Genomic DNA, 144,179 nt, shown 5'->3' with positions numbered 1-144,179 from the left:
GCGCCACGACATACTCAGCATTCGCGCGCGGCGCCTTAATTTGGGTCAGGCCGGGAACCCCTTTTCGAACACTTCGGCGGGTGGTGGACAAGGAGGGCAGATATGTACTACTGGAGGGAATCCTGGACGGGCAGGGGATCCTTCTGGGGAGTATTTACGCCCCTAACACTGAACAAGATGCATTTTGGGATCACCTCACAGGAGTATTGGCCCAGTTCGCTACAGTTCCGTGGGTCTTGGGAGGCGACTATAACTGCACACTGGACCCTTCTTTGGACCGTTCTCACCCCCCTCCTGCGCGCTCCCCAATCCCTAGGCAGGCGGAGCTGTTCAGGGCATGGACCACCCATTGGGCGCTTACCGACGCTTGGCGACACTTATATCCCCATGCCCGCATTTACTCATTCCACTCGATACCCCATAACCTCCGGGTCCGCCTGGACAGATTCCTATGCTCTGCGCCGGTCCTCCCCAACCTACTCTCCTCAGACTACCTGGGTCGGATCATCTCGGACCATGATGCCCACATACTGCGCCTGACATGGCGGCCCCCACATCCACCAGTCCCCACATGGCGACTCCCCGCCGACTGTTTGACGGATCCGGTGTTCAGGGACTCCAACAAAAATAGCATACAAGAATACTTCTCACACAACACGAACACGGCGACATCGGCTTTAGTAGAATGGGACGCGTTCAAGGTGGTGGCCCGAGGGGAATGCATTAAACAGATCACAGGGGTTCGTCGCACATTAGAACGGACACTTTCAACCACTGAACAGCGTCTAGCTGCCCTCACTAAACAGACCGATGATTCGGCGGAGCACGCCGAGGTCACGGCCGAGGTGAAATCGGCTTATCAGGCAGCCTGTGCTGATCTCCGGAAATATAACTTCAGGGCCTACGCCGCCAGAGTCCACAAGGACAGGGACAAAACCGGGTCATTGTTGGCCTGGATGGCGAAGCAAGACACCGAGTTCAAATCAATCACGGACATCATCAATCTGGAGGGTGTGCTGGTACGTTCTCAAACGGAGATCCTATCGGCGTTTCACCGCTATTATGCACAACTGTACGGGGCTCCGACACGGCTCTCCCCGTCGTCTGTGGACCTTTTCCTTGATCCCCTGTCGCTACCCGCGATATCGGACGCAGACAAGCATACCCTCAACACTAAAATAGCACCCTCTGATATCACCCACGCCCTGCGGGCCCTGTCCCGCAATAAAGCCCCAGGCCTAGACGGCTTTCCACTCGAATACTACTTGACATTCTCCCCTTTGGTGGTCCCTCGCCTGGCGCAGGTGTATGCAACGGCCCTGGACCTAGGGATGCTCCCCTGTTCCATGCGAGAGTCCGTGATCGTTACTTTCTCCAAGCCCCATAGGGACCCCCGCTTCCTGGGTTCGTATCGCCACATTACACTCCTGACAGCGGACTGTAAGATCCTCGGGAAGATATTGGCCGACAGATACGCACAGGTTGTGTGTCCACTGATCCACCCCGACCAATGCGGATTCGTTCCAGGGAGGAGCACCTCGCAGAACATCCGCCGGGTCTTCCATATCCAGGACCAGGTGTGGGATAAATTCCCTCGCGCCGCCTGCCTCATTATGGACTTGGAGAAGGCATTCGACACCCTCACCTGGCCATACCTTTTTTCGGTCCTACGCCGTCTCAACGTTGGCCCGACACTCACTGCATACACACGCCTCCTATACACCGATCTGCGGACGCGCGTTAGGATTGGGAAACACATTTCCCCCGCATTTGAGGTCCGACGGGGCACTAGGCAGGGGTGCCTCCTATCGCCTCTCCTTTTCGCCCTAGCGGTCGAACCGCTAGCGATTCGGCTGCGTCGGGAGGGAATACACTGGGGCATTCCGTTGGCAGACGTCACACACTGCGTCTCGATGTACGCGGATGACCTCCTCATTTATGTCCAGGACATCGACATGGATCTTGCCTCCATAGGAGTGGCGCTCGCGGAATTTGCCGAAGCATCGGGCCTTCGGGTGAATTGGGACAAATCTACGATCTACCCCTTCCACCCGAATCTACCGCCCCGGGACGTTGCACTGGGGACCCATAACCTGGCATGGTCTGCAGAGGCCCCCCGGTACCTCGGTGTCCGCCTGTATCACTCTCCGGCCGATATCTTCGACGGGAATCATCGTAGAACGCTGGCTAGCCTTCGACCGACTGTCACCTTCTGGACTAAACTCCCGCTCGCCCCGATAGGGCGGATAGCCCTGGCCAAAATGATAATGCTACCCCGGCTCCTCTACCATTTTACCAATCTACCAGTGGTGCCACCTGGGTCCTTCTTCCGGGACCTCAATTCACTTTTGGGCACCCTTATTTGGGGCTCGGGTCGACATAGAGTGGCCTTGAAAACCCTCCAACTCCCCACTACACAAGGTGGGTTGGGAGCTCCCTCCTTTGAGTCCTATTTCCTGGCAGCTCAGCTTCAATGGCTGTCGTACTGGACGGCGAACCGTTATACCCAGGAGACTGTCACCCAGACCGGTAGAATTACGACCCCGGAGCTGCTCCGTCTTCTCCTCCCAGGCACCCGGCCTCGCCGAACATATCCCCTCCAAGTCGCGGTGGCGCGCCGGTGTATGATGCGGATCCACCGGATCTCCCCCGGGAGGACTCCATACTCTCCGGCACTACCGCTGGTCGGCTGCCCTAGGCGGGAACTTTATTTCTCGGCTCCTATGCTAGCGGACTGGACGCACTGCGACGTCAAGGACATGGAGTCACTTTTTGAGGAGGTTCAACTGAAATCGTTCGACCGCCTGGTCGCGGAGTTCGAACTCCCCCCAGGTCAATTCCTCAGATACCGACAACTGCTCGAGGGTTTCCGCCCCTACCATAATCTTTCGGTTAGCGAACCGGACACACACCCGGTTATTCACGCTATCCTACGTATGGGCGCGGGACGCCACTTGGTCACCTGGCTCTACAAATCGATCAGAGAACTCTCGTACACCCCCCTGTCGGCTCTGTGCGCCACATGGGAGGAGGACATCGGACGCGCGTTACACGACTCGGAATGGACCAAGGCGCTCGAGGCCCCGAAACGAGTTTCCAGGAACGCACGCTTCAAAAACATCCAATATCACATACTACACAGGGCTTACCTCACACCGGCGCGACTGCAACGGTTCTACCCCGCCTCACAATTCCTGTGCCCCAGATGTCATTCCCCAGATGCAGACTTCCGCCACATGTTCTGGGACTGCCGTGGCCTTCAACCCTTATGGCGGACGGTACACGACATGCTAACAGCCCTCACAGGCCTCACGACTCTAACCTCTTGGGAATCTAGTGCACTAGGCATTTTTCACATTTCTAAGCGGGCCCCTACACACAGACGCTTTGTGTCCTTGGCGCACCCCCCACTGACTCGATCCCCCCCCCTTGCTGACCGCCCCGCAACCCCCATGCTCGAATAGGTTCCGCCCCTGACCGCCCTACCCCACTGCGAATGGATAATACGGACCCCCAGCTGCCCACTGCCCGGCATTTTCTACCCTGTAACGCTCTTGCTACCGCTTACATGCTCCCCCCCACAGTTCCGTCCCCCCAGTTCCCAGGCACCGCCACTTTGCGAACTGCTAGGACCCGGACCCGATATCCCCCACAGCTGGGACCCACATATCTCTGGTTCATCTCCGTTCCCTAAACAGAGTTTGGTGTCTGTGTCCTACCTTGATTATTTGTTTGAACGGTCTATGATGCTCAGTGGATGAAATGCCATATTAATCAGTTTTTGTTACACACAAAAAGAAAAGTTGCGTGAACTGCTGGACACAGCTGAATGTTGACGCCGCGCCCACAGATGATTCTCTCTTTGTTTCATACCTGCTGATGCAACAATAAAAATACGTTTTAAAAAAAAAATGTCAATACTGTTGTCTTGCGTGCAGCTGCATTAAACCGATTTGCATATTCTGTGGCCAGCATGCCTGTGTTCATTCACCTTTGTTTTAGGATTCAAGTTATACTTTCTTATTTCGCTGTGATCTTGTGTTTTTTTGGTAACTAAATAATGGTATTAATTACTACCAAACGCTCTCATTTTAGCAAATACCTCGCACATATTCAAACGTAAATCTCGCCATTTGCATGGAAATGTTTGCTCCAAAGACATAGCCCACTGCGTTATTTTGCAAGGACTGGAACTTGTTACCTGATTCACAACCTTCGGTATCAATCAGGCAAGTTAACTGTAAGCTGTGTCTGAGGTCTGTGGCACAAAGGCCCCTGCTGCTTCACACTACGGCCCGTGTCTCTCCCCCATCGCCGCTCTCCCCGCTCCGCCCCCTGCTGCGGCCGTTTTGCATTTCTCCTCCCCCCTCCCCACAGCAATGCCCTCCGTCTTGTTCGGCTTACTGTTTTTGTTTTTTTGGTAACTAAATAATGGTATTAATTATTACCAAACGCTCTCATTTCAGAAAATACCTCGCACATATTCAAACGTAAATCTCGCCATTTGCATGGAGATGTTTGCTCCAAAGACATAGCCCACTGCGTTATTTTGCAAGGACTGGAACTTGTTACCTGCAATTACAACAAGAACTCCTGCTATAAACAAATTAACCCTCTGTGGTATCTTCTCTAAATTCAGTGATCGCTTCAGGTTATTCACAACCCTCAATCAGGCAAGTTAACTGTAAGCTGTGTCTGAGGTCTGTGGCCAGAGGTCAGGCGCGCGCACACATTTTCTCTCCTATATTGCGCGCATTAACCTCCTGAGTTATCCTGTCTGGTGATTTATGAATTCCTACATACGATTAATTCATTCTGAGGCTGTTTCACATATTTTTTTATTCACGTTATAACCGTGCTGAGACTTTTAAGAAATTAGAAATTTTCAGGCAAACCATATCCCATTTTAGATGCATCGCCAACCTTGCATTTCTAAAATTATTTGCCCTACAGCGGGCTGAGTCTTCTGTTCAGTTGTTGTTTCCTGTCATGTCCTCTTCAAATCGCTTTTGTTCTTGCCCAAGATTGATTGATTAAGCCAGGCACAGATTTTACCGATTTTGTAATTTTAACGCGTTCTTGCCCTCCATTTGGCAGCAGTTATCCAAGAATCACATTTTTACGAGCTGCTGATTATCTTCACTTTTATTGTAAATATTTTAATGCTACTGGATTTGTGTTGGTATTGCGTCTCTCCCCTCTCTCTACACCCCTATTGCCATTATAAATTACAATAACTTTTTATTTAAGTATTAATTATAAAAAAATAAAGGCCATTGTTATTTGTAATATGAATACATATAAGTCACGTAAATAAAACATATTGCATTACAAATGCTATAGGTGTCACATTTGCAAAAGTTATAACTATTGGCATTGTAAATGACAAAGCTATCAATTTAGCTATTTTAAAAACCAACACATAAATAAAATATGTGTCATTTATAAGACCAATAGCTCCAACTTTTCTAATGCGAGACCTATTGCATTTCCAATGCTTGTTACACCTGTTGGTTACCTATGCGGTCGGTTCATCTCTAACAACAGTGTATAACTTGCACAGGGGGGCTCGCAGTGTGTGGAGGGCTCTGTGTGGGTGTGTGGAGGGCTCTGTGTGGGTGTGTGGGGGGCTCTGTGTGGGTGTGTGGGGGGCTCTGTGTGGGTGTGTGGAGGGCTCTGTGTGGGTGTGTGGGGGGCTCTGTGTGGGTGTGTGGAAGGGCTCTGTGTGGGTGTGTGGAGGGCTCTGTGTGGGTGTGTGGGGGGGCTCTGTGTGGGTGTGTGGGGGGGCTCTGTGTGGGTGTGTGGAGGGCTCTGTCTGGGTGTGTGGGGGGCTCGCAGTGTGTGTGAGGGCTCTGTGTGGGTGTGTGTGGGGGGGCTCTGTGTGGGTGTGTGTGTGGGGGCTCTGTGTGTGGGGGGGGCTGTGTGTGTGGGGGGTGCTCTGTGTGGAGGGGCTCTGTGTGGGGGGCTCTCTGTGGGTGTGGGTGTGTGTGGCATTTGCGAGAGATTAAGCTATTGGCATTGTAAATGACAATGCCATTTATTTATCGGTTTTCAAAAAGAAAACATAAATAAAAAAATTGTCATTTACAATGCCAATAGCTCTAACTTTTCCAAAGGCAAAACCGTTGCATTGTAAATGCTTGTTTCAAATGAACTCCTCTTTATTTTGCATCCTCTGCATGCACACTCTTTCTGAGTACGAGCTACTCTAAGACACATGCTTGTTCACCTTCATCCATATTATTGCATTTCTCCAAATTGCCCACAAATCATCTCAAAGATCACAACCTCTTGCTTAAAAGTCATACACCTGCTACATAATACCCAATGTCCTTCCATTAAAACCACCATTTGCATGAATTCACTTACTCAAACCACTAAAGACAACACCTAACTCATGTTAATTACAACTACTAGGTAGAAATGTGAGTAAATGCGTAGAATAGTTTTCTTATGAGCACAAGACTAATCTATTATCATCATAACAAACTGAAAAAACACTAACTTTGGGATCAGATGTAGTGTGCAGCCCAGCATAAAGCACTTCAACTCTTCGTCAGGGTTAGTAAGGTCTGTATAAATGCAATTACAATACAATATATAACCCCTGGCCACACTAATGCCATAACACTCAGCAATTGGGCAGTCAATTGCAGTTCATACAGACTGCATAATAATTCCCTACGGCTTGACATTTTCACACTCACACAAGACAAAAACTGGTATGGGTCCCATTACCCAGTACTGTTTTAGTCCACAGAAATAAACCAAGCACCACCAATTGAGCAGGCATGAAATAAGTGAAGGGATTTGCCATATGCTGCTGGCCAAAGCAGAACTTCATTTAGCCCACCACTGCAGGTCCCAACAAGTTATATACTACAACCGCTTCTTGACATCTAACAATGACAATCAGATATCAGATAATATTAGCAAAGTCCATCCAGCATATCTCCCCTCCATGTCTTCCTCCAAACTTCTCTTGGTCAGGATCATAAACTTTAAACAAAATATCTCAGAATGCACATCCTAGTGCAGTAACCAGCTAAATGGACTATGGTCATAAGAAATAGCACAAAGGACCCGCAGAGCTGTGAAAAGCTGCCTACATACTGAAAACCATAAACAGCATACCTATCTCACAGTCCTTCATCCATCACACTGCTAAGCACAGTGTCCCAAAACACAATAACTGGACCTTGGTGGCCATCAAGCTCAACATGGAAACACTTCTCGCATAGGATCAAAACAATAGCAACACACTTCCAGCCACACACCCTACACGGTGTAGCATGCTACCCATGTAGGCAAGCACTTCAGCGGCCCACATGGGAGTAATAAGAACCATGTAAATTTTGCAATACAATATGGAGGAAAATAAAATATACAAACAGTGGAGAAAAACAGACGGATGGACCATGAGGGCAGTAAGAGACGACAATGGAGGAAGAGAGCAGAATGGAAAAGAACGAGCATGAAGAGAACAGGCGATATTTGTAACAAAAGATGGGGAAGAACAAGAGATCGGACTAAAGGATAGGCAACAGGAGAAAGTGAGAAGAATTCTGGGACAAAATGTATAATGAAAAAATATTAATAATATATATATATATATATATATATATATAATATATATATATATATATATATATATATATATATATATATATATATATATATATATATATATATATATATATATATATATTACTCAGGAAGTCAGCCTTGTAGCATGAAGAAGGACGACAGCGGACCCAGGAAATTTCTGGTGCAAATTTTATTTAGTGCAAAAGCGCCCCCGCACCATAGCCATGACGCGTTTCGGGTCTTCCACGACCCTTGATCACATGACAGCGCTTTGGAGTGATGATTCAAAATTTAAAGTGGCAGTGCACAGTGGACAATACACGTCATCATCGAGGTAGACAAAATACTATACATGCGTCAAAGTTCATATACTTATTTTTCAAACAAGCAGCAATAAATATACTGTTTAAAAAAAGTAAAGTTAAGAACAATTCCCCAAATAAATACATACGATAAATATATTAAAATATCATACATAAAAACATCATGAAAAAATGTGTGCAAAATATTGCTGCTATAATAGCATATGGCAACTTTCGACAATTTATCTCCAACTGATGCCATTCTAGGGAAAACCTTTTTGGGAATACTAACTGTAAAATACATGTATTCCAACCAAAGACCCAATTGTCTTTTAGTATAGAATATAGTCCCAACATAAGGCATGGATTAACGAATATTACTTTGTGTATAATTGTCGGAATATATTCCATTGTGCAAAGCTGTGCAAAATAAACCATATAAAATACAACCCGTGTATTTGTGCAAAAGTGCTAAACTTGAATCAATAACATTTCAAACATTAAATGCTAAAATCAGATTCAAAAACAATAATATATATATAAAAGACTAAAATGTTGTATCAAATAGCTACTGCAAGTTCATTACCATTGAGAATTCATGCAAAGAGATTTAATCATTAACCTGTAATCAATATCATATGAAGAACCTAAGATTTCAATGAGTTGAATGTACATGTATGCTTCCCATTACAAACATGTATAAAGGTCTTCCCCTGCATTCAATCCATTAGGATGCTTACTGTCTAAGTTCAAAATGTAATACGTTTCAAGTTTGCGGAGAGCCCTATCCCTGTCGCCACCTCTCCTTAGGGGCATAACAGTATCTATTGCATAATATTTCAAAAGACTGGAGTTTTGTCCATGGTACTCCTTAAAATGCCTGGCAACAGGGTAACTCTCATCACAATGTATAATAGCTCTTAGATGTTGAAGTACTCTCTTGTGGACTGGGAGTCTCGTGCTACCAATATATCTAAGTCCACAGGGACATTCAAGAACATATATCGCGAACTCAGTTTTACAGGTTAGATATTTTGAAATGCAAATCTCATTCTTGGAAAAAGGAGAAGTATAAGTTTTCTTATTGACCCCATTCTGACAGGCTTTACAGTTGGAGCATTTGACAAACCCTTTCCTACTATTTAGCCAGTCAGTCTTGACTAGGATTTCAGGGCTACTATTAGTCAAGCTAGTCTGCATAGAGCCTGCTTTCTTAAATGTTATGGTAGGAGCCATAGTCGCACCCATTTTTAACAGAGGGTCATTCTTGATGAGATCCCAGTGTTTAGTCATACTTTTTCTGATATCATGATGTTGTTTATTATATGTTATGATAAGTCTTATAGTATCATCAACAGGAACCTCCACATTGTTCTGTTTCATCGTTTTAGTAACTAGGGCCTCTTCTCTAGACAGTTGTTGTGTGCGTCTTATAGCTGCCATAATATTTTTGTCCGAGTATCCTCTAGCTAAAAAGCGTTCCCTACAGGCAGATTGGGCTTTCATCACATCTTCTTGTCTGCTACAAATCCGTTTAATTCGAAGCATCTCCCCGTAGGGGATGCTCCTAATTAAATGTCGTGGGTGATTGCTGGTGGCATGCAGCAAGGTATTGCCAGCTGTAGCCTTTCTATGCAGTCTAGTGTGGAGTGTCTGTTCATGAATGAATACTTCTACATCCAGGAAGTTGACTGAGGTCTTACTGATTTGAGAGGTAAATTTTAAGTTTAAACTGTTCACATTGATTTCATCAACAAATGTAGCTGCCAATGTTGCCTCTCCCCTCCAAATCAAAAATAAATCGTCAATGTACCGATATATACAGATGATATTGTTGTTACAATTTTCAGCAAACTGTTGTCCGAGTACCTGCTTCTCCCACAGCCCCATGTGCAAACATGCGTAGCTGGGGGAGAAGCAGGAACCCATCGCCACCCCCCTAGTCTGCTGAAAGCACAATTTATCAAACATAAAATAGTTGTTATAAAGGCACATTTCAATCATTGCCACAAGCATGTTATTATGAGCATAGTAGTGTAGGGGTCTATTGTTCAAGAAATGTTTCACCGCTTTCAAGCCATCATGGTGATTGATGCTGGTATACAGGGAGGTGACGTCTAACGTCATAAGCAAATAGTCCTCCCTCCATTGTATCAGTTCCAACTTCCTTAGAAAGTGGCCAGTATCTTGGACAAACGTAGGTAAACTTTTCATGTGGTCCTGCAGAAAAAAATCGATATATTTTGAAGTATTTTCCAGGATACCACCACACGCAGAAATAATAGGTCTCGCTGGTGGATTTCGGGCATCTTTATGAATCTTAGGAATAAAATATATACAAGGTATTGTCGGGTGATTGTTTTTTAAAAATTTAAGCTCATCCGAGCTTAACAATCCCAGTCCTTTCCAAGCTACTAGTTTTACGTAGAAATTGTTCCAAAATGTTTTAATAGTTCCAATATCTACTCGTTTGTAGCATTCCTTCTCATTAAGATGCCTCCAAGCTTCCTCCATATATTTCTCTCTGGGCCAGATGACAACGTTACCTCCCTTGTCCGGCGAATAATCACAGACTTATCATTTTGTAATTTTTTCACAAGATCATAATATTCACGATCCTTATTGGTATAGAAGTTTTTCTTTCGTGCCACTTTGTGTTGTAGTTTCTTAATATCAGTGGTTATCAAATCATGGTAATAATCAATATTGTCTTTAATCATAATCGGGCAGAATGTTGATTTGGCTTTAAAATTTGTTAAGCCAGCTCCCAATGTTGGTTGCATCACATCACTGGCAGCCAATTGAGTACTTTCACCCTGTAAGTCAACAAGGTCCATTCTAAGGGCCATATCTCCAGCAACTAAGGTACCTGGTCCGACATCTATGGCCATAGTGTCACTTGTGACTGGTTTATCCTTAGTCTGTTTAGTAGCAAAGAACTTCTTCAATTTTAATTTCCGCACAAATTGAAACACCTCCACTCTTGTTTGTGCGTACTTGAAGTTACTAGCAGGACTGAATGAAAGGCCCAGGGACAAAATGCGTGTCTCAACATCACTCAGTCCAATATTGGATAAATTAACCACTGATAAAGTCTCTGTTGTAGCTATTGTCCCTGAGTTTGTTTGCGTTTCCAATAATTGTTGTTTCTTTTCTTTCTTCCCCCCACATTTGTGTTTTCTGCGTTGGTGGCGCTTGAAGTTACGGTATTTACGGGCTTCTTTGTCCTTGGTCTTAGCGTGTCGAGACGATCTTGTCTCATGCAGTCGACTTCTTGGCCCAAGGTGATTTTGCGAAACCCCAAATCAGTGCTAGTGCCTGCTTGCTCGTTTTCTGACCCACTCTCTGCCACCGAGCTGTAGTCAGATAGGGACGTAGATGATTCAGCTCTATTAGCGAGGACCTGTGGTGGTTGTGAAATACCACTTTGGGGGGGTGGCTTATTATTGCTCTTTTTTTGCCACTTGAAATCGTCTGGCAAAGGTAAAAACTTGCCCCCTCTCATAGTCCTGTTTGTCCCTTTGAAACTTGAAGGCTTTTCTCTTCCGAATAGCCTCCTCTTCTTTACATATCCGTGCAAGCATATCTTCTTTTAGTTTAGTATTTATAGCATTTTGAGGTTCATTACTTAATTCCCCTTCAAGCGCCACTATTTGTTCTTCCAGCTTTAAACGGTCTATCTCTGCATATTTTACCAGTAGAGCCATTGAGTTCTTGGAAGAACATAAATTGCAGTGTGCCCACTCAGTCAATAAGTCAGGGTTAGGATTCTCATATGTGGGGACTAACATGATACGCAAACCTCGTGGCACTCTATCAACTTCCAAATAGCGGGACAACGATCGATGCTCCCACCACTTGGCTTGTTCCCCTCTTTTTAGTTTTTCCAGTTTTTTAATCTTGTCACGATATGTAGCATCAGCCACATGTGCTGTGGCTGTGGGTTGGTTTACGGGTGCTGCCGCCGACGGTTCATCACTGAACATGTCCATTGCGGCGTCTTCCCGACTCCTTAGCGTGCCGGCCATGGCGCACTCGGGGGGCAGATAAAACTAGACGCACCGGTGCAACTACTTAATGGACAGCTGTCCTTCATTGTCTTACCCGCACTTTCCTTCTTCCGAATACTTCAGTGCTGATGGGTTTAGCAAGGCTGGTCTGTTTTCGCCACGGTCCTCCGACTGTTCAGGGCATGGACCACCCATTGGGCGCTTACCGACGCTTGGCGACACTTATATCCCCATGCCCGCATTTACTCATTCCACTCGATACCCCATAACCTCCGGGTCCGCCTGGACAGATTCCTATGCTCTGCGCCGGTCCTCCCCAACCTACTCTCCTCAGACTACCTGGGTCGGATCATCTCGGACCATGATGCCCACATACTGCGCCTGACATGGCGGCCCCCACATCCACCAGTCCCCACATGGCGACTCCCCGCCGACTGTTTGACGGATCCGGTGTTCAGGGACTCCAACAAAAATAGCATACAAGAATACTTCTCACACAACACGAACACGGCGACATCGGCTTTAGTAGAATGGGACGCGTTCAAGGTGGTGGCCCGAGGGGAATGCATTAAACAGATCACAGGGGTTCGTCGCACATTAGAACGGACACTTTCAACCACTGAACAGCGTCTAGCTGCCCTCACTAAACAGACCGATGATTCGGCGGAGCACGCCGAGGTCACGGCCGAGGTGAAATCGGCTTATCAGGCAGCCTGTGCTGATCTCCGGAAATATAACTTCAGGGCCTACGCCGCCAGAGTCCACAAGGACAGGGACAAAACCGGGTCATTGTTGGCCTGGATGGCGAAGCAAGACACCGAGTTCAAACCAATCACGGACATCATCAATCTGGAGGGTGTGCTGGTACGTTCTCAAACGGAGATCCTATCGGCGTTTCACCGCTATTATGCACAACTGTACGGGGCTCCGACACGGCTCTCCCCGTCGTCTGTGGACCTTTTCCTTGATCCCCTGTCGCTACCCGCGATATCGGACGCAGACAAGCATACCCTCAACACTAAAATAGCACCCTCTGATATCACCCACGCCCTGCGGGCCCTGTCCCGCAATAAAGCCCCAGGCCTAGACGGCTTTCCACTCGAATACTACTTGACATTCTCCCCTTTGGTGGTCCCTCGCCTGGCGCAGGTGTATGCAACGGCCCTGGACCTAGGGATGCTCCCCTGTTCCATGCGAGAGTCCGTGATCGTTACTTTCTCCAAGCCCCATAGGGACCCCCGCTTCCTGGGTTCGTATCGCCACATTACACTCCTGACAGCGGACTGTAAGATCCTCGGGAAGATATTGGCCGACAGATACGCACAGGTTGTGTGTCCACTGATCCACCCCGACCAATGCGGATTCGTTCCAGGGAGGAGCACCTCGCAGAACATCCGCCGGGTCTTCCATATCCAGGACCAGGTGTGGGATAAATTCCCTCGCGCCGCCTGCCTCATTATGGACTTGGAGAAGGCATTCGACACCCTCACCTGGCCATACCTTTTTTCGGTCCTACGCCGTCTCAACGTTGGCCCGACACTCACTGCATACACACGCCTCCTATACACCGATCTGCGGACGCGCGTTAGGATTGGGAAACACATTTCCCCCGCATTTGAGGTCCGACGGGGCACTAGGCAGGGGTGCCTCCTATCGCCTCTCCTTTTCGCCCTAGCGGTCGAACCGCTAGCGATTCGGCTGCGTCGGGAGGGAATACACTGGGGCATTCCGTTGGCAGACGTCACACACTGCGTCTCGATGTACGCGGATGACCTCCTCATTTATGTCCAGGACATCGACATGGATCTTGCCTCCATAGGAGTGGCGCTCGCGGAATTTGCCGAAGCATCGGGCCTTCGGGTGAATTGGGACAAATCTACGATCTACCCCTTCCACCCGAATCTACCGCCCCGGGACGTTGCACTGGGGACCCATAACCTGGCATGGTCTGCAGAGGCCCCCCGGTACCTCGGTGTCCGCCTGTATCACTCTCCGGCCGATATCTTCGACGGGAATCATCGTAGAACGCTGGCTAGCCTTCGACCGACTGTCACCTTCTGGACTAAACTCCCGCTCGCCCCGATAGGGCGGATAGCCCTGGCCAAAATGATAATGCTACCCCGGCTCCTCTACCATTTTACCAATCTACCAGTGGTGCCACCTGGGTCCTTCTTCCGGGACCTCAATTCACTTTTGGGCACCCTTATTTGGGGCTCGGGTCGACATAGAGTGGCCTTGAAAACCCTCCAACTCCCCACTACACAAGGTGGGTTGGGAGCTCCCTCCTTTGAGTCCTATTTCCTGGCAGCTCAGCTTCAATGGCTGTCGTACTGGACGGCGAACCGTTATACCCAGGAGACTGTCACCCAGACCGGTAGAATTACGACCCCGGAGCTGCTCCGTCTTCTCCTCCCAGGCACCCGGCCTCGCCGAACATATCCCCTCCAAGTCGCGGTGGCGCGCCGGTGTATGATGCGGATCCACCGGATCTCCCCCGGGAGGACTCCATACTCTCCGGCACTACCGCTGGTCGGCTGCCCTAGGCGGGAACTTTATTTCTCGGCTCCTATGCTAGCGGACTGGACGCACTGCGACGTCAAGGACATGGAGTCACTTTTTGAGGAGGTTCAACTGAAATCGTTCGACCGCCTGGTCGCGGAGTTCGAACTCCCCCCAGGTCAATTCCTCAGATACCGACAACTGCTCGAGGGTTTCCGCCCCTACCATAATCTTTCGGTTAGCGAACCGGACACACACCCGGTTATTCACGCTATCCTACGTATGGGCGCGGGACGCCACTTGGTCACCTGGCTCTACAAATCGATCAGAGAACTCTCGTACACCCCCCTGTCGGCTCTGTGCGCCACATGGGAGGAGGACATCGGACGCGCGTTACACGACTCGGAATGGACCAAGGCGCTCGAGGCCCCGAAACGAGTTTCCAGGAACGCACGCTTCAAAAACATCCAATATCACATACTACACAGGGCTTACCTCACACCGGCGCGACTGCAACGGTTCTACCCCGCCTCACAATTCCTGTGCCCCAGATGTCATTCCCCAGATGCAGACTTCCGCCACATGTTCTGGGACTGCCGTGGCCTTCAACCCTTATGGCGGACGGTACACGACATGCTAACAGCCCTCACAGGCCTCACGACTCTAACCTCTTGGGAATCTAGTGCACTAGGCATTTTTCACATTTCTAAGCGGGCCCCTACACACAGACGCTTTGTGTCCTTGGCGCACCCCCCACTGACTCGATCCCCCCCCCTTGCTGACCGCCCCGCAACCCCCATGCTCGAATAGGTTCCGCCCCTGACCGCCCTACCCCACTGCGAATGGATAATACGGACCCCCAGCTGCCCACTGCCCGGCATTTTCTACCCTGTAACGCTCTTGCTACCGCTTACATGCTCCCCCCCACAGTTCCGTCCCCCCAGTTCCCAGGCACCGCCACTTTGCGAACTGCTAGGACCCGGACCCGATATCCCCCACAGCTGGGACCCACATATCTCTGGTTCATCTCCGTTCCCTAAACAGAGTTTGGTGTCTGTGTCCTACCTTGATTATTTGTTTGAACGGTCTATGATGCTCAGTGGATGAAATGCCATATTAATCAGTTTTTGTTACACACAAAAAGAAAAGTTGCGTGAACTGCTGGACACAGCTGAATGTTGACGCCGCGCCCACAGATGATTCTCTCTTTGTTTCATACCTGCTGATGCAACAATAAAAATACGTTTTAAAAAAAAAATGTCAATACTGTTGTCTTGCGTGCAGCTGCATTAAACCGATTTGCATATTCTGTGGCCAGCATGCCTGTGTTCATTCACCTTTGTTTTAGGATTCAAGTTATACTTTCTTATTTCGCTGTGATCTTGTGTTTTTTTGGTAACTAAATAATGGTATTAATTACTACCAAACGCTCTCATTTTAGCAAATACCTCGCACATATTCAAACGTAAATCTCGCCATTTGCATGGAAATGTTTGCTCCAAAGACATAGCCCACTGCGTTATTTTGCAAGGACTGGAACTTGTTACCTGATTCACAACCTTCGGTATCAATCAGGCAAGTTAACTGTAAGCTGTGTCTGAGGTCTGTGGCACAAAGGCCCCTGCTGCTTCACACTACGGCCCGTGTCTCTCCCCCATCGCCGCTCTCCCCGCTCCGCCCCCTGCTGCGGCCGTTTTGCATTTCTCCTCCCCCCTCCCCACAGCAATGCCCTCCGTCTTGTTCGGCTTACTGTTTTTGTTTTTTTGGTAACTAAATAATGGTATTAATTATTACCAAACGCTCTCATTTCAGAAAATACCTCGCACATATTCAAACGTAAATCTCGCCATTTGCATGGAGATGTTTGCTCCAAAGACATAGCCCACTGCGTTATTTTGCAAGGACTGGAACTTGTTACCTGCAATTACAACAAGAACTCCTGCTATAAACAAATTAACCCTCTGTGGTATCTTCTCTAAATTCAGTGATCGCTTCAGGTTATTCACAACCCTCAATCAGGCAAGTTAACTGTAAGCTGTGTCTGAGGTCTGTGGCCAGAGGTCAGGCGCGCGCACACATTTTCTCTCCTATATTGCGCGCATTAACCTCCTGAGTTATCCTGTCTGGTGATTTATGAATTCCTACATACGATTAATTCATTCTGAGGCTGTTTCACATATTTTTTTATTCACGTTATAACCGTGCTGAGACTTTTAAGAAATTAGAAATTTTCAGGCAAACCATATCCCATTTTAGATGCATCGCCAACCTTGCATTTCTAAAATTATTTGCCCTACAGCGGGCTGAGTCTTCTGTTCAGTTGTTGTTTCCTGTCATGTCCTCTTCAAATCGCTTTTGTTCTTGCCCAAGATTGATTGATTAAGCCAGGCACAGATTTTACCGATTTTGTAATTTTAACGCGTTCTTGCCCTCCATTTGGCAGCAGTTATCCAAGAATCACATTTTTACGAGCTGCTGATTATCTTCACTTTTATTGTAAATATTTTAATGCTACTGGATTTGTGTTGGTATTGCGTCTCTCCCCTCTCTCTACACCCCTATTGCCATTATAAATTACAATAACTTTTTATTTAAGTATTAATTATAAAAAAATAAAGGCCATTGTTATTTGTAATATGAATACATATAAGTCACGTAAATAAAACATATTGCATTACAAATGCTATAGGTGTCACATTTGCAAAAGTTATAACTATTGGCATTGTAAATGACAAAGCTATCAATTTAGCTATTTTAAAAACCAACACATAAATAAAATATGTGTCATTTATAAGACCAATAGCTCCAACTTTTCTAATGCGAGACCTATTGCATTTCCAATGCTTGTTACACCTGTTGGTTACCTATGCGGTCGGTTCATCTCTAACAACAGTGTATAACTTGCACAGGGGGGCTCGCAGTGTGTGGAGGGCTCTGTGTGGGTGTGTGGAGGGCTCTGTGTGGGTGTGTGGGGGGCTCTGTGTGGGTGTGTGGGGGGCTCTGTGTGGGTGTGTGGAGGGCTCTGTGTGGGTGTGTGGGGGGCTCTGTGTGGGTGTGTGGAAGGGCTCTGTGTGGGTGTGTGGAGGGCTCTGTGTGGGTGTGTGGGGGGGCTCTGTGTGGGTGTGTGGGGGGGCTCTGTGTGGGTGTGTGGAGGGCTCTGTCTGGGTGTGTGGGGGGCTCGCAGTGTGTGTGAGGGCTCTGTGTGGGTGTGTGTGGGGGGGCTCTGTGTGGGTGTGTGTGTGGGGGCTCTGTGTGTGGGGGGGGCTGTGTGTGTGGGGGGTGCTCTGTGTGGAGGGGCTCTGTGTGGGGGGCTCTCTGTGGGTGTGGGTGTGTGTGGCATTTGCGAGAGATTAAGCTATTGGCATTGTAAATGACAATGCCATTTATTTATCGGTTTTCAAAAAGAAAACATAAATAAAAAAATTGTCATTTACAATGCCAATAGCTCTAACTTTTCCAAAGGCAAAACCGTTGCATTGTAAATGCTTGTTTCAAATGAACTCCTCTTTATTTTGCATCCTCTGCATGCACACTCTTTCTGAGTACGAGCTACTCTAAGACACATGCTTGTTCACCTTCATCCATATTATTGCATTTCTCCAAATTGCCCACAAATCATCTCAAAGATCACAACCTCTTGCTTAAAAGTCATACACCTGCTACATAATACCCAATGTCCTTCCATTAAAACCACCATTTGCATGAATTCACTTACTCAAACCACTAAAGACAACACCTAACTCATGTTAATTACAACTACTAGGTAGAAATGTGAGTAAATGCGTAGAATAGTTTTCTTATGAGCACAAGACTAATCTATTATCATCATAACAAACTGAAAAAACACTAACTTTGGGATCAGATGTAGTGTGCAGCCCAGCATAAAGCACTTCAACTCTTCGTCAGGGTTAGTAAGGTCTGTATAAATGCAATTACAATACAATATATAACCCCTGGCCACACTAATGCCATAACACTCAGCAATTGGGCAGTCAATTGCAGTTCATACAGACTGCATAATAATTCCCTACGGCTTGACATTTTCACACTCACACAAGACAAAAACTGGTATGGGTCCCATTACCCAGTACTGTTTTAGTCCACAGAAATAAACCAAGCACCACCAATTGAGCAGGCATGAAATAAGTGAAGGGATTTGCCATATGCTGCTGGCCAAAGCAGAACTTCATTTAGCCCACCACTGCAGGTCCCAACAAGTTATATACTACAACCGCTTCTTGACATCTAACAATGACAATCAGATATCAGATAATATTAGCAAAGTCCATCCAGCATATCTCCCCTCCATGTCTTCCTCCAAACTTCTCTTGGTCAGGATCATAAACTTTAAACAAAATATCTCAGAATGCACATCCTAGTGCAGTAACCAGCTAAATGGACTATGGTCATAAGAAATAGCACAAAGGACCCGCAGAGCTGTGAAAAGCTGCCTACATACTGAAAACCATAAACAGCATACCTATCTCACAGTCCTTCATCCATCACACTGCTAAGCACAGTGTCCCAAAACACAATAACTGGACCTTGGTGGCCATCAAGCTCAACATGGAAACACTTCTCGCATAGGATCAAAACAATAGCAACACACTTCCAGCCACACACCCTACACGGTGTAGCATGCTACCCATGTAGGCAAGCACTTCAGCGGCCCACATGGGAGTAATAAGAACCATGTAAATTTTGCAATACAATATGGAGGAAAATAAAATATACAAACAGTGGAGAAAAACAGACGGATGGACCATGAGGGCAGTAAGAGACGACAATGGAGGAAGAGAGCAGAATGGAAAAGAACGAGCATGAAGAGAACAGGCGATATTTGTAACAAAAGATGGGGAAGAACAAGAGATCGGACTAAAGGATAGGCAACAGGAGAAAGTGAGAAGAATTCTGGGACAAAATGTATAATGAAAAAATATTAATAATATATATATATATATATATATATATATATATATATATATATATATATATATATATATATATATATATATATATTACTCAGGAAGTCAGCCTTGTAGCATGAAGAAGGACGACAGCGGACCCAGGAAATTTCTGGTGCAAATTTTATTTAGTGCAAAAGCGCCCCCGCACCATAGCCATGACGCGTTTCGGGTCTTCCACGACCCTTGATCACATGACAGCGCTTTGGAGTGATGATTCAAAATTTAAAGTGGCAGTGCACAGTGGACAATACACGTCATCATCGAGGTAGACAAAATACTATACATGCGTCAAAGTTCATATACTTATTTTTCAAACAAGCAGCAATAAATATACTGTTTAAAAAAAGTAAAGTTAAGAACAATTCCCCAAATAAATACATACGATAAATATATTAAAATATCATACATAAAAACATCATGAAAAAATGTGTGCAAAATATTGCTGCTATAATAGCATATGGCAACTTTCGACAATTTATCTCCAACTGATGCCATTCTAGGGAAAACCTTTTTGGGAATACTAACTGTAAAATACATGTATTCCAACCAAAGACCCAATTGTCTTTTAGTATAGAATATAGTCCCAACATAAGGCATGGATTAACGAATATTACTTTGTGTATAATTGTCGGAATATATTCCATTGTGCAAAGCTGTGCAAAATAAACCATATAAAATACAACCCGTGTATTTGTGCAAAAGTGCTAAACTTGAATCAATAACATTTCAAACATTAAATGCTAAAATCAGATTCAAAAACAATAATATATATATAAAAGACTAAAATGTTGTATCAAATAGCTACTGCAAGTTCATTACCATTGAGAATTCATGCAAAGAGATTTAATCATTAACCTGTAATCAATATCATATGAAGAACCTAAGATTTCAATGAGTTGAATGTACATGTATGCTTCCCATTACAAACATGTATAAAGGTCTTCCCCTGCATTCAATCCATTAGGATGCTTACTGTCTAAGTTCAAAATGTAATACGTTTCAAGTTTGCGGAGAGCCCTATCCCTGTCGCCACCTCTCCTTAGGGGCATAACAGTATCTATTGCATAATATTTCAAAAGACTGGAGTTTTGTCCATGGTACTCCTTAAAATGCCTGGCAACAGGGTAACTCTCATCACAATGTATAATAGCTCTTAGATGTTGAAGTACTCTCTTGTGGACTGGGAGTCTCGTGCTACCAATATATCTAAGTCCACAGGGACATTCAAGAACATATATCGCGAACTCAGTTTTACAGGTTAGATATTTTGAAATGCAAATCTCATTCTTGGAAAAAGGAGAAGTATAAGTTTTCTTATTGACCCCATTCTGACAGGCTTTACAGTTGGAGCATTTGACAAACCCTTTCCTACTATTTAGCCAGTCAGTCTTGACTAGGATTTCAGGGCTACTATTAGTCAAGCTAGTCTGCATAGAGCCTGCTTTCTTAAATGTTATGGTAGGAGCCATAGTCGCACCCATTTTTAACAGAGGGTCATTCTTGATGAGATCCCAGTGTTTAGTCATACTTTTTCTGATATCATGATGTTGTTTATTATATGTTATGATAAGTCTTATAGTATCATCAACAGGAACCTCCACATTGTTCTGTTTCATCGTTTTAGTAACTAGGGCCTCTTCTCTAGACAGTTGTTGTGTGCGTCTTATAGCTGCCATAATATTTTTGTCCGAGTATCCTCTAGCTAAAAAGCGTTCCCTACAGGCAGATTGGGCTTTCATCACATCTTCTTGTCTGCTACAAATCCGTTTAATTCGAAGCATCTCCCCGTAGGGGATGCTCCTAATTAAATGTCGTGGGTGATTGCTGGTGGCATGCAGCAAGGTATTGCCAGCTGTAGCCTTTCTATGCAGTCTAGTGTGGAGTGTCTGTTCATGAATGAATACTTCTACATCCAGGAAGTTGACTGAGGTCTTACTGATTTGAGAGGTAAATTTTAAGTTTAAACTGTTCACATTGATTTCATCAACAAATGTAGCTGCCAATGTTGCCTCTCCCCTCCAAATCAAAAATAAATCGTCAATGTACCGATATATACAGATGATATTGTTGTTACAATTTTCAGCAAACTGTTGTCCGAGTACCTGCTTCTCCCACAGCCCCATGTGCAAACATGCGTAGCTGGGGGAGAAGCAGGAACCCATCGCCACCCCCCTAGTCTGCTGAAAGCACAATTTATCAAACATAAAATAGTTGTTATAAAGGCACATTTCAATCATTGCCACAAGCATGTTATTATGAGCATAGTAGTGTAGGGGTCTATTGTTCAAGAAATGTTTCACCGCTTTCAAGCCATCATGGTGATTGATGCTGGTATACAGGGAGGTGACGTCTAACGTCATAAGCAAATAGTCCTCCCTCCATTGTATCAGTTCCAACTTCCTTAGAAAGTGGCCAGTATCTTGGACAAACGTAGGTAAACTTTTCATGTGGTCCTGCAGAAAAAAATCGATATATTTTGAAGTATTTTCCAGGATACCACCACACGCAGAAATAATAGGTCTCGCTGGTGGATTTCGGGCATCTTTATGAATCTTAGGAATAAAATATATACAAGGTATTGTCGGGTGATTGTTTTTAAAAAATGTAAGCTCATCCGAGCTTAACAATCCCAGTCCTTTCCAAGCTACTAGTTTTACGTAGAAATTGTTCCAAAATGTTTTAATAGTTCCAATATCTACTCGTTTGTAGCATTCCTTCTCATTAAGATGCCTCCAAGCTTCCTCCATATATTTCTCTCTGGGCCAGATGACAACGTTACCTCCCTTGTCCGGCGAATAATCACAGACTTATCATTTTGTAATTTTTTCACAAGATCATAATATTCACGATCCTTATTGGTATAGAAGTTTTTCTTTCGTGCCACTTTGTGTTGTAGTTTCTTAATATCAGTGGTTATCAAATCATGGTAATAATCAATATTGTCTTTAATCATAATCGGGCAGAATGTTGATTTGGCTTTAAAATTTGTTAAGCCAGCTCCCAATGTTGGTTGCATCACATCACTGGCAGCCAATTGAGTACTTTCACCCTGTAAGTCAACAAGGTCCATTCTAAGGGCCATATCTCCAGCAACTAAGGTACCTGGTCCGACATCTATGGCCATAGTGTCACTCGTGACTGGTTTATCCTTAGTCTGTTTAGTAGCAAAGAACTTCTTCAATTTTAATTTCCGCACAAATTGAAACACCTCCACTCTTGTTTGTGCGTACTTGAAGTTACTAGCAGGACTGAATGAAAGGCCCAGGGACAAAATGCGTGTCTCAACATCACTCAGTCCAATATTGGATAAATTAACCACTGATAAAGTCTCTGTTGTAGCTATTGTCCCTGAGTTTGTTTGCGTTTCCAATAATTGTTGTTTCTTTTCTTTCTTCCCCCCACATTTGTGTTTTCTGCGTTGGTGGCGCTTGAAGTTACGGTATTTACGGGCTTCTTTGTCCTTGGTCTTAGCGTGTCGAGACGATCTTGTCTCATGCAGTCGACTTCTTGGCCCAAGGTGATTTTGCGAAACCCCAAATCAGTGCTAGTGCCTGCTTGCTCGTTTTCTGACCCACTCTCTGCCACCGAGCTGTAGTCAGATAGGGACGTAGATGATTCAGCTCTATTAGCGAGGACCTGTGGTGGTTGTGAAATACCACTTTGGGGGGGTGGCTTATTATTGCTCTTTTTTTGCCACTTGAAATCGTCTGGCAAAGGTAAAAACTTGCCCCCTCTCATAGTCCTGTTTGTCCCTTTGAAACTTGAAGGCTTTTCTCTTCCGAATAGCCTCCTCTTCTTTACATATCCGTGCAAGCATATCTTCTTTTAGTTTAGTATTTATAGCATTTTGAGGTTCATTACTTAATTCCCCTTCAAGCGCCACTATTTGTTCTTCCAGCTTTAAACGGTCTATCTCTGCATATTTTACCAGTAGAGCCATTGAGTTCTTGGAAGAACATAAATTGCAGTGTGCCCACTCAGTCAATAAGTCAGGGTTAGGATTCTCATATGTGGGGACTAACATGATACGCAAACCTCGTGGCACTCTATCAACTTCCAAATAGCGGGACAACGATCGATGCTCCCACCACTTGGCTTGTTCCCCTCTTTTTAGTTTTTCCAGTTTTTTAATCTTGTCACGATATGTAGCATCAGCCACATGTGCTGTGGCTGTGGGTTGGTTTACGGGTGCTGCCGCCGACGGTTCATCACTGAACATGTCCATTGCGGCGTCTTCCCGACTCCTTAGCGTGCCGGCCATGGCGCACTCGGGGGGCAGATAAAACTAGACGCACCGGTGCAACTACTTAATGGACAGCTGTCCTTCATTGTCTTACCCGCACTTTCCTTCTTCCGAATACTTCAGTGCTGATGGGTTTAGCAAGGCTGGTCTGTTTTCGCCACGGTCCTCCGACTTCGGCGTCAGCTCCACTCCTTTCTTCTGTGGAAAAGTAAATTTTGCCATGTTCTGTGTCCCTACGTGTCATCCATCATATGTTATGTGTGCATGACCAATATGCGTATGCATTCCCCATGTCCGATTAAAGACGCAATTATAGTTGTGTCCACCTCTGGTATGTCATTCCCCAGTCCTCATGAGTAATATGAGTATCAGGCCTATGTAAAGTTATGTTGCCACGTTTCTCAGTGTGCACGTTATTTCATTATAAAGTCCCCGTTTCCAGGCCTCAACAGGGCCCGGACATCAGATTCAGCTCCTGTCTCCTGAGCCTCGCTGAGGAGCGATTCAGCCCCCACCTGTATCCTCGACCTTTCACTTACTTCCTGCCTCGCAGTGCCCGGTGCAGCTTGGCTCAGTCTCTGAGTCTGCCAAGACTATGTTATGATTCCCGTTATCAGTTTAGTCCTCCTTCTCTGCATTCCTAAGCTACTGAACTGCATCAATAGTTTCCGTCATTGTCTAGCCTATGCGGCTCCATATTAAGAGAAATACTGTATTTAATGGTCATTTAATATTCTTCATCACGTACTACATGTAGAATAAATGCATGCTCTAGTCTTAGAGTCAATTAGCTTTTCCCCTCATGACTTCTAGTTTATATCAACATGTTCCCTAAACATCAGATACTAGATAGGGTTTAGGTACATGTCGCTCCGACCCTCCAGACTTTAGTCTCTGCTCCTAGCACAGAGTTCATAGCCCCCAGCTTCTCCTCGTAACACGTCATTACCAGTTTGCGCGCACCACCAGGTTAGAGGTCCCGGCTCCTTAGGTAGCCCCCTCCTATGTTTCCGCCCATTCATGACATATTCTGTTACGTTTGCATCACATGTCTGAGTTACACCTTCTTTTTACTCTTATCTTTCGCGACTGCTACGCGTCACGCCTTCTGCTCCACCCACTGCTACGCCTACTGCAATGTAATGCTATGTGTTTGCGCTATGTATATATGCTCATGTATTGTTATTAAAAGGCAGCGCGCTCATCCCAGCCCCAGCAGCTGCTGGGCCCTGTCATCCTATTCCTATGCAGGTTGTCCTGTTCCTGTCCTTATGCTGTATTAAACCTGCAAAACTCCTACTACCTCGAATCTTGACTCTTATTTATTGAGCTATCTGTTATGATATATGTCTAGTCAAAAAGAGAGGTATTATTTATTTATTTACCACATAATGGCGCCCGAATAGGGACTTGCCCTTTCCCCACGCGTCGGTGAAGCCACGCCGACCCCCTGACCCTCTGCAGTCGTGACGGAACTCTTCTGCGCAGTGGCAGATATTTCTGCTCAAGTATCCCTCAGGCCCACGGAGGAGACGGAGGAGGCGGTCCAGCATCCAGACGAGACGGTGGAGGAACGCGGCGAGTCCCGACCAGAGCCCAAGCCAAGAGTCCAAGGTCCGAGGTATCCGGAGGTCCACCCGTAACTGAAGTCCGAAGTCCGAAGTTCGTCGTCATCGTCGTAGCAGTCCAGTCCAGTCCGAGGCCTTCCGTTCTTGCTGCCCGGTGAGTACCGTTACTGGGGTGGTATCTAGACAGGGTCAATTTGATTGACTCTGGTCTGTGGGTTGGTGGTACACAGTCCCACAAACGAAGTGTCCACTTCGGTGGATGCGGGTCCTGACGTGTCTCTTTAAAGAGACCGGTAAGTTTCGTGCTGTTTCAGCAGTGCATCTAGTTTCTGTTCTAGTCAGTTCTGTTCTCGAGAAATTTCAAGTATTTCCAGGTAGTATTCTGTCCGAACTGTTATTTTAAATGTTTTTCATGTATTCTAATGTCGTGGTATGAATGGGAAATAAGTATCGTGTTTATTGTGTATTGTATTGTGTCTAGATTACAGTTCAGTCATGCCTATATTTTCCAAGTTACGTCAGTTAAAGACTAGAAAGGGTCTGCTGGAAGCAGCAGTTCCCGTCCCGCCCAGGGACAGTCCAGGTCACTTTATGTATCAGAAACATGGCATAAGTGCCATATTGTATCTAGATTTATGGGTAGAGTATACCAAACAGTTAGAAGAAAAGTATAGATGGCCCGTATCGGGTACATGGGATGCCGAATGCATCATGCGAGTAGAGGAGGCATTATGGAAAAAGAAAGCCAGACAATCACAGAAAGATGCCATCGAGTTATGGCGCAAAGAAGCTCATAAAAGAACCGAAAGAGAAATCAGAAAGTCAGAACTAAGTAGAGAATCCCAAGAACGAGCCCAAGAAAGAGAATTAATCGAGATAGGTGAACGAGTTAGAACTGAGCAATCAGACAGACAGAGGAATGCCCTCATTAAGGGTATGTATCCTCTTCTTGCTGAGGGCTTGCCAAAAGCGACCCCAGAGGCATCCAGTAATTTTCCGCCACCATTAGTTCCGACCAAGCTACGTCACAAACCGACCGCAGCTGATATTTTCATCTCGTCCTATTTGGACGACACAGTCCCCGAATATGCAAATCCTGTTCGCGCTCCGCCAGTCCCTGTAAACCAGGTAATTCCTGCTCCTCCAGACACCGGGGTGCCCTTAACAGCCCCCCCGGGTCAGCCCGCCATACAAGTCCAGCCCACGTTACAATTACCCACCCTGCCAGGACGAAAAGCATCAGTTGATGATTCCAGTTTAGGGGCCGCAGGAGGAGGTCTTCCTCAAACTCCGCCGCCATACAAGCGTTTATCAGCACTCAAATTACATGCTCAAGCATCACAGCGTACTCCCAAGAGTAATAAGTCTGTTGCAGAGATCAGGCAAACCCTTGGCGAATGTGTCTATGACCCAGTTCCAGGCGAGTTTAATATGGTTTTATATTCCGTACGCGTAAGGAGAGTGACCGAGTATCTAGTCACCCTGCCGAATATGAAAGAAGATCTAGACAGGATATATCGTTTCATCCGTACAGGGGATGACCCACAAAGTATTAGTGATGCCATGTCTCAAAGGAAAGCCGAGATTCAGCGCATGATATTAAAGTTCTTAATTAACTGTCTAATAAGAGAACAGGATTACCCGTCTAAAGACCCGGAAGAAATGAAAACTCTAACAAAGTGGAGTGATAATATAGCCGAAGGAAAGCACAATACCATTGGTGCCATGGAAAGTATGTACAAGAAAATCCGTAGAGAGATAATAAAGATACACGAACAGCGTAAAGCAGCACAAGTAAGCGAGAAAGAAAGTACCTCTGATCCTGAAGAGGAAGACGACGAGAATACTGCCAGAATAGCGTATGTAGGAAAATCTAGATTTCCAGATCGCCATTTACGTCTAGAACACAAGCCAATTTTCCATCATCCAGCACCAGAACAAGGTTCCCTAGAACAAGTATTTCAAGCTACCGATCACATTCTGAAATCACGAATCGGTTATAGTGAGTTAAGTACTATGCATGAACAGGAACTAGTCCGATCGGCAGTCAGATGGATTACTGATTCTACCACTTTTCCAGACGAAATAGTGGCACAAATGTTCCTGAAAATGCCCCCAGCCGAGCAGCGACTGGTGGGTATGTATATGATTCAGCACCTCATTACTCTGTATGAGGGTCAACATTCTGATCCAGGCCCGTTACATGATATCCTGAACGAGTTACTCCAGTACAGATGGAGAGGTCTAGGTACCGATTTAATTAGTGTCATTCTAGAACAACGCCACAAATATAGAACATTCTTGAACCCGCATTTTGTCCATGTCTCACCCCCAGAAAGTAAATCATTCTACATAGACAGACAGAATCCGTTACGAGAAGTCCACCCAGTCAGAGGAGCGGGTGGCGAAATGCAGCGAGTGTTTGTATACACTCCGATCACAAAGATGGAACTCCTCGAAATGAAGAAATTAATTCCCTGTCATGACAAAGATCCAGCAGGGTTCCATAGAGAATTAAAAGACATGCTCCGTATGGGAGAATACACTTACCCAGATATCATTAAAATGTTAAAGGTTCTGCTACCCGCAGGGGTGTATGAAAAGCTAAAGGAAAAAGAATGGGAGGTGGGAGAGAAAAAGATAGATTGGGCAGTCCTAGAAGCAGAAGATAAGATACGTGTACCAGGTACTGGTCTTGGAGATAAATGTAAAGAATTACCAGAATTATTGATTCAAGTTTTACCCAGATTATTAACAACGAGAAAAGAAGACTGGGATGCAATCTCAGCCTGTAAACAGAAACAAGATGAAGATATTAGTGATTTTTATTCCAGGTTTGAAAAGTGCTTTAGTATCAACAGTGGCCTCAAGACAAGTAGTGAGTCATACCCTCATCTTTTTGTTACTAAATTAGTCGAGAATTCAAGCCCACAAGTTAAAAATCGAGTTTTGAAAGTCGAAAGCACCTGGCAAGCTAATACTCCGTCCCAGATGCTCCAGATGCTCCAGTACCACCAGAATAGAATCAGGGAAGAGCAAGAACACGAGAGAAAACGTATGAAAGACACGAAAATGAAAGTACTAGTTGCACAATCTGTTCCTCAAGACAGTCAGAAGAGGGGTCCGAATCAAGCCAGTCATCCTGCAGCTCCCGTTAAAGGGAACTGCAATTATTGTAAACAGCCAGGTCATTTTATAAATGAGTGTGCAGTTCTGAAACACAACATAGCTACTGGTAAGACTAAAGAAAGACCACGTCCGCCTAGACAAGAGCAAGTTTCACAGACTCTTCAGCCACAAAATGCACAACAGACAGTTACAGTACCGCAGCCTATCGCTGCAACCCAGCATGTTACATCGCAGATGTACCAGTATGCACAGTCTGAGTATCCAGAGTACCAGCCATATTCATGAAACAGCCTAGAGAGGGAGGTAGGCTTGCCTCTCATCGAGATACCTGTAGATCAAGAAGGTCCCTATGTTCACAGTCAAGTATTAGGGAAAGACAGAAAGTTTTTGATTGATACAGGGGCAAGTAGGACCACAATTAGTCATGCCGAAGTTCCAGGGGCTCCGCTCTCAGGCTCAAGAAATGTTTCCCTTGGATTTTCAGGAAAGCCTATCGTTAATGAGATTTCAAAGCCAGTCACTCTAGAAGTAGGTCCATTGTCCCGCACTACTGATCTGTTACTTACTAAGTCATGTCCAGAAAATCTATTAGGCATTAAAACACTGAAAGAGTTAGGTGCAGTTATATGTTGTTCCCCAGAGGGAATACGATTGTTCCTACGTGACTTTAAGGGTCACTATGTATTACGAGATTTTGATTCCAGACTGTCTAAAGTTCCGCAGCATTTATGGGCGCAAGGTCCAACTGATGTAGGTTATATGCAAATCACACCCCATCGTGTGACTCTCAAACCAGGTGTAGTGTTACCACGAATCAGGCAGTATAGATTGCCACCTGAGGCTGTAGCAGCCTTATCCAAAATTATAGACGAGCTCATGGCTCAAGGAGTAGTTGTAGAAACTGACTCCAATGTATGTAACTCTCCGATCATTCCAGTCATGAAACGTACTGATCCAAATGCACCCCCAGTATATCGATTAGTGATTGATTTACGGGAACTTAACAAATGTATTATTCCTCAGTACCCAGTTGTCCCAGATATCTCTTCCCTATTGACAGCCATTGATTCCGAAGCCACGTTCTTCACTGTCATAGACCTCAAGAACGCATTTTTTAGTGTTCCCATCCATCCAGACAGCCAGTTTCTTTTCGGATTTTGTTTAAATGGAAGGAGCTATATGCTTACACGAGCTCCTCAAGGTTTCACAGAAAGCCCTAGTATTTACAGTCAAGCACTTAAGAGACAACTAGATAATATTCACATGCCAACTGACACTGCCCTGCTCCAGTATGTCGATGATCTATTGATCACAGCCCGTTCTGAACGTGACTGCGAGCGTGCGTCACTCACGGTTCTGTATTTCCTAGCCGAGATGGGGCACAAGGTGTCCCCTTCGAAGCTTCAATTCTGTGTCCAGCAAGTGGTCTACTTAGGACACTTACTGTCCAAGAGGGGTAGGCAGTTGACACCAGACCGTATCCAGTTAATAGCGAGTCTTCCCCAGCCCAGAACCCAGAAGGAGGTACGTGCCTTTATTGGCCTTACTTCTTATTGCAGACAATGGATTCCTCAGTATGCATTTCTAGCCAAGCCACTGATACAGTTAACGACACAGGAGGCAGCCGTATCGACTGTCCTCCCTTGGACATCTGAACATACACTTAGTTTCAACGAGTTAAAGAAAGCTTTATGCCAAGCTCCAGTTCTGGCCACACCGAACTACAGTAAGCCTTTTACACTTTTCGTCACAGAACGTGAAGGTACAGCATTATCTGTTCTCACACAAGATCAAGCAGGACAATACAAGCCTTGTGCTTATTTTTCGAGCACATTAGATCCAGTAGCCCAGGCGCTGCCTGCGTGCCTCAAGTCAGTTGCAGCCACAGCACTAGCTATCAGACAAAGTGATTCCATAGTCTTAGGACATACCTTGACAGTACAAGTTCCACACTCCGTGGAAGTTCTTTTAAACCGAACACAAACTCAGCACTTGACAATTGCACGTTTAACAGGTTATGAATTGACATTGTTTCAGCCACACATAGAAATCAGACGCTGCAACGTCCTGAATCCTGCTACACTGTTACCATCAGTTAATTCAAATTCTGCCACACATGATTGTGTGGAAGTAGTCAACATTACGACAAAGCCAAGACAAGACCTGACAGACATTCCGTTACCAGATCCTGACCTGACACTTTATGTGGATGGTTCATGTATGAGAACTAGTACAGGAGAACTAGTCGCCGCGTATGCAGTGACTACTGACACCGAAGTTATTGAAACACACCGTATTGATACCCTGTCCGCTCAAGCAGCAGAGCTAGTTGCTCTGACACAAGCCTGTATACACGCCAAGAACCTGAAAGTTAATGTTTACACAGATTCACGTTACGCATTTGGAGTTGTACACGACTTTGGAGTGCTCTGGCAGGAGAGAGGTTTCATGACTTCTCATGGAACCAAGATTCAGCATGGTATCCTTATCCAAGCTCTGTTAGATGCAATACATTTACCGACATCTATCGCTATCATGAAATGCAAAGCACATACGAAAGCTACTGACATTATTTCCCAAGGTAATGATCTAGCAGATCGCACAGCCAAGCTTACAGCACAGACTCTAGACAGTCCAGTTAACATGACACACACTCCAGATCTGACTACATGTATGACAGTTAAGGACCCTACTCAAGATGTCATAGATATCCAGTTACATGCTACTCCCGATGAAACCAAGAAGTGGTCTGAACAAGGAGGGGTCCAGACAGATCAAGGATGGGTGACGAAGGGTAGGACCGCATGGTTTCTCCCCGACTCTATGGTTCAAGTCATCATTAATACCGCACATAGTCCAGCACATTTAGGAGAAAAAGCAATGTTAGACAGTATCCAGAACATTTGGTTCAACAAGCATTTACGAGCTGCAGCCAAGCAGAAAGTCCGTACCTGTATGATATGTTGTCAGTTTAATCCAGGTAAAAGTGTCCCGGTGGAACAAGGGGGATTCCAGCCCCCTGACCACCCCTTTGAAGTCCTCCAGATGGATTATATTCAGATGGAGCGATGTCGAGGTTTCAAGTATGTCCTTGTAGTTGTATGCGCTTTGTCCAGATGGACAGAAGCATATCCAGTCCCAGATTACACAGCCGCGACCACTGCCAAGCAGTTGGTTCGTGAGTTTTTCCCTCGATATGGACTCCCTAGAGTCGTATATTCTGATAACGGTCAGCCATTCTCATCTGAACTGATGAAGCACGTTTCCCTGTTGTTGGGGTACCAGTGGAAGTTCCATTGTGTACGCCATCCTGAAGCAGCCGGTCTAGTCGAGAGACATAATCAGACTCTGAAAATTCGAATTGCCAAAATATGTAAAGATAAGGGTGTGGACTGGCTAGTAGCTCTGCCAGTTGCTTTGTTTTATATGCGCATGGTCGCACATTCCAGATCAGGTCTGTCCCCGTATGAGGTCGTATTCGGCCGGCCCCCTAACATGTGGGGTACTCCTAGACCCCGAAGTATTACTGATGTTTCATGTAATATGCTGACAGATTACCTAGCTTCCTTGATGTCTGCCCTCAACTCATGTCGTTCACAGGTTGCCGCCGCATTTCCAGACAATACCGAGGTGGCACCGCATGAAATCGTTCCAGGTTCGATGGTGCTCGTCCGGAACTTTGACAGATCAAGTCCGCTGGAGCCACGTTGGAAGGAGCCCCGTCAGGTCCTCCTCACCACCCGTACAGCTGTGAAATTGGAAGGACGCCGCGGCTGGGTGCATCTTTCGCACGTCAAGAAATTCTACGGATTGAAACCGGTCTCTAAGAACATTTCCCAGGATATCAAGACTTGTCAAAACATTGTTCCTAAGGACTGTCCCGCAAATGACATTGATACAACCCCTCCCTTGGTAGAGAAAACTCCGCAGCAGGAGTATAAGCAAAAACTACGGTCTAGTAAAATAAGTCAGTCAGTTTGATTGTCTAAGTCCTCCCCTAGGTGAAACGGTTAGACTGTTTCTGACATGTATAAAATAGACCCCCATAGTGAGAGAGTCAGTCAAAACTCAATTCGATGTATCGTTTTTCTAAGTTTCATATTATTCATCAGCATAATGATTTCCTGCACTAGTTACGCATTTTTCCTGTGTTTTCCAGTTCCTCATGTAAATAAGCATGCTAATGCTACAGCAGAGCACACGTTTAGTGATCTGCCCCCTCATGAACTGTCCTACCGCCTCGCTATGCGCAATAACTCATTTATCCGCATGTTGCATTATTCACATCAAACCAGCAATGCCACTAATTGTTGGGTGTGTGGTCGACTGCCCCCTTTCCAGACGTCAAAGGGAGTTCTGCCACTTTTTCCTTATCCTTTTTCACATAATGGTTCGTGTGGAGCATGGTCCACGTTAACGTCATCCTTAACAGATATGTCTTTTCTTAACAGCACATGTTTCCCAGACAAGCAAGGTTTCCCCCACAGAACAGGTTTAGATCTAGAAAATGAAGTGTATAATTTAGGTAACTATTCTTCGAATTTCATGGTTCTGAATGTTCAGTCTGATACTACTCCAGACTCACCTGCTATTTCAGTACTACCAGTCAAAGGCGAATTATGTGTCCGTAATTATGGTTCTGTACACGTAGGACATAGTGATTGTATTACTATTATCAAGTATAGTGACAGTGGGAAATCTATTTTTAAAGCTTCACGTCATTCTTACTTTGTTTGTGATCAAACCGCATATGTTCGTCTGCCCCTCGATTGGGAAGGAACCTGTTACATTGCCTTCCTACTGCCACCTGTTTTTCTAGCCCCACCTGACTACCATAGGAATTCCTACCTAGTACATACTAGACACAAGAGAAACCTCCCGATTGTCGATTATACTGAAACTGCTGCAGAGCAATTCATTGATATTGATAAAGGTGTGTTCCCTTATTTAGGTACAGTTGTAAATAGTAAGCTAATCCGTAGGTTAACAAGAACCCTTGAAGCTGTAGTAGATGAGACTGCCTCCGCTCTAGGTAACTTAACCGAAGAGCAATCCTTTATGAGAATTGTCGTGCTCCAGAATCGTCTCGTCCTTGACGTCATACTGGCCGATAGGGGCGGGGCCTGTAGAGTCATCGGATCCAGTTGTTGCATTTTTATTCCAAATAACGCGCCGTCTGTTTATTCAGCTATAACCAGACTCCATAAAATAGCCCATCTGTTACACCAAGATCCAGGCACCTGGACATGGTCCGGTTGGTTCTGGAATATAATTTCCGCATGGGGATGGAAAATCCTGTCCTTTCTAGGTATCGCAGTAGCGATCATATTCAGCTGCTGCCTCTGTATACAATGTGGCCCTGCGATTTGCGGCATGTGTGCTACCTCTTGTATTCCTAGTCCCAAGCCCCGTTCTAAATCCCGTTCCAAGACAATTCGAGATGAACAAATGGTACTGTATGAAATGATAGATGGTATCATGAATATTGATGTTTCCTGATGGAAACGTAGTGACAAGGAGGGAATGTGGAAAAGTAAATTTTGCCATGTTCTGTGTCCCTACGTGTCATCCATCATATGTTATGTGTGCATGACCAATATGCGTATGCATTCCCCATGTCCGATTAAAGACGCAATTATAGTTGTGTCCACCTCTGGTATGTCATTCCCCAGTCCTCATGAGTAATATGAGTATCAGGCCTATGTAAAGTTATGTTGCCACGTTTCTCAGTGTGCACGTTATTTCATTATAAAGTCCCCGTTTCCAGGCCTCAACAGGGCCCGGACATCAGATTCAGCTCCTGTCTCCTGAGCCTCGCTGAGGAGCGATTCAGCCCCCACCTGTATCCTCGACCTTTCACTTACTTCCTGCCTCGCAGTGCCCGGTGCAGCTTGGCTCAGTCTCTGAGTCTGCCAAGACTATGTTATGATTCCCGTTATCAGTTTAGTCCTCCTTCTCTGCATTCCTAAGCTACTGAACTGCATCAATAGTTTCCGTCATTGTCTAGCCTATGCGGCTCCATATTAAGAGAAATACTGTATTTAATGGTCATTTAATATTCTTCATCACGTACTACATGTAGAATAAATGCATGCTCTAGTCTTAGAGTCAATTAGCTTTTCCCCTCATGACTTCTAGTTTATATCAACATGTTCCCTAAACATCAGATACTAGATAGGGTTTAGGTACATGTCGCTCCGACCCTCCAGACTTTAGTCTCTGCTCCTAGCACAGAGTTCATAGCCCCCAGCTTCTCCTCGTAACACGTCATTACCAGTTTGCGCGCACCACCAGGTTAGAGGTCCCGGCTCCTTAGGTAGCCCCCTCCTATGTTTCCGCCCATTCATGACATATTCTGTTACGTTTGCATCACATGTCTGAGTTACACCTTCTTTTTACTCTTATCTTTCGCGACTGCTACGCGTCACGCCTTCTGCTCCACCCACTGCTACGCCTACTGCAATGTAATGCTATGTGTTTGCGCTATGTATATATGCTCATGTATTGTTATTAAAAGGCAGCGCGCTCATCCCAGCCCCAGCAGCTGCTGGGCCCTGTCATCCTATTCCTATGCAGGTTGTCCTGTTCCTGTCCTTATGCTGTATTAAACCTGCAAAACTCCTACTACCTCGAATCTTGACTCTTATTTATTGAGCTATCTGTTATGATATATGTCTAGTCAAAAAGAGAGGTATTATTTATTTATTTACCACACTTCCGCCCACACAATGCTCTTGATTCGGGGGCTGGAACCACAGGAACTCCCGTGTAGGAATTTTTTTAACTGCTCCGAGGTCAAGCCCCGGTTGCACGGCTTGGAAGATGTTCCGCCCAGCAGCAAAGGAAGGGTTCCGCTTACAGCCGAGAAAGCCACTCGGTAATGGATTACTCAGGAAGTCAGCCTTGTAGCATGAAGAAGGACGACAGCGGACCCAGGAAATTTCTGGTGCAAATTTTATTTAGTGCAAAAGCGCCCCCGCACCATAGCCATGACGCGTTTCGGGTCTTCCACGACCCTTGATCACATGACAGCGCTTTGGAGTGATGATTCAAAATTTAAAGTGGCAGTGCACAGTGGACAATACACGTCATCATCGAGGTAGACAAAATACTATACATGCGTCAAAGTTCATATACTTATTTTTCAAACAAGCAGCAATAAATATACTGTTTAAAAAAAATAAAGTTAAGAACAATTCCCCAAATAAATACATACGATAAATTTATTAATATATCATACATAAAAACATCATGAAAAAATGTGTGCAAAATATTGCTGCTATAATAGCATATGGCAACTTTCGACAATTTATCTCCAACTGATGCCATTCTAGGGAAAACCTATATATATATGCTCAAAGACGCCATCCATCACGCTCCTTCACCACGGTAGCAAAATAACGTCAGAGCGAAACCACAAGTAAATACAAATCTTTTCAGTGCTTTATTCGTGCTCTAAATTCCAGCCAGCAACTGTCATGACGCGTTTCGCCTCTCGTAGAGGCTTGATCACATGATGTGTCATTGACATAGATGAGGGTATATATAGCAAAGTTAATTCAAACCAACAGCAGCTGTGTAACATATTAAAACAGTAGACATAATAGAAATACTGCCCAAAGTGTTAGCAGCAAGCAGCATATTCAGGGCACAGTGCCCAACGTGATGTAGATATATACTTTCCAAATGTTAAGAAAAACATATACTATATACAAATAAATATGTAGAAAAATAGACGATTGTTGAAAGCCATTTTTACATATTAAAGAAAACCAATTAAAAAAGTCATATTTACAGGCAACCAAGTATTTCATATAACTTAATATTTACATTGATTTCACTGATATGGTGCAAAACCTGGTGAGGACATAGGGAGGAGTGGAAGATCCTAAAGGAAATACTATCCTACCTCGCAATCCCAAGTCCCCTACCGTTAGTCTACGACTGTTCTAATCTGTCAATGCTAGTCTTAAATGTCGACTATGTATAATGCATAGCTGTTGGATATTCTAATATCCCTCATAAGCATACTGGGAAAACCACCCAAGGTGAATGGAATGTGAATGTTACATTAAAAAATAATTTCAATCGGGAAATGGACACTCTAGTTTATTGTCTTGGCTTCATCTGGTCCCAGATGTGTAAATCATAAACCAAGAAAAAGTGATGCATAAACACTCCTGTAGACTATCATAAACTGATTTAAAGAATTTTCATTATAAGCAGGTATACATATCCTCACTGGCATTGAGGCCTCCCGGGTTTTTACTATTAAACTCCAGGATGTATCTTGTCTCCAGTAGCCGTAATTTCGCATCTCTATTGCCTCCTCTTTTAAGGGGCGGGATTGTGTCCACTAAATAGTAAACCAGTCCATCAGGGTTGCTGTTATGGATCAGCTCAAAATGTCGTGCTACTGGGTAAGATGGATCTTTTCCTGAGATAGCCCGGAGATGCTGCAAGATCCGTTTATGGGCGGGCAGTCGAGTACTGCCCACATAGCATAGCCCACATGGACATTGCAGCACGTAGACCACATACTCTGTTTTGCACGTGAGTCTATGCTTTATGGCGATTGGTTTATCATGGAAAGGAATGGAGTAGTGAGTTTTACTGACACCTTGCCGGCAAGCCTTACAAAATGGACACTTTTTGAAACCTCTGCTAAGGTCCATCCAGGTCCCTGATAGTGGTTTGTCCAAAGTGTTGCTTACCAAGGCATTTGCCATTGTCGAGGACCTGCGGAAAGTCAATTCCGGCCTGTTGGAGACTAGATATATATATATACATACATATACATATACACATCAGCTAACCATGATCATCTCTCAGGAAATAAACACAAAGTTGGTTTGAACAGGCTTCAGGGGGCTACGGGTGTGCAAACATTAGAGAGCTAAAACAATAAAATGCATGCCAACATTTGGAAATTGCAGAATGGAAGAATTAGGGAAAAAGTCGCAGGAATGAGAGGCCACCCCCGCGGCTAGGGGAGGGGGGCCTTTAGTGGGAATTCTAGGCCTGGAGAGTAAGTTTCGTTTCTCCAAGGCTGGTCATGGGGAGGGTCTCGCAGTAAGATGAGATGCCAGGGTGGGCGTCTAAGAGCCCTCCCCCAAGTTGATAAAATTACGGCTCCCCAGGGAGCAGCCCTCGTTCGTCTCTCGCCTCGGGGGGGATTGCAGGCTAGCCGGATCAACAGTTGTGCAGGACAGGCCCGTGGGGGGCTGATGACGATCTGTTGCGGCGTCGGTGCGACCTGTGAGGTGAGAGGCCTTAGCGTAGCGAAGGGTAATAAGGCTGCTGGGGCAAAGCACAATGTCAGCAATGCAGACGGCGTTAGCTGCAAGGAAAGATCATTCACAATGGAGAGCGCTTCACAAGGTGTCAGAGCGCTTCACAATAGAAACGGTAATGATGCGCGCCTTCGGCAGGGGGGCAATTAATTATGCACGCGGTTGTATATAGCGCGGACTTTCCCCGAAGGTGTCAGAGCGCTTCACGATAGAAACGGTAATGATGCGGGCCTTCGGCAGGGGGGCAATTATTTATGCACGCGATTGTATATAGTGCAGACTTTACCCGAAGGTGTCAGAGCGCTTCACAATAGAAACGGTAAGGATGCGGGCCGTCGGCAGGGGGGCAATTAGTTATTCACGTGATTATGTATAGCGCAGACTTTACCCGAAGGTGTCAGAGCGCTTCACGGTAGAAACGGTAATAGTAGGCCTTCGGCAGGGGGTCAATTATTTATGCACGCGATTGTATATAGCGCGGACTTTACCCGAAGGTGTCAGGGCGCTTCACAATAGAAACGGTAAGGATGCGGGCCGTCGGCAGGGGGGCAATTACTTATTCACGCGATTGGGTATAGCACGGACTTTACCTGGAGGTGTCAGAGCGCTTCATGATAGAAACGGTAATAGTGGGCTTTCGGCAGAGGGGTCAATTATTTATGCACGCGATTGTATATAGCGCGGACTTTACCCGAAGGTGTCAGAGCGCTTCACAATAGCAACGGCAATGACACATGGGGGTAAATTACAAGGGAACAGATTAGAAAAGCAAACGTTAGGGTACACGACACAGAAGTGGCAACAGGGTGCAACCAAGATAGTGGCGAAGCGGGGCAAGACATCGAAGGGAAGGGTGTGGCCAGGCCTTTTACCGGGCAAAGCATGGGGGCATTTTTTCTGAATTCTGTCATAATGCTGCTAGTGAGTCAATGTTTAATTTAATAAATAAAAGGCGTAAAAAAATTAGAAAAAATGATGAAATGAGTGCACATTACGCTGTCCCTAGTGCCATCTTGATAGGAACTGTAAAAACAACAGGGGGGCATAATGAGGGCATATACTAAGGTAAAGGAGCTCGACAATTACTAAGATGGGTTCAGGTAGGCGAATAAGCGGCATGGCGCAGGCGAGCTTGCTATCCTGATATAGGGGGCATGAATACAAATTGGATATGCGGGCGCGCTAAAAGGGGGATGATGGACATGGCATGTAAGGTCATTGACTTGGGTGGGGTGCGATACCCCCGGGGTGCTCAGCCTGTAGGTATGTTGAGCAACCCGTGGAGAAGGCAGGCGGTCGTTGGCAGGTGCACGTGGCATGGTATATGGTGGGGACGGTGCATGGGGTATGGTGTGAGATAGCGACGTATGTTATAATGGGGCACTAGGGCGGTAAGTATCTCTGGTGCCCGGGTAAAAGGGGCGTGGCCGGTGCATGAAAACATAGGCGCGCCGGTGCAAGACCTGTCGAAGGGGCACACAGGTATTGATCAGTTAGTAATTTTGCTTTCTTTTCTTAGTAGACGGGATGCCGCCCAAACGGACACGGGGGGGGGGCAAGGAGGCCCCAGCGCCAACGGAAGTATTCCGCTCGTTGGCGGCATTGTGGGAGGTCGTAAAGAAAGGTGGTATCAATTAGGCCCTGAAGACGCTATCTCAGGATGCAGGAACAAGCGGACAGCAGGAGCCTCCCTTGCCAAAATACAGGCCCCGGTGGTGGCGACACAAGGTGGTGGGGTGGCTCAGGTGTGGGTCCAGTCAGGGGGAGTATTGCAATCGCCTATGGTGGTGGCTACCAAGGCTCAGGGCCCAGTGAGTAACTCAGGGGCTGCGGGAGCGGGGCTAGTTACGGTGACACCAGCGTCCCCCCCCAGCGACGGTGGCGTCGGCGCACGCTCCTCTACTACACAGCCCAGTGTTATACGGTTCAGCATCATTGGCAATGTCGCTGTCAGCAAGTATAACTTGGCATGTGCCTGCGGATACAAGGGGGAAGATCTTTAAGGGGGAGTATGTGGACGTTTTGAGTTGATTAATGCAGGTGTGGTCCCGGGGAAGACCAGTTTGGGTAAAGATGGGGAACTGAAACAAAAGAAGGTCTGGGTGGAATGGTCATTAAAGAACGACCGGTGACCGGGTGACCGGGTTGGCTATTTATGCAGCAATTATTAGTTGAGCGGTTCCCTACATTGGCGGCTCAGTTGATAAGCTACATAAGCTATGCTATGCTAGATTCATGGGGCAGCTTCAGAATTTCAGGGGACGGCCTGGTTGCAATATGACACGAAGTTCAGGCAGATGAAAGCAGTGAGGCCTGAAGTAGCATGGGACCAACTGGAGATTAATATATGGCATGGGGAGTTTATTCGGCGGGTGCCAGTTAGCAAACCTACACATTCCTTTCGGGGAGACAGGGGAGCCGGGGACAAGAAGCAAGCATGTTGGCAATTTAACAAGAATGAATGTAATAGGGGCACAGCATGTAAGGTCAAGCACATTTGTTCCTTCTGTGGGGTGCTTGGGCACTCAGAGATTAAGTGTTTCAAGAAAGGGAGTAAGCCCAAGGAACACCGCCCCCCCACAGCTACTGCTCAACCAAAAGGCCGCCCTACCCAATAATGCCCAGAACTTGCCCACTCCCATACACCTGCCTGTATTAGCCCATCTGCTCGCCAGATATGAGAGGGAGGGCAGAAGCGCAATTTTGTATGAAGGTTTTAAATCTGGTTTTCACATCCCGTCTGCTGCAGTGCCAAGTGCAGTTCCCCCGTGCAATCAGCTATCAGTGCTAAGAAACCAAGAAGTGACTTGGAAAAAATTGAAAAGGAGGTAGCGTTGGGGAGGGTGGCGGGTCCATTGCCGAGGCAGGACCTGGTCTGTTCACCATTGGAGCTAGTACCAAAGAAGGAAGTGGGACAATATCGTCTCATACACAAGTGGTCGAGTCCATCGGGCAAGTCAGTCAATGAGGGGTTGGATTCAGATTTGTGTACGATGCGCTACACCACTTTTGACTCAGCAATTAAAAAACTGCAGAGGCTGGGCGGGGGGGGGAGGGGGTCACTGATGGCTAAAGCAGATATTGAGTCAGCTTTTTGCCTCTTGCCGGTGCACCCGGATGACACTAGGTTGCTAGGCTTCACTTTTGATGGTAATTTCTTTGTGGCCCTATGTATGCCTATGGGTTGTTCCATTGCATGTGCAGTATTCTAACATTCAGTAGTTTTCTGGAATGGACAGTGCGGGAAGCGGTGGGCACGCAAGGGGTTGTGCATTACTTGGATGATTTCCTCTTTATGGGGACACCAGGCTCGTCAGATTGTCAAGAAGCATTGGTGGGTTTCCAGCGGTTGGGGAGGCATTGGGGTGCCACTGGCGGCGGGGAAGACAGATGGACCTACGACCCAATTGACATTCGTGGGTATTGAGATAGACACAGTGGAAGGCGGGTGCAGATTGCCGCAGGACAAAATTAAAACTTTTCAAGGGTCACTGGACGAATGCTTAAGTGTTGAAAATTAGTACGTTTTGGTGAACATTATCTGCGCCATCTTGCCTCTTCCCCTGATGCCACACTTTTGTCGTGCGCGCCCGCCATTTTCTAAGATGCCCCGATCAGAACGAACCCTTTTGCATGCCGCTGGCCCCTGACATAGCCCTTCGCCTTCACTAAGCCTGCACGCTATCCACCCCCTGCTTGCACCTGCCTTGAGTCATAAACCCCTCTTCGGCGCTGCTCTGCCCCAGGCCCTCATCCTGTTCCCAGCGCGACACCTCCCTGCTTTCCTTTCATGATCTCCGGCCCTTAGATGCAAAACCCTTTTTCCCCGTGTGCCCGTTTTGTCCTCCCCGTTCCCAAGCCGACACCCAGCTCTGCCGATACCATCCTTGCCCCTCCCCGTACAATAGAAAGCTTCCCCCATCAAAGAATCCCCGGGTTGATCAAAGCCCCCACCCCATGAGATCCGATCAAACCCCCCACATTCCGTGAATCGGCGGATTATCCAGCTGCGCGATGCTCATCACCTGTTGTGACTAGGGTGGGGACTTCAACTGTAAATGTGTGTGGGAACGGGCCCAAAGGGGAGTTCCGAGAATGTCTTTTCCGTACATCAAAGCTTTAACATGTATGTGTAATCTACAATAAAGTCATAAATGTGTGTATAAGAGGCCAGGCCTCAGGAATACAGTTAGAGCACCTCAGAACGATACCTTCTGTCCGTTTCGTTGTGTTCTCCTCCGGAGAGAATAAAAACCCTTGTTTCCTGCTTTCCAGTCTCCAGCGCCTGCCTCTTCATTGATTTAAATAACTAGAGGGTCACAGAGGCAATACTGCCGGGCAAATATCGATTGTCCCTGACCCGATTGAACTTTTTACAATTGGCGTCCCAAGCGTGGGGCCCATCAGCGACTCGTGGATCCAGTGGGAGAGGTCCCGACGACAGAGTGAACGACTGCAACGATCGGGAGAGCTCTTGCCCAATAGACCCTCGTCTGGCAGCCGATCATCCGAACTTCACTAGTTCCGAACAGACCTCTCTCGAGTGATCTACGGTCCTGACTGGGAACCATCAGGAGTGCCGTGAGAAATACGAGAAAAAGAGGACGATCGGGCGCTGGATTCGGAAGACAAGAAACTGTCCATGCGGTCCGGGTAAGGTCGTGTTACCACGACAAGTTGCGAAAAATTTGCTTGATTGTTTGTTTGTTCAAAAATACTAGTATTGCTCTGTTTATTTTTATTTGGAGATTCACTGTCTGCAAACGGAGAAACAACAGGCTCTCTCTCTCTTTGCAAACAGTGGAGGATAGGTAGGGTAGCAGCCGTGCTTATTTTTTTCTCCCCCACTCAATAATTGCTTGAAACTGAACTGTTGTTCGCAAACTATTGTTTCCTGGAGATTCCCTGTCTGCAAGCAGGGAAGAGACCACCCTTTTTGCAGATAGTGAAAAGGGTAGGTAACGCAGATCTTTGCGGACCTACTCATTCTCCCCATTGTTATTTATTGGTCGTTTGGTTTTATATTTTTTTTTGATCCATGAGGTATTCACTGCCTGCAAACAACGTTGAATAGAAATATTCTGTACGGTCTTTGCACCTAGTGATAAGATAGGCAGTGCTGACTTTTTAGTCCCTCGTTACGAGCCGTCATGTCTGTCTTCTCCCCACTGATAAATAGCCTGTTTAGTCCGGACCGCGTATTAGAGGTGGACCATATAGCTCCATTAGAAGGCACCCCTAATAAGGACATGTTCATAAACTATGGGTTAGTCACCATAGCCTATAATAAATTATGGCACAGGTATACCGAAGAGAGTCAAGACAAACAGTGGCCACTGGCAGGATCCTTTGACCTTGATAAAATAGAAACGTTAGAAATAGCCCTTCGAAATAATAAGACAACGCCGATTATGCTCGACAGTCTCGGTATGTGGCGCAGAGAGGCTACGAAACGACAGAGAAAAGACGAGGATAAACCAAGTAGGGAAATATACCGACAGGACAACCCCAGGACACCACTACCCACAACTTATCCCCCGACACTATGCAAAGGACGACCAGACTTAGGGTCAGACCAATGCGCTTTTTGTAGGTATGTCGGACACTGGAAAGCCCAATGCCCGACTCTACTGAGCGTGAGTAAAGGCAAAGGGCCGACAAGAACGACAGACCGACAGTACGAGAAAAGGCGCGAGACAAAGAAGAACCCGACTTACATAGACAGACCAGACAGAACCACCACGTTTGATTATGCCCGATGGCACAGATTTCGCCAGGAAAATCTCAGCGGCATGCTCACGTTCTCCTAGGTCGGGCAATGTCAAGACGGGAACCCAGCCTCGTTTAAAAATTCACAGACGGAAAGAGATAATTATGACCAATAACTGTTTTTATATTTGTCTTGGGTCTTTGTATGTCGTACTTGTACTGTCCCCTGTCTGAGTTTGTGTGTATGTAATGTGCAAATCTGCGTCATCCCTCTACACGTGTTTCCGTGTTACTCGACCTCTGTTAGCAGAAACTTAGCATAAAAGCAACCTGGAAAGAAAGAAATGGTGAAACAAAATCCGTAGACCATTAATGAACTTGAACTTTTAATTTAACACAACAAACAAGGAATAATAACGATAAACTGTAGAAAATGAAAGTCAAACAGAACATTCGCCCCCCCCCCATTCTGGAACCCTCCAAAGTAGGGCAGGGTTACGGCTACGCCCAACCAACGGCAACCCATATAAGGCGAGCCCGGCCGCCAACTCTTGGTCAGGAAATCTTAACGTATGGGGGAGCCGGAGGAGAGGCAGGAGCCCGCAGCCTGGGCATTTGCAGGTAGTCCCGCCACATGTCTCCTTGGCCGGCCGCAACGGGCCTGGAAAGACTAAGGTAGTCCCGCCACATGTCCAGAGGAGAACGAGGCACCTCTTCCTTTTCTCTTCCGTCACAGCCGCAGCAGTCCTGGACGGCGGGATGTCCTGCACGTACCTCCACAACAATTTGTCCAAGTTGGGCTGGGAGGGAGAGGCGACGCGGACGAGCCTCTCCCACCTCCACCGGTAGGAGGTTTCCCAGCCCCCAGCCCGACGCCGAACACCCCCAGTCAGGCGATGGTGCCAATACTTCCACAGCACCGAACGTACAATGGTGGCACCCCAGTACTTGCGCAGCACCGAACGTACAATGGTGGCACCCCAGTACTTGCGCAGCACCGAACGTACAATGGTGGCACTTGGGGAACACCGGATGTGGAGAGGCCTTCATGCGGGGCGATGAAAAGGAGCGGCATGGAGTACACCGGGAGAAGGAGACGAGGCGAACGAGTCTCCCTTGCCCCCAGGTGGGGGCATCACAGCCGCACCCCAGCCGAACGTCCCGCTTTCACAAAACAGGGACCTCTTCCTTTCACTCCGAAGGGTCTCTTCCACTCTTGCAAACTCGACGAGAGTGGCCCCGGTAGGGCCTCAAAATGGCGTCTGGGTCCGCTGGAAGGTGGGCCCCGGCCACTAGAGTAACTTTGACCAGCAATATAACTCGAACATTTGCCCTCTGGAGCACGAGCCCCCATCTCCGACAGCATCTCCGCAGCCTTGAAGATCCTACAAGGGTCCCCGGCGGAACCTTCGGCCTTTGCAGGTTTCCGGTAAGGGACGGCTGCCTTGATCGCCAACGAAACAAACATGACATTGCCACACCTTCTGTTAGCGTGAATTCTAGAACTGCCGAAAGGGACTCTGGTCCAAACTGCCAGTAATGGAAACATTTCCCCCTGATGCTGCTTCCGGACTGAGCCGGCCCCGCCCAAAATGGCGCTGGTATCAATCGGAACTTACGAACACCTCGTGGTGTTCCTTCGCACTAATATAAACTTGATGTTCTGAGATTTTATATGATCCTTTGTACACTTGGCTAGAAAAGACAAGGAGAACTTACTCGACGAACAGTATGAAAAGATCCCCGTTACAAATGTTGATTACGAATGTACAATGTATTATATTTTTATAACTGATGTAAACCCCATTTACGACGCACACGTACGGTATGCATATAGGAAATCTGATTACAACTGTTATGATTATGCTTCTAAATTATGAAAATATATGCCCCCGAACCCCCAGCCAATTAATAGACGTTTTAGTCTCTTACAAATGAATGAGTAAAACTTTCCGATGTTTTTATTGCTGCAAACGACACCCCCCACTGTACGCACTTTAGCCATTGCCACGACCGGCCAAATACGACCGCACCCTCATAATCCATATGCTGAAATGATTTTGCAAAATAAAGTCTTTGAAACTATGGACGGGTATTGCATGCTTTATTTTAAAAAAATATGGGATGGGTGGGAAAGTTCTTTTCTGTGCACCCTACTCTGCTCTCTCTTTAAGGTTAAAAGAAGATGGTTGCCCAGCCCTGGAGGACGGATCGGATCGACAACACGACACTCCGCCTTCAAGGTACGCGTCTGACTCATGAACTCTCGCGTAGAGGAAGACCTTGACTTCCAAGGATGGGTAAAACGAATGGTGTAAATGAGGGAATGTAAAAGGAGGGTGAAATAAAATAATGTAAATATTATAAAGTACAACGTTCCAAAGTAGCAGGGACCCAAGAACCGAAGAACCTTAGAACGCCACAGCGTTGAAAGAGGTTTAAGGACCCCGATAGTGAGATACATCCTTTGACTAGATACCTCGCACTAGGCACCTCTGGTTTCCTTTTTATGTTTCCCCGCACACGCCCTACATGAACACACTACCCCCCCCGACTCCAGAAACCATATCCCCGGGGACCCTGCCCCAAGGAGGAAAGACGAGTAAGAGGTAAGTAAAGGACTTATGAATCCATGTATTTGAATGCGCGCGAATGCTGTCTCCCCCACCCCCCCCCCTTTTTTCCTCCTTCTGCAGGTTACATCAGAGATTACAGCCGAGGTGTGGCGAAGATCTGAAGCCTTGCCACGTCTAATACACGAAGCGGACTAGCGCCGCAAGGTGGTGTCTAAGCACGCCTGCAGACTACTCACGTACCGAACAAACCCGAAAAATTAGCACAACCTGATAAAAAGTGATCACCCTTAAACCAGACCGGACGAATGAACCCATGTCACGTATGATGCGAAACTATGAGGGAATGTGTGTATGTGTGACTGAGGCGTTGGCCCAACTGGTCGAAGGACCGAGAATGCGAGAAAGTGCGACAACATGGTACCTCCTTTCTTCTTTCCTTTTTCTCAAGGCACGTCCCCTCTACCCTGTCTAATGCTCAAACTGCATGATTACAAGATTCTAACGCAGCTGTGTAATGCACTAAATAGCCTTTCTTGAATACACTGCCACCCTCTCTGTTGCACGTGTACTATTTAGCCTGCCGTTGCACTCTCTCTCTCTCTCTCTCCCTCTATTTTTGCACTCCCACTCTTCCGAGTGGTTAGCCCCGAAATTGGCAGACTGCCACCCCTAGCACCCCACCTAATTGGCTTCAAATACCGCCAGTATTTGCACAAAAACTTGTCTTTAATACAATCACCCTGAGACCGCGTCATTACCTCTCCTTTTCCGCTAGAAGTCAATGAACCCAGGTTGGGCCGTAAGGGAAAGGACAGGTAAAACGACAGAGGTTCCCTAATCTGACCCGAAAATAAGGGAACTACATGTCAACGGCTCCTATAGTATAAGACAAGGACCTCAGAATACGCGACCCTCCCCTCCCCGAATTGTCGCAATACCCAAACCGGAAAAATGACCACCCCCGTTACCTCCCCTGTATATGTCCCTGGTTGTTTCCCATAAAACCCCTGTCCTTCCTAATTAAGTAATCGGGCTGTAAAAGGTTACGTAGGACCCAGAATGATGTTTTACAAGGTTAACAGACTAGTTCAAGGTAAAGAAATCATCGAAATGAACCCCGCAGTAGTTGCAAAACAGGATGCACCGATAGAAAGGAAATGTTTAGCCATGTTCGTCTCTCAGCAAAATACCTGTGTAGTACCATGTTGACGACTCACTGCACCCTTTTGTAAATGTAAAACTCTAGAGAACGGCATATCTTCGCCAGATTTGTCTCACAAGGGTGGGTTACCATCAGATGAACTGCCATGCCTGTAATAAATAATTATGAAGGAAAGTCATAGTAAATCCAACAGAACCCGTCACCGGTCATTCATATGCCAGTTGTGAACACTAAAATAACGGGCATTTTTCATTCTTTGCCTGGAGCTGGGAGAGAAATAGACTTTTTGATTATCTTCATCTGCAAATTTTCTAAAGACTGTCTTTTCAAACTTGTTTAAGGGTACCGCTGTTGGAGGAGAAAAGGACCGGATGTGGGAGCACGAGGCCCGACTGCAGACTAAGGAACACCTGCGACATTAGCCAAGGCGAGACCACGACTGAAAAGAGCTGCAGGACGAGGCACTGTTTTCGACAACATGAGAAGAAAGGGTCGACCTGATGCCCCTGCTCGATGTCCAATGCCTGTCGACAAGTCCCCGCTCTCTGAATTCGGTCACACGCCCGCCTATTTGAAGTCTCTCGTTCCCCTAGTTTGTTCCTAATTTGGCCTTGCTCCATCCCCCTTTCCCTCTGACCTACCCTATGGACTGTTTTGTACGCTCTTCTTCCATCCGAACTTTCTGACAATCACCTCAAAGGACACAGGGCGAAAAGGACCTTTCCGACCAGAAACGCGAGGAAAGGGTCGTGCCCTGCAACGCAGAACTTAGAACAGAGCTGGACTTGTAGCTCCACCGCCGGTGCTCAACAGCGCCAACGAAAGACCACAAAGAACAATGAGAACTCGTAAAACTTCGAACATTTGACATCCTCAATCACCGTTTTTTTATGCCTCATTTCTCTCCCAGCCGCCATTGTATTGATCCTGCTCCAATCCGAATCTGAAATATGTATTAACCTGCCAGTTCACGTTATGATATGTACTTGCTGCTCGCCGTTTTTGTATTACATTCCTATGACTTTCCTGCTGAACAAGTTTATCAAAGTTTATCAAATAGGCCCGCCTCCTGAAAACTAGAAAAGTTAAAATGTATCGTTTACAACTCTTTTTATCTAGGGTTCCTACCATTTTCCTTCTCATGCCCACCACAATAGAACCGAGTAGAAAATGAACCAGCAAGATGTCTTGAATATGTTAAAGGGAGGACTGTTGAAAATTAGTACGTTTTGGTGAACATTATCTGCGCCATCTTGCCTCTTCCCCTGATGCCACACTTTTATCGTGCGCGCCCGCCATTTTCTAAGATGCCCCGATCAGAACGAACCCTTTTGCATGCCGCTGGCCCCTGACATAGCCCTTCGCCTTCACTAAGCCTGCACGCTATCCACCCCCTGCTTGCACCTGCCTTGAGTCATAAACCCCTCTTCGGCGCTGCTCTGCCCCAGGCCCTCATCCTGTTCCCAGCGCGACACCTCCCTGCTTTCCTTTCATGATCTCCGGCCCTTAGATGCAAAACCCTTTTTCCCCGTGTGCCCGTTTTGTCCTCCCCGTTCCCAAGCCGACACCCAGCTCTGCCGATACCATCCTTGCCCCTCCCCGTACAATAGAAAGCTTCCCCCATCAAAGAATCCCCGGGTTGATCAAAGCCCCCACCCCATGAGATCCGATCAAACCCCCCACATTCCGTGAATCGGCGGATTATCCAGCTGCGCGATGCTCATCACCTGTTGTGACTAGGGTGGGGACTTCAACTGTAAATGTGTGTGGGAACGGGCCCAAAGGGGAGTTCCGAGAATGTCTTTTCCGTACATCAAAGCTTTAACATGTATGTGTAATCTACAATAAAGTCATAAATGTGTGTATAAGAGGCCAGGCCTCAGGAATACAGTTAGAGCACCTCAGAACGATACCTTCTGTCCGTTTCGTTGTGTTCTCCTCCGGAGAGAATAAAAACCCTTGTTTCCTGCTTTCCAGTCTCCAGCGCCTGCCTCTTCATTGATTTAAATAACTAGAGGGTCACAGAGGCAATACTGCCGGGCAAATATCGATTGTCCCTGACCCGATTGAACTTTTTACATAAGGGCACGCAGGTGTTGATGGGGCAACTTAATTTTGCACTGCGGGTGATACCTATGGGCAGGGTCTTTTCAAAGAATATAGCCAGGGCAATGTCAGGTTTGAGGGCAAAACCCCACCACACTAGGCGGACAGGATGATTTGGTCACATGGAGTGATTTCTTGGAGCACTTCAATGGATCAGTGAGATGGCAACAATCAGCACAGGACAATAGAGAATTAGAACTATACACGGATGCAGCGGGCAGTGTCAGTTTCGGATCGGTGCGAGGAGCAAGGTGGTGTACTCCGTTTGCTGAAAGTGTTGGTGCAGGAGTGGCTCAGGCGTAAGGTGCATTTTATTGCTAAGCATGTGCCAGGTGTGGTAAACACAGTAGCTCACTCTCTGTCTCGTTTTTAAGTCGCCAGAATTCAGAGCGCGATGGCCACAAGCAGACGGTCAGTTGACGGCCTTCCCGGAAAGCCTGTGGAAGCTTTGTGCCCCATTGCTTCCGACCTCATAGCGGCTTCGGTTGCACCCAAGACTAAGAGTAGGTATGAAAGGGCATGGCAGGTGTACATAGCGGTCCTATAGAACAAAGGGGGTGCAGGGGAGTTTACACTACAGGGGGTTCTCATGTTCATAGTCAGCCAGAGAGAGGAGGGAAGGTCATTGACTCTGGTGCGCAGACACTTGTCGGCAATAGCCTTCTTTGCAGGAATGAAAGGAGTAGCGGATCCCACTAAGGACCTCGGAGTTAGAAGGGCTATGAAAGGTTGGGAACGACTGGCGCCAAGGGAGAAGGATAACAGGAGACCCATAGATTCCAACAGGTTGGAGAATATCTTGGGGGTGTTACCACAGGTATGTTGGTCGCATTATGAGGTGCAATGGTTGCGATTAGCCTATTCCTTAGCATTATTTGGGGCGTTTCGGATATCAGAGCTAGTGCCAAGCTCCAAGATGGACAGACAAGGGGGAATGGCTGTTGGGGATGTGGTGGTTGCCGCAGAATTACTGCAAGTGAGAGTGCGGAGGTCGAAGACAGATCCCCTGGGGAAAGGGGTATGGGTGCAACTAAGAGCGGTTCAGGGTGCGGGTTACTGCCCGGTGATGTTGATGGGGAAGTACCTGCAGATTAGGCCGGGGTGCGGTGATGATAGGCTGCTGGTACACGCAGATGGTACACCGTTGACGAGATTCCAGTTCACACGATTATGAAAGCGGGCGCTGGAATTGTTGGGTGAGGACATAGCTTATTTCACATCACATTCGTTCCGTATTGGGGCGGCCACTACAGCAGCAGCATTGGGACTCTCATCGAGTGCAATTAAGAAGGTGGGCAGGTGGAGTTCATTGAGTTTTGAGCGCTATGTGCGACCGCAGCTGGTGTAGATAGGTTCGGTATTTGCGGCAGATCGGTATTGATGCACCTCTTTCTTTCTCTGTTCTCTTTTGGTCTCGCTTGCAGTGATGGCAAGTCAGAGGACGCAAGTATGCTGGTGTGGAGATTCGGTCATATTCAGAGCAGGGCAATGGTTCGGAGAGTCTGGGTGGACAAGACGCAAAGGGCCATGGGAGTCATTCATGATTGGCTAGGGATTGAGGGGCAATGGGCCGAGGATGTCTCAGCTCATTTGCGGAGTGCGCTCAACAAAGGTTTGCCTATTCCATATGTGCTGGTGATTCACTCTGGACAGAAAACATGATCCCTGGGGGCAGGAGGGGAGCCAAGGAGGCCTTATTCTCTCTACTTACATAGATCAGTAGAGTACTGCCGTACACTGCGATTATTTGGTCTGTCGGTGAGGAGGATGAATAGGGAGGTAGAAAAACTGTTGAAGGGGTCACAGATACGTGTTATCAGACATAGCCTGCTGCAGGCATTGAACTCAGATGAGTACCGGGCAGGGGGGATGCACCTGTCCAGGGCAGGGTTGGAAGTGTTTGTGCAAAATATTCTGGGGGCTATTGCCTTACACTTTGGAAGATTAGCAGGGCTGTAGTGCCGGGGAGGGCAAGAGTGCCAGTGGGGCTTCTTGCCCTGTGGCGGGGTCCCGGATAAGAGAAAAGGCTGGGGGACTCTTTTTGGACGGAAAATGGATGACCCTGCAGCAGGGTAGGCAGTTATGGCGGCTCTGGGCTGGCGGGAGAGGGGGCCATCCTGCTAGTGGTCCTGGACTCTCTGACCCTACCCTAGTAGCTGGTGCTTGGAAAAGGGGGTGATGTTGTGTCCTGCTGGTACAACACGCCTCTAGAGATGACGAATTGTAAATACATGTTAACCGGTGGCGCATTTGTATGGAGCTCATCATTTATGTGTGAATTCAATAAAATGGTCAATGTGGGAGGTTTTACCCACAAATAAAATGGTGTTTTGGTTAAATAATAAAGCTACGCAGTGGACAACAGTCATGTGTAAGCGTTTCACTGGGGGAGGGGTGATCAAATGGTGATGAGCGAATGGCACGAGATATCCCCACTATGAGAGGCCACCCCCGCGGCTAAGGGAGGGGGGCCTTTAGTGGGAATTCTGGGCCTGGAGAGTAAGTTTTGTTTCTCCAAGGCTGGTCATGGGGAGGGTCTCGCAGTAAGATGAGATGCCAGGGTGGGCGTCTAAGAGCCCTCCCCCAAGTTGATAAAATTACGGCTCCCAGGGAGCAGCCCTCTTTTGTCTCTCGCCTCGGGGGGATTGCAGGTTAGCCGGATCAACAGTTGCCCACCCACCCATCCCTAAGTTCAATACTGAGTGGCGGGGTCCCGGATAAGAGAAAAGGCTGGGGGACTCTTTTTGGACGGAAAATGGATGACCCTGCAGCAGGGGAGGCAGTTATGGCGGCTCTGGGCTGGCGGGAGAGGGGGCCGTCCTGCTGGTGGTCCTGGACTCTCTGGCCCTACCCTAGTAGCTGGTGCTTGGAAAAGGGGGTGATGTGTCCTGCTGGTACAACACGCCTCTAGAGATGACGAATTGTAAATACATGTTAACTGGTGGCGCATATGTATGGAGCACATCATTTATGTGTGTATTCAATAAAATGGTCAATGTGGGAGGTTTTACCCACAAATAAAATGGTGTTTTGGTATAATAATAAAGCTACGCAGTGGACAACAGTCATGTGTAAGCGTTTCACTGGGGGAGGGATGATCAAATGGTGATGAGCGAATGGCACGAGATATCCCCACTAAAGTACTCGCCACATTAAAGCCAAAACCAGCCCGTTTTGGTTATTAAAATTTAGAGTTCATCCTCCCAGCCGCGGCCCATGCAGGTAAGAGTGGTGGGCAGTGGGGCCGGTTGGGGGATTTCAACAGACAACGAAGAGGGTAAATTGATTATTTATTTAATTTTCTGTTGTCGTCTGTTAAAATCCCCCACCCCCCTCACACCACTCTTAGCTGCATGGGCCGCGGCTGCAACCTTCCCTTGTAGAAGTGGTGGCATACAGATACATGCCACCTTCCAGATTCAGGCGGAAGACTACCGATTTCAAGGCTAGTCTCCCGCCTCCTGATTCCTGCATCGAAAAACTGGTCTTGTGTCACTGGGAGTATGCACTCCCAGTAATCTGCTCCTGTACGCCAGTGCACATCATTTTTTTTCACGTTCTCTCTGCCTGCCATAGCACAATCTCTGTGCTCCCGACAGGTAAGGAAAAAACGTATGATTACATTTCTCATTTTGAAACCCGTAGCAGCACATTAGCAAGTCCCATCCATGCCAATAGACCCAATTCCTATCTCAATAGAAGTCAATAGGAGAAATACATTCTCAAAATCATTTTTTTTATCTCCCACTTCACTCTTTTAAATGGTGGCACGTATGGCATACATCATTTCACATGTCTCAGGATCAAAGGAGGAGAGGGTGTGGCGTAAGGGCCTGTAATTCTGGGCTAATCATCTAAAGTTCCCTTACCTACCAAAAATGAATGTGTTCTTGTGTAATGTAACGGGTGCTCACGTAAAGCGCCTCAATACCTTCGGGTCGAGTTTGCGCTGTATATATATAAAAAAAAATTATATATATATATATATATATATATATATATATATATATATATATATATATATATATATATATATATATATATATATATATATATATATAGATAGATATATATATATATATATATATATACATACATATATGAAGCAGGAACCCAGGGGAACAGGTAGGAAAGACTTTAATGAAAAAGGACTTCGCTCCAGTGGCGGCGAATGCATTTCGGATCATTTCCTTCGTCAGCGCCCTGCACCGGACCCAAGAATCACCGAGTGTGTCCTGCTGCTGTTGAAGAATAGTTCCAACAGGTCTGCTCCTCCCCTTTGATGATCGCATTCACCTGTTGCAGTTTTTTCACATCTTGGAACTGCAACTCCCACAATGCCGTGTGACAGCAAAGTGCGTCGGTGAAAATAACGGGGATGGAAGGTAAGTTCTTTCATGCGGTAGCTAGCAGGCACGATGCACGAATCTGCGGATTCCTCCAACACCCGGTCTCTCCTCGAGTCCCCACTACTGCCACAGCCCAGTTTCAAGAGTCAAATTAGCATGCTCCCAAGATCTTCCTATTTGCCTGAGCAGCAAAATAGTGTGATGAGTCCTCCGGTCCAGCAGGAGGAGCAGCAGTTTAACGCACTGCAGGATCCTGGTTCAGCTGCTGATGATATGAGCGATACGAAGGCATACAGGGTGCAGCCCAGAGAACTAATTATAAACAGAGTTGGTCGCTGAGCGGCTCGCACTACCAGCCATGTAAGTATATTTATTTAAGGGAATCAAACTGTTACTCTTCTCCCTCCTTAACCAGCGATGGCCTGCCTCGAAACACTGCTTGAGGATTGCTCCTTGTCCGTATTTCCTCGCTCATCTCGTTGAGCTTGCTTATATTATGACGCCCTTCCGAGTCTCTGATAACCCCTGCTAGAGCCTCTTATTCCCAATATAGACCGCGGCTGCATGAGTGAATGAACAGTTTTACTTCGTGGCCCCTTACTAACACTCCGCTCACAGCCCCTCTTCCCCGACAACACGAACCAAACTTTCACTGTCGGATATTGAAAGTTTAATCTAAAAAACATAAAAGCCTTTGCTCGATTTTGTTCAGCGAGCCCTGCAAGCTATTACGTCATAACCGTATGGCGTAGTCTACGTCATTGTTGCGCGCCGAGCGATAACACTGGAGAGGCTGTCAGCTACCCAAATATCACGTCCTCTGTGTTTTAGATGCCCCCAGTGCTGGAATTGGAAAACATTTACTCTGTAACTTATACATTGGGGGACAATATATGCCAGAGGAAAGGGGCTGGAATCACGAGGCGTGAAGATTGTAAAATGGGGGGGGGATCTGTTGCAAAGACATTGCCAACAAAGACAAACGTGACAGTCCGTCTGTTCCATAATCGGTCTCAAAGAAGCTGCATTAAAAAATATCTTACAGGGTTGAGACACCTGCTGCAAAGATCCCAGTTTTGCGATAGTTATGTGTTTTGCCTAGGCACAGTTTTGACTTATAAAGTAACATAGAAGGTTAATGTCCCTGCTGCAGAGCACACCGTGTTAAATTTAAAAAAATGCTGCCATGTACATCAATATTTGTTTAATTACACATACAGCCATATATATGTATTGGATTCTTACAGTGGAAGTACATCTCTTGCATAGGCAGTTGAACAAAGGTAAAAACCTGCCTCCAAATCATGTTATGGCTTCACAAGTAGGGTGCGCCCTTGTTTTCTTCCATTGCTTTGATGTCTACCTGTTAGGTTCCAGATAACTCCCATCCAGTATGGGGCTGATAGTCCTTTAGATAGGTCTGTCTTTTGGCCCGGCTACTGAAATTTGTCCTAGTGTCAGAAAATGACACCTGGACACATTTAGCAGAAATAGGTGTTGGAACAGGTATCCAGAACATTCCCTCTACTTTCCACTACTGGATACCCCAACTGCGTCGGACTGTCTATACTATTTTTCAGACGGTGTACCTCTTCGGTAATGCAATGTTGTAAGCATTGTAGATCAAGGAATGTAATATTCAATTCACACATTGTGCTGCAGTGCTACCAGTACATAGGGCTACTGATGATGGGACATTTACCTTCATAATATTCCCTTCAAAAGAAGCAGAGTAGGGGGCGTGGCCAAGGCGGCGAGCATGGCAGACGCAGCTTAAATGAGCTCCGTCCCGCCGGCACGATATCCTGTTGAATATCCTGCGTTGCCCCGACCCGGGGACACCCAGACTAGGTGGCTGCCCACGGACAGCGGAGGGGGAGCCCCGATAGCGAGTTGGGCGCCCTCGATGCCTTTCTTCTCCCGTCCTGAGCCCTGACCGAGGCGCGGCCTGCGCTGCACACTGAAGCCGGGAGCTGGCGTGGCGAGCGGTCCGCCCGAAAGTGCGGTGGCGCCGGGGGCGCCAGAGTGAGGCGGGCCGACCCTGATCTCGGCCATAGCCGTGCTGACACCGGAGATCCTGGTTGAGAGTCGTCGCCCAGAGGAGGAGCAGCAGCGGGGCCACGGCGACAGAGATTGTGGGGTAAGAGGCCGTGATTTGGCGGGCGGCCCTGCGGGGGAGGGGACGCTCCTGTGGCGGTGAGCTGTCACCGATCGGCGGTTGGGTCGGACCGCGGGGGTTCCGGAGGCCTCTGAGTCTTGGGGGGCTGCTGCCTTCCCGTTTCCCCCCCTCCCCCCCCCCCCCTTCTTGACATCCTGCGTCTGCCTCCTCTGGGTGCTGCGGCGATCAACGTGTTGGCTGGTGGCTGAGTCTGTGAACCTCTGACTCAATTGAGCGGGACCCTTCGTTCGGCGGCTACTTCGGGCCGCGGAGAGGGGACACATACGCGGAGACCCCCCCCCTTGAACCTAGGCGGCGCTCGGCCGGCGGCGGGACTCCGAGAGAGACTTGGAGAATACACGAGGGCGCACGGAGGGAGGCCCGAGCTGCCTCCAGTGGGCCCTGAAGGTGGCGGAGTGAACCCCTGCTAAGATATCGCCATTGCCACGACGACTAGAACCTCCTGATTTAAGGTTGGGTGTGTGAGGTCAAGGTGCGGGTGCCAGCTCCGTGGGCCTTCAATTGGATGAGAGCGAGGGTGCCGACCCCCCCCTTGAACATCGTGTGTGCTTCCCCCCCCCCCCAGACCTCGAGAGGGCGGCGGAGGTTGGATCGGGGTTCCCGTGCTCCCCACGGCCTGCCCCTGTGCCCCAAGCGCAACATGACGAGAGGTGGAAACTGCAGCGGAACCACGAAGCAGGGCCCGATGGACAAATTTGCGGGGCCGGGTGGGGGTGCGGGGGCACCCGGTGGTCAACAAGGCTCGGGACCGGACAACGCGGCGCTGATGGCAGCGATTACACAATCAAGGGACATGCTGGATGCAAAAATTGGGGCGGTCGGAGCGGATGTGACCTTGCTCCAACAAGACTTACGCAATGCTGTCGCCTGCATTACCGAAACTGAAACCAGAATCACGGAGGTGGAAGATGATATTGTGATCCTCAAGAAGAAGATGGCCGCCATGGAGGGGATCCAAAAGGGTCTAGCGCTCCGGGTTGAGGATGCGGAAGGACGGGCCAGGAGGAACAACCTGCGGTTTGTGGGATTCCCGGAGGACAGTGAGAAGGGTAACATGGAGGCCTTCCTGACCCAGTGGCTGGAAGGGTGGCTTCCCCCGGAGTCCCTCTCGCGCTGCTTTGTCGTGGAGCGGGCACATCGTGCACTTCTTCCAAAGCCGCCAGTGGGGGCTCGCCCCCGATCAGTGATCGCCAAACTGCTCAATTATCACGACCGGGACACTATCTTACGTCAAGCCCGCGCCAAAGATCCTCTAATGTACGAGAATCACAAAATTCTGATATTTCCGGACTATACCAAACTAGTGCAACAGCAACGACAGTCCTTTACTGCAGCGAAAGCGTGACTGCGGGAAATCAAGATTCAATATGCCCTGTTTATCCGGCCCGCCTACGGGTGGTGTTCCAGTCCCGTACCCAGTTCTTTAACTCTCCGGAAGAGGTTTTTGCCTGGACAGATGAAACAGTGCGCGTTAAAGTACATACCCCTCCGAGACGTGATTCTGATTCATCATCCTCGGCGGGACGTCCGGGAACACCACGACGATCCCGTAGTAGGAGCAACTGGAGATCGCGCTCAAAGAAGCGACCACCTCCTCGGGAGGAAGCGGCGGAAGATGCGGAAGGGACGGACTCTCAAACCCTGAAGCTGTGAGGCCTTCTATTAATTTGAGTCCGACTGACATTAAGGCCCCCGGTGGCCGCTGAGGGGTTGTGGTCGAGTAAGGAACGATACTGCTTATTGTGGGCATGCCACCTGAACTTTAGCTTCACATGTAACTGTATGTAGGTGGACCATGGGTCGGGAGAAGCACGAGAGAAGGCGGGTCTACTCCCGAAGTTCGTTTTGTGAGTTGGGTGAGGGGTTGTTTCAGACCAGGTGGGTAGTTGGGTGGGATCCATTGGCCTAGTGGGTCTGTGGTAAATAAATAAATAATACCCTATTTTTGACTAGGCATATATCATAACAGATAGCTCAATAAATAAGAGTCAAGATTCGAGGTAGTAGGAGTTTTGCAGGTTTATTACAGCATAAGGACAGGATCAGGACAACCTGCATAGGAACAGAATGGCAGGGCTAGAGTGGCCCGGCAGCTGCCGGGGCTGGGTCTGGGATGAGCGCGCTAACTTTTAATAACAATACCCGGGCATATATACATAGCGCGAACACATAGCATTACATTGCAGTAGGCGTAGCAGTGGGTGGAGCAGAAGGCGTGACGCGTAGCAGTCGCGAAAGATAACAGTAAAAGTAGGTGTAACTGGGCGTATACATAGACATGTGGTGCAGACGTAACAGAATATGTCATGAATGGGGCGGAAACATTGGAGGGGGCTACCTAAGGAGCCGGGACCTCTAACCTGGTGGTGCGCGTAAACTGGCAATGACGTATCACTAGGAGAAGCTGGGGGCTATGAACTCTGTGCTAGGAGCAGAGACTAAAGTCTGGAGGGTCGGAGCGACATGTACCTAAACCCTATCTAGTATCTGATGTTTAGGGAACATGTTGATATAAACTAGAAGTCATGAGGGGAAAAGCTAACTTGACTCTAAGACTGGACCATGCATTATTCTACATGTAGTGCGTGATGAAGAATATTAAATGACCAGTAAATACAGTATTTCTCTAACATGGAGACGTGAAGGCTAGACAATGACGGAAACTATTGATGCAGTTCAGTAGCTTAGGAATGCAGAGAAGGAGGACTAAACTGATAGCTGGAATCATAACATACTCTTGGCAGACTCGGAGGCAGAGCCAGGCTGCACCGGGCACTGTGAGGCAGGAAGCAAGTGAAAGGTCGAGGATACAGGTGGGGGCTGTATCGCTCCTTAACGAGGCTTCAGGAGACAGGAGCTGAATCTGATGTCCAGGCCCTTTTGAGGCCTAGAAAACGGGGACTTGTCAATTGAAATAACGTGCACACTGAGAAACGTGGCAACGTAGCTTTACATAGGCCTGATATTCGTAGTATTCACGAGGACTGGAAACTGACATACTAGAGGTGGACACAACTATAATTGCGTCATTAATCGGACATGGGGAATAACATATGCATATTGATCATGCACACATAACATATGATGGATGACACGTAGGGACACAGAACATGGCAAAATTTACTTTTCCACAGGTCTCTGACCTCCCGTTGGAGGGCTGGGATCGTCTACACCGCGACAGGTACTTCAATGTTGCTGAGGTATGGGGTGGGGGTCTGGAGGGGGAGTTGTGGGCACAGTTTGGGGCAGGGGTGGACATGGAGGGAGGTTGGGGGAGACTGGGGGGGTCTGGGGGAGAGTTGGGGGGGTTGGGGTACTTAGCATTAGCACAGTGTGTACGAGAGCATGGTCGGTTTTATGTATCTGTGTGTGGCCTCTGAAGCCCAGCATCCTGAAACTTTAGCCTGTGGATGGTGGCTGAGGTACTTGAAACGGGCCTCCCGCGGGCTTCGCTGCAAATTATGAGCTGGAATGTGAGGGGGATGCTCGACAAAGTTAAAAGAGGTGCAGTTTTGCGGCTAGGGAAAAGGGAAGGGGCTGATGTGCTGCTCTTACAGGAGACACACCTCCTGGGAACCAAAACCCTTAGCTTACGAAGATATGGCTCTGATCAGGTCTTTCACGCAGGCTTTGCGAGAGGGTCCCGGGGGGTCGCGATACTGATACACCGTAGGGTGTCCTATACGCATGAGACGCAATGGATAGATGCCCATGGCAGATTTGCATTCGTTAAGGGGATGGTGGGGGATGAGCCCATGGTGTTTGGCAGTGTGTATGCTCCACCCCCGCTGCAGGAGGCCCTTATAGAGCGGCTGTTCGATGTTTGGGTTGAAGTCCCGAGTGTGTTAACGGTAGTGGGCGGTGACTGGAATGACGTGATGAGTGGGAGGATGGATCGATGTAAGCCCGGAGGGGGCCTAATGGTGGACACCCCTACTAAATTGAGCAGCTTGGTGCAGGGGATGGGCTGGGTAGACGCATGGCGATACCAACATACACATAGTCGCGAATTCACTTATGTCTCTGCAGTCCATAAATCCTTCTCTAGACTCGATTACCTGTTCATCCCTCAACCCTGGATTGGGAGGGTGGACTCTACTTCCATACTTCCGCGGGGTCTGTCGGATCATTCCCCGATAACAATGGACTTACTCTTAGATAGGAGGCGGCAGCCATTTCGGTGGCGCCTTTCCACGTGGCACTTGCAGCAAGACGAATACCAGTCACATATGAGGTAGGCTACAGCACACTACTGGGACTACAACGATAGGCCGGACACCGATCCCATGACCTTATGGGAGGCCCTGAAACCAGTGCTCCGTGGAGTGGACATCGCTTGGTGTGCAGCACATCGTAGGGCCCGTAGGGGGGCCATTGAGGAGGCAGCGACTCAGGTCCGCAGCCTGGAGGCAGAATGTGCCTCGGGGGGAGAGATGATGCGGTGGAGCAATTGCTCTGCCTTCAGCAATCGTACACTTCCTTATTGCTAGATGAGGCCTGTCAGCTATGGCTGGCTACTCAGAGTAGGATATATCAATGGGGGGACAAGTCCAGCACGATGCTACATAGGCTCTGCCAGGGCGCTTTCCAGGCTCAGTCCCTGCCGGGACTCCGGGATGAGGCGGGAGACCCCGTGACTGCCCCTGAGGTCCTGGCCGCTACCTTTGCGCATTACTATGCGGCTCAGTACACCCCCCGGGAAATTCTCCAGGCGGAGGAGGTTGATAAATTCCCTGCGGACCTTTCACCCCGGACTCTTTCGGATGAAGGTCGTGCTCGGCTTGAACTCCCACTGTCGGCGGAGGAGCTGGGAGCGGCGCTGGGGGAACTGAATACTGGTAAGGCCCCAGGGCCCAACGGCTTCCCATGCGAATTTATGAAAACGTTTCATCTCCAGTTGGGGATGCGCTACAGGAAGGCACTGGAGGCGGCCAGGGACCGTGGGCGCCTACCGGCGGACTGGCGACATGCGGAGGTTGTGGTTTCCTGTAAACCTGGGAGGCCCCCAGAACGCCCTGAATCGTACCGTCCGATCTCGCTGCTTAATGTCGAGGTGAAAATCCTGGCGAAGGCCTTGGCTAATCGCCTCCTCCCCTACATTACGGACTTGGTCCACCCGGATCAAGCCGGGTTTATGCCCCACAGGGCGACGAGACACAACATCAGACGAGCGCAGTTGGTGGTGGAGGCAGCGCGGGCAGCAGGAATCCCGGCGGCGCTTCTACTAGCCGATATCGATAGGGCATTCGATTCGCTGAGCTGGACATACCTCCGAGCGCTCCTACTTCGCCTCAATTTGGGTCCGCGTTTCCTATCGTACGTACAGCTACTGTATACAGACCTGACGGCAGCTGTGAGAGTGGCCGGGGCAGTGTCCAGCCCCTTCCCTATAGGCCGAGGCACCAGGCAGGGTTGCCCTCTCACCATATTTGTTTGCCCTGGCCATGGAGCCGCTGGCGGGATGGGTGCGGATAGACGCACAGATGCGCGGCGTTGAGTGGGAGGCGGGGCCGTCCGACAGAATCGCGCTCTATGCCGATGATGTTCTTTTCTTCCTTACCGACCTGAATAGATCAGGGCCCCGGGTCCTTGAAATAATGCGGATAATTGGTGAAGTGTCTGGTCTTAACTTGAATGTGCAGAAATCGAAGCTGTGGGTGCTGGGGAGGCGAGGTAGCCTGGGTTCCTGGGCATCGGCCCTACAGGAGGCTGCGGGGGGCATTAAGTACCTGGGTGTTTTTCTGACGGATGTGCCCGGAGTCTCCTGGTCACGCAATGTACTACCAGTGTGGGACAAAATACGGTCTGATATGAAAATTTGGTCTAGGATGCCTTTGAATATTTATGGCCGCTCGGCCATATTCAAGATGGTAGCTCTCCCCCGGATTCTGTATCCATTACAAAATCATCCATATCCTATATCGCCGCAGTGGTTTTGGCAGGTAAACTCGGCACTAAGTCAGTTCTTGTGGGCCGGGGGAGCGGCAAGAGTAGCGCTCCTCACCTGCTTCCTCTCTACTTATTGTGGGGGGCTGGCCACGTCGACGTCCTGTCTTACTACCAGGCATCACATCTTTTGGTCCTCAACGAGTGGTGGTATCGGGCCCGGGGTGACCCGGCCTATGCCCTGGAGAGATACCTAATGGACCCAGACACGCTGCATACTATCTTGTATTCGGCGGCCATAAGAAAGAGGCTCCCGATGGTCACCCAGGTGGTCTTTCAGGTGTAGCGTGGCACTCTCCGTCGCATGGGATGGTGGAACACGTTGACAAAGGAAACCCCACTGTGGCACAATGGGAGGCTTCCGGCACTGGCGTCCCTGCGGGGATTCAGTGGATGGGATGCGATTGGCATTTCGGCGCTGGGCCACGTCATGAATGGCATGACCCTTAAGTCCTTTCAGGCTCTACGAGACGAATATGATATGCCCCGTACTCAATTCTTCAGATACCTGCAGCTCCGACACGCTCTGTCCCCCGCATTAGTTGGCTTGGACTCTTTGCCGGACTTCAGCCCCCTGGAGGCAAAGGTCTTCATGGGGGACTTGGAAATTAAGAAAATATCTACTATCTATCAAACACTCGTTACACACTGCTCCTCTTCACTCGATAAATTGCGGTCTGTGTGGGGGGGGAGATGTAGGAGGCCTGGAAGAGGAGGATTGGAGAGAAGCCCTGGAGGCCCCAAGGGGGGCAGCAGTTGCGGTGCGCTTGCGCTTTATTCAATTTAAATACCTGCATAGGGCATACTATACTAGAGATCGCCTGTGGTGGGCGGGTCTGATAGCCTCCCCCGACTGCCTGCGGTGTGGATGTTCAGTTGGCTCCTTTATACACACGGTGTGGGCGTGTGCGGGGTTGCAGAGATTCTGGACAGGTGTGTGGGATTGTCTGACGGAGGTGTTGGGCTGGGACCTCCCCCGCTCGCCGAAGCTGGGCCTTCTCCATGTCATGGAGCAAGTGGGAGGAAATATCTATAAACGTCACCTGCTTTTGCTGGGCCTAACGGTGGCCAAAAGAGACATTGCTCGGGCTTGGAAGGCTCCTAGGGCCCCGTTGGTGGAGGTGTGGAAGAGGGGCATGGACTATAACATGGGGCTGGAACGCCCGGTATTTGAGGCCAGGGGCTGCCCCAGAAAACATTTTCAAATTTTGAAAAGATGGGAGGACTACAGAGGCCTGCTACTGGACCCTCCGGCGCCGTGAGATGCCGATGCTGAACGTTTACTAGTTGATTCTGGGTGAAATGTTACACGCATAGATGCTGAATTCACTATGCTCTTTCGAATGGACCATGTAGACACTGTGCGGGGTTGGGGGTGGGTACCGGGCGGGGAGTTCTAAGGGTGGGAGTTTTGGGGCAGGGGGATCGGGGTAAGGTAATAATATTGGAATGTTGATTGAATGACTGGTTTACGAAGATATTTATGTGCATACTGCCTTTCCGACATCTAGGAAGCGGTACCTCATTGTATTCTGTCAACAGCAAAACTCCAATAAAATTTTGTTCTGAAAAGAAAAAAAAGAAGCAGAGTATTCTGAGAATTGTAGTCTTATATAGGCTTATTGAACTAACTAACATGAAGGTTATTAAGAAGAAAACCCATGCTTGGGAAATGAGTAACACGGGGTTAACCGGTAATTCAGGAGAGTGATTCAGAACAACTAAATGTAAAGTAAGCTCACTCGTTCTCTCACTTTTCTTCAAAGTATTAAGCACTGCGAACCAAGACAATAAAAAGACCTGCATTCTGGTCACTCGTGCATGATACCAAAATTGAACATTGCTTCCAACAAGTTGTTGAAACTTCCCTACACATCCTACCAAACATATTCTGTATAGAATAGCTACAAGCAACTCTTTTACAGCTACATAGCTGCTATTTTTTCCAGGTTAATGAGGCCAGTCCCATTCTTAGGTTGAGCCTAGCGCAGCGCGCATGCGCTGCTCTATGGGAAGATTCATGTAATCAGTCTAAACTTTTCTGTGTGGGTCTGACTCCCCCCTCGCATTTGGTTGGCTCTTGGCTGTGTCAATCTGTAAAGGGAGGCTGCAAATGAGTATTGGCGGGCGCACTTACCACCTCTTGCAAATGCTCACTCCCACAGCATTTTGCTTGCGGGAGCGAGCTTCGGCGCACAGAGTGGCAGCTCCATTCCTTGCAGCGAACATGCACCACTTGCAGGCTTGTTTGTTTAATTCTTAGGGGGAGAATCTCCCTCCCCAACTCTCCTTAGTGGTAGGGGGCTTGCTTGCTGCGCTCGTACGTTCAGCGCATTATCTAAGTTGGTGGTAAGACACACTTAGCTAGTGGCGGTTTTGGTTCCGGCCCTGTCAAAGTCCTGACTGTCACTGCAATCCAGCGTTTGCCCCAGAGGAGTCCAACAGCTCACAGCTGTTTTTAAACATGTTGCCCCTCCCAGACAAGGAAGAAAGTTTTCTGCATATTTTCGAAATTCCTTAAATAGTGCGTACTGCTTAACTACCATAAGAAGGGCTGCCTCTCTCAGTATAGAAAGCGCACGCGCCCCTGAGTTGGCTCTGCTGTATCTGGAGAATTTCACTCACGTCGGTGTGCACGGAAGAGAGATGCAGAGGTCGAAGAGGGGAGTAAGAAACAGCGCTAAAGCCCTTGAGTACTGATAAACACGCCAGCACAGGCCCAGAAAATGGCAACAGCGCACATGGAAGCGTTCATGGAGGCTTCTGTGCTCATGAGGGTTTCAGGGGCATCAGGAAAATGTTTAGCTTCCAAAAATTGCAAGAAAGAACACTTCCAACTATGTCCTCCTAGGTTGCCAGCAGGAGATTATTTCCAATTTTCTTCAGTTGCGCCGGTGAGACTACGATACCAGCTGGCTGCACGATTACTGGTATAGCGAGCGAACAGGAGAACATAGTACTCCTGACATCTAGTGGACCGTTAGAACATGGCACTGGTTTTAAGGGACTGGGAACACATTCAATAAATCTCAACCATTATGCTCAGTCAGAATAATTACGTTATGAGTTACCGCAAATATTGCAATTAAAAGTTATGTGATGAGTCTTGTTCAGCCTGCATAAATGTCAGAAAACCTGCTAGGCAATAATGTCCAATAAATAACAAAACATGAGCATTTGGATGCGGTAATCAGCAAAATCAGCACGTTACGCCACATTTAAAAAGGTCTGTGACCGTAATTGGGTACTCTTTATCGTACGCAGTGAATCCCGATCCCTGTGGTTTCAGAGTATGTTGGTTTGATAAATATCACACTCTTTTCTTGTTTTACTATGATCGGAGCTTAGCTGGTAGCTAGACACAAGCATTGGCAAAGCAATTCTTGCGTGCAAGTTAGTGCACGTCAGTGTGTAACAGCAAGCCTGTTGGCTTTGCTAATGCTTATTTGTCCGGCAGCATAGGTGTTCCATAATGTTCCTCTCCCACTTACCATGTACGTGAGCCCCTACTTATTGCATTAGTACCTTCAATGTGAATCCGTGCTCCTGCTCACATGCCTGTCTACCTCTTCCCTCCCTGAGTAGAGTACCTGAGCACACTTCTCTCCTACCCTCGCTGCATGACTAACCACTTCTAAGGTCCCAAAGGCGCGACCTATTGGCTATGCCAATGCTTGTTTTTCTTATAATTGTAGGACTTGTGGTCTTATTTAACCCATAATAAAACCAGGACTACAAGTCCCACAATTCTAAGGAAAAAAAATGGGATTGGATTGATTCGTCTGTATGGACCTGTGGAATTCGACAGCTATGCAGCTCCACACTCGGAAGGGTGCCCAGGAGCCTGATAACCATCAGAGAGGTCCTTGGCTTCACCAAGGGTATGAAGCGCTCAATAAATAATGCAACCAGACCACTCAGAAAAGTGTTTGAGTGCTAGCAAGGAGTATCGAAATCATCTTGTAGATGATATGTATAAAATAGCACTCTTTGCAATACAACCAAAACTCCTATGGAGTACAGGTCTACCTTTCTACTAATAATTTACGGCGCCTTATCAGTGAAGCACTGTATACAAATGCAACTAGATAACAGCATCTATAAAGTACTGCAGTCATCATCCAATTGAAAGCAGCAGTGCTGGAAATAAGTTTCTTTGGGTGTGCATATATATCAATGTAGGACCATCTTGAAAGTAGCTGCCTCAACTAGTCCAAACACTGAGAAATGAGTGGTCGCTGTACCTGGATATTTTGTCTAGGGTGGTTGTGGAAGACAGCATTCTTTCAGTTTGTCCAGTCACAGAGGCACAATTTTTCCAGTCCCAGAATTTTCTTTTGCAGACTATTGTTTTCATGTATGATAGTTCCGTTGGGGAGGAGGTGTGGTCCACTGGCTAAATTGCTGTTTTTTGCATCCAGGAATGAATCTTCAAGTCCTTTAATTTGTGTCAGCCATAATTGAGCTCATATATATCATGCACAGCATGATGGCATCTTCTTACAGCCAACAGTACTAAGGGTCTAATTATGAGTTTGGAGGTCCTTTTATGAGACTACCACCGCTGCACTCAAAGGAGGACTTCCAAGCCCGTTTTGCAGCAGCCCGCTGGATTATGACTGTAATTCAGGGTAGGCGGGTGGTGCTGCAGTGCTCTCATGGCAGTGGTATGTTAGGAGAGCCTACACCACATACCGCTGCCATGAGATAGCCTGCTCCACGTACATGCACTGTGTGGCATGCACCATGTTGTCCATGCCACACAGTGTTCGCATGAAATTGCAATTTTAGGGGGTAACAACATGTGCCACCCTCATGGGCAGATTTGCCCCAGAACCCTGTTTGGTCCCCCTCCTTGCCTTTCCACCAGCTTTTTCGTGGCGGCATCACCGCCATGAAAAGGCTTGCGGAAGGGCAAGTCGTATTATGGACAGCGGTGCTGGGATTGGTACCGACTTCATTCCTCCCCACTCTCAACATCACCGGCACTGCGGGATCCAGGATCCTGGCAGTGCCGGCGGTGTTGTAGCGGGCTGCTGGCGGGCCAACCACAGCACTCCTAATACGGCGGGCGGAGCTAGGTATTCGGTCCGCCACCACGAGTGCGGCGGTCCTAGAACTACCATACTCATAATAAGCCCCTAATTCGTGTAGGATTTCTAGTGGCAGGAGTTGTATGTGGTGCAGAGTTTTCTATAAGTACATCATATAAATGGCACATTGCAAGACACAAGAGCCATGTAGGATCAAAAAGCTGCAATTGAAAATATAATTCTAACCCTATGTTGTAACTGGAAAAAAAAAGAGTTTCTGCCCCTGTATCGCTGTGCGAGGGTTGGATAGTGATTTCTCCCAAAATCAAATTTTGAAAGAAAAAAAATGGGGCCCAATACTGCATGTTTCTTTCATAGTAAACCTGCATGCTTCAGGAACGTTAGTCTGCTGCAACAGCAAGCCGGGCCTATATAATGTAAGCCCACCTGACAATCTTCTTTCATCCATCCCTGCATCAGCCTGGAAACCAATAAACAATATCCTGATATAAGGGTACAGCATCTGCCCTGAATGTATATTCATCTCTTAAGCTAGATTTTGAAATTGGTGTTAACGCGTTTGAATTTAAATGTGAATCCTCAGACCCTGCATAGCTGGAGAACCTGGCAACAGCCCTGATGTGAAGTCTTTTTAGGGCGGAGTGAGAGACAGAAGACTATGCCACCTTACTAGTGATTAAGTTGTAAAAAAGACAAAAAAAAGACAAAAGAAGGAGTTTTTATTTGGACCCTGCCCCCCAACACTTCCGAATGCAGAGGTTACTGAATACCAAGGCTGCCGTGTCTTTGTTCCGCCTCATACCTCTTTCCTATACTACTCTCATCACACGTTTGCAGTTTTTTTTATCTCTCATTTCTCCTTTTTTATTGTTTTCCCAAATTTCTTTTCCTCCTACTTTCTTCAAGTCCAGCCTTTGTTTCTCTTACTTTGGGCCAAAGTTATGTTATGTTATGTTATAGGTGCTTATATAGCGCTCAGCTGCCCCAGCTAAGGGGCGTCCCGGCGCTTTAATGAGCAGGAAAATAGGCTACTGCAGAAGTGGACATGCGGCTATAACATAACAGAGAGATGAACAGAAGAGGTGGGTTTTGATAGCCTTTCTGAATGGCAAGAGGTCCTGTAGGCCCCGAATCTGGAGTGGCAGGGCGTTCCATAGTCTCGCTGCGAGGTAGCGGAAGGAGCGTCCACCCTTTCGCACGCGATTTATTCGAGGAATCACAACAAGGTGCTGACCTTCTGAGCGTAATGCGCGCCTGGGGATATAGGGGGTCAGCAAGGGACAGAGCATGGAGGGAGATGCAGATTGCAAGATTTTAAATGCCAGACAGAGGGTCTTGAATTGGATCCTCTTATCCACGGGCAGCCAGTGAAGTTTGGTCAAGGTGCTAGAGACCTACTGGGAGCGGGGGAGCCCTGTCAAGGCTCTTGCCGCCGGGTTTTGGACTCTTTGCAGTCTTCCTACCTCTGCCTGGTTAGCTCCCAAAAGTAGGGAGCTCGCATAGTCAAGTCGAGATAGAATGGAGGACTGAACTATGAGCTGGCGAGTAGGGGGATCGAAACATTTTAGGATCGGCTTCAGGTTCCGAAGCATCCCAAAACAAGTAGCGGCAACCTTTTTAGTGTGGGTAATAAAATTAAGCGACGAGTCTAGCCAGACTCCAAGGTTTTTTTACCTCACTCTTGGGTTCAGGAGGAGTTCCGAGCATATCAGGCCACCATTTCACTCCCCAGGCTGAGACATCCTTTCCTACAAGTAAGACCACAGTCTTGTTGGCATTAAGCTGTAGGTAATTAGATGTCATTCAGTTGGTAACTGCGGACAAGTCAAGATTAAACTTGGATGAGTTCAGCCCAGAATCTTCACTCGGCACTGCCACTAACTGAGTGTCGTCCGCGTATGAGACTATAGAAAGCTCCCATCGTTTGTCGACCTCAGTCCTTTGCTGGACGTAGAGATTAAATAACGTCGGACTTAGTGCAGATCCTTGGGGTACTCCCTGCTCAATTACACGTTCCATTGATAGAAACGGTGGGGTAGATACACGAAAGGACCTGCCGGTCAAGAATGCCCTGAACCATTCTAGTGCTTGTCCACAGATTCCTACTGCCTCCAGTCGATGCAACAGTACCTCGTGTGAGACCGTGTCAAAGGCAGCGCTGAGATCAAGAAGAATCAACGCTGCTGTCTGACCGGAGTCCATGATGTTCCGAAGATGTTCTGTTACACCTAGAAGTGCAGTTTTGGTGCTATGTCCCGCGCGGAATACGTGCTGGGAGGCGTCGAGGATGGAATTAGCGCAGAGGAATTTCGTTAAGATGCTATTCATGTGGGATTCAGCCACCTTGGCCGGCCAAGGAAGCAGTGATATTGGCCTAAAATTTTCCGGTTTTGTAGGGTCTAACGTGGGTTTTTTAATTATGGGGGATACCCAAGCCTGCTTCCATCTAGTGGGTATGATGGCAGATCTAAAGGAAGAGTTAATAATTTCACGGAGGGGACTGAGTATAAGTGCGGAGGCTTCTTTAAAATGGGCAGGTTTTAGCGGGTCTGCGGGAGAGCCCGATTTGACTTTCCCACAGAGTCTGAGAAAATCGTCCTGACTTAGTTCGGGAATAGTCGTGAGTTTGTTGGGCGTCCCTCTACTAAGGAGGGTAAGTTCAGGGGTGGCTGGAAAGGACCTATAGATAGTTCGTATTTTATCTATAAAGAAGGAAGCAAGTTTCTCACAATGCAAATAGGAGGCATTAGTTGCTACCGCCACTTTTTTGGCGGAGAGGTCTTTTAGGATTTTGAAGATGGTTTTCGAGGGGTTCTGGCTGGCCTTGATCTCGTTCGTATAGTAGGCGGCTCTAGTCCTACAGATGTTTCTATGGTAGTTCTTTGTGCCGCCCTGTATTGGCCTTTTAGTGCCAGGTCATATGATTTCCTCCATCTACGTTCAATACGTTTACAATTCTTCCTAAGGATAGCGAGCTCCTCGTTGTACCATGGACTGAATTCCTGAGAACGAGCTCTGATCCAGTTGGCTGGGATCAGAGAGTCTAAGGCTTGGGACAACCAGGTGCAGAAGTTTTCATAGCCTAGCTCAGTGTTACCCTCAATATCAAGGGGTCCCCTTTCAGGAGGGCGTAGAAATCCTCGAGACGTAGCTTACGCCACGGGCGCTTGAGGACTCGTTGAGCATTGTTCCCACTGGACACCTCATGTAAGGGACATGACATAGTTACCATCATGTGATCGGACCAGGCAATTGGAATGGGCACTTCAACCGAGGCTTCAACTAGATTGGTAAAGATAGGGTCCAGGAGATTGCCTGCCCTATGCGTGGGGCACGTAACTAATTGGCGGAGTTGAAATGCTGCAAGGTCGGCTAATAGACTGTTGATTTTGTGATCAGAGGTGAGATCAAAATGGAGGTTTAGATCTCCTACGATATTACAATTAGCCGTAGCTATTGCCAACGAACCTACTGTTTCTATAAGAGCTTTAATAAAGCTGTTATCTTGCCCTGGAGGTCTGTAGATCAGGAGACCCGACAGCGTTAAGTGGGGATTTATCTTAATGCTGTATCGGGCAGATTCGCACCCCTGAATATCTATATCAGTAAATTGGCATAGGTATTGAGATTTCAGTATAACCGCAATGCCACCACCTCTGGATTGCCTGTTGAGAGTGTAGGCGGAGTATCCTATTGGAGTGGCCAAATTGATAATAGTGTTCATATCATCTTGGAGCCAGGTTTCTGTAAGAAACAAGATGTCTAAGGAATGTTCCTCAACTAAGTCATGGACTTTCATGTGATGTTTGGCCAGTGATCTAGTGTTGAGTTGGGCAATCAACAGTCGTTGTGGATTAGTACTAGCCAATAAGGGGGGTGCGGTAAGTTTAGGAAGCATATATCTACAGATGCATTTAAAAGAGCACCTTCTATACCGGGGGAATGTCTTACGGCATTGCGCAGATGAGTGGTTAAGGCCTAAAAGTGTGTCCCTGGAATAGGTATATCTATTACCTTCCACGCGACCAGGGTCTCTGGCGAGAGGCGACGTACTGGCGCGGACGGGCGCAGACGGGCTTGTCTTAGGTGCGTCTTCGGCGCGCGCCCGCTGCGTGCTTGACTCGCCATCCCCTTATAGGCCAAGGGCCCGTCTGAATGATGTGTGGTGCACACCGGGAGTCTAATCACTTCCGGTGTGATAGAACAACAACTTCCCTCCACAGCAATCTGCCGAGGCAGCGGTGGACCGGGGAAGCGACAGTGATTAAAAAAACAATTATTGCACAAACAGATTAAAAAAGATAACCGGCAATGAACGCCACTCGCTCTGCCCGCAGCGCCCGTCTCCTACTTTCAATCAGTTGGGACGCCGGGCTGAGGCTCCTTAAGTAGTGCTGTGCGGGCCCCTGAATGATGTGTGGTGCACACCGGGAGTCTAATCACTTCCGATGATTATAAATACATTCAAGTCCACAAAAAATGAAAATTGGTACCCACCTCCTTCAGACACCAGCACAGACTACTTTCTCACTGATGTCATTATTAGGGTTATGAAGTCCTTCATCCTGGCAGGAATATGTACTGTAAGCCCCAGGTGACACCCTGATTTGCCTTTATGTTGAAGAATGGCAACATAACTCTTGGGTCGCTGATTGTGGTCGTCAAGATGAAACCTTCAGTGCTTAATTTGTAAAAGACTAACTGCCGGGGTCCAAGGTTTTGCTCAGAAGCCCACTGTCAGCACTGTAGAAGAACTGGGTGCCATATACTAAGGCTGCTTATGCTTGAGTCTACCTCATGCCTCTTTAATCCCCCTTCAGACCACACCCTGCCTTCTTTATCTCACTAGTGCAGATTCTTGTTCTTACCTGCCTATATCACTGTTTGTCCTTCACTTGCTCCTTCTCTTCCCCTATTGTGTTTTTCTGTCTCGTGCTCTGGATCAAAGTCTGTTGAATAAAAATAAGAGCCGGTCCCCAAAAATGAGTGCGGCTGGGCCTCACATGCATAAGTTAAGGAGTTCATAAATGGGAACTACGGATTTATGAAAGGAGCCTGTGTCTCTAGCTCAGCACTACGTCTATTTAGCTCGACAGGGGGTCTGGTTGTAAGCTTGGGAAGACTGTCGTGTGGGGTTTGGATAATAATGTGAGAAGATTTTTTTTCTTATTTGAACCTGGGTATTGGTTGCTGAACCCTCTTGCTTGCCCACCCTTTCGAATAGCTCCTGTAGGCACACGCCTTGCCAGGCAGTCTTAAGGCTTTGAGGTGGACTGTGGACGCCCTCAGTCTGGAAAATGAAACGGTGCCTGGACTTTGGGGATTACTTGATGTCGTGGGGGCTGTGCTGCGACAGGAAGGAAGTTTGTGTACTTCCTCTTCCAGCAATACTTAAGCTTTAGCTCAGTGGTGACCCTTGCAGTCTGGCTGCTGGCACCTCAAAGAGGATCTGGGACCTTGACGCGTCAGGTATGTCACAACCCCTTATCGTCCAAATAACTGCCACTGCTGTGACTTCCTTATGCTCGCAGGCGTGCGATGGACGCCTGCTGTTAATATTTGTGGTTGTCTCTGATGTATATTTTGGGTCCTTAGTAACTCGAGTGGGTCGGGGATGTCACCAGTTTTTGTATCACAGGCCCTGATGTGCTCAATGCCACCATAGCCCCTCGGTTTACCTAGTAGTGAGGGTTGCCTTTGTCTGATGTGTCATTTGTAATCAGATAAATGCACTGACCTAAAGTTTTCACAGTGAGACCACCATTGGGGCTCCCGGTTGCAGGGCTTGCAGAATGCCAAGGGGGCCTAGCGTTGATCCCCCCTCGTGGACTCTTCTTCCACCCCACTGCACTTCCTGTGTTTTTTTCAACGCTTGTCCCCCTTCTTTCTCCCTTTTCTGCTTCTTGCTCCGGATGAAAATCTGATGATTAAAAGTAAGCCACTTTTGCCAAACATGAGCACCAGTTTACGTCACCTGCAATCACGGGCCCAAATAAAGCTCTGTCTTTGCCCTTTTACCCTCTTAAAGCAACAACACCCAGTTGCTGGGGCATTAAATCATTATTTTTGTGTCGTGCTAAGCCCACATTTCTTTTGTCTCATGGTGGTAGTAAGCCTGCTGGAGGTCGCAGACTGAAAAAGGTACTCGAGATCTATATACACTATCAATGCATGGTTTTCAGGGATACTCATTTTCAGCTGGCGAATGGCACAGTTTATCCATAATAACGCGGGACTGAGGAAGTCAGAAATTCAGGAGAAGGCAATGATATTTTTAATACTTAGAAACTGCTCTACACAAACTTGGTTTTGCATGATTTTTTTTCCCATTGTTCAGCAGTAGATGCACTTTATGGTCCGGGCACAGCCACTGTCATGGTGAAGCTCCCTGATTGTTTCAAAGTAGTGCCCAGGCTTGACATGTACTACAAAGGTAAATATAACTGAATATAGACAATAATAATGTGACCTTTCCACTTGCCAGGCTGTACATTGGTTAGTATTCCATGTGATTCCCTGTTTTCCGCAGGAAATCTCCCTTTCTTTTTTCAAAGCGAGAAAGTCAATTTCATAAATGCATTCATGTGCAAAATAGTGCACAAGAAAGTTGTCTGTTATGTGAGGGATATTTATATAACACTCATTCAGCTGTTAGTATGACTTTGAAGTGCCACGAAAGTCCGGTAAAGTCTCCCCCTATTTCGAAGAATATACCATAGTCTGTGTGGGTTGTATATGCAACACCGGTAGTGGATTTGTGCTTCGGTTGTTACTTACAAAATATGTTTTTTAACAGTGTATCAATTAATTTCAGAGTTAAATGGATGTGGCTGGAAGTTTTGTTAAGCGTTTAGTTGATACAGGAGTTAATTGATTGGTACATTGCCTGACCTGTTACATGAGCGTGTTAACTGTAGTAGTGGTGTTGTCGCTCTAGGCTATGCATTTTTATATTCGGGCTGTGTTTGTTGAATTAAGCTGAATGAATACGTTGTTTAAGCATGGCCCGCTGATTAATTTGTTTATGAAGCATCAGATGGAGTGTGTGTTATGAGCATGTTGCTACTGAGCCGTAAAGCATATTTGGGTTGTGTTAGATATGTGTATAGTGTTCTCACTAATGCGTTGTACTGTGGTTTGTGTGTATGTGTTTTAAGTGATTAGTGCAGTTGTGGTCACGTTGATACACAATCATACGGCATATCAGTGCAGTGTTGTGTATCTGTACAGGACGTGGGCGATTTGTTCTGTCTAATCTGGTGTGTTGGATTGTTTCCTGTATGTTGTATTTTAGTTGATAGTGCTTTGTGAGCACTTTGCTATCCAATTATATGGAGTATCAGAACTTGGATTGAGGTGTGTGTAGAGTGCAGTGGCGCAGAGTAGAGTGCAGTCATAGAGTGCAGTGGCGAAGAATGCAGAGGTGTAGAGTGGTGTAAACTAGAGTGCAGTGGCATACAGTGCTGTGGTGAAGAGTAGAGTGCAGGAGAGTGGTTTAAAGTAGCATAGAGTGCAGTGGTGTAGAGTGAAGTGGCTAGATTCGAGCAGAATAGAGTGGCGTAGAGTGCAGTAGCGTAGAGTGCAGTAGAGTGGTTTAAAGTAGCATAGAGTGCAGTGGTGTAGAGTAGAGTGAAGTGGCTATATTGGTGCAGAATGGAGTGGCGTAGAGTGCAGTGGCGTAGAGTGGTGCAGTGTAGTGTGCAGTGGTACAGAGTAGAGTGGTGTAGTGTTTAGTGGCGTAGAGTGCAGCAGTATTGAGTAGAATGCTGCAGAGTGCAGTGGTGTAGAGTGCAGTGGCATAAAGTGCAGTGGAGTGGTGCAGAGTAGACTGGAACAGAGAAGAATGCAGTGGCGCAGAGTGCAGTAGCGTATAGCTGAGTGGTGCAGAGTAGAGTGCAGTGCCGCAGATGGCAGTGGCGTAGAGTGGTGCAGAGTACAGTAGAGTGGCTTGAGGTGCAGAGTAGTGTACAGCGGCGTAGAGTGGTGCAGAGAAGAGCAGAGTGGCGTAGAGTGCAGTGTCGTAGAGTAGAGCGGTGTAGAGTGCAGAGTAGAGTGCAGTTTCTTAGTGGAGTAGTGCAGAGAAGCACAGAGTGGCGTAGAGTGCAGTGGTATAAAGTGATGTAGAGTGCAGTGGCAATGAGTAGAGTGATGCAGGATAGAATGCTGTTTCGTAGATTGGAGTGGTGCAGAGTGGAGTGCAGTGGCATAGAGTGCAGTAGCGTACAGGCTAGGGAAAAGAAGCAGCATGGGCAGGGGACGGATCGGAGAGAATAGAAGCTACATGGACGGGGATATGGGAGACGGAGTAAAAAACTAGTCCTTCGCGGTAAACTCCGCTCGCGGAATTTGGGCAATTTCGCGTTCCGTGGAGAACGCGTAATTGCCAGAAATTCCGCCATCCGCAGCTTCGCTGAATATTTTGTTTGTTCGCGCTTTCAAATGCGTGTTCACGAGATAATGCTCCTTGAGCACGCAAACAGTGTTCGCGAACAGGAAAAAAGCATCGCGAACACGCGGAACAAGCAATTCCGCGTGTTTGTAGAACTTTTGCATGCTTACAGAGATTTTTTACCGTTTTGCGGAGCTTTACGTAGCGCGACTACACAAATTCCGCCCACCCCTAGTGAAAACACAAGCACTCCTATGGAGTGCCTTAGCTATAACACAAAGAAAAAAGTAGCTCCAAAAATGGGAGCAGTGAATGGACACAAGTACTTGATCCATTCTCCAGGGGAGGAACAAACACAAGAGGACAGAACGCCCGCATGGAATGACAAATGGGGACAAGGAAAATTAGGGTGATGTTAACACTAACAAATGGCAAGCTATTGGCAGGCTGAAAGCCCACTGTATGTAAACATGTCTCGCAGCAACATCACAAGTGCTGTCTAGGCGAAACCTAAAAATGGGGAGAACTACTTAACTAAAAGTGCTTGATTTGTTGCACATAGTATTTATACTGAAAACAGTGTATGGCATTGGAAGGCAATTTCCTCAACCCAAGGCCGCATTTTTAGGTCGAGCTTACCAGACAGCACTGCTCTCTGGTTGAAAAAGACATATTGCAAGTATACCAAGAATTTATGTGGAGAATAAAGCCTGCCCACTGCATGCAATTCATTGGCCTTTTGTCACTGTCATTTGTTCGCTTGCTTGTTCGATGGCTTGCCTACTCCTTCCTGTGTCCGTGTTTCCCATCTTTAGTTGTGCATGTATTTTTCAGTTGCCTCCCTCATGTGCTTGCCTCGCACACTCCCATGTTCTCCCACATTCATGTGCTTTCCTTCCACCTGCTCTGTGTTGTTCCTTAGCATCCATGTGCTTCCATCCCTCAGTTCTCCATGTTGCCTGTGTCCTCCCCACCCTCTCCAACCACGCTGTGTTGTTATCCAACACTATCAGCTTATCTGTAAAAGCACGGGAACAGGGATATTTTTGTTAGTGACTGGCTGGAGAGCAGACTTTGGGGGTTGTTTTTGCTTTATTTCCCGTATTTCTCATATTACATGAAAGCAGAAGCTTTAGGCATTGAAAGCAGTACTGGGTTAGGTTATCGAGTTCCCAATGCTTCACCCTTTAGAAATTGCTGCTCTTGTCCCTCTGCAAGAAGTCATACTGCAAGGATTGTGCAGCTCTGCAGGCAAACTGAGATCTGGATTCGGTTCTTATCGATGCTTCCTCTTCTCCTGTGCCACCTCCCTCTCACCTTCCACCCTGAGTGCTTTGAAGCCTTAACCTGTTGGTCGCTCATGACGAGCTCAGCTCGTCATGAGCCACGGTGCCCGTGTGCTCATGACGAGCTGAGCTCGTCATAACGGTCCGAACGCTTGCACGCAGGGCTAATTCCCCCGCTGTGCTGAACGTTCTATGAAAACGGGTGTGCCCGTGACGAGCTCAGCTCGTCATGAGCACACGGCCACCGTAGCTCATGACGAGCTGAGCTTGTCACGAGCACCGGGGCGTTGTGCGCGCCCCCGCCCCCCAGCACAGCGGGGGAATTAGCCCAGCGGCCAACAGGTTAGCTGGTTGCACCCAATCTTTATAGCAATACTCCATTACTGTAATAAACTATTTTCATGCATAATTTGGATAAATCCCTTCCTTCTTGGGAGGAAGATAATTATGAAGAAGGTTCTCCATTAAACCGTGATTATATATTTGAGAGGAGTTCTTTATTCCTACATTGCTGGCACATTGGGCAGCAGCTGTAACTGGCTGCCCTGTGATGTAGATCTCCCTAGATTATTTGGCCAGCATCCAGTGATTCTATAAGCAGACAGTTTTCTGGCAGGACCTGATACGTGGTTTCTGCGTTGACAGGCCCTGAGGGATTGAACTGTTTCATTAGTTTCAATTTCAGATCTGCACGTAAATGCTTTGCTGATTTATTCATCTCTCTCTAGGACAAGGGGCCAAACCAGTAGCAAAACCCCACCACAACTGCATTCCTCCTGGTCCTGTTCAGTGCATTTAACTCCTTGTGAGCTACTGTAGGCTAGCATACACTTTGCAACCCAGAACTCTGATGATCAGTTTAATGAGATCCACCCAGCAGCATTCCGCCTGGTCCTCTTCAGTGCGTTTAACTACCTGTGACATAAACCTATGCCGCAGACTAGCATACACTTTGCAACCCAGAACTCTGATGATCAGTTTAATTGGGTCTACCCAGTCGCATGTTGTGTGGTTTAGGTAAACTGGTTCAGAAGTAGAAGCAAATGCTGTTAACTCCAAGGGTAGCATTCGCAGTCTAGCCTTGGTTGCTCTGTGCCCTCTCCCTCAGAACATGGAAAAAGTCAAATCCTGATCAACCTTTTGTAATAATGTTCTACTAAAGACTTTGGGCGTACTGGAGTTACTTTTGGACAAGGACTTTTAACTGTAACTTTTCTTTTAAGCTAAATCTTCCACCAGGCTCACATACATGTTGGTCACGTGCAAGAGAGGACAGAGAACACTAGAGAGGAGAGTGCAGTTCCATAGAGTGCAGTGGCATAGAGTGCAGTAGAGTGGTGTAAAGTAGAATGCAGTGGCGTAGAGTGCAGTAGAGCGGTTCCCTATTGTACTCCTCTGTCATTATTACTTACTCGTTGCTGAAACTGCGATCACCGCTTAAAGTCACGATCCTTAATTCAACCGCTTCCCCCATCTCCATTATAATGTCAGTGAGGGCAGCACAGCAGATGCGTTATCGGTAGGGCTGCGGAACCCTCACAGCTGATAAGATGTACAATTGGAGCAACTGCAAGGATGTTGCACTGTATTTTGAAATTGTGTAATACAATCTTATCTCCAGCCCATGCATCTTATCGGAGAACGTCCCCATATGCTAATGGTTGTGTTGAAATTTGGAGCAAGTGTTCAGGGGGTTTAGGAGGCAGCCGTGGGTAGTTGATGGTCAGTGTGACTGGCATAGAAAGTCTCGTATGAGAATCTATCAGCCTACCCACTTGAGTCCAAACTTTTATTGGTGGTACATAAGTTATCATTTATCTTAATTTGATGTCCATGTGTTGCTGTTGTCTTTTAGTAGGCTTATGCTTTCATTGATAATGCCTCCCCACTGAGGTAAGGACATATAGTGTTACCTCATTGATATTACCATAGTTAATAAATATAAAATCTCACAGTCACATAACAGTATACGCTAAACAAATTCAGCACAGTTTGGAAGCTCCTCTTCCCGAACAGAACAGGTCAGACCCAGTGGCATAACGATAAATTATGCTGCCCTCATGCTGAATATCACTGGCCCCTGAGACTCCCTTTTCCCACATACTTTAATTTTCCATATGCGGAATGGGGGCCATTCTGGGATGCAGGAGCCTAAATTACACCCCTGCATAGTCCACCTAACCCAGTCACCCTCAAGCCCACAACTCCGCACCAATATTGTGTAATTGGCGTAGCTACCTCAACAGCATATCCCAATCACCACACCACTATATGTCTTAAAAACATTGAGAGCAAGCTGTCTAAATATACTGCAACGTCATGTGCACAACATTGCACCAAAGTGAAATAATTAGGTAGAGATGCCAGTCTGTGAAGGCAGTGCAATGAACAAGCTGTCACTCCAGTGAAACTAAATAAATAGCAAATCTCTTCACCACGGTCATCTATCTATACAGATAGTACACTCAAATATCCGTGCCATATCAGTTGCGTTTTATTTATAGTGCAAACCTTGTCACTGAAGATCGTTATTCTAAAGGTAGGCGTACGTACCTTTAAAATGACGATTCCCAAATAACTAGTTTTTCTGAATCGCTATTTGGTAATCGGTATTCTAAATGTACACATTGTTTATTTCTTAATCTGCAATCCTTAGTGGGTCGCAAATCGACCTACCTCTTGAATATTAATGAGGTAGGTCTCAATTTGCGACCCATTAGGGATCATAGCCATGTCAGTGATGGTGGCCTGCAGAGGTCTGCAGGCCATCCTAACTGTGATTGCTTTTTAATAAAGTATTTTTTTTTTTAATGCAACCCGTTTTCTTAAAAAAAAAAAAATAGGATGCATTTTAAAATAAAAGAATCAAACTGTGAAGTTTCATTGTTTATGAGTAGGCAGTGTTTTTTCAGCATTCCCAAAGGGAAAGGGGGCTCCTTCCTATTTGTTAATGGGTTACCACCACGTTTAGAATGGTGGTAAAGTATAACTATTTTATCACCAGAAGTTGGTCGCAAAACAGTAATACATACCATACCAATTCAGTATTTGGATGGAATGCACAAAAAATACGCCCCTTCCAAATACCAAATTGAAAATGCAAATTGCAGTTCAGTAACAGTTTATCAACTCACATTTTGTACATTTGAAAAAAAATAATTTTTCTGGTCGTAAACAGCCAGATTCTGCAAATCGGTCCTTTTGCAACCGGAAAAATCCTTTGTACATCTGGCACTTGGAGTCGTCTGCAGGTGCCAGGCATAGTCAGAATTTTAAGTTACATATTGGAATGAAAGAAGGCAGGGGGTAAAATATTACCAAGATACACGCAACAAATGTGAACAAAAGAAAACAAGCATTTACAATGCAACGGTTTCGCCTTTGGAAAAGTTAGAGCTATTGCCATTGTAAATGACAATGCCATTTATTTATCTGTTTTCAAAACCAACACATAAATACAAATTTTGTCATTTACAATGCCAATAGCTCAAACTTTTCCAAAGGCGAAACCGTTGCATTGTAAATGCTTGTTTAAAAATTACGGCGGTGCGGTCTATTTAAGAAAATGCAGCGCCCCCCCCCGAACCCCTTCACCCCGTCCCACCCCGAGCCCGAAGCCCTGACTACTCGAGTAATAATCGGTAGAAGGGCTGGGGTGTAGAAGACAAGAACAATACAACTGACCTGGAGGCTTGTGTCTGCAGGACGACAAGTGAGTGATGGCGCGGCCCCTCCCGAGGGGACTGATGAGGAGTGAGGGCTCAGCCTGGAAACCTCCCGGGGTGACTGCTGGTGCCTGCTGCTGAAGGGGTCACCAGGGCGGGAACTGGAAGCTTGGCCCTAGCAGCACTGAAGAAGGACGGCAGAAGCCCTGGGAAGATCACTGCGCCTGCGAGCGACCCCGGCTAACCTGAGTGCGGCTGCCGGAGGGCGAGGGGATCCCCGGGGAGAGAGCCTCCCTGCCTGTCCCGAGTGGGGCTATAGGAACGTGGTAGGGAGACACCTCACCCTGCACCCCAGAGAGCGCCCATTCCTCTTCAGGAGGAGAGCAGGGACACCCCATCTTCTCTCACAACCACTGCCTGTCCTGACTGAGGCTGCGGGCGGGATAGCCCCTCACACAGACCCACCGCACTCGCCGCCGGCCGGTAGTGCCGCAATGGCTGCGTCGAGCATTTATACTTCCCTCACCTTTTCCTTTTAAAATAAAAAAAACACACATACATTCAGTGCCAGGTGGCGCCGGCACTCAGATAACCCCCTCTCATCACCAGCCTGTGCCAGTGCTGGCAAAGGAGCTGCCTGCCCCACGGGGCGAGTGAAGCCACGGCTCTGAGGCGGCTGCAGTGCGTGAGACCCCCTAGAGTAAGGACAATAGGGGCTGGAGGATCTGTGCGGAGTGGGGCCCTCGGTGTGATCCTCGGCAGACAGACGGAAAAGGGGGGCTAGAGGATCTGTGCGGAGTGGGGCGCTGGATGTGATCCTTTGCAGACAGACGGACAACAGGGGCTGGAGGATCTGTGCAGAGTGGGGCACTCGGTGTGATCCTCGGCAGACAGATGGACAACGGGGGCTGGAGGATCTGTGCAGAGTGGGGCGCTCGGTGTGATCCTCGGCAGACAGACAGACAACGGGGCCTGGAGGATTTGTGCAGAGTGGGGCGCTCGGCGTGATCCTCGGCAGACAGAAATATAGCAAGCAAGTTTCCTGACCCTCACCAACTGCCCCGTGCAGTGCATGAGGGGAGACAGCTCAGAGCTCTCCGGCAAGCAAGCACTGGCCAGGGCACCGTCACAAGAGGCTCGTGAAGGAAACCTCATCCGGCGCGGGCTGTACAGACAAGACGGAGAGCTGGCAGCGAAGGAATAAACACAACGACGCAATGCTTCAGAGAAATGCGAGGCAGAAGCCGTCTGGCCTGCTGTGTAAAACATAGAGAGACCTCAGCTATTTTCTTCGGTTACAATGTTGTAACAGAGCTCTAATCCACAAACCTCTGCCATAGACAAAGCCACGGCCAATGCCGTGTGCTGATGGTTGTAACTGCCATCTTTAAACCTCAAACTACAAGGCACCCCTTCCACGCACACCACCACTGCTGCTCTGCCCATTTACCGACACCTGCAGCCCGAGCGTTCATAAAGGGAGTGCGCGGGGCTGGCGCTTCCGTGTTTACACTCCCTGTCCTCGTGGACGCCTAGGCCTGTAGGTGCGTCTCAGGCATCAGCTGTATTTCAAAGAGGGAAGCCGTGAGATACTTGTCACAGTGCGAACTCGCGTTACAGAAATACCTGATGTAATCATTGTTTTCTAAGACTAATACTGCTCGTGTAAACGAAGTATTTACTTGCAGTGACGCGATGCGCAGCATCTCCAGGCACGTCTGCACTGTACTCGCTACTCACTCCAACTGGGTATTTTTTCTCGTGTTGGCATAAAGATTAGCAAAACATCAAGACAAGCACCCACTGCAAACTGATTTAACACTTTGGGAAATGTATCTGTCGCCAGCCTGTAAATGCGCTCGAAAAGATGTGCCGTCTCATCGGAGAGAAGGCTTCCCGCCGCAAGAAAAAACAAGTACATGAGCAAAAAAAAAAGCAATGCAGAGTGAGTGGGGGAGAGGAAACGGGGGACGGGAACGGGCACACGGACAGCGGGAGGGGGGCCGGAACACACGAACAGGGAGCTTGAGATGCCAGTGAATTCTCCAGAGGTGAAATGGGGGAAGCAACACAGGTCGCAATGCCGTGACGAAAAAAGGGGCGGGTGACGAAAAAAGGGGGCGGGACTTAAAAACCGCACGGGAACGCCCCCGATTCGCGTCCTGACGGGGGAAAGAGTGACGGACAACAATGTCTTCCAATGGCTAGCCTCCATTTATGGAGCTAGCCAATGGTAGACTGAGGCGGAACATAGCCACATAGTGTAGATCAACAGATGTCGCCTGCGCGAACGCTGCTGCGCAGCGGACGCCAGGCGAAACCTAAAAAGATGCTGTTGCAAACCAGTTAGCAAGAGTAATGTAATAACTCCCCAAAAAAAAAAAAAAAAAGGAATAAGACACAAAGCCAGTCTAGCGTCCGTAAGTAAATCGCTGATATGCTTGTTGATTGGGTATAAACTGATAGTCTTTTACTCTCAGAGACAACGCTCTTGCCATTGCATGAAGGCTGCCTTCAGATGTTCAAGGTGCCCCATCGGTATGCCTGTTGTAAGCTGTTCCCGTGATTGCATTGTACTGTACTCTTAATATTGTCTGGGGTGGAGTCTGAATTGGAATTTAGTCCTCTTAGCCAGGGCATTTTTGTGGGATTGGACATTTGGAGACGATTCACAAAGGCTCTTTTGGTAAACCTACAATTATGGCCCAAAGTAGCACCATTTACAACTGCCCCATGAAGATGTTACACTGCAACAGCGTACAATTAGGCACTAGTAAATCTAACTCTAGGGTTAGGGAGTGGAAGTTTGAAAGTGTGGTGTGCTTTGAAACTTGTGAGTACTGCGTATTCACAAACCACCCTTCGATCGACCCCTTTCCTCAATGAAAAACGGTTGGCCACTTTCTTCTCCAAAGGGCTGGAATAACTACCCTTAAGAGAGAGAAGGGGAACAGAACATCCCCAGTCTCTGTGCGGGCGTAAAGGAAGGGGATTCTCCACAGGGAAAATATTTTCCTGCTGGAGTAAAAAAATAAAATGAAAAATAATTTTGCACCTCTGGCTACCTTTCTCATTTCTGAGTTATACCATGCATATGACTACATTTAGGTATTAAATGTCCAATTTTTCTCTTTACCTTTTACGAAACAGACCCTCAGTCTTTTGTTAAGTGTAGTACCTGAAGATTTGGTGCATTCAGTGATTAAGGGGTTACAGTCAAGAATCTGACATGTGTCCGTCCAGAATCTGTTAGGGGTGTTTGAATGAATACGAGCGTCTAAGACAATTCTAGTTTAGAGGGTTATGTTTCAGGTGATGTTGAGATATGTGGTCTTGAATGGTTTCAAGTGTCTTAGCCAGGTGTGAAGTATTGTCAGGGTATAAACCAGAGAGTTGTCGGCGTACTAATGGTACACAATGCTTGAATTGTTAAGAATGTCTCAAGGTGTTTTACTTCAGCGCCCTGAAAGAATTTATATTTTTATTCTGTTCTGAGCACCATTGTGCAGAAGGGTTGATTATCAACCATTTCTCATTCAGTGGATCTAAGTCATCTTGCAGCTAATCAATTCACTTGTCATATGTACTTCTGATACTGATACCAGTTTCAATTGTAGAGACTTGGGGAAGGAAGGTTGTTTGAAGAGTTAACTGCCAAGATATTGACATTTATATTTTTAATATGAAACCAGGTGGTTACCCTTTGGGATAACTGATTGCCTTAGTATTTGTGAAAAAGCTTGAAAAGGGAACATTGAAATGGTCAGATCAATTAACGGTAATAGGGCCGGCAACATGAAGAATATTTTTTATGCAGTTAAATCAGTGATACAGCTCTTTTTGTATGTCCTGTAAGCAATTTTCGGTGAGGCTGTATGTTTTTCTAGGTCTCTGAATTTGGGGGCGTGTAATTGTTATTGAAAGGGGTAACACAGTTACTAGAATCACACGATTGCTGGTTTGGGTCCCTTAAGACTATGATATTGATATAGAGATAAGGTGCTTTGTGAAATGTTCGGTTAATTATTCTATAGATGTCGGCATAACTTTAGGTGGGTGGTAAGTGCTATTTAATCGGAGGTGTTGGGATCTAAAAGTTTATGGATTTGAATTCCAGAATCAAGTATTGAAAGTAAGACAGGTACAGTTAGGTTCGGTGTTGCTATGTATTGAGCTCCGGTGTGTTAGTTGTGTGACCCCACCAACAGCGGTGCCTTCACAATCAGTTCGTGTAATGGAATAATCGGCAAAAATAAGAATATCAATTATATTCTGTGAATTGCCATAAAGCCATGTTTTGGTCAAAACTAAGCGCGAGTGTCAGAAATTTCCAATTGACTTTCACTACAAAGCAGCAGTCTTGTAGGAGGCAACAAGTTGAAATAGCTTATTAGCTCGCAGGATGGCTCAAGGAGCTGAATACTTGCCGCTGGTATGGGGAAGTGACCTGTATGTTTATTGGTAGGGAACATGAGGGACGTCTTTCTATTGAAAAATATGTTTTCAGGACCTCCAATAATGGCTCTGCTACCTCTCCTTGCTCGAGAGCTACAGAGCTGGGGGAGGAGGGGGGGGGGGGTATCCTGCTCTCCACGTTGTCACTTATTTTAGTTTGACATATCCTTCTAACTGGTTTTTACATCTGTTTGTATCGTTTAAAGTAAATGCTTCTTCTCCTTAAATTAAAAAAAGTCTTTAGCTTCCTAAAGATACACTGTGGCTGAGCATGTGTGATTAATATGTGTGGGTCCTCCCTTGGTTTAAAGTATTTTAAAGAATGTGGTTATCTTAAGCCATGCAACTTGTCATTCATTTTATTCCAAAACGCTCCAAATTTCCAAAGTACTCGTCCCCAGTCATAGTAACTGTTATTTGTTCCATGAGGTACAAGAGCATTTGCTCTTGAAAGTGGATGCACTAAGAAAAAAAAATCCAGCGATACTTTTTTATTATTCATCACAACTGACGAGCTGAAAAGTATTTTTAAATCGAAATGTTGCGCAACGGTGTAACTTGAGAACAAAATGATTAACACATTGTTTTCTAGTGCACTGTTAATGGATCAGTGCTTATACCTTTCACAGCTGGGCCGATAGGGTCTGGGGCTTCTAGGGACAGGTGTGTTTGAATGAGTTACTTAAGTATGGAGTTCTTTGGATGTACGTCTCAATCTCAAATGGGTTCTTGGGACCACAATCAAAGCAGCGGCATGGGTGATACAGGAGTGATTGACTGGTGAGGGGGTGTTATGAGTGATGCATGGATCTACATGCAGATCTTGTTCTTCGTTATTGGAACAATGGAGCCTGGAGTAGCTAGGATCTAGGTAATAGCGGGTGTTGTGACTTGGTTACTCCAGTAGTTCGATTAAATTAATGTTGGTTATGTGTGTGTTGTGAGTAGAAGGGAGGCATGGTAAAGGTGGATAGGTAGCAGATGGAAAGCGTGGTCGAATAAACAGGTGTATGTATACAGAAGTGGATCTGTGTGGTGACCGCTGTTGAGGAAGTTTAGGACATTACTTCTTTTTCTCAGAGGGTGATAAGTAGTTTCTTTTCCTGAGAACGAAGTGCTAATCCTTGCCTTAATCTGATCTAGTGTGTTACACACACGTGTTGAAAGGTCTTGTGGCAACTGCTAGTGAGGCAAAAGCTGATTACAGCAGAGAAAAGGGGAAGTGCTGGGTAGAAGGCCTGATGCCTATACATGGCCCTAACTTAAATACATGTATCTACGTGAGAGTCTCAATATAAACAATGTCCTGTATTTTTAAGAAACTTTTACTAGACCACGCACGCTAGCTCTAAGTAAATTCACATAAACCTAAATCAATTCCCACCTGATCTGGACAACTGGACATCACCGTTTACACTGAAATAGCTCACTGATTTACCATTATTTTTGATGTGTGCACTATTTCTCTTTATTTTAATTTTAGCAGCTGAAACACATTTGCTTTTTACATTCATCATTTAATATTCTCCTTGAGCAAAGAGAGTTGCAGCTTCTTTGTGGTGCTCTTGGATACCCCGTCACTACAGTGGTGCCCCAGCCTGGGCACTTGAGATGCTTCTTACTGTAAACTTTCACAGTAATCCAGGAATCTGACATTGGCCAAATGGGGAGCCAGAGCTGTGTCCATGGGAGGGCCTGGAGGGCAATTGTTTTCGCATTAATAATAAAGTCATAAGTTGTGAGGATAACTAAGTAAGAGAAATTGTAAACGCAACTACTACGTGTAACAGAAAAAAACAAGCATTGTCAAAGCTAATAGGTCTGACTTGCATTTTGAGTCTCGGTAAACATGAAAATAATGCCTGCTGCAATGGAAAAAACAAAAAAAACGGATTGCTTTCAATTTACAGTACATTAATATGTGATGTATCGGTGCACGTCTGAAAAGTAAAATTGTCCCGCATGCATTGGAATGTTAGCACTCCAAAGGAGGCAGAATGGTACCCCAATCAGCCAATAACAGGAAGTGAGAGTGTAAAGCTCCTCTGGGGGGAGCCAAAGCCCACTCTATGTATATTTGAAATAATTGATAACAATATGTCTTGCAAATGCTGTGCTGTCGAACTAGACCCAAATCGAAGGCCCACTTGGAAAACTCGCATATTAATACACTATCTTTTAGGTGCCCCATTTATGAAACCAGCCGCAGCAAAACCTCTTCGGAGGAAAAATGTCAAAGGAATGGCACTGAGCTTGTATACAACGTTCTGCAGCTTCAAAAGATTATAACAAATAGCCGATCAGAGGGCGCACCTGACCCTAATGGTCTCCAGCAAGCTCTATTTAGGGCAATGCCTGAATTTTGGGCAAATAAATGAATTCCTTTGTACAACTGTACCCTATGACATGAAGAAGTCCAGGACTCTTGGAGAACAGCAGTAACCCATCCACTATTTAAAGGGGGTAGCGTGAAAGACCTGTCAAATTACCTGTTAATTACTCCTCTAGATGTCGATGCCAAACTTTTTGCTGCTCTCCTGGGCAACAGGACAAAAAAGTATCACAAGGCACCAAACAGGCTTTATGAGAAAAAGCTTCGAATCTGATGGCTTTATCCCTAATAAGTGATCAAACTTTTGCATAGCAAACTTTATTATATCTGTGCTTGTGGATTTTTTTTTTTTAAAACATCTTTTTATTAAAGCGAAGGCACAGAAAGAAGTATACAGAGCATAACTGCATTGTCACCAGCAATAGGCGATCACTAAGAATATGCAATACCAACAGCACTACACGGCCATAGTCGGCCCACATCCCGGAGGCTGGGCGGCGTCAGATCAAAACATGGTCTTAAGTAAAGGATACTGCGGTCATGCTCCAATGATAGAAAACCCAGCAGTGGCTTCGCAATTACTACCAGTACACTCTATTGTAATAACAAACAACTCAAGAACAACTAGTAACCCCACGAATGGCATCGACAGTACTGACTCAATAGTGTAGGACATTTGTGTAGGGGCCAGGGTTGGTCTATGCAATTGACGACAGCATCTACCCATGGGGATCAGATCAACAAACATACATACATATCAAGGGTACGTAACATGGCAGCGTGGAACACGTGCTTGTGGACTTTGACTGCATTTGATGGAGTGTCTAGAAACATCCTATAGTTAAAACTTTCCCAATGGGGGACCCCACCAAACCTGCTGAAAGGGATTGAGGTACTATACTCAGATACATGTGTACGAATAAAGATTGGTGACCGCTCTACCTTCTCACAAATAAAAACAGAGTCTGGACTCGAGGAGGGCTGTGTTCTTGCGCCACTCTTGTTTAACCTGTATATTGCTGATCTTCCAATCGAGCTGGGTAAGGTGCCTGGTCATTGCCCTAAGCAGGGAGGAGAGGCGTTACAATGCATACTGTTTACCAATGATGTTTTACTTCTAAGTAAAACCGGGGTGGGTTACAAAGACTTCTTGTGAAACTGAATGAGTTTTCTGCAACCAATAAAACAGAAATGAATTTGAAAAAAGCGAAAATTCCTTTTGTCGGCACATAAGTGAATAAAGAAGGCAAGTGGTTCATCAGTGGCAATGCAGTGGAAAGAAAATCAGAGTATAAGTACCTAGGGGTTATTGTGGACATTTGAGGCAATCTGAAAGCTCATAAAGCAGGCCATTAAATTAAAAGCTAATGTATTGCTTATAGCCTTTATTTCCTCTTAACAGAACCTTGAGTAGAATGACGATGGAGCCAGTGGTCAAAATAATGAATGTCAAGTTGCTGCCATCTCAAACTTTTGGCTGTGAAGCCTTTTGTGGTAGCGTTGAACATTTTCTGTATAATATCATTGCAAAAATATATAGGCAAGTTTTTCGCCTCCCAAGAAATGCCCAACTGGCCCAAATCTGCATGGAATTTGGCTTAAATTGCAAGGCAGTTGCAAGTCTAGGTGCTTGTATAAAAACATGTTTCAAGCTAAAGGCCGCTAAGCCTGACACTCTTGATTCTGCGACCTGGATGGAAACAGCCAGCGTGAATATTATTAGCTCTTTCGGAAAATATTTCGATACAAATGACTTTGCCCTACCTTGGATCAAATTTAAGCAAAGCAATGAGTGCAGATTTAGCAATTCAGCAGTGGAGACTATTTTTCACATGATCTGCATCTGTCCCCCTCTACTAGTTAAACTGAGATCCCTTTTGAGAGAACTTCTAAACAAAAAGGCATCTGCTTCTGCAGGCATGCAATAATTCCATGCGAGACCTAGTGCATTGCAAATGGTAGGCATCACGACAACGGGAGGAAGGGCGTGGGGGTAGAAGGCAGAGACAACGGGAGGGAGGGCTGGTGGGAGGAGAAGGCACGGACAATGGGAGGGGGGTGAGAAGGCACGAACAACGAGAGGGAGGGGGGAGTAAAGAAGGCACCTAAGCATGTTATGCCTGCAGTGGGAGAAACTCATTAAAGAAAATAGTGCTCAAAGTCTAAATAATATGTACCATGTAACAACCGAAGTAAAGGGGCCAGTCGCCATTGGAGGTGATAAATGAAGAAGAGGCGGTACTAAGGAGGTACTAGCAAGCCTATTGACGAATCGGAAGCCAGCATTTAGGACAGACTATGACACAAGCCATTGGCAAATATGGGTGGAGAGTGGGCGGAGCTTCTATTCACCTACTCTTCTACAATAAGTCTCGCAGAGCAGCGCTTGCGCGCTGGCTCTAGGCTCGACCTAACAAAAAGGGCATCCACTTCTGAAGGCAGGCAATAATTCCATGCCTGGACCTGAAGAACTTGCAACTGAACATTGCTTTTAAGAAGTTGTGATGTTGGTGGAAAATAGACTAGTGAAAGCTAGACAACGTTGCATTTAATTCGATTGATATTTCTTCTGCATGCCAAATTAATTGTTTTCACAATTGGTATTACCTTTTTTGAAAGTAAAGTTTTAAGCTATAGTTGTCCCGCTGCATACACTACTACCCATTTCACCAGATTCCTAGTGTTATTGTTTTTTATTCATTGTTTGATGAAATTATTTATTAGGCATATTCCTGCCCTGCTGTTGCTGCTTTTAAGTTTTTGCTAAAGGTAGAAGGTGACATGAAGGTCTTTGCACGATTTGGAATTTGCCTTTTGAGAGTGAAGTCATTTTAATGGGAAGATTTTTATAGCACCCAACTGGTTGTTGAGCAATTGATAGAAATGTATTCAACCTTTGTTATTACTTTAACAGATTTCAGTTTTTTATAATGTCGTATTTTAACAGGTTTTATTAGCCATGCTCATGCAACGTTACTTAGAGGGCGCATTTTGCATTTTAAAATGTGCAGCTGGCTCTGTTTCTTTAAATATAAAAAGTGTGGACCTACCTGGATGATAGTGTGGGTGCGTCAAGATCTTTAGGCCTGTTTTAGGTGTCTTGGAAATACAAATTCTGGATGATTTACAGGCCTTTGTAACCATTTGGACCACACTAACCCCCTGAGCCTTGCAAATATGGCAGTAGATTTTTTAATGTCGATAAATTGAGTAGTTATGTGCATGAAAAATAGGTGCTATTATTACCGTTCTTAATAGTACTCCTTTTATTGATCTCATGAAGACGGAGACCACTTCACTGGAAGTCATTTGTGTTTTTTTAGGTTGGGCCTTGCGGCAGCGCGCATGTACTGCTCGCTCTGTGAGGCATGCTGTAGAAGAGTATGCTGTGGAAGCCTCGCCCACTCTCCTCCCATATTTTTCATTGGCTGGTGTCATTGTCCTTGGTAAATGCTGGCTTCCGATTCATTATGAGGCTTGTTAGTCCCTCCTTGTTACCGCCTTGTCGCCATTTGTTACCGCCCATAAGGACTGGACCTTTTAGTTGGCACGTTACACGGACTGCTTTATCTATCAAGTGAGCACTATTTTTGTTGTTATTGTCAATGATAGGGACAATGGCTTGTGCTTTTTTGGGTATTTGCATAATGAGCGTGGTGCCCGCTTTAGGGACACTGCGATCATTTAAAATGTTAATTCTATATAACCTTCATGTTGAGCGCGGCGTATTCTTTTGGGACACGGCCCCTCTCTGTGTTTTTTTGTTGGTTTTTTTACTTTGAGTTAGCGCAGTGCCCCTTTCAAGGACACCGCGATCGGTTTCTTTCTTTTTTTTTTTACTTTAACACTGAGCGGGGTGCCTGCTTCAAGGACACCATGATAAGTGTTAAAGTAAAAAAAAAAGAAAGAAACTGAGCACGGTGTCCTTGAAGCGGCGTCACGCTCCGTTTTAAACTTAAAGAAACATTTCTAATGCAATAGGTTTCGCATTTACCGGAGTTGAAGCTATAATAGGCATTGTCATTTACAATGCCAATAGTTTAAACTCGCGTAAATGTGAGACCTATTGCATTGCAAATGCTTGTTTATCTTATTGGCTAAAAATAGGGTTTCTAGGCCCTTCTGGGAAGGGTTTGTGTAGTGTAGAATCAAGGTGCAAGTAATTCAATGGTCTTTTTTAAGTGTCATGCAGTGGACACACTAACTCTACGAATTGCGAGGCTAAGAGATTGCCGTGGCATTTCATCACATATTTAACAGCGGCGCACAGACGCCAACAGTCTCATGAAGTTTGGAAACTGAACTTCAGGAAATCCCAGCTGTCTACAAATCTCAAATTACTGAAAATTCATAAGACCTGGGTTTCCCTAAAATAGTTTGCAGAGGTCCGTGCGATACTAACCTACATTATATTTGGTTCCCTTTGCCTAATTTCCCAGCAAGTCAATGTAGAGGGGACTAGCGAAACCTATATCTCAAAGTACCTGTAATTACTGCAACACAAACTAAGTTTGGCTAACCTCGTAACAGAAATGCTAATGTACTTGTTTATAAAATTAATAAAATACTTTGAAATCAAAGTTTATCTTTATCATGGGCGTTTGTGTTGTTGCAGAGTATTTTAACCCACTTGAGAGTAGCCAAGGTATGCTGGGGACAAGCCTTCCATCCAGTCTCATCCACACCCCTAAAATGTAGGTGAAAGGGTAGATTGTAGTAGTTTTACAAAGCAAGTAAAGCCCAGCACAAAAATACAACAGCAAACCAGGGTGTCTTGTTTTACATTGGCTTGGCGGTTTCTGATTTCTAGGTGCAGTGAATGTTTTTTTGTGTAAGTTATTTTAGGTAAAAGTTCCCACCCCTCTCTTGTGTTGTAGGCTGGTATTTTGATTGGGTTTTATTTATTTTGCCATTGATATTTTTATCATGAGCACTTTTCCACTGTGACTGCAAAGATGTAGACTGTGATCATTGAAATTGTAAATTGTATTCATATAGCGTTTACGAGACATTGAAGCGCTTAATTATTAGAAAGAGTTCAGTAGCGAAAGACAAACGGAAGAGAATGAAGGTTGGGTTCGGGAGGCATTGTCGAGATGTAGAGAGAGCCACATTACTGAAACAAGAGGGGCAAGAAGCCCGAGAGCAAATCCTGAGAATAGGTGCTGGAGCACAGGGGTGGAGAAACACAGAGAATAGGTGCTGGAGCACAGGGGTGGAGAAACACAGAGGATATGTGCTGGAGCACAGGGGTGGAGAAACACAGAGGATAGGTGCTGGAGCACGGGGGCGGAGAAACACAGAGGATAGGTGCTGGAGCACAGGGGCGGAGAAACAGAGGATAGGTGCTGGAGCATGGGGGCGGAGAAACACAGAGGATAGGTGCTGGAGCACGGGGGCGGAGAAACACAGAGGATAGGTGCTGGAGCACGGGGGCGGAGAAACACAGAGGATAGGTGCTGGAGCACGGGGGCGGAGAAACACAGAGGATAGGTGCTGGAGCACGGGGGTGGAGAAACAGAGGATAGGTGTTGGAGCACAGGGGTGGAGAAACGGAGGAAAGGTGCTGGAGCACAGGGGTGGAGAAACACAGAGGATAGGTGCTGGAGCACAGGGGTGGAGAAACACAGAGGATAGGTGCTGGAGCACAGGGGTGGAGAAACACAGAGGATAGGCGCTGGAGCACAGGGGTGGAGAAACACAGAGGATAGGTGCTGGAGCACAGGGGTGGAGAAACACAGAGGATAGGCGCTGGAGCACAGGGGTGGAGAAACACAGAGGATAGGTGCTGGAGCACAGGGGTGGAGAAACACAGAGGATAGGTGCTGGAGCACGGGGGCGGAGAAACACAGAGGATAGGTGCTGGAGCACGGGGGCGGAGAAACACAGAGGATAGGTGCTGGAGCACGGCGTTGGAGAAACACGGAGGATAGGTGCTGGAGCACAGGGGTGGGAAAACACAGGATAGGTGTTGGGGCACAGGGGTGGAGAAACACAGAGGATAGGTGCTGGAGCACAGGGGCGGAGAAACAGGATAGGTGCTGGAGCACAGGGGCGGAGAAACATAGAGGATAGGTGCTGGAGCACAGGGATGGAGAAACACAGAGGATAGTTGCTGGAGCACAGGGGCGGAGAAACACAGAGGATAGGTGCTGGAGCACAGGGCTGGAGAAACACAGAGGATAGGTGCTGGAGCACAGGGGCGGAGAAACACAAAGGATAGGTGCTGGAGCACAGGGGTGGAGAAACACAGAGGATAGTTGCTGGAGTACAGGGGTGGAGAAACACAGAGGATAGGTGCTGGAGCACGGGGGCGGAGAAACACAGGATAGGTGCTGGAGCACAGGGGTGGGGAAACACAGAGGATAGGTGCTGGAGCACAGGGGTGGAGAAACACAGAGGATAGGTGCTGGAGTACAGGGGTGGAGAAACAGAGGATAGGTGCTGGAGCACAGGGGTGGAGAAACACAGAGGATAGGTGCTGGAGCACAGGGGTGGAGAAACACAGAGGATAGTTGCTGGAGCACAGGGGTGGAGAAACACAGAGGATAGGTGCTGGAGCACAGGGGTGGAGAAACACAGAGGATAGGTGCTGGAGCACAGGGGGCGGAGAAACACAGAGGATAGGTGCTGGAGCACAGGGGTGGAGAAACTCTTTGGAGTGAGCCTAGGACGTCAGAGAAGGAACTTGGACATACAGACAAATGCATGTAAAGTGACAGACAGCAGTCATGAACCCAATGGGGCTGCTAGCCTTAGAAGTGGGTATTCTGATGAAGTCTATTGTTGGGTATCCTGCGTAGTTTGCTTTGCTAGCAGCTGGTACATTTGAATTACTGCTCAGAGCAGTCATTACATCAAAAATCTCTCTCAAGACTTGTAGAAAACGCCTTTTCCACTATCGCAGCTAATCCTACCAGAACAAGGAAGCACAATTTACTAACCGGCTACCTATTTACCGCAAACCGTGCTTTCCGGAGTAGTGTGCTCCTCGCCGCAATGCGCTTCTGGTGTAGGAAGTGCTACATCAACAATTCTGCCCCTTTTGTTTAGTCCGGAACTGCTCCGTTCACGCAATTTCTTTAAACATGTATGTACTTATGTTATACTCTGCCCCTGATTTGGGGCAACATTTCTGTGCAGCTGCCTCCACACACTTGAGCATTCTGCACTAGGTTTTCACACTGAGCTATCTTCACTGGCTACGGGGTAGTATAAGAATATAGGTTCTTATGTTCTTCGGCACTACAGATAAACGTGTTACTTTTCTCAAGAGCAGGCGCTTTCTACTATGAGTGTCAGATAAAAATGTGTTTTTACATGGGGTTTAGCAAAGTAAACCTGTGAACAGGAAGAGGACTGTGCAAAGGAACCAAAAGTCGTGAAACTGGAGGCATCGTTAAGCTGCACCACAGCCCTGTCCTTTGAAACTGATCCTCATTGCAACCACATTTGAATTGGAAATGGTCTTTGAGGTCAGATCCCTCTCCATGGAGTTCTGCTATCAAGGAACCCCCTCCTAATCCTTGCTAGGCGATGTGCAGCCTGGGCAACTAATGCATATATTGATGATGGGTTGGCATGCGATATGGTCCACTAGATAATTGCGGTTATCATTGTCGAGTTGTGGTGAATAGTGCCCTGACTGGTGGGTAAGCCCATTGATGCTTTAGCCAGTACAGTTAAAGGAAACGTGCCATATGAAAACGTTGGGGCTTATTACAAGTACGGCGGTCCTGGGACCGCCGTACTCTAGCTGGTCCGACCACCACCACCCCGGCGGTCTGATCACCTTATTACAATGGTGGCGTTGGGATTGCCACAAGACCACCATTAGGATCCAGGATCCCCCGGCAGTGCAGAAAGCAGGCCAGGTTAGCAGTGGTGCCAATGCTGGCACCATTGAATGAACTGCGACCTGCCTTTCCACCAAGCATATCATTGCGGTGACCCCTCCATGAAATGCTTGCTGGAAAGGTAGGGAAAAGTGCCCCCAACAGGGCTTCTGGGCAAATGTCCCCCGACACAAGTGCATGCTTCTGCATGCACTGTGTGGCATGGACAACATTGTGCATGCCACACAGTGCACTCGATGTGGTAGCAATCCCACGGTGGTGGCATGACTGCTGGCTGTAACCCTCAGCCAAAGCATGCCACCCCCGGGGGACTGCCACCGCACCGCCCGCCTGCCCTGGATTCAAGTCGTAATCCGGCGTGCAGGTTCACCACTGGCTCGGCGGTCCTACAGGAAGACCGCCAAACTCGTAATAAGGCCCTTTGGCTATATAGGTCTGGTTCTAGTGAGATGTAGCTAAGGACATTCATTCATTTCGGTTAGGTCACACGTAAATGTGGTTTGGAAGACTGCCACATCCATTGCGGTTGAGTTCAACACTGAAGTGTACTGCAAAGCCGATAAGTCTATTAAAATCAATTTTCATTCAGATAATACCCACGAACTTGGTAAAATACCTTTATGCCTCTTTGGACTTTGGCATTTCATGGAAACTTTCAGGTCGGGCTCACACAAGACATGGAGCACGAATCTGACAGGTCAAATTAAACCAGGTAAACATTAATTCTCACCTAGTAATCTGCTACAACTCATGGATGCCAGCTTCTACTGTGACATGGTACTGGAGACTAGTATGTGTCATGAAGTCTGCTTCTCGTAAGATGCCAAGTTCCAATTAGATACAGCTTGGTGACTTTAAAGGCTTTGAAGTCAGGGTCCTGTGAAAGAGGCCTGCTCTACTGATTCATCCATGCTTTGAAATCTAGTTCTAGGTAAAATGTTTACTGGAAGGCTAATAAGGGGGTATATGTTAGTTTGTTGTTGGAGAGTCTACTTTCTAGGTACCATTTACTTTTGAAGTCTCAAACGAAGTTGATCATGTTGCGTTTTCTTCCACCCGATGTGAATAATATGTGACGTACTACCTTCCTTACAAAAAATTCAGTCATTCAATATCTAAGGTAATGCAAATAAAGACAGCAACTACATATGTCATCAGAAATAACCATCAAGTTATTTATTGCCTTTTGGAATATCAATAAAGGTCTGGGTCTCAACCGCAGCACCAAGCAGTACATAGCAAAAAGATAGGCAATTGACTATGGTTCATGCCTTACTGGACAGGAAAGTGAAATTTAGTGAACTGAAAGATGCTGACAGGCCAGCATCTAGCAAATATGAGGGTGTACAGGAGCAGCAGGATTACCATTCTTGATTCATATTCCGTATTGCATCGTGCACCTCATCTAATTGCGTACTTTCCTCATTAACCATATCTCATAGTCTAGCTTGGGTAGCACACATGTTGTGCAGATAATTCGTTTTACATGTAGTTTGAAAATATGCTGCTGTTTTTATTTTTTTATTTTTTATTTGATGAAAAGAGATCTGCCATAAAAGAGGTTACACAAATAGATATGGTCTACAGTGACACAGGTGATCTGTTCAGATTTCCACAAGCTATGTTTCATTCTATGTGCAAGAGCACTCTCGGCTGTATTTACCATTCTCAAGTTCCAAAAGCCTGTTCTTTCACTTTTGCATGTGAGTGTGTACACATGTTGTTTACCATTCTGATGCATGTTGTTCATTGGAAGAAAGTTCGAATGTGACTGGTAAGGCTCTACTACTTCTTCTCCCTAGTGAAGCAATGGGTTCCACTCCTGAGGTCATTGCAGTGGTTCCTATTCACCAGAGACCTGATCTCGTCGAAGCCTGTGCTGACCTCATCAATGAAGAATGGAAAAGAAGTCAAGCCTCTCGCATGCACTCTCTCCAGAAATCCTGTGATGATTTTCCAGTATGCCTAGTGCTTATCAAAAGTCAAAGGGCAGCCCAAAGCTCTGGTGAGGATGTAAAGGTTCAGAGTCACCTCTTGGGACACGCTAGGCTGGCTCGAGTTTTGGGACAACCCAGAAGTTTGTTTGTTGAGTCAGTGGTGATCAGCAAACAATTCCGGGGCAAGGGACATGGACGGAAGCTTATGGAAGCCACCGAGGGCTATGCCCGCTCTCGTGGATTCAGACAGCTTCATCTAACCACCCACGATAAGCAGCACTTCTATGCCCATCTGGGGTATGCCTTGTCTGAGCCAGTCCAGAATGTAGGAGCCATGTCCTCGTTTGTATCAATGGAGTTTCTGGAGGCACTGTCCAAGCAGCCATCTGCAAGTACATGTGAATCAGGATCTAAGGCAGCTCATTCTGCATTGGCCAGTTTCAGTAATGGATCCTCAATAGAAACCACACCACCGCCACCTCAATCACCTTCCTCCCTAAGAATTCTGGGATGTCCATCATTGCAGCTTTTGGCTTCCACACCGGCTACTGTTTGCCAAAATGGTCTTCCTCCGTCACCACCACCACCATTGCCACCTGCTCCTCCAGTATTCCCCATGAACCTACCTCCTCCTCCTCCTCCTCCTCCTCTACCACTTCTAAATAGCAGAGATCCATTTGGATGTTCAATGAGTTCTCCACCTCCACCACCACCTTTACCACCTAGTACTTTAATGGCTTCATCTCTATGCCCTACTGGTACCCAGCATAATTCTAAAGATCCTGTTTTACCAGGATTATCTTTACATAATGCCACAGGTGGTCCACTTGATTCCAACAGTCAAAGTCAAAAGCGCTTTGAACAGACTCTGCTGCAGACACCGCACAGAGACCTCCGAGGACTTCCTATCTTCTGGATGAAGAAAAACATATGAAGAACCCAAATTGACTATGAACTTCACTAAACCACCAGAACTATCTGGAGTGATGAAAATGCTTTTACATCAGTGTTGCTACCTCCGAAATTTGAAGATTGTGATATTTTTATTGTGTTTGTTTATAGCTTAAAAAATCACTTTCAAATTTCATCCAGCATGGGTTCATGTTTTCTTTGATAGAAAAAGTAATCATGTTTGCAAGAGACATCCTAATTCCACTGGAATAGTCACTATTCAATAAAGAGGCTTATGGTCTACATTGGGGTGGTTACCTATTTTCCAGGAGTATGAATCAGCATTGTGACTACCTGTGAATGGCTCTTTTGGGAAATGTAATGGCTGATATCTTATTGTGAAAGCAGACACAGAGCAACTGTATTTAGGCAATTTGTCGCCGATTTGATTGGGGGTGGTTGGTCTGACTGCCTTTGGTGGCATGTTCTCTCTTATCATTTGAATGGCTCCTCTCACTGCATGTGTCTATGATGTGTCTTTGTGTGTCCTATCTTTATAGTAGAGAGAAAACACAACTTTTTAAAGCCTTCTCCTATGAAAACTCACAATGCATCAGTCATGATGTCCTTTGTTAAAGCATCTGAGTTTTTTTCATGGTCTGCAATAAACCTAAATGCAGTGTTATAGGAAGAATGGATGGTTTCACCTAATAAGCCGAGGCAGTTCATTTCATAAATGTACCTTGACATTGACATCAAAGTTGAGAAAGTCCTACGGGGCACTGCTGGAACAGCCATCAAGGCCAAAGGAGGGCACATGTCTGTGGCAATGAAGCACACTTGGGAGCGCTAAAGTATCAGGCCTGTCTGCAAACAAGAAGTACACCTTTCAGAAATTAGCACTACTGGTCAGAAAATGTGTAGTCTCTGAGGATGCCTGTTGTGAGCCTGCTGATTCTTTGGATAGATTCTGTATGAATGACATCAATACGCAGTCAACTTCAGTCTGATGAATACGTTCCATCGTTCCTTACAAAACACAATGTCCTACATGGAAGACCACCCATACACAAACCCTGCTTCTCCCCACCAAAGATGGCAGTGACCATTTTCCATTTGATCACTGTAGATGATGGACCAGCAGGCTTCTCTTTCTGGCGAAGATCAGATATTGGCACTCTGATATGAAACTTACAGGTTTCCACATCAATTTATCACCTTCACTTTTCTGTGTGTTGTCAGATATCTTACAGTATTCCCCATTGAGAACCTTCATCAAGCTGTAATCAAAGTATTCCCATACGTTTTAGGGAATATGAAATAAAAACCCTTAGGCCCTGATTCAAAGTTCTTTGGAATCAAGGTGTTATTTATTGCACCTCAGAATAACGATCCCGGAAGATCCATTATTTATCGGAGGCGATAAATAACCCCGATCATGAGTTTTTAGGGAATATCGTGGATTCTGCCGCTTAGTGATCCAAATCCACGTTGTACGGTAAATACTGTATACATTTCACCTTCTAATTTCCGGCAAGTTTGACCTCCTGAAATGTAACAAAGAGTGAGTTATTCAACGCACCCAGTGATTACTGGATATGTTAAATAACACTCCACTCTTATTTCCGACCCATGCTCAAACAGGAGTTTGCGTAGGGGTTGGACAACCCCAACTCACTCATTATCGGGGCCTGGATTTGTAGGTTCCCATGAACGATCCTGAGGAAACTTATTATTATTATTATAATTATTGTTTTTTTTAAACGTTTTTATTGAAAAAGAAAAACGCATAGCAGCAATCACATAATAATGAAGTCCTCAGCACATAAGTACATTGTTTGATACAGTGGAAATCTGGGAAGCATCGTTCAAACCCCTCCGTTTAGTCATGCCATTGTTAGCAGGTATGCCCATCGAATAATGCGCACATAGTAGGGTAAGTTTGGGAAAAAATATCTATGCCATTCCGTGCTTGATACAGGAGTGATCCCCTTAGTCAATACCAGGTAAGGGCACATCATCAATGTCAGAGATATCCAGCAGCCTCTGTCGTTCACGTCGCAGTTCCACAGTAAGGGACAAACAGACGTTACCCCTGTATCTATTCCAGTTCCCCCATATATGATCCCAATCCCATTTCTTAGGGCAAACCCTATTTTTAAAAATTTCTTTCTCGGCGATCATTGCTCTGTCCATGTCAGCTGCCCAGTCTCGCAGAACTGGGACTGCCCCCACTCCCCATTTCTGAGCGATATTGCGTTTTGCAATGACCCACTCGAGTGAGGCTGACGTTTGCTCCGTTTGTGTTAGGTCTGTAGCCTCCCATATATTTAGGAGACAAAGCTGGGGGAAGCCTTCAGCGCCTTGCTACCTGCTCTCGCCATCTTTTGTGTGACCTTGTTCCAGTAGGACTGTACTAATGGGCAGTCCCAAAGGATATGGAAAAAGGTTCTTGGCTGTTGGCATTTCCAGAGGCAAAGGGGGTCACCTCTTCTACCTATCTTAACCAAGGTCCCCGCGTCTAAGTATATCCGATGAAGGATCTTCAGTTGGACCAGGTGCAATCTCATTGGGATTGCTACTTCTCTGGGGGAAGCCAGGGCATCACGCCAGTCATCACCCTTTAAGTCCCCCAGGTCTGCCTCCCAACTTTGTCTTGGGCTCTGTAAGGGTTCCGGACGATTATTTATTCATTTTTTACATTTGAGGGATATGGCCTTTTTGGACATGGGGTCAAGAATCATCGATCCTCCAATGAAGAGGCCTCAGGTAGTGGAGCATCTTTAGGTAAGGCTGCCTCAATCGCATGGCTGATTTGTAGATATTGTGCTAATTTGTATTTGGACTGTAGGTCTGCAAATGTTACTAAGTGTCCCTCCACCCACATGTCGCCCACCGTCGAGATACCGATCATATCCCACCTGTCAAATCCAGGACATTTGCTAAGCTGTCCCAGCAAGTCTGGTTCCCAGAGTGGTGTGGCGTTTGTTATGCCAGCCCCATTTCCTATTCACCCCATGCCAGATCTCCACTGTGCGAGCCGTGGGTCCGTGAGATTGAGCTTGCTAAGGTGCGTGTAAAGTGCCCTACTGTAGCCCCCCCTACCCAGAAGCCACCGGTCCGTCCGGAAAATTGGATCATCATATTCCCCATGCACTCACCTGTTGACAGCCACCAACTGGGACGCCTGATAATAAAGCCTGATGTCGGGTAATGCAATACCCTCATCATACCACCCCATCGTCAACTTCTTCATAGCGATGCGCGGGGCCCGACCGTCCCACAGCTTTATTATTATTTTTATTATTATATTTATTATTATTTAAAGTATGACAAACACCTGTACATCTTTTCAGACATAGTCTTCACCATATATCCTGGATTTCAAATTTGAAGTCCCATCTAAAACTGCTGCTCTGCAATGTAGCATATTACAGAATCATTCAACTCTAACTGGCTTCAATAAGGATATCTAAAAATCCTAATACGGGAATCCATCTAGAGTGAAAATCTAGACACACTGCCAGAACTTTTCATCACAAGTGTACCTTCAAGGCATTGGTTAGTTTATGTAACCACACATTTTTAGATTCTTGTTACTCTGCCACAGAGAGGTAAACTATATGTGTATGTCTCTTACCAGTATCAGTCCTCTGTCTATAACTAGCTTTTTGCAGATGTTTGAAAAAATGTCTTTGATCTGTCATGTTTCTTTTGTACAAGATCTTATGCTTCTACATAGAACTGGTGCAAAAATTAGGCCTGGGCGGTGAACTCCACTCTGTTTGTGGAATTTGTGGAGTTTTCTGTACTCTGTGCCTCGCTCACACTCTCCAGCGTCAAGTTGGCGAGCAAGGAAAATCCACCTTCCGGTGAGATTTCTCAACGCGGGCGGTCGGCTTTCTCAACGCAGGCGGTCGCAGATGATCACGACCGCTCGCTTTGAGAAACGTTCCGTTTGCGTTGAGAAAGATGCCGCTCGAGTAGAAAATCTGCTAGAGTGGCAGAAAAGAAGCAGCGCCCTCTTGCGCTGAACATGGTGCCATTCGTGCTGATTTTACAGTGCGGGACAAACACCCGGCACTGAAAATCAACCCGAATGGCAGACCAAATGAACTCTGCCGTTTGCGGAACTCCGCATAGCGTGGCGGAGGTTTTTGGTTACATCGTGGAGTTCCGTGTAGCGGTACTCCACAAACTCCGCCCAGGCCTAGCAAAAATAAGCCATGGAAGAATTGTGGATTCTAGGTCTACTAAACATAAGAATAGTGAATGTTGGAAATCAAATTGTTAATCTAGTAAGGCTGCATCATTGATGTGCATTCTGAGAAATCTTCCAAAGGTCTAAGCAGCCTTCATGCTAACAGGTAAACTGGAGAGGAACCCGGGTATCACTATTGGTAGCTTAGCTCTAACATCAAGGCTTCCTCTGAATGTGGTGCATGTGCAACAAACCAAAATAATAGAAACGTAAATAAAGAATGTATGTAAAAGGCTCAAACCAAGTTAGAACGTTATTAATGTGAAAGATAACAGAACACATGTATGCAGGAATTCTGATACAAGGATGATAAGACCGCAAACAGATTGGAGTTATTTTGGTTAAAAATAGATCCATTCAGCTCCAGCAAAACAATAATGTTCGCCAAATTTTCACAAATATGCAGAATTGCATTTATTTTTGGCACCAAAATACCACAATGCGACCCTTTTAGCTTTGAAAAGATTAGTTCAGGAAGAAGTTCTGTTCCCATTCTGTGCAACTGCTCAACGTTGCGGTAAATGTTCTTGCTAAAAATGTATTTGGATACTAAAGTGTCAGATCTTCAGGATGGGTTCCTCAGATAGAGTCCACAGTTTTCAATATACAGGGAGGATCCTAGAAGTCCAGTTCAGATTGACAGAAAAATGTCACCTCTAACTGGCTCACCGGATTTCACTCTCTCTATTCAAATGATCTTCTACACTCTCCAGTTTCAGGAGAAAAGTTCCACAGTGACAATAGGGGAAATATCAAATCACAATTAGTCTACAAAGGTGTTTGTATGCAGAGACAGCTTCCTCTGTCTCCTCTGAAATCCCCAACCACAGCCGAGACGTTCTATGAGGCACTCTCAATAAAGATGTCCCTGGAGGTCCAGTGATTGCCCCTCTTCTCTTCCTATTTCATACCCAGTCCCACTAATTGTGCGTATCAACTGCTTCAAACTTACCTGCTACATCTGCTGTTTTTTTCTTAAATTGTAAAAACCATCGAACCTTCCGACTCCTGGACTTGCCGAGTGCCTGCAGACAGCTGGATGTTAGAAGATCAACTGAAACTAAATTCTTAAAAAACTGTTTTAGCTTGTGGTACATGGAAAACCTAGTCCTACCTGCAGTTTGGCTTAAGGAAATTGGATCTCCCCACCAACAATCGACAGAAGACAGAACTTTGCTGCGATTATAAACTCCAAGCCCTGTATTGAAAGTCAGGTCAACAGTGTGACAAAAGATTCACTTCAACGCAATCAGAAAGTTATGAGTGATATTCCGCTATTTGAGTTTCCCCCAGGCAGTACATGACTCAATTCCTGTAATGCTGTCATGTCCAGAATATGCTAATAGGCTCTACACAAAGCTTAAAAAGCACCTTATAAACAAAAATCCAAGTTTGCTACCACCATACAAGTTCTTACCCTAAACTGACTTGACACATAACCCTTGTTCTCAAAGCCCTACACTGGCTATTGGTTGCGAGAAGAGTCTCTTTCAAAGTTATCTTCACAACCCACAAGAAAACCAGAGCACACTGGCTGAATTTTTCCACAGCCCAGATTGAAACTTTACACCCATAGGAAGAACCGTAGATAACGAATGGTACCTTTGGGGCGGGGCCATGGCTAGCTGCCGGCGAAGATGGCCGCAAGTTAGAGAGGCTCAGAGGCCACCCACAAAAAATCCTCCATCATCCGTCCTCTATGAAGTGGCCATAAAGGGCAGTAGGCTGCTGGCGTGGCTCGACAAAAGGGACAAGGAACGCTCATGGTTACTGACTATATTGGACGAATTTGGTATCCAGCACACATTCAACGACGCCTTAGCGGAGGCCTTCGCCTCAGAGGCCCTTTACGCCCCCAAGACTGCAATGGAGACAGCTGACTGCACTGACCACCTCAGAGATGTGTTTCTTCAGGAGTTGACAGCGTACAACCGCGAGGACTTGACGGAGCGTTGTGGGACCTACAGTCAGGGAAGATACTGGGCACTAATGGCCTGTCACTTGAATTATATAAGGGCGTGGCGGATATCGCTGCTAAGCCCATGCTTGAGATGCTTCAGCTTGCATGTAAAGCTGGCTGCCGGAAGCCCAAAGGACAGCAACTCTAATCGTTATACACAATGAAGTCACGCCCCCAACTGACTTTGGGTCCTATAGACCTATATCCCTGTTGAATGTGGAGGCAAAAGTATTGGCGAAGGCCCTGGAGACCAGGCTGCAGGGGTTATCTCATTGATTGTTCATTCTGATACATCGGGTTTTATGCCCAACAGTAGCACTAGGCTCAACTTTTGACGCATATATGGGGTGCCCCATCTGACGGAGTCTCAAGTGAAAGACCCAGCTGTCCTTATGGCCCTTGATGCCAGAACTGTGAACTGTGTAGAGGCACTCGCCAGGGATGTCCTTTCTGCCCCATGTTATTTGCTTTGGCACTGGAGCCACTTTCGGCATGGGTCTGCCAGGACCCCTTGATACGGGGGATTCTGACATCTGGGGGCTGGGAGGAACGAATCTCCCTATAGTGTAACATAGGGGAGGACGTCATCAGCATATAGCTGATGACATCCTCAATGTTACACAACCCCCTTTTTCCGTAGATCGGATCATGCAGGTGTTCCGTATCTTTGGGGATCATTTAGGCTACAGAATTAATTGGTTCAAGTTGGTGATTTACTCTCAGGAGCAAAGCCCCGCATGCCACTCAATTTTCCGGCTCTGATTTTCTCAGAAGGGTTCCGCTACCTAGGGATGTTTGTTACACGAGCTCCCAAGGAATTCCTCAAAATAAATATCCTCCCCTAACTGGAAAGGCTTAGGGGAGATGTGACACTCTAGGGCAGCTTGCCGCTGGTGCTAATGGGAAGAGCAGCCCTCTATAAAATGATGAGCTTTCCACGGTTTTTGTATGTTATGTAAAACTCACCCTACAAAATCCCAACCGAGGTGTCTGAAGACTTAGATCAGGAGGTTCAACGGTTATTATGGTAGGAGACTCATAGAATAGTGGTCAAACTGAAAAGAGGAATCTACGATGGTGAAAACTGGCAGTCCCGGACAGTTTAAAATACTACTGGTCCTCACAACTCCTAGTGATTAACAACTTGTTTTTTACTGACTGCCAGAACCCTGCATACAGGGTGGATAGAGAGGCGATGGGGTGTGGAGGACACAAAGTCTCTTCTATGGGGTGGGGGTGAGACCGAGACATATCGCAACATACAATGACAGTTGTCCGGGTCTGGAGAGATGCCACAATATTCCTGGGTTGGACAGCGAGACTGTGAGAAGCCGGCCTGGTGTATGATGTCCACTTATGTCAGTGGCACCCTGCACCAGTCCAGACAACCCTTATGGGGATTTAAGAGGTCCTTGACAACCTTAGAAAGCTCTCGAAGTGGTAGCTGTGGAGAGCAGCCTCCCAGCTTAGTTCAGAAGGAATTTAAAGCAGCTTGTTTGACCAGAATGCAATCTTATAGTATAGATCAAGTGAAAAGAACCACACAATTTATTTACAAAAATATGTATTTATTATATAATACTCTCTACACATACAAATATCTCCTACCCGGAGATATGCACACAATACTTTGCAAAGAAACGCAGTAAATAGCACAGAATACACAGTGGACCCCGGGGGGGGGGGGGGGGACCAAACCATATACTAAAAAAGTAGTATAAGAACCACAACTTGGGTCAAGACATGTCGAGAGGACTTAGAAGTGCTAGGGACCCAAGGAACCACCCAAGGTAAGTGACTAGGAATCTCACGAAGAGCGTGTGCAGTGTGGAAACACGACTGTGTGCTCCGTACAAGTGTACATGTAAGTTGCGGTTGAATTTTTAAAGATTAAGGATCCTTCCCAGTGGACCCTGAAGAATCCCAGTGTAGCCACCCACCCGTGAATACCCTAGTACCCACGTTACCTACATCAGGGAAGCCGGGTGCATACGTGTGAAGTGGTGTCGGAAACCGCTGTCAAACCCAATGGAGGACTTCAGGAAAGTGCCACTGCTGAAGAAGGAGAAAGTGTCCTGTGGAATCCGAAGGTGGATTCTAGTTGAGAGGTACCAATGTCACTCAGGAGTGACGAGGAGACTTGGAAGACGATTGCCCTTCAATGTTGGATGTTGCAGGAGAGTTGACTATGACCTTGACTCTGCAGCTGTGAGTACCATACGATGCTGAGGAAGACCAGGAGCTGTGCACGAGCTGTCTCACAAAGGATCTCGAGTGCTGAGGGGTCGGAGTCCGGCGGGAGCACCAACAAGGCTTGGCAAGTGCAACCAAAGCAGGAGCTGAAGAAGGCGCAACGTTGGGACCAGCAAGGTGCAGTTGACTCACCACAAGCAGGGGGGTCAGGGCAAGCACCAAGCAATTGGGGGAGCCTACAGGAAACAATGTGACCCTCAAAAGGACCCACAGGCCGGAAGCACTGGAGTCGCCAGAGGGCCTCTAGCTGCTCACCAAAAGATGCAGGCCATGGTGCACACGATTCGGTGTAGTCGAAGATTATGGTCCCTGGAGAAGCTTGATGTTGGGGCTACTTGGAGCCCGAAGATCTTGGTAGAAGGAAGCCAACAAGCCTTTGCAACTGCAAGTTGATGTGGTGCACAGGGGTTTGGTTATTACAGCCCCCACGAGGGATATTGGCCTCAAACTTGGTAAGCAGGCAGGAAAGGTCTCGGGAGCTTTGGAAAACCACCACCTGTGTTGCAGAACCTTTTGGAGTCCGGAGGAGCTCAGGATCAGCAGACCAGTCAACTTACTTCTAGAGTAGTGGTAGATTATACTAGGTTTCAGTCAACTTAGTTGTGGTGTCTGCGAATGCAGGGAAGTGACTCCTTCCCTTCAAAGGAGATTCCTTCAGGTGTCTTTGATGCCCACAGGCCTTGGAAGGTTCCTGTATGGTGCACAGAAACAGACAATGCAGTAGACCTGGAAGAGAAACAAAGTTGTGCCCAAACAAAGTCCAGAGTGCTCAGACGGTAGAAGAAGTGGTGTCTGATCTGAACCTTGTCCCTAGGAAGAATCTATGGACCCACCGACAGGTAAGTCCTTAAGTACCCTAGGGAAAGGGTTGGATGATTCAGGGGACCCTCCTAGGGGAGTGTCTGGACAGTGGGGAGGTTAATCCCATGTCCTATGTCCAGTTTTGCGCCAGAGAGGGAGCCAACGGCTCCCAGGACTGGTTTGAACTGGACTATGCATGGGGTCACCTAATGTGCCCCTCATGCAGACTGAGTGGCGCTCGCAAGCGCGCCCACCCTGCCCCAATACACTAAATCCTGTCTGGGTGGTGGTCACACCTCCCTGTGACAGGATGCCTTCCCCTGTTTGAGCTTGGCTCACCAGCAGGAGGGCAGAATCGTGTCTCTGGTCGGCAGCAACCATTTTGGGCTGTCCGGGTCTGGAAGACTGGTACCAGGGACATGGAGAGCCTAAATGAGGGCTCTTCCATTGCTTGGAATTATACCTCCCGCACTGTTTACGGGGGAGAGGAAGGTATGATTTCAATGTGTTTGTTACTAAACATGATGATTCGTTGCAGCCAGTTTTGAGATGGTCATTGTGTAATTACACAGTGCCCCTCCATATGGTATATGGCTGCTTCACTGACAACCTGGGAGAATGGACTCCGTAGGCTGTAGGGGTGTCCTGCTCATGCAGGGGCACCCTCTCAGTTAGAACCAAGCACCCTGGCTTCAGGATTGCACAGGCCCGCTATAGGGGTGACTTATAGGTTTCAAGGTCAGTGACCCCTAGATATAGGAAACCTATATCTTTAGTAAGTGGTGCTAGCACCAGCTTACACAGACTGCAATGACAGGCCTGTAGTTCCATTTTGAATGGTCTCTCATGGGTGGCAAAATGCTTGCTTGCTTCAGCCCATGGGGTACCTCTGGGGTACCTTTGCCCTGGGTACCTTAGTACTAAACACTAGGAACTTATACGGGTACCCCAATATCCAATCTGAGATGTACCCGAGTACTGAACATAGATAGACTGGGGTCCTGATTAGCAGGATCCAGTCAGACTAGTCAATAACTGCTTAGCACCAGGCAAAAAGTACGCTTCTGACCCACTTGAGCCACTGAAAAGGGCCTGGGATTGAGATGTGGGCAACTTGGATCATGAGGATTGGGCAGAGGCTCTTCTATGCCCACAGGAGACTGACGTACAGGCTTGTTTCAGATTGATCCAAGTGAAAATACCATACCGGTCCTACTAATCACTGATGCTATTGCATAGAATTGTCTGGGATGCAACCCCGCAATGTAGGAGAGGATGTGGGGCTGAGGGAACCTTTTTCCATATCCTCTGGGAATGCCTACACATGCAGAATTTCTGGGCTAAAATGACCGAGATAATGTCCCGGGTCGTGCGGGTAGAGGAGCCTTTGGAAGCGATATGGCTTATTCTGGGGATTACGGCAGAAACAACATGCTCTAGATGCAATGAGAGCTGGTTGCCATTGGCTGCGGGGTGGCCAAGAGGAACATCTTGAGGGCTTGGGGTGCCACGAACTCCCCCCCCCCCTCCCCCCCTCCCCCCCCCCCCCCCCCCCCCCCCCCTCTCCCGATGTTGTGGACTGGGAAGCAGACCTGGGCTAGTGTCAGGGGTCAGAACAAGTGATATACAAAGCCAGATGCTGTCCCACAAAGTGGGAGAAAGTGGGAGGGGGGGGCTGGCGAGTTTACAGAGGATATGGCTAAACCAGTGGCTGGACAATTACTGGGAGGGGGCATAGGAGGGCACTCCGGGGGAAGTACGGGCATTTTCCACATGTCAAGGGGCCGTAAAAGCCCCACTTTTGAATTGATGGAAAATATTTATACATGGATAATATTTATCAACTTATTCTCTACTGTATTCTGCACGGAGTTTTTGTTCATTAAAAAGAATTTAAAAAACAAAAAAAAGGGTACTTTTGTTAATTGTTCTTGTATTCAGAAGAATGTAAATAAGTGTTAGTCCCTTTTCTGTATTAACCTGCAAAACATGAAACACCTTGCATAAGAAAATAGCGACAGTCGGCATCTAGTCTGTCAGAAAAGCAATAAAAACTTGCCTATACCCAAAAATTGCTTGATGAACTCAGTACATGGCCTAAATCGATCCAAATGAACCACCACAAATGTGTTGGAGAGGAGTTGGCCCAACGGCTAGGTCAAGTTCGTGCTATATAAAACTCTGTAAATAAAATAAATAAATAACTGAGCTACTGCCACCTCTGTTTCTTATGTTTCCAAATACTATCTGACAATTCTCTTTCCCTCCCTCCCCCGCCCCGTAAGCACAAAGCGCCGGTGGATTGACCTTCAATTATGGGAAGGATCCTTCTTTAGTTACACACAACTGCATGCTGACTTATGTAGAGAAATAACCTGCTTAATGTAATCTAGGGCAACCTCTTCTTCTAACAAACAATACACAAATATGGTAAGTACCACATGCCTTTCTATGTTTATCCTTCTATTTCCCTGCACCAGGTCAACTTTGCTCCATACTTCAGGCATTGTATCCACCTTTTTCCCCACTAGGCCAAACTACTACCTATATCCTATTAAGGAACACCACATGAAGGTCCAATAAAAGGGTGAGGCGCCTGTGACCTAGCCTGGGGTTACCGAGCACCATATAAATTATACATTTGGAAAAGCAACGCACTAAATAATAAAAAAAAAATCACAAGGCGGACAGACATCTCTAGGTCAATACCAATATAATAGAATGTTCAAATGAAATTTACTAATGAAGTTTGATTATTTTTTTTTCCTACTGGTATCACTTCAGTAAATCCAATACACAATCATTCCGGTTAATTTCGAGGGGTTTATAAGGTTAACTATAAAACGTCTATAATATAAAAATCAGGTGCATCCGTGTCAAACTGAATTTCGATCAATCATTTCATTTTATTAGATACATAAAGCACTTTCAACAAAATTCTCCACAAATCCAGACATTCTAAAAACGAATGTCTATGATTTCATTACAAGTAGAAGAGACTGGGATCAGACATAGCAAAGGATCATTGAGGATGGAACGGAATAAATGAAGACTAGAAGCAGAGCAGAGTGTAAAGACATGAGAGTGTGCTTTCTAGAGTGTATAAGAAATCTGAGAAAATGATTGGAGCTGGGAGTGAACGTAGGGTGATCTGGGAAGTACAAGTCGAGTTTGAGAGGTAGAGCCTAGTACATACAGAGGCTAGATAATGAAGATCACCGGGAAAAGGGAACCAGAAGACAATGGAAAGAAACCATCCTTATATGGATGACAGAAAAGAAAACAAGTAGATGTATTTAATACAGATTGGGGAAGGTAAAGAGATTTGAACAGAATGCTAAGAAGAGGTCATAGAGGTCCTGCGATTCCACCCCCTCCCCCGATTCCTGCTCCTTAGGAGTTTTGAAACCTTAGCTTGTTACAGAAGAGAACCTAGGGGGACACTATAATTGGGGAACCACTATTTGAAAAGGTTCTCTCTAAAATAAAAAAAAATGCTAAAGAAGTTACTGAAAGCACAAGAAACAAGTATTGGTAATGCATCGGTTTTGCCTGTGTAATAAAAAAAAAAGCTGTTTTCATCAATCATCGTCCGGTAGAATGTAGGAGTTCCTTGGCAGATCCCATGGGAGTGAAGAGGATGTGGCACAGTGGCCAGAGCTGCTGACTCGAGAGCTGGGGATCCCATTCGAGTCTCGGAGGTGCCATGCAACATCCTGTGATTCCATGTAAATCACTTAATCTCTCTGGGTGATACATTGTTATATAAATATGCTGCAGTAGTAAAAGGCAAAACTTTATGAACATATAGTTCCACCAAAGTGGATGTTGTTAGTATTTTAGCTGCGGGAAGCTGATAAGCGAGGCGAAGAGGAACAAGTATTGGTAAATACAGGATCATATGCTGCAGCCAATAGAAATTGAGGAAAAGTAAGTGGCACACACAGAAACCAATGAGAAGCCATGAAAGAGAGGTTGTAAGTCCCTTTTAAGTTTATATTAAAAATAATAGATTTCTCAAGCACAGCGCAAGAGCTGTGCAGGCGAAACCTAAAAAGTACTTTTGTAACCGTGGTTAGTAAAGAAGGTCATAATGTTTTTTCACACTTGGCTTCAGGGAAGCAATTAATGTGTGGTGCACTAGCATCAGAAATTGAGTAACAGATTAAAGTAGACTTTTAGAATATGATTTGCAAATTACGTGAGCTCACAATCCCATTGAATATAGACTGTGCCTTTTAGTTGAATAGTAGGATCTCAAGAGAACGAGCATTTTACACAAACTAAAATAAGGTTGGAATATACAACAGCTGAACAAGCCTCACATGTACTTCACATACAAGAGGCCAGACCAGTTACTTAATTAATGTTTGGTGATCAGTATGGAATGTTTACGATCACTAATAGGGTGAAGACAAGTCAGATGACTGCTCCACATATTAGAGAATAATTATGGTTAGGAATGTAAGCCACATATCTTTGGCCCCAGAGCTAATATGGACGAGTAAGACACAGTCTGATCATATAAAGGTTGCTTCTAAAACTAGGATTCTGGATAGGGAATGTAATACTCTTAAGGATGTCAAACTAGGTAACATCTGTGCAGTTAATAGTTGGACAGTGGAAGAACATTAGACTCATTGCAATAACATCAGGTGGGGGGATTCTCGAATTGGGGATTTATAGATCTCTAGGGAAAAAACAGATATTTACTCTGAATTATGCTTCAGAAGAAACCTATGATATATGCTCCATTATGAGATTAATTGCAGACATTCCCAAGTTGTCACATTAAATCTGAAGATATTATTTCATTAGAATGGATTCCTAGCATGATACGAGTGCGAGTACCCCGTACGGTAACTGATCAAAAAGAACTTGGAAAGATGAAATAACTGAACTAGTGTGGGCAAATGATCTGGTCTCAAGAGTGAGGGAATTACACTTACTAGACCAATTGAAGTTGGTTATGCATTAGTATTAAGGCGAGAATAATAGCGATAAAAGACCAACATAAAATAACTAGAACAAATAGGCTCAGCTTTCTGAAAAATTCCAGTTGTAGGGAACGTAACTTCCATCCAATTATAGAACAAATTAAAGTCCAGGTACAATTTGGATCTAATAACTTACTTCAAGGCTGAAAGAAAAACTGGCAAAGAAAAGATCCCACCGGGCAGCCAGTCATACGTAGCGTTAGTGTTAACAGCAAATTCCAAGCAGACCTCCTAGTCTAGTGTGATAACTCTGGATCACATCGGCCACAATCAATTAGAAAAATTTTCTAATAACTTTTCTATTATTGCATTAACAAATATTAAAACAACTACTTTTTGCCTGATTTTGAGCTGGTTAACATTTGAACATATTTATATTGTCAGCCCTAATTACATCTTCGGTGAAGCAAATCAACATTTCAGTACAATGAAGCTAATACGGTATGGTGGAACCAGCATGGCATGGCGGTGGTTTAGTTTTAATAATAATAATAATAGTAAAAACGCTACATTCCATACTAAGCAATATCTTTAAGAGATCCCACATAGTAAAATAAATCAAAGGAAAGAAGAGAGGAAAGAAATGACGAATGACAGGAGTCGAGAAGAGGCAGAAAGGAGAGGAAGGTCACAGGGTACATAATGTCACTCGCTCTAGTGAAACATAGCACTTTAGATGATCATATTGTTTCAGAGAAAATTTCCTACCAGTTTTGTGTGAATATTGGCATGTTGGGTGAGAGTGAACTCTTTTTGACTGATTCATCTGTTACCCTATTTTTGTGCTTTTTCCATTTGGCAAAACGTATTTCGACTAGGTGATCCCCAAGTTTTTGTCATGTCCCATTAAATACTCTTTAACTAAGTTCCAATAATTATTTTCTTACTGTAGTTGTTGATAGTCCGATTAATATTATACTTCCTTACAATGCAGCTTTAAACATTGTGTAGCCCACTATTTCTGTTATTTAGTCTTTAAATGGGTCAGTGTTTGAAGGCTCGTTACCAGCATCGGATTCGACTCCCACCATGGCAACAAACACCCTGAAAAGGTACAGCACAGAAAGTGATAGCACTAAACTTCCCTCACACGCTCAAAAGGTACAGAATAGGGATATATGTCACCACATCGGCCAAATGTAAAACCCTCTTTTTTTCCAGCTAGCATTAATGGTCATTCTGCGCCTGGCCATAACACAAGCCTACGCGTAACCATAAGGAAATTAAAGAAAGTATATATGCATTTTTTAAAGTGTCCCATGTCTATCACACTGACAGCTCAGTTTCTTTTTAAGTATTAATTTAGCATTTTTTCATTACAATTTCAGATCTCCTTTGTTTGTTATTACTTTTTATTTTGCCCAAACGTTCTACTTCCCCAAGACTAGAGTCGAAGTCTGGATGCCATGCTCAAACTGCAATGGTATGTCTCAGCAGTAGAGTTGAAGTAATAGTAGGCGTGCTAGTAAATGCAGTTCCAGTAACATGGATCAGATTGATGGAGTCGAAGTAATGAGAGTGCCTCCAGCACAGGATAGCAGTGCAAGATTCACTCACACATTGAACAATACATTGGGCCACATGCATCAAAAGAAAGTCGGTCGCAAACTGGCAGATTCTCAGAATCTGCCCCTTTGCGACCGGTATTTTTGCATTTGGGATGCATCATCCCAAATGCAAAAATTGCAATTTAAATAATCACAAAATTTGCGATTACATAAATTGCGATTGTATTTAAGGAGTCTCAAATTGCGATGCCTCAAATGCAATGCATGATGCCATTGAAAATAATGATTTTTCTATTAGGGGACGCCAATTACCGTCAAATGAAACTTGACAGTAATTTTAAAAAACTTTGAAAAATGCACTAAAGTGCATTTTTCAAAGTTCCTGGTTACACTAGTGTGCACAACATGTGTTCACATTACAATTTCAGGGGTGCATCAGGGTGTCCTTTTGGCACCCTTGAAATTGCATGCACAATTTGCGAGTACCTATTGGGTACTCGTAATTGCGCATGCAATTCGGATTCATTCCTATGGGTCTGTAGACCCAAAGGAAAGAATGGGAACCCATTCCTTAATTGCGAGTCGCAATTTGCGAGTCACAATTAAGGAATGTGTAGGAATCTCTATTTTTTGTGATTCCTACATGCATAGGCTCTTGCGATTCCATAATTGCGATTCATTAGTAATCGCAAATTAAGGAATCGCAAAAGCTTACCTTGATGCATGTGCCCCATTATTCCATAACCCGGCATAGAACATGCAGCAGCATTTCAAGCTTCACTCACAAATTGAACAATAAATTATTCCTTAACATGGCATACAACATGCAGCAGCGTTGCAAGCTTCATTCACATACACAAAAGCGCAAGAGCACAGGCAGCAGAATCCAGTCGTCTCTCACACTCGAGTTCTTTTCTGGGTGAGAGGTACACAAACTGGCACACACCCTGCCCTTTCTTTTTGCCCTACTCATTTTCTTTTCACCAAATGTCAGAAGTCACAGTTTCCACTCAAGTCATAGGGACTCCGGAAACATTTTATATTCTGAATTTGTGTTCTCATGGCCCCTAAGCCTGGACCTCGTCCCGAACGGTCGCTCCCCCACGCTCCCTGGCTCCAGCTCGCTATCACTGCTACAGCGCTCACAGCTGAATTCACTTCATTGGAGCACTCGTGATTGGTATCGTAGCTCTGCTGCTCTGCTGCTGCTAAAACTCGTGCGTGTTATTGCTGTAAAATTCATAGCGCTTTGTGCAGCATTGAGATTGGGTAGCGCTTTCATTAAATAGCATTGCATTGGGAATTATACTGTGGAATTGCAGCAGTGTTGACTGAATAGCGCTCTCACTGTTTGGTGCATTTATTCATTTTGGGCTTTGTGCTAAGTTTCGTTTTCAATCCCTCCCACCATTTTGTTGTTGTGCTTTCCCCTGGCCCGCCTCCCCGCGACCGCCTCCCACCTGACCCTCCCACGCTCCGCCCCCCTACACTACCCTTTTAAGTCAGATGTCCCAACGCGCAGCGTCCACGCGCTGCGGCCGCGCCGAAGGTGCGCCAAAGGTAAGCCCGTCTACGCCCGTCCGCGCCGAGACCGCGCCCAGCGCCAGACCCCCTGGCCCCCGTACTACCCACCCCACCCGCATTACCTACACCGCCTCCACCCTCTTAGTCCTTAACCCCGGCCGACTCCCCAACTGCGCCCAAGCCGCTCCTGGACACACCCATGGACCCTTCACATGCAACTCCTGCAAGTATGACGGCACCAAGACCAACTCCCCATCCACTAACACCAAACGGAGACCTGACACCAACCACCTTAAATGCATCCTGCTCAACACCCGCTCAGTCCACAGCCACGCCATCGACCTCTGGAACCTACTAGACACCATCTCTCCGGACGTCGCCTTCCTAACAGAAACATGGATGAACGCCTCCTCAGCCCCAGACATCACCATTGCCATCCCGGAAGGCTACAAGATCATCCGGAAAGACCGCGCCAAGCAAACAGGAGGAGGCATCGCCATCGTCCATAAGAGCTCCATCCGCATCTCAACCAGCTCAGACGTCAACCTCGCTAGCGCCAAGCACCTTCACTTCCAGATCCACACCGACCCCAAGACCACACTCAGAGGCACCCTCCTCTACAGGCCACCAGGACCCCGTGCACAATTCAGTGAAGACATCACTGACTTTATCACCCCACACGCCCTCCCTTCTGAGGACTACATTCTATTGGGAGACCTCAATTTTCACCTGGAAAAAAGCAACGACAGCACCACCACCGCCCTTCTGGACAATCTCGCCAACCTCGGCCTCAAACAACTTGTCAACTCCCCCACTCACCACGCAGGCCACACACTCGACCCTATCTTCACCTCCAGCAAACATATCTCCTTCAGTCACACCACAGCTCTCCATTGGACGGACCACAGTTGCGTTCACTTTATCTACAAAAAGACCACAACCCACAACCATCCTCAACCTATTCTGCGAAGAAACTGGAACAAAATCACCTTCGACCAGATTTCCTCATCGCTTCTTCAAAACCCCCCTGCCCATTCTTCGAACCCCAACCAAGCAGCCATTAACCTCACTCAATGGCTAACCAACAGCGCCGACAACCTAGCTCCCCTGAAAAAACGTCAAATCAAAATAGGCAGCAAAAACGCCCCCTGGTTCAACGATGATCTTAAGAAATCCAAGAAACTCTGTCGCTCCCTTGAGAAGGCCTGGAAAAAAGACCCAAACACCAGCACCAAGGACGCCTTCAAAAACGCCATCCGCATACACCACCAACTGATCCGGACTGCCAAGAAAGCCGCTTTCAAAGACCGACTTGACACCAACGCCCACAACAGCAAAGAATTATTCAACATCGTCAAAGAGTTTACCAACCCCAATGCCAACTCCAACGACATCACCCCCTCTCAAGCCCTTTGTGACTCCCTAGCTTCGTTCTTCCACGACAAAATCGCAGACATCCACAACAGCTTCAACAACCAACCCGGAGACCAACCCACCCAACCTTCTGCAGTACCGTCACCCCCCCTGAGCATCCTTAATGACTGGAACACAATCTCCACTGAGGACACCATCCGCCTGATGAACTCCATCCACTCAGGATCCCCCACAGACCCATGCCCTCACCACATCTTCAACAAAGCAGACTCCATCATTGCACCACACCTCCGAGATGTCATCAACTGCTCCCTCAACTCCGCCACCTTCCCGGACAGCTGGAAACACGCCGAACTCAGCGCCCTTCTAAAAAAAAACACAGCTGACCCCACCGAACTCAAAAACTACCGCCCCATCTCGCTCCTTCCATTCCCGGCCAAGGTCATCGAGAAAGCTGTCAACAACCAGCTCGCCGCCTTCCTCGAAACCAACAAATCCCTCGACTCCTCTCAGTCCGGCTTCCGAGCCAAACACAGCACTGAGACCGCACTCATCGCAGCAACAGACGACATACGAACTCTTCTGGACAATGGAGACACAGTCGCCCTCATCCTCCTCGACCTCTCCGCAGCCTTCGACACAATCTGTCATAGCACCCTGCTACAACGCCTCAGAAACATCGGAATCCAAGGAAAAGCACTGGAATGGATCACCTCGTTCCTTTCCGGAAGAACCCAGAGAGTCCGCCTCCCACCATTCAAATCTGAGGCCACTGAAGTCATTTGCGGCGTGCCACAGGGATCCTCACTCAGTCCTACCCTCTTCAACGTATAAATGAGCCCCCTCGCGGCCATCGCCCGCCAACATAACCTCAACATCATCTCCTACGCTGATGACACTCAACTGATCCTCTCACTCACCAAAGACCCTAACACCGCCAAAACCAACCTACATAAAGGAATGAGAGAAGTAGCCGAGTGGATGAAGCAGAGCCGTCTGAAACTGAATTCCGACAAAACAGAAGTCCTTATCTTAGGCACCTCCCCCTCCGCCTGGGACGACTCGTGGTGGCCAGAGTCCCTTGGAAAAGCACCCATCCCGACAGACCACGCACGGAACCTGGGCGTCATTCTGGACTCCTCACTCTCGATGACCAGACAAATCAACACCGTTTCATCATCCTGCTTCAACATTCTTCGCATGCTCAAAAAAACATTTCGCTGGATCCCCACCGAAACTAGAAAAACGGTCACCCACGCACTGGTGACAAGCCGCCCGGACTACGGAAACACCCTATATGCCGGTACCACCGCAAAACTTCAGAAAAAACTCCAACGCATCCAGAACGCATCAGCCAGACTCATACTAGACATCCCGCGTAAAGACCACATTTCTGGTCACCTGAAAAACCTCCACTGGCTCCCCGTCAATAAGAGGATAACATTCCGCCTTCTAACCCACGCACACAAAGCACTTTACGAACTTGGACCCGAATGCCTCAACACACGACTTTCCTTCTACACCCCCTCCCGCCAGCTACGCTCCTCCCACCAAGCCCTTGCTGCTGTACCTCGCATCAACAAAACCACCATGGGAGGAAGATCCTTCTCCTACCTGGCGGCAAAAACCTGGAACTCACTTCCCATTCACCTTCGCCTCACTCAGAACCACCTAACATTCAGAAAGCAACCTAAAACCTGGATATTCGACAAGTAATTCCCCACCCTTCTCCAAGCGCCTTGAGACCCTCTGGGTATGTAGCGCGCTATATAAATTAACTGAATTGAATTGAATTGAATTTCTAGCACTTAGAATCTGTGGCAATGCCATGGTTTAAGAAACCACTTCTTTTGTGATGCAGGACAGCATGTTGTTTGTTGTATTGACCTGTATCCTTAGCTGACCAATGCACTAAAAAGCTGGAAAAAAATTATTCTTTTTGGGAAGACTCTGAGGGCCATTCACAAAGTAAAGTCGTACCTTTACACCAGTAGATTTACTCCTATGCAAGGGTGTAAGTGTTAGCCGTGATAATTCACAAACTTTCCCAGTCGAACACTCCAGTTGCAGTCATGGGAATGTCACGTGACGTTTGGTATTTCTCCAGTGCGGAGTTCTTTGTAGGACAGAACTCCACCTTGGGGAAATCCAGCCCAATGTCTTTCCCTTTTTACCCCAAGTCCCTGTGGAAAAACCCCTTCCCTTAGACCCCCACGAAGTTTGAGGTTGGCTGTTCCATTTCTCAACCTGAAAGAGGAGCTACCACAACCCTTGGCTGGAATATTTGTCCCGACCATTTCCAAGGTGAGGATAGGTTGGAGAGGCTCTTGTGAATGTCAGCATCAAATGTTTGTGGGCACTTCAATCAGTCATTTGTAAGCGCACTACATACCCGCGATGACTTCCAACCCATTAGATAGAGTTTCCTGCTACATATTTGTAGACATTAATAGTTTACAATTAAACAGTAGAAAAAACATTTATGCCAGAGGAGTATCTATTTGTGGATACCTAACAGGCGTGAGTTCGGCCATTTTCAGCCATAAACATAGATTTACTTGGGGAAACTATCAGTTGTGAAGAGTGACTTCTTGAGGCCAGAGTCGTATGAGAAGAATGATAACTACCGGGGCAGAAATAACCGAGTAGGTGTTAGCCAGGTCACTAGCTACATGGAGCTGCACCCCAACTAGCATGAAAAAGGTACCTGCACATTGCAACCTACCTCCGCCTCATAAAGATGGGGTCTACCACACTAGGAGACCGCATGGCAAGTGCATCGACATCTGTCTTCTGCAGAGATGTACTTGTAACCCAACACTTGGAAATAGTCACATCAGAGAGCAGCAGTAAGTTCTCAAGCAAATGTCAATTTACAAAAAAGACCGAATCACAAAACAATAAGAGTGGACCTGGCATTCACAAATGTGCACAGTAGCAGAATGGCAGGCAATGAAAGAACTTTTTGGTAGAGTATAAGAGAGTATGACAGTGTGATATGACCTTCATTCCTTAAGCCTCACTCTAGAAACACAAAAAATGCTTATTTCATACACTGTATGACTCTGTATGTTCTTACCTGTGCCTCTCTTTTCTTCTAGGTTGCCGATTGAAAGAGGACGTGATGCTAGGGCTGAGAAGCTTCCTGGATTAGAGTCACATTTTATTGACCCACCATGAATTTAGCTTACCTTCCCTGGGTCATTTTTTGGCTCTGCTCTGTCCAGCTCTTGAAAAGTGTTGTCTGGGGGAAGTCGTCGTCCAGTCCTGTTGCTCATCATAAGCCTTTTATCGTTGTGTGGAACATGCCGACTGCTGGGTGTGAGAAACAGTATGGCGTAAATCTCCCTCTTGGAGTCTTTGACATTGTGGAAAACCGAGATCACCGGTTTCAGGGGCAGAATATGACTATCTTCTACAAGAACAAGCTTGGTTTCTACCCCTACATTGCCCCAAATGGCCGATGGATCAATGGTGGGCTACCTCAGAATACAAACTTGAAGCGGCACCTTGCAAAAATCTCCACAGACACTCGCCACTTCCTGGAAGTAGACTTCAAAGGGTTGGCAGTGGTTGACTGGGAGGAATGGCGTCCCTTGTGGAACCAAAACTGGGGTTCTAAGAAAATTTATCAGCGGGCATCCAAGGAATGGGTCTCAAGGAAGTTCCCTGATGTGCCCAGTGAGAAGATAGGACACCTGGCCAAGCTGGAGTTTGAGAAAGCAGCACATTCTCTCATATTGCAGACATTAAGGACTGGGCAACAGCTGAGACCAATGGGTCTATGGGGTTTCTATGGGTTTCCCGAATGCTTCAACTATGCTTATAAGAAAGAGGCGAGCAAATATGACGGTCAATGCCAACCAGAGACTATGCACAAGAATGACCAACTTAAGTGGCTTTGGGAAGAGTCCAAGGCCATCTATCCTAGCATCTATATGCCGGAGAAGTTGATGGCATCTGAGGAGGGTCTTCTCTATGTCCACTACCGAGTAAAAGAAGCCTTGCGTGCAGCAGAGTTCAGCCTCAACATTTCCACCCCACCAGTGTTGCCGTATTCCAGGGTGACGTATAAGCATTCCATGAGATTCCTGACAGAGGTAATAGCAGATGGCATTTTTACCGATGGTAATCTCATTCCTTCAAGGAGTTAACATATTTTTTATAATTTTTTTCGTAGCTATTAGCATAATTTTCACGTACTGTAAATCATGCGAATGTATTCACACTTAAAGCAATACTTGAGTTAATTACTGAAAGTGACCACGTTAAAATAAGTAGACAGTTAACTTGGTTAGTATATTTAAATGTGTACTTTACACTGTTACCGAGTAAAAAAGGGAGATGTGGACTAATGGCCAGAGCTACCGACTTTGGACCTGGATCCAGACTTGAGTCCCAACATTGCCGTAACATTCTGTGATTCTGGGTAAATCACTCAATCTCTGTGTGCCTAAAAAGTATAATCCGACCTTGTGTAATGTAAACTGGTGCTCATGGAAAGTGCCCTAATTCCCTTGGCCCAAGTTAGTGATCTGTAAAATTGCAAACAAATATATATAAATGATTTTGTCTGGTAAAAGTCAGAGATGGCACGCAAAAGCATTGTCTCTATAAAAAAACTGACAAGAAGTGCATTTGATTTACTTAGTGACAGTATGCTGAATGCTGCTAGTAAAGGGGAATATGCGCGATTCGATGGCAGCCTTTAGCATGCTGATTACTTTTCATTTATATTCTTTGCAACTTTATAGAGCTTAAACTTGACACAAAGTTATTGGAGCGCTTTACTTGAGCACCAGTTACATTACACAAGGTTACTCTTATGTTTTTTACGAGGAGATTGAGGGCCTGTTTTACATATTTGTTGGACTGGTCCTACATGTGCTCTTTTAGCTGTCTTCCCATCCGCCATCCTGGCGGTCCACCCGCCCGATTCAGATGCTGGCTGGCAATGGGAGAAAAGACCACTGCGGTCCCCCCGACTCCACCAGGACTTCAGCCCTACGGCAGGACTGGCTGCAGGAGGTGATGGCGGGAGTCCTTCCAGGATTCCCGCCCTCCAGATTTAGATGTGAGCTGGTTCAGAAGGAATTCTACTGGGAATCCCTCCTACTTCGAGTCAGCAGAATGGGACGAAAAGGGGTAAAACTACCTTTTTTCTGGGTACGGTCTGCGATTTCCACCTCTACTCCTTTGCCCAGGTCCACCCTTATCTACTGCACTTTGACCGCTACGGACCGGCACCCAATTTTGATGGACCCGAAGGTTGGTCTTCGTGGTGTGTGCAGGTATACATTGCATGGTGTGTGTATGTTGGTGGGGTGCAATGCAGAATGTACAAAATATGCTCACTACTCATAACCTATATGTATATATGTACAAATGCACAACATATATGTATGTTACACATATACATTTTTTAATGGTCTTCCCCCATCAGTACTCTCCGGACTGGATGCCAACAGGCCCAATGGGAACATCCAAATCTGTTCGGCGGATCCCTCCGTCAAGACGGCGACGGCTGGTGGATCGCCAACACAGAAGACCGCAGCAGTCTTCTGTGTATTGCGTATATATCTAAATATGGCAAGTGGAAGAGTCAGTCTCACCTCTGGTCTGAGACCTGCTCTACCCCCAGCAGCTCCGCTGTCTGTGACACCGCCCCTAACCCAGTCTCACCTCCTCCTGGTAGGTGTTCCTGGCCACTGCTGCCCTGGTCTGTTAGTGTGCTCGTTTTCCTGCTGTTCTGGTCCTGCTTTCTGTTTTTACTGTTTTCAATTCTGTTCCTGCTTCTGGTGTTAGTTATTGTTGTTGTTAGTATTGTGCCTTGTTTGTTTTTGTGCAGTTTTGAACCCTGCCGCTGCTGCCCCTGCGGCTCTTCCCCCCTGCCGGTTTCTGCTCCCGCCTCCCAGCTGCACGTCCCTCTCCCCTTCCCTATTTAATGGCAGGCACGGGGTAATCGCACGCAGCGGGCCGCCATAGGCAAGCCCATCTGTGCATGTCCACGACCCGACCGCAACCAGCGCCAGAACCCCTGGATCTCCGACCACACACCTCTATGACTCAGCTGTCCTCCTCACACTCAACCCAGGGAGGAACAACAACTGCTGGCAGTCCACTCCGAACACCACCCATGGCCAGTTCTCCTCTGACGCCAGACCGTCTCCTCAGACCATACCCCCGCAGACATTGCCCCCACAATGAACACCAATACCTCTGGAGCCCTAAACTGCATCTTCCTCAATGTGCGCTCTATGCACACACATGCCGAAGAGATCTGGAACCTCATCGACACCCTCTCGCCAGACGCCGCCTTTGACACAGAAAACTGGACCAACGCCTCCGCCGCCATGGACATCGCCAGCGCCATCCCCAATGGATACAAGTTCCAGAGGAAGGACCGCTCACACCGCCCAGGTGGAGGACTCGCCATCACACACAAGAGCTCCCTCCGCCTCCACGAGCGACTCCCCCGTCACCACCGAACACCTTCACTTCCAGATCTAGACAAACCACAGAACCACTCTCTGCGGCACCCTCGCCTACAGACCCGCCAGATCCCACACCTCATTCACCACTACCATTGCTGACCTCGTCGTACCCCACGCCATCGCCTCCTAGACTACGTACTCATCGGAGACCTGAACTTCCACCTCGACAACCTCAGCGACCCCAAGTCCAACACTCTCCTGGACAACCTCGCTAACATCGGACGGAAACAGCTCATCACCACCCCTACCCACAAGGCAGGACACACTCTCGACTCCATCTTCCCAGGTGGGAACAACATCTGCTTCAGCCACATCACGCAGCCCCTCTGGACTGACCACCACTGCGTACATCTTTCAACACGGCCACAGCTCTATAACCCACTCCGCCCTCCGCAAAGAAACTGGAGCAAGGTCACAGAGGAGCACCTCAACTCCCCCCTCAGCCGCGACACCCCTGTCTCGACCAACGCCAACTCTGGAGCTAAGGAACTACACCACTGGATCACCAATTGCGCAGACGAGCTTGCACTCCTCCGCACCACCAACAGCCAACGCCCCCTGAAGGCCACCTGGTTCACGGCTGACCTCCAAGAAGTCAGACGCTCCTGCAGACGTCTCGAAAAACAATGGAGAAACAGCAAAACCACGGACTGACCACCTATAAGAATGCCAGTACAGAGTACCACCAACGCATAAGATCCACAAAGAGGACCTTCATCCGGAACAAAATCCTCACCAACTCCAGCAACTCGAAGGAACTCTTCAACATTATCCAGCAATTCACCAAGCCCCATAGCGAACCACAGACGTCACTCCCTCCCAAGACCTCTGCAGCAAGCTCAGATCCTACTTCCACCTAAAAATCAAAGCCCTCAATGACAACTTCAGCGAGCAGACTCCAGATACCACCCTCCCCTCCAACGATGACATCTGGCCCATCAGCACCGCCTGGACCCCGTGGACACTAGTTCCCTGAGCGCGGGCAAGGGAGACTTGTATGCTCCCACCCGATGAGAGCTGCACTGCTAATTACCTCCCATATGACATTACTGATAACATCATTGCAACATATGAAATTAGAACAACACTATGCATGCTGAGGGAACAAATTATAGTTACTTTAGGGCACTAGCTACTGTTACTATAACTGATGTATTTCAGTGGTTTTGTTATTTTAAAACTGTATGTTATAGCTTAAATTCTCACCAAACTACGTCCCTTTAATCTTTGTTGTTTCCCCGGTGAATTTGTTAAGTAAGATATAATTACACTTCCTAACTTTCACACCACTTTAATTCATGCTTTTTCTGTGTATATATATATATATAATTATACACACCGTGACGATGATTGAGAAGGGTTGAAATGCGTTGCCATTAAAACTACTTGGAACCAACACGCTGTGTGCAGGCTGTTAAATCTTGGATATCGCTCAGGATTTGCTTGGCTTAATATCTATATATAAGTACATATATATACATATATATATATATATATATATATATATATATATAGTGCTATTTATGGACCAATATCTTCTTATTTTGTCCTCTATCAAAGTGTTGAGCTCTTGCTAGAGTGAAGTGTGCCGAGCTCTTGCTACAATGAAAACTGGCAGTCCATGGACAAGTTCTTTTTCTCTTGATAGATTGAAATTTAGCCAGGCTCTTGCTAGAGTGAAATGTGGCTTGCTCTTGCTAGAGTGAAATGTGACCAGGCTTTGGTTAAAGTAAAATATGGACAGGTTCTTACTAGTGTAAAATGTAGCCAGACTCTAGATAGAGAGAAATGTGGTCCAACTCTTGTTAAATCAAAACGAGGCCCAGTGTGAATAAGCTGCCACCAGCCTGAAATGTGGGCAGGCTCTTGCTAGAGGTAAGAGTGAAATGTGGCCTGGCTCTTTCCACAGGGAAATGTGACCCAGCTTTTGCTAAAGAGAAATATAGACAGAATCTCAGCTAGTGGAGGACTGACTCATGCTCTGCATAGATAGCCCAGCACCTGTTGTCAGGAGAAATGCAAGGAGGGTAATGAAAACACACAGAGCAAGAGATACTGTGATATCGGAGCAATATTTGATATTGTAAAGTTTTTGTCATAATGTTATCTGGACAGTGCAGGTCCAATTTTATATCATCTGTAAACCTGACATCAGTATTACAGTACATAAACTTCACGTGACTGCCCAAAGACATCATGGCTGTGAGACTCGGGCATGGAGTTGGCTGGATAGATGGATGAGCCGCCTAGAAGCTATGACCCGAGGGACAGCAGGTGGTTTACAGATCAGGAGAGATGATGAGACGCTCACAACTATATTTGGAGCAGCCTGTGAAATGAATGAGCTGTGGAAGCTCTGAGCAGCTACTTGCTTCCTTATTTTTGGTAGTTTGTGGTTTTGCTATTTTTGTTCATCTTTGTGCTTAGCGTGAAAACCCTCCCTAGCTCGCTCGTTGTATGATCGAAGGAGGAATCCCAGCTCTGCGCGGCAGTGTATGTTGAATTAGTTCGTGGCTTCGCTGTAGTGTTGAAAAAGGGGCCCAATCCTAGTGATTGTCAATGTTTAAGTGAACCTCACTTGTAGAGTCAGATGTACATAATAAAGGTTGATCAAGAGAGAAGTGTGAATGTTTGGCAGGAATTTTAGGCCCTGATTTGAAGGTTGCTGGAATTTGATGAAAGGTTGTCAAAACCAATGGTGGGCATCCAGACCAAACTTTTTGTATGCTGACTGGACGGCAGTTTCTTTCAATATACAGAGATGACCTGTAGCCTGCAGCCGTTTCTAAATTTGGTGGACGATAGTCAATCAGGGTGGTGAAGGGTATTTTCTCCCCCACCCTGACTGGCAGGTGGTACTGGTACTCCATCCAAGTCAAAATCAGGACCTTAGTAGGGAAAGATAGACATATCTAAATTTTACAGCTTATAAGACATAATACAATTAACAGTGAGTGTAAGGACCATTGGCAGCAGACCCATTGGGCCCTGTTTGGGAGATCCCCAGCACTTTTCACGGTCACCACTTTCACGGTAAGTACACTGATAACCTACACTCAGTCAACACCATCACCTTGGCCACTGCTCGATCATCCTCATTGCTATAGTCTGTATGGAGGTTGCATAAATCTGCAGTCCTCTTTTTATATATACAATGGGCATGTAAGTGAGGGCCATCAGTTTAACCCGTACCTAGTGTTCTCAACATCTACAACCTCATCTTAGACAAAGCCAAACATGATCAACATTTGGTCATATATCAAAGTGTAAAGAATTCTATATCTGAGCAGTGGTAGGGGTCCAAATCCTGATTGCATTGGGCAGCCCAGTTGGAAGATAAATTTACTGCAAGTGGTACCCTATCCACCAGAAAACAATATGTCAGCTGCCTGTGCTGGCTCTTCCAATGTAAGTGTCTTTGAAATAAATGCAATACTGTTTTATAAGTGAGCTGGACCCAGTGAGCATTAGTAAGGATGGAATTATCATATTTCCTATAACTAGTTATTTAACAGGGCAGCAAGGTGCAAAACCGATTGAAATGGAAAAGCAATGGAGCATGGAGTCTGATACAGTGGTATTTCATGCATCTATCCTAGATAAACACAAAGCTTCAAAAATAAGTCAAGGTGCTAAAGATAGGATTTGGTCAACTTGTCAATGTTCATTTTAAACTAACAGGAAGTGAAGCATAAAACCATACGGTTAATGGTTGACGTGAGTTAGCGAGTGATATCAACTATTGGTAATGGAAACAGCCACTTTTCTAGAGGGAGAGGTGATGTGTATAACATTAGAATAAACCCCGTTTCAACAGGATCTATGTTTCAAAGGTGATGGTGCCTGCAGTACTGTAATTTTTTCTACTGGTGCGTATATATTTCTGATAGGCCTCAGTATCAGTTAAAAAAATTCTGGAGAAATACATAATGTGGGTTTAGCACAGTGAATGAAATCTTGAAAGAAGTGTCTGTACAATTGTTGGATTAGAATGATAAAGTGAGGAAAAAGCAAAGAAAGTTGTATCAGAAATTGGGATATAGGAAATGGCCAGTGTGAAAGAGGTAGAGACGAGACAGCCTATTAATGATTGACTTTGGGTTTCAACCCTAGGTGGACTTGGTACACACCATCGGCGAGAGCGCTGCCATGGGAGCTGCCGGAGTGGTGCTGTGGAGTGGGAACTCCTTCGTCAATTCTGAAGTAAGTACACGATCCCTTGTCCACTGGATTAGGAGAAGCCCAGGAGATGTGAGGATTGAAGAAGAGAGGAAATATCTATGACTGGAAAGCTTCTAAGCTTGGACAAGGTGTGAGAGAGGCTTTCATCTCTAGACCACTGGTTCAAGATTGGCCGAGTCTCCTAGCGACCAGATCATTTACATGTAGTGGCTTTTCCACTGTAGTAAATTAGTTTAAGTTCTTGGACCAGATACCGATGTGACTGGCGCAACTCCCACAATGCAGGCCTGTATGCCTGCTGTCCATAAGGTAGTGGATGGGATGGCGCCTACTGAGAATTCAGGTAAGGGAAGGGACACACACACAAACACACTTGCACACACGCACACGGACACACACATTCACTCACACACAACCAACACACATTCTCACTCACTCTCTCTTCCAACTTTGAAAAACCTCTTTATACCCTGGTCCCCACACTGAGGTGTAAATGTGGTAAGCAAAAAGATTAAACAGACATTGGGTTTCTAGTAAATTAGATCTACTTTATACGCACATCTTAACACTATCATCAAAAAGCAAGTTCTTTGGTATGCATTAGTCGAGTAGCCAGACCCTTTCGAACAGATGTGGAGAAGTCACATTTAGAGTGAGGGCTGGAACTGAAGGTTCGTTCAGTGGCGGGACGAATAAGGAAATTCAACTCGGGTTTGTGGCAAGACCACACAAAATCGGAGGTATTGTAAGAAACTGGTTGGTGGGCATGGCTCCAAAGGCTTACCTACACCAATGGTGCTTGGGGAAGCAGAAACCAAAAGCGTAATTACTATCATTGTGAAGGATGAATTACAGAAAAGTGTAGAAATAAGTATTAATAAAAAGATATTTAATTACATTAACAAGAAACATGGGGGAAACATGGGGCTGTCTTTTTAAAATTGTAAAACGTGGTGGTTCCCCCTGAAATCTACGGGGAAGTTTTACAGAGCTAAAAAACTGGCTAAATCCAAAGCCATAGTGGACCTAAGGGGCCTTAATCTGACCATAAATCTACTTTTTAACTTAGTTTTTATTTGGTCTGTTTCCAAGAGTTGTCTCCCCTATACAGAGGAAGACCATGCAGTCTTCAATGTCAAGCACTGTATTTTTCTTTGCTTTCTTCACCGTGGACGAGTCTCATGTTGTCTTCAAACCTACAAAACTGCCATTTTCGAAATCTTCAGTGCTGGACACCAAAAGATTACAATGTTGAACCACAATGATAAAATGCCACTACGTCCTTCAAAATGCGGGCCTTCCAGCATCCAGCAGACACTGCCTCTAAGTTAACTTTTTAGTTTGAAAGAGTCTTGAATGGATCTCCCCTCAGTACTCTTCTTCCCCATACCTCCATGATGTTGAGTACCATAGTCCAAACTCTTTGAGTCTGTGCCTTGCAGGCACTAGACCATGATGCAGAAAGGGCGTAGCTGAGGGTAAAGAACAGATGAGTCCAGGGATGTCGTGACGGGAGCTGAAAGATGTCCACTACAATCCTGGCTAAGAGACTTTAGGCAAAAAACCTGCAAGACAAAGAGGACTTTGTCAGAAAGTTAACTGCACAGCCTTTGTACTGCCTTGTGCATTGCTGATGAGTATCCAAGGACTGGCAACTCCACAGTAGGTTTCCTTCCTGGGGGAAGGTGCATACTAATCACCCTACCCATGAGCGTCATTAAAAAGCATTAAAAATACCTTTATTCGGTCTAACAAGAGTACATAAAACATAATACCCATACCAAACATCTATTTTGCTTAAATAATGTATATGCAGTTCTATTTTCTGGCAACTCACACTTTTACCAGGATTCCCTGGCAGGTTTGTAAAATTCCTGACGTCGCACATTGGTCTCGATAATAATGTTCTACTTTATAAAAATATAACATACTTCAGAAAAATCTTTAAATGTACTCAAATTCCCTCAGCACTTTATCATTGACTTCCCATGGTGAGAAAAGTGTCTAACATAGCAGACATTTGGCATCCTCTTTTTAAAGAAGGTAAGTTCACATTTTTTGGTACATATTTTGTAGTGGTCATTGCCACTGCAGCTACATAAGTTTCTCTAAGCTACAGGTTATCATGAAGTTTGGTACAATTGTAGTTTAAGATATCCCCCAAAGTAGGCTTTTCCGGTGCCACAAAAATGATGAAAGTGGCTGCGCAGCCTAAGAGATGGTAAGAAATAATACTTTGGTAACAGAGTGACTTTCTGATGAAGTTGGTTTTGCACACATATAGTTGAGATCAAGGCAAAACAATATATACCGGCGTCATCTCACTCTAGATTTTAGAGTGACCAGGGCTGCGACGAGATAGACGGGCATCCTTATGGAGTACTACATTTTAGGCAGTTTATATGGTCAGCATGGCAAATGCCTAGAGATACACTGGCATATCATAGTAGCTTGTGCGGAGCTTACGACCATGGCCAGTATTCGCAATGAGCAATGGCAGCCCACCACTGTTGTAATGTTTAAACACATACCGTGAAACATTTGAGGGTCTGTACAGAGGTATGTCCTGAGATGTGGTCAATAGAGGTCCAGACTGGTTTCCTTGAGCTTGCACGGCCAATGTATTTAAGCACTTACCAGGACCAGTCCCCGGCAGAGCTAAAGGCTCATGTCGCCGGAGAATAGTAAGGTTTTGTTTCATTGTCCATAGCCCTGCTTAAAATTAGGAAGCTTATTCCCTACAACGTGGACCAATCAGTGGCTGGCGGTCCCATGCCCTGTGCGCAGTTGAGAATCTAAGTGACACAAAGAGCTTCAGATTTGTTTTATGTATCGCTGCTTGTTCACCGACTCTTTCTCTTTCACTTTTGGTGCAAATGCTTCTGCTGAGTAAGAATGAGCTTGGCCAGCTTTAGTACTTTTAGACTCTTACCTGTACCTGCTGCAGTCTCTAAGGGCCATATGTGTCAAACTCGCAAACGCTATGTAGGTAGGATTTGCAAATAATTTTGTGAATCCTACATATTCCTTAATTGCAAAATTGCGATTCACAATTAAGGAATACCTCCCCATTCATTCCTATGGGCCTGAGGCCCATAGGAATGAATGAGAAGACATTCTCAATTTGCGATTCTCAATTAGAGAATCGCAAATTGAGAATGCAATGTCAAGGGTGTCAAAAGGACACCCTGTTGCACCCCTGAAATGTGCATGTGTGCCACATGGCACTTTGAAAAATGCAAAAAAGTGAATTTTTCCGAGAAATCGCAAATTACCACCAACTTGAAGTTGGTGGTAATTTGCGATTCTTTAAGGCCAAATTGCACTTTTTCTGTGCTTCTTACATTGCATTTAAGGAATAGCAATTTGTGATTCCTTAACTGCAGTTGCAAAATAGTGAATCGCCAATTTTGCAAATCCCTATTTTGCGAGGCAGTTGTTCTTTCATACATACCACTGAGCCCAATTGCGATCGCAAACTCCAAAATTCTGCAAATTTCGGCATTTGCCATCACAAATTGGAATGATACATATGGCCCTCTGATACCTCGCCAGCACAGTGACTGCCTTTCTTTTCACCCACTTGTGGCTCTATTTACTTTTTTTTTTTTACTCCAAAAGTCATGCTCAACCACTATAAACTAAGAATATATATCACAGAAAAGCATCTCTTTACACATTCATCTGAATATATTTTTTATTTTTTTAAACCTTACCTTGTGGAAGTCCTTCCTCTCTCCTAAAATAGAAATAAAATCACAGTAAACTTTAAAATATCTACATTACTTACTATCTGACACTGACTATCAGTAGCTGCCATGGAAATTATCATGAGTAATTGACTTTATTTTCCTTCTACATTTCTAAAAATAAAACACTGAATAACTGGATTCCTTAAGTTTCAATACAACATGTAAAAACATTTCCTCCAAACAATGCTCTCTTTATAGAGTGAGTAGGGGGATCCAGCCATGAGCTTGTCGCATTGTCACAGCAGAAGTGAAATTGATAATAGTACCACTATAACATCATAGTTGTACAAGCAGAATAGTAGCCATGTCACACCTCACTGTTCTCCGTTTATCAGCTGGGCTGCTATCATGGTACATCAGCGCTTCTGGCATTATAATTAAGTAAATTATAGTCGCCATGCATGTTCAGGTATACTGAAATCTAGAAAATGTGTAGCCACAATGGACAGAAAAGAACCTTCAGGTTATAGACTATACTGCAGGAACCCAAAAAAGGTCCTTTATTGATCATTGAGAAACAGGATATTACTGGTGGATCTGATTAATCTCTAATATTTCCGATTTAGATCAAACCGTGGTTAAAAAATGGAAAGAAACTTCTAATATTATTGTAATGTGACTTAGTTTACATAAAAATGGTCAGGTCCTCAACATAAAATATTTTCTCTGGCAGCACTTCTAAATGTAGCACAAGGGATGGGACTGTAGTGTAATGTTGTCGTAACTGTGCAAATTACTCTAGAGACATTAAACTCAAGCACTTGGGGTTGATGACTTACCATAATTCTTCTTTTCTTCCCCCTTTGCATAGCAACGCTGTAGGAACCTCCGTCACAATCTAATCAACTCTTTGGGGCCATACGTGCTGAATGTGACCAGGGCGGCAGATGTCTGCAGTAAGCAGCTCTGTAGGCACAAAGGCCGCTGCATCCGAAGGGACCCTGAAGACTTCAACGCCTTCCTCCACCTCAACCCACAGAATGTTCACATCACCCAAGGGGATCTAGAGAAAGGAGGGGAGCCATTGGTTGTAGGGGAGCTAAGTGCAAGCGATCTGGACAGGATGTGGAAGTCTTTTCAGTGTTCCTGTTACTCTGGTTGGGCGGGGTCACACTGTCAAAAAAGACATGGAAGTTGATGATAGAAGTGACTAAACGCATACCTATGTGTGTATTCCTTTTGATCTGATTTAGTCATTTTCAAAGCTCTTTCCGTTAGTTCCACTCTATTAATGCTGTGCTATGCCTTTCTTGTAATTTCCCACCTGTCCCATATGGGTCATGCTTTCTTATTACTCCATACCCAGCTCACTTCTTTTTTAATTCCAATGTCCTGTTTCATCCAATTCTCCTTCCTCCCTAAGCGACACCCACTATTTACATCTCTCTAACCATTTTATAATCCTCGAATTACTCTGTACTGCCTATTGAATGTATTCCCCTCAGAATTGTTTTGTAAACTCACTCCTTTTCTCTGGTCCTCCCTGTCTCCAGGTGTTAGCCCCCTCTCTACCAAACACAGTTTCTCGTGAACAAGGACTGCTAATGATGAAGCATAACACCTGTGTGAGGACAGTCCTTTACTTTTTTTGAGATGCCTGCTACTCCACCAAGTACCTTGTAATTTCCTGGTAATTTTTTTCTTCAGGGTAGCTTCTTTGTGTGTACATGTTAAGGTTGGAGACCAGCTCACACTGAATACCGTGTAGCCTCTAGTTCCCTCCCCTGGGAAACCCCAGGGTTTAGTGTGTTGCTTGGTTTGTACAGCTGACGGCTGTGTGAACAAAACTACTTTATAAAATTTGGCAATACTAGCCATTCACTAGGGTACATTCAATATAATGTGTTAATAACCCACTCGCTTTATTAGTCCCCTGAAAATCGATGAGACTCAGTATTTATTTTGACTGTGTAGTTAAAATGGAGATAAACAACAAACTCACATTTGATGAGGCCACAATAGCGGAAATAATAAAAGGACCCCCTTTATTAGCAGATACGGTGGTCGCACAGACCGTAAAGAATGGGAAGCTCTTTCTAGAACCAAAAAAGAGCAAATCCGCACGGCCCTACATGGTGCTTTTATGACTGAATACCTTCAAAAGAACACCGCTCCCAAAGGTTTAATAGTAACAAATGAACCAAGGATTTTTTTGAACAGCAAGGAGTTCCGAAAAAACTGGTGATATATTGCATGGAACTGCACAAAGGATTGGCTGGTATTAATAATCAATACAGCAAGGAAATTGGCATACCTACTACTCATAGAAATACAAAAGAGTGAAAGTAAACTAAAGACACAGTGCACATTTTCGTTTTCAAAAAGAAACTGGAGGAGATTAACAATGACTACTCCCAATACAAAGAGTACTTGACACAATCAAAACTAACCTAACTTAAAAAGGATGTCCAGAAGTTCAGCCACAAGAAAACCTACCCATACGTCACAGACAAACACTATGAGAAACCTCAAACACGGACGGCTGGGAGAAGACAACAGAGATTCAGGCCCACACCATTGGACTGGACCTTCAGTTCAGGAGACAAAAGGTGCGGCAGTGACAGCAGCAGTGACGAGGAGACAAGATGTCCTCAAAATCAATATTCCCAGGACCCCCCATCACCAGCCACCTATGCATCCACAAATGCATCCATTTGGCTACTGGCAACAACCCTATTACCCACAGGGGTTCCCTTTTCAACAGGGTCCTCTTTTTTTGTGCAGGGGAAGAGGAAAACAAAAACTGTAAAGACAACAGGCCAGAGTACACTGGCAAGATCAAGCACCGAACATAGTGGTGACGAGGAGCAAAGGGAAAGACCAGGGCCCAACCACAAGCAGGGACCAACCAACATAGTGAACCTGAACAGCCATATATTATCACTAGAAGAAAATTATGTCCTTTCCAAAGGTCTGGGGTTTGTGCCAACACCAAAAAATGACCTCTTCACTCTACGCATTGAACTAGCACAATTTTTTAGTAGAAGGATCAAACTAAAGAGCTTCTTTGAGGACTTAGAGTCCGGCCCGCAGGAAACACCCAACACTGGACTGAAGAAAAAAATCCTCCTTTCTAATATCAACGCAATCTATCCCATGTCATGTAATGGCCTTTGAGCAGGCCGTCCTTAAAGGAATAGACACAATTGATTGTCAAACAAACAATGGCTTCCAGATTCTAAGGAAGGGTGAAAGAAAAGCCTTAATGAACCTCAAAGAGAACACCCAACTGGTTATTAAAGCAGCGGACAAGGGCGGAGTAATTGTCAGTATGGACAGAGAGATGTACCATGCTGAATGCACCCAGCTCCTATCTGATGGCAACAGTTATGACATTTACCAGACTGACCCCACGCTCAGAGTTATCAACCAAATCAAAAGCCTGGTTGATGAGGGGCTTTTGAGAGATTGGATCACAAGACATGAAGCTGAGTATCTCGTGTGTGAAACCCCTCTACACCAAGTTTCCACACTCTCCCTAAGATCCACAAAAACAAGAATCCTCCTCTGGGTAGACCAATAGTGTCAGGAATTGGTTCAGTGCTGGAACCCCTATCACAGTTTTGCGACTGATTCCTGAGCAAACATCCATCACATATCTCAGAGACCCAAAAGTTGTCCTATGCCTACTCAGAGACATGGAGTTTTGAATACGAGGGCACATTATACCACTAAATTAGAAGTACATCGATAGGGAGCACATTTGCTCCCAGTATGGCTTGTCTGTACGTGCACCAATTTGAGGAGGACTACATCTTCCACCAGGACAACCCCTACAGGACACAGTTGAAACTATGGCGTCAATATATTGACGACGCTATCATAGTGTGGCACGGAAACTGAGAACAAGCCGTGGATTTTGTGGAGTGGGTAAATACCAGAGACGAACATCTAAGGTTTACACATACAATCAGAAAAGACAAGGGTGTCTTTCTGGAATTGGTCATAACATTGGACCAAGGTGGCCTAAAATCAAGGGTCCACAATAAAACAACTGTTAGGAACTGCCTCCTCCTATTCGAAAGCTTCCATCCCAAATCCCTCCGACAAAACCTTCTGGTGGGTCAGTTTCTACAGATTAGAAGGAATTGCTCTTTCCTAGAAACATTTGACACACAAGCAGAAACACTAGAAAATAAATGGATAACTCGCCACTATCCCAGGAAACTAATTAAAAAAGCAAGGAAGAAAGCAAGAAACAATAACCGAGAGGCACTGCTCGAGAACCAAGAGAAGGACAATGGCAGACTAGTGTGTGTCACTACGTACACCCCGATATCAAAAAAAGTACAGAATATCGTACAGAAGAATTGGCATATCCTTAGTGGAACGCAAAAACATTGGCCTCAACCACTGTTTGCATTTAAGAGAAATACAAGTCTACGAGATGAACTGGTACACGCAAAAACACCGACCCCACAGACCCAAACACAGACAACCTTATGGGATAACCAGCGTCATACTACTCGTGGCAACTGTGTAGCATGCAACTACACTAGGACACAAAAGAAGTTGACATCAAGACAGACAGGCCATGGGACTTGAAGGACTTCCATAATTGCAACAGCAAGAATGGCATTTATCTACTGCCCATGCGGCCTCATGTATGTAGGAATGACTACCAGAAAGATCAAGATATGAATCAATGAACATAGGAGCACCATCAGGTGCAAAAAAGATAAACACTAAATTAACGCAACTATTTAAAAAAAAAAACACCGGGATGTGGATCTGAAATGGGTAGTCCTTGAGACAATTAAAAGAAACAGCTCAGATATACAAAATAAACTACACACCCTCGAGCAACGATGGGTGTATCACCTCAGAACCTAGGAAACCGGATTAAATGATGATACCTAATTTGTTACACATTGGAAAACAGAATAGTTATCAAAACCATCTCATTGCTAAACCATCTCTGCTAATTGGGGTAACACCTTTCAGAAAAAGTACCCTTACTACATTCACGGCTGGAATAAAAGAGTACTATTTGTAAAGATTCAGAAAACATGGGTCTCTGCCACCTCTGTGTCCCCTGTAATTCTATTTATCTATTGGCTCTTTTAATTTTGTAGCCCGAAATCCTTTGAAAAAAGGATATGGTGTCCAGCATTTTTCATGACAAAATTGTGTATAATCTCACACATTTTCTACTATTCTTTTAGCTAAATGTGCCAATAATATCGCAACCTGACGAGCTGGTTCTCACGCCAGCTCCAATGCACCGAAACCATACCCCGCATAACGTCATTCATGACGCAAATCAAAATCTAAGCAGGTAACGCCCACCCACGCAGCACTGTGATGCGAAGCCCAGGCAGTCCCGATTGGGACACCAGGTCTTCCACACATGCAGCGACTCCACTCTAATTGAGGCATGCAGGTGATGCGAGGCCCAGGCAGTCCCAAGTGGGACACCGGGGCTTGCATTACGGTACGTAGCCGATGAGCCCACGTGACCCGAACATTAGGTATTTTCCAACGATTTTAATATATGCAGCCTCCAGGATACCATTCAGATATTTTCTGACATTTCTCTGATGGCAATGTCGCTTTTGAATTACAGGTTTAAGACATAGTTCACCCTACACAGTGGCAATTTCTAACCAATCTTGGTAAGGTAGGAGCCCACTGTTTTTTCCCCATCCTGATGAATGCTGCGGACCCTAAGGGCCACTTTGGCAGAAACATGTTGGCTACTACAATCACAGCGGTGATGGGGTACTAACTCCCCCATTCCCCACATTTTCTTTTAATACCAAGTAATTGCCCAGTGAATAAACGTATTTCGGCTTTTACATTGGTTTTAAATCACTCATTTTCCCGGGCCCCCACCTAGACTTTAGAAGTGCCTCCCTGTTTCCAGGTGTAGGCCCGCTCTTTACCAAACACAGTTTCTAGAGAGCAAGGACACCAATTATGAAGCATAACACTTGATGGTGAGTGAGGACAGTCCTTCACGTTGTTTGAGATGCCTGGTACTCCACCAAGTACCTTGTTATTTCCCGGTCATTTTTCTTGATGGTAACTTCTTCGTGTGTACATGTTAAGGTTGGAAGCCAGCTCACCCTGAATGCCCCATAGCCTCTAGTTCCCTCCCCTGGGAAATCCCAGGGTTTAGTGTGTTGCTTCCCCTCAAAGAGCCCTCTACTTAAACCTCCATCCGCTCCTTAGTCTCTTGTCAAAGGCCTTGCATCTTCTTATCACTTTGTATGGTTTTCAAAGCTCTTTATGGCACAGGCCCAGATTTCCTAAACCGGCTGTTCCAGTGGTACATTCCAAAAGGAACACTTTGCTCGCTGGAGGTCAAGCTGGGCATAGTACCGCACACGGAAAAACCTTGTTGGGGGGGGGCTTCGGGGGGCAGAAGCTTTGCTGCTTGTGCTGTGAAAGCCTGGAAGGACCTTCCGTTTTACCTTAGAAACGCCATTGCCCCCTTGAACTTCAGGAAGGGTTTGAAGACCTTGCTTTTTACTGAATAAATCCTTTACTCCTTGCTCTTTCCTTCAGGATAAATAATCTAGTGCCAGGACACCCTTAGGTAATCGCTGCGCTTTATAAAAGTTATTAACATAACATAACATCCAGCTCTCCATGTTCAGAGTCCTCATTGTGCTCCTTCCATCCAACTCTGTTCTCCCTCGGATATCCATTTCATTACTCCAGTTCTCACCTATTCTTTACCTTATTAGCTCCACCCACCACTCCTCCAGTGCTTTGTGTGTTGATTTGAATGGTATTTCCCTAATCTGACCATACTAGTTTTAAGTTGTCTGGGTGGGCAGCAGACCCCTTGCATGTGCTCTGACGTTGCCTCTGTATTCAATGGAACCTTGGTCAGCACTTCTCTCTGAGTGCTCTAAGCAGGTGATGGGTACATTACATACACTAATCTATTTCCTTAATTATGTCTCTGCTGTACTCTTATCTATTAAAATTTCAGCCACAGCATTGGTATATTTCAATGCATGATGTCCTGGATATTGGGATCCATCAATCAAAGGGTATTGGTATGTATTTGGAGCATTCAAAAACCCAAATCATGTGCAATTCTTGTGTGTTTTGAAGGCTCTGTGAGCAGAGCACATTGATTCCTCAACATCAGCATTATTACAATCCAGAGTCAGAGAATCATTCTTGCATCTTATGGTTTTCCTGTGGGTGCCTGCCACCAAGCCTTCTAATCGCATGCACGTGGCATCTCAGGAGGCCAACCAGGATGTATTTTCACTGAAGCCAGTGGCTGCTCCCACGAACTATATGCTGCCCCTGCATACCCCTGTCTGACCATTGGGTGGGGCCAACCATAGCTTCATAGTTGATGTCACTAAACCTGCTGGTGTCAAAGGACACTGGAGAGGAAACAGAGGTGGTGAGTGGATTAGGGTTTAAGCAGCGAGGTTTCAAATCCCATATTTTACGATAATAGTGTCATACCCGTGAAAAATGTTTCATAATTAAATGATATGACATAATTCACGTGTATTGTGGATTTTGTCCAGCAAGAAGACAACTTTTGAGTCAAATTTCCTTTTAGTAGATCATTCGTCTCTGAGCATTGGGATGTGTTTAGATAATGAAGCCACCTAGTCATGGTACTGAGTTTCACCATTGCTCTTTCCTTAATCAGAATCCTCTACATCATAGGTAAACAAAACCTGAGTTTTCTAATTGAAATCAGAGAAATTGTAAGCCAAACTTTAAATGGAGAAACTAGTGAAAGATCTAATTTCTACATATCGAATGTGCTTCTTAACACATAAATCTTTTTTCCTATTTTATTACAAACACCAAACTATTGTAAAATTGTTTTCAATAAACATTTTTCTGATCGGATGAAGGGTGCTTTTCTTCTAGCTTCCTGTTCAAAATAAACTAATATTATTAACCAATACATAAATATTAACGTGTGTTAAAGTCCAATAACGTAGTCTCACACTTCTGTTGACATTTGTAAACAACTGGACCTACTGCCTTGTGGTCTTAGTTAATCAAACCCCTCGATTGCATGGTATTATTGGTTCATAATAGATTGACTCTGTATGCATCTTCTCTATATGTGTCTGTGCAATATTATCTAAGCCATGGTAGCTGCTAGGCTGTAGCTCTTAGTTGCTTATGTGCTGGAAAGTCGAATGTTATACCAAACGTATAGACAAATTACACATTTGTCCATTCAGCAGTGGTTTCAGATCCTGTATTATAAGGCAATAATGTCTTACCTGTGAATGAGCTTTCATAAGTCAATTTTCCAGACAGGTCTTAGGAGTGTCCTGAATTTGAAATGATCAGTATCGGCATGAGGATGGAAAGGCAGACTGCTCCAAGTTCTAGCACCTTGAACATGAAAGGCTGTAAATCCCCATTTGTTGCATTTATATGTGGGGGTGTGAAATAGAATTTGAGAGCCGTACCTGTAATTTCACCTAGGTGCATGTTTAACAAATTTCTGGGAAATGAAATTAGGAGCTAGGCCATAGAATATTTTGGACAAAAGTCTGGAGGTTTTCAAGGTGAGTGTGCTGAAGTAGGTTTCAGTTTGTTTACTCTCAGCAAACTCCTTGCAACTGTGTTTTGGATCATCTGAAAACAGCAAATATTTGTAAAAGGATCAAAGCCTGACTGGACAAATGCATTGATGGTGGTAATGTGATTAAGAAATAATAAGAAAAGAAAAATACTGTGTAGTAGATGACGATGATTAAAAATGTATCTTGACATGGAAGACTGTAGTTTATCAAAACATAAATATAATCAACTAGGAGTCAGAGAATTCTGTTTGGGTTGGTATTAGAGGGTTCCCCATGGTGGAAGACTAAAACCTAACATGCTGTTTGTGGATTACCAAGATCTAAGTTTTTTAGCAATTTAATTTCAAAAAGCTCAATGTGAGTACCTTCCATATATATATATACTAGCAGCCCGTCCCGACGTTGTCTGGGAGCAATCAGGCTTCTGGGCCCCCACCCGCCCCGACGTTGTCTCAGGCTTCAGGGCCCCCTCCCGCCCGACGTTGTCCATGGGTCCCCCGGAGCGCACCCGCCACTTTCAAGGCCCCCAATGAGCCGCACACGGGCCGCTTCACCTACCTCAGCCGCCGCTCCTCCCCGCCTGTCCGCCGCATCCTCACCACCTGTCCGCCACTCCTCACTGCTCCTCCCCGCCTGTCCGCCGCTCCTCCCCGCTATCATGTCCGCCGCTCCTCCTCGCGCTCCTGTACGCCGCTCCTCCCCGCGCTCCTGATGTCAGCACGCACGTCGCGGCCGGCGCTACTTCCAAGGTACTACTTTTTTTTTAATCGTAAATATTTTAAAGAACGTATATTTTATTTTTTTATATAGCCTATGTCCATCTGCAGACCCTGACAATTACAACGATGTATCGGGTGTTTGGATTGGTGCTATGGTTCCTGAGTTTACCCGCCTCAAAGGTTCAAAGTTCTCTCTTTATAATAGTAGTATATATATATATATATATATATATATATATATATATATATATATATATATATATATATATATATAAAGTCTAAGCAGGAAGCCCCAAATTAAAGCAAAGCCACACGAAGTTCAGATCAGCACGTTTATTTGCATCCATTTCACTGCTCGCTCCTTGACAGCTTTCAGAGCAATCTTTGAACATGTAAAGCCAGACGCGTTTCAGGAAATAATCCTTTCTTCAGAGGCATTGTTCACGAAGGGCTGGAAGAGCAGTTTTTGGCCGCGTCTGCTCATATAATCACTGGCACCTGCCACAGTGGGCGTGGCTAAATCGCAAAGCCTTCTGTGCCTTGTAGTACGCTGGCCCTCTTCCCACAGTGGGGCCACTCAACAGTCCTTGCAATTTTAACCAAGTATTCACCAAGTGGAGTAAAGTAAAGCGCTGTAAGCCCTCAGATTGCGCTTTGCAGCAGTGAATTCGTGCTCAAGGCAGCACCACCTTCATTGGAGCTGCTCTTGTCTTCGTTCCGTCTTTGCAAGCCCCTTCTCAGAGCCTGCACGAACCCTTCGTATGGTGGGCCTCTCTTCTCGACTGGGCAAAAAGCTGATATCCATAAAGTCTAAACAGGAAGCCCCAAATTAAAGTAAAGCCACACGAAGTTCAGATCAGCACGTTTATTTGCATCCATTTCACTGCTCGCTCCTTGACAGCTTTCAGAGCAATCTTTGAACATGTAAAGCCTGACGCGTTTCAGGAAATAATCCTTTCTTCAGAGGCATTGTTCACGAAGGGCTGGAAGAGCAGTTTTTGGCAGCGTATGCTCATATAATTACTGGCACCTGCCACAGTGGGCGTGGCTAAATCGCAAAGCCTTCTGTGCCTTGTAGTACGCTGGCCCTCTTCCCACAGTGGGGCCACTCAACAGTCCTTGCAATTTGAACCAAGTATTCACCAAGTGGAGTAAAGTAAAGCGCTGTAAGCCCTCAGATTGCGCTTTGCAGCAGTGAATTCGTGCTCAAGGCAGCACCACCTGCATTGGAGCTGCTCTTGTCTTCGTTCCGTCTTTGCAAGCCCCTTCTCAGAGCCTGCACGAACCCTTCGTAAGGTGGGCCTCGCTTCTCGACTGGGCAAACAGCCGATATCCATATAGTCTAAACAGGAAGCCCCAAATTAAAGCAAAGCCACACGAAGTTCAGATCAGCACGTTTATTTGCATCCATTTCACTGCTCGCTCCTTGACAACTTTCAGAGCAATCTGCGGCCGGCGCTACTTCCAAGGGACTACTTTTTTTTAATCGTAAATATTTTAAAGAACGTTTATTTTATTTTTTTATATAGCCTATGTCCATCTGCAGACCCTGACAATTACAACGATGTATCGGGTGTTTGGATTGGTGCTGTGGTTCCTGAGTTTACCCGCCTCAAAGGTTCAAAGTTCTCTCTTTATAATAGTAGTATAGATATATATATATATACATACCGTGAACAAAGCCTGTTTAGGCTGAAACGCGTTGGTCCAAGTACGAGTAAATAAACCTTCGTTATAACCTATTCTACCTGTGTGCCGCTTCTTTTGAGTGAAAAAAAAAAAATTGTGGCATGGGCCAGGATCCGGCCCCTAAGAAGTGCACCCACAGAAGAGCGCAACGCGGTGGAGGGTCATTGTTGTGAGGAGATACATACATATATATATATATATATATATAATATGTATTATTCATGTAGCAGATGAGCAAGGGGAAGAACACAGGGATTACTTAGTAGGCGTGAAATTGCTGAACATTAAGGAACACTCCAAAAAACAACTTTATGCATGGACCCAAATGGACGTCCTGGGTACATTAGGACTGAAAGGACTTTATCCAAGCTATGAGCTTGGTTCATGATTCCGCATGGTAGTAAACTCTTAGACAGAATGTCATGGTTGACGGTGTTGAATGCTGCTGAAAGATAGGATAAGATCCAGTAGAAAAAGTATGTTCTCATTCTGATTTCCCTCTCACTAGCTACATGAGTTTGTAAGCATGACAATGGCTTTAAAAATGAAACCATCAGAACACATTATTGCCCTTTGTTTAATCATTACTTCTTTATTAAATCAACATTCGTCTAGGAAAAAGGTAGACAAAAACTAAACCTTCGTGCTGCATTCATTTGCCTCTTAACGGAAAATTTCATAGAGCTGCTGTGTACCCCATCTCTTGTACATACAAATGTGCAGCTCTGAGAGCAAACAGTAGTCACTGAATCCCCATTGTCTGTCTAACATAAGTTAAACATTGTTTACTCTATCCACAACAGACAGAATGATACAGTGTGAAACATATTAAAGGTAATGCCTTTTTTTGTACCATCACCCCCAAAATTCTGGACTGATGAGGCTTTTTTTTTCCTCTGATAGTGCACTGAGCCCTGCCAAACAAGCCTTAGTGCCAGTGGTCTGACTCTTAAAAAGTGTATGTCCGATTGGCTCACCCAAAATTGGCATATGTTAACTTACTTACAAATCTCTAATATATGATACCATGGGTGCCCAGGACCTGTCAGTTAACGTGTCCCTCGTGGGCACACTTATTGTACAACCACAAGTGTGGCAGAGCACAACTCAGTCTACCATTGCTGGCTGGCAAAGTAGTTTTATCGCCATTTAAAGTATTGACAAATCTAGACTTTAATTTTGAATATATATGTAAGTCACCCATAAGCAGGTCTATTTAGCCATAGGGCAGTGTGCTGTATATTAACACCTTGGCTGCTATGGATTTTCCCCTCCTGTGCTGTTACTCCAGATTTCCCATTGTTCATGACGAGCTCAGCTCGTCATGAGCACACGACCAGTGTACTGCATGACGAGCTGAGCTCGTCATGAGCATGGAAGGGGTTAAAAGGTGTGACCTGTTATCGTTTTTACTGTAGAAAGACTAGTAGCCCAGTAGCCCCATTGGCAAGTACAGAGTTACAGGCTCACCACTCAGCAATGTTTACTTATGAATGGGACTACTAAAGTTGGTACATCAAGGTATCAAAAGAATTGCTGCTTTAAACCGGACTTGATGCCCAAGTCAAATTTAATGTGACTTTTGAGCACATGGCAACTTTAGAAAGTTGCCACTCTGTTGCCCAAAGTTTTCCAGTGACTGTTTACGGTTGATGGAACAAGACAGACTTCTGCCCTCATGGGCAGAGGTGGAAACGGCTCTCAGGAAGGGACACAATAGACTTGTTGATGGAAGAGGCGTTACCACTCCCTGGCAGGAAGACCAAACAAGGTAAGAGCCCAAAAGCATAGCTTCAAAGTGTAGGCTGCCTTTTAAGGGCAAATGGTGTACACACATGAGGGGCTGCTCTTTTTTTGTTCTTGCCAACAGGTTGGCGTCAGGAACAGAGATGGGAAGACAGTTTCCAAGCCTTATAGTCTGTCCTTAGGTAGCCCCACCTCTGGGGTGGGATAGGGGGGTGCCACACACCCAGAGAGTGGTCCTGAGTCTTATTAGTGGTCAGAGTGGTGCATTCTGGGCAAACTAGATGCCACACTACACAGGAAGTTATCATCAGGTGGGATGGGCTGTTAGCCCATTGGCTAGTAGGTGCCTCGCCCCTTGAGGACACAATCTGGGCATAAAAGTGGCACCCATACCTCAGATCACGTCTGTACTGAGGAGTAGAAAGACAAGGGATTGCCCTGCTGATCCCTGGTCCTATTAAAGACCTGCTGCAACAAGACTGGACTGCACCAGCTGTGCCTTGGACTACCAAAGAGAGGATTGTGTCTTTTGTGCCTTGCTCACGGAAAAGTCATCCCAAGACGCAGACTGAAGAAGTGACTCCAAGAGGCAGTTGGCTGACTTCCTGTTACAGGTACAGGAAACAAAAGGCTGAAGAATCCTGCCTAGGTGAGTTGATAGCCAAGATTGCCTGACCACCGGTGATCGCAAAAGTGCAGCCTGGGAGACCAAGTCCTGACCCTCAAAAGTTGCACCCAAGTCTGCTGGACCCAGACGAGTCGTTGGATTTGCATATTCTTTTTGTTTGTGACTTAAATCAAATCTTTTATAATTTGTATATTTATTTGAGGTATACTTGTTTCTGTATTTTTGTTAATTGTTTAAGGATCAAATCTTAAAAATTGCTTAAGCAGGGGT

General features: G+C 46.1%; 1 protein-coding gene across 2 annotated transcripts; it reads left to right on the top strand.

Moving 5' to 3' along the window:
- Positions 1–53,764: 53,764 nt before the first annotated feature.
- Positions 53,765–138,432, top strand: LOC144782100 (hyaluronidase-3-like). Of its 2 annotated transcripts, none has more exons than XM_078661263.1 (4): positions 53,765–53,860; positions 119,270–120,268; positions 126,776–126,865; positions 131,408–138,432. In XM_078661263.1, the coding sequence occupies exons 2-4, from the start codon at positions 119,345–119,347 to the stop codon at positions 131,732–131,734; spliced, it is 1,341 nt and encodes a 446-aa protein (XP_078517389.1). In that variant the 5' UTR covers positions 53,765–53,860; positions 119,270–119,344; the 3' UTR covers positions 131,735–138,432. The 2 variants fall into 2 exon arrangements, with proteins under 2 accessions (XP_078517389.1, XP_078517390.1); XM_078661264.1 differs by lacking the exon at positions 53,765–53,860 and adding an exon at positions 72,100–72,148.
- The last annotated feature ends 5,747 nt before the right edge of the window (positions 138,433–144,179 follow it).

The sequence above is a fragment of the Lissotriton helveticus genome, chromosome 9 (genome assembly GCF_964261635.1).
Source record: "Lissotriton helveticus chromosome 9, aLisHel1.1, whole genome shotgun sequence".
NCBI lineage: Eukaryota > Metazoa > Chordata > Amphibia > Caudata > Salamandridae > Lissotriton > Lissotriton helveticus.
The sequence above is the reverse complement of the archived record's forward strand: the minus strand, read 5'-3'. Positions and strand labels throughout refer to the sequence as shown.

Coding starts and splice junctions, on each gene's coding strand:
- LOC144782100 (XM_078661263.1), top strand. CDS start 119,345: ATGAATTTAGCTTACCTTCCCTGGGTCATTTTTTGGCTCTGCTCTGTC. Junction 120,269..126,775: donor CCATGAGATTCCTGACAGAG/GTAATAGCAGAT, acceptor TTTCAACCCTAG/GTGGACTTGGTACACACCAT. Junction 126,866..131,407: donor ACTCCTTCGTCAATTCTGAA/GTAAGTACACGA, acceptor CCCTTTGCATAG/CAACGCTGTAGGAACCTCCG.